This window comes from Papaver somniferum, chromosome 5, assembly GCF_003573695.1.
Source record: "Papaver somniferum cultivar HN1 chromosome 5, ASM357369v1, whole genome shotgun sequence".
Taxonomy (NCBI): Eukaryota; Viridiplantae; Streptophyta; class Magnoliopsida; order Ranunculales; family Papaveraceae; genus Papaver; species Papaver somniferum.
Window position 1 is genome coordinate 176,924,732 of NC_039362.1, and position 144,179 is coordinate 177,068,910.

General features: G+C 37.7%; 5 protein-coding genes, 1 long non-coding RNA gene and 1 other non-coding gene across 8 annotated transcripts; 2 read left to right on the plus strand and 5 right to left on the minus strand.

Annotated features, from left to right (window-relative positions):
- Positions 1 to 38,212: 38,212 nt before the first annotated feature.
- Positions 38,213 to 40,451, plus strand: LOC113278214. The gene is made up of 6 exons (XM_026527110.1): positions 38,213 to 38,364; positions 38,521 to 38,596; positions 38,708 to 38,815; positions 38,906 to 39,004; positions 39,823 to 39,948; positions 40,052 to 40,451. Exons 1-6 carry the CDS (start codon positions 38,335 to 38,337, stop codon positions 40,207 to 40,209), a joined length of 597 nt encoding a protein of 198 aa, XP_026382895.1. The 5' UTR covers positions 38,213 to 38,334; the 3' UTR covers positions 40,210 to 40,451.
- A 146-nt stretch (positions 40,452 to 40,597) lies between these two features.
- Positions 40,598 to 45,060, plus strand: LOC113283772 (B3 domain-containing transcription factor VRN1-like). Of its 2 annotated transcripts, none has more exons than XM_026533138.1 (8): positions 40,598 to 40,717; positions 40,839 to 41,654; positions 42,050 to 42,135; positions 42,247 to 42,670; positions 42,790 to 42,932; positions 43,067 to 43,837; positions 44,194 to 44,462; positions 44,573 to 45,060. In XM_026533138.1, the coding sequence occupies exons 2-7, from the start codon at positions 41,585 to 41,587 to the stop codon at positions 44,455 to 44,457; spliced, it is 1,758 nt and encodes a 585-aa protein (XP_026388923.1). In that variant the 5' UTR covers positions 40,598 to 40,717; positions 40,839 to 41,584; the 3' UTR covers positions 44,458 to 44,462; positions 44,573 to 45,060. The 2 variants fall into 2 exon arrangements, with proteins under 2 accessions (XP_026388923.1, XP_026388922.1); XM_026533137.1 differs by having other exon boundaries at positions 40,839 to 40,994; positions 41,372 to 41,654; positions 42,050 to 42,670.
- Positions 45,061 to 47,664: 2,604 nt separating this feature from the next.
- LOC113283773 lies at positions 47,665 to 48,611 on the minus strand. Its single transcript, XR_003327621.1, has 2 exons — positions 48,316 to 48,611; positions 47,665 to 47,935 (listed from the first exon to the last, which is right to left on the minus strand). It is a non-coding gene; the product is annotated as an uncharacterized LOC113283773 (long non-coding RNA).
- An 11,716-nt stretch (positions 48,612 to 60,327) lies between these two features.
- On the minus strand, positions 60,328 to 62,366 carry LOC113280152 (multiple organellar RNA editing factor 8, chloroplastic/mitochondrial-like). Its single transcript, XM_026528810.1, has 4 exons — positions 62,287 to 62,366; positions 61,345 to 61,442; positions 61,169 to 61,234; positions 60,328 to 60,713 (listed from the first exon to the last, which is right to left on the minus strand). Exons 1-4 carry the CDS (start codon positions 62,364 to 62,366, stop codon positions 60,328 to 60,330), a joined length of 630 nt encoding a protein of 209 aa, XP_026384595.1.
- Positions 62,367 to 76,103: 13,737 nt separating this feature from the next.
- LOC113280153 (multiple organellar RNA editing factor 8, chloroplastic/mitochondrial-like) lies at positions 76,104 to 77,510 on the minus strand. The gene is made up of 3 exons (XM_026528811.1): positions 77,132 to 77,510; positions 76,575 to 76,640; positions 76,104 to 76,321 (listed from the first exon to the last, which is right to left on the minus strand). Exons 1-3 carry the CDS (start codon positions 77,508 to 77,510, stop codon positions 76,104 to 76,106), a joined length of 663 nt encoding a protein of 220 aa, XP_026384596.1.
- Positions 77,511 to 92,509: 14,999 nt separating this feature from the next.
- LOC113280154 (uncharacterized protein KIAA1211 homolog) lies at positions 92,510 to 93,010 on the minus strand. Its single transcript, XM_026528812.1, has one exon. The coding sequence runs from the start codon at positions 93,008 to 93,010 to the stop codon at positions 92,510 to 92,512; it is 501 nt and encodes a 166-aa protein (XP_026384597.1).
- Positions 93,011 to 131,989: 38,979 nt separating this feature from the next.
- TRNAP-AGG lies at positions 131,990 to 132,061 on the minus strand. The gene has a single exon. It is a non-coding gene; the product is annotated as a tRNA-Pro (tRNA).
- Between the last annotated feature and the right edge of the window lie 12,118 nt (positions 132,062 to 144,179).

Consider the following 144,179-nt stretch of genomic DNA (forward strand, 5'->3'; position numbering starts at 1 on the left):
TATTGATGTCTCTGTTGAACTGATAATGCTAAGTAGTAAAAGGTACTCAAGATCACAATAACAACTAAGAATACAAAGATAATGTAAAAGATGCTAAGTTAACATGAGACGCAAGAGATTACGTGGTTCTACTTTCGTCTACGTCCACGGGGTAATGAGTGATTGTTTTGTATTAAGTTATGGTGGTTATAAAGATCTTAAATGCTTCCCAAAGTAATAGAGAGAACCCAAGTTTAAGTAAATACTTAAGTTCTAAACATTAAAGAGGTATAAGCTTAAGACTAGATCTTCTCTCTTAGATATTGAATGCCTTTAGTTTGTTGGTGAGGCTTGGTATTTATAGCCCCTTCTGCTCCAAGTATATATTTGCTGCCTCTGGGTCCATCGTTTCCTGATATACCTTTAGTACAGATGGTAACTTCGTTCCCCGCATGCTTTATCTAGTCGAACTCTGCCACCTCATCTGACCCACGTTCCTTCGGGAACTCCCCAGCCTCAGTACAGATTGTACCTTCGTTCACCGCTAGCCTCTGCCAATCTGGTTCTGCCACATCACCTCTCTCCACGTGCCTTAATTATGCGTGTAGATAAGAGATTTGTGCATTTAATGCTGATTCGATATGTCATCTACCTCTGTCCCTTCGCCAGCTGGTTTTCCGTAGACTAGGCTTTTACGTCTTTCATCTTAGCCGTCGAGGCATCCTTTCTTGGGACGAGATAAAGTAGATCTACGAAGGTATCCTCTGTCACTTGGATTCCTCTGTATATCGAGAGATACACAATTATCTTGTATACGACCACTGAGATCGTGGCACGTGCTCTGCGGAATATTGGTATTCACAGTTGGTGAATTTACTTGAAAAACAAGCTTCAAATTGTTCATAGTTTTCCGTCACTAGAAGTTTAGATCTAAAAATTTCAATAAAAAGTTACAGTCTCAGAAAAACTATTTGTATCGTTTGAATTTTCAGTTCTTCAAAGAACAATTCTTCCTTTGTTGTTACCAGAAAGTAAAGATGGTAAGACTAGAATCTACAGCAGAACATGCAATACCAATCAGAAGGAGAAAAAGGATCGCAGGAAGAAGAAGAAGCGAAATCTCTGAATCCTCAAGGATGGGAGAAAGAAACAATAGAGGAAATCAAGTCCAAACTCATATCCAAAGTGAACCTGTGCAAAATAACATTATCGATTATGATAGAGTAAGCGTTCATACCGAAAATACAGATTCAAAAGAAGAATAAGACCAAAGAACTGGAGCTCCAGGGTTAATAGAGGGGAATGAAGAGAACATGACAATCGAGGAACTTCGACAAAGTTTGGTTGCAGAAAGAAGGAGGGAAGATGAAGAACGTGCGAAGTTGACGCGTCAGAATAACGAGTTAGGATAAGAGAATATAAGATTACAAGAGCATAGATCAAGAAGAACCACACGTGCAAGCTCAAGGTCAAGGACAAGCAGGAGTTCGTCAAGACGTAGCCAATCTAGTGGAAGGGATACCAGGTGGGAACGACCTTTAGACAACATTGCTGAAAACTTTCAGATACAATAGATGACAACTTACAGGATCAACGCATAAAACAACAACCATCTGATGACCGGTACGTACAACAGCGCGAACATTATCGTATGCAAGAAGGCCAAAGAGGCAATAGACGAGAACAAGCAGGCGAACATTATCGCACACATCATGATCAAGATGGTGAAGAGGATGAAGAACAAGGAAGAATTATATTACAAGGCAGAGAAATGTTGAGAAATTAATATGAGCGCGAAGAAGAAGCTGAAATACATAATGCCGCACAGGTATATGAAAGGGACGAAAGAGAAATACGCAAGAGAAGGAGAGAGGAGGCTGAAGAGAGAGATATACGAGAGGATGTGCGTCAAAATAGACATGACAACAGATTAATACATGCAACGTTGAAAAGACCAATGCAGCAAGATGTGGACCAAATCATGAGCGAAGAAATACTCAGATAATTAGCAGAGATGAGAGAAATGATGACAATGCGGAGAGATGGAGGTAGGCGACAATTGGATGAAGCAATAGAAGAAGCGGGGAAAACACCATTCACAAGACAAATACAACTCGCAGCAGTACCACCTAAATGCACCTTGCCTGTATTTACTAACATCTTTGATGGAAGCACATGTGCGATACAGCATATAAGAGCATATAGTCAGTCTCTATTACAGTGGGAAGAAAACGATGCGGTGTTGTGTAAATACTTTCCGGCAAGCCTAACAGGAGAATCTTAGCAATGGTTTGAAGGATTGCCAGCGGGAACCATTATATCATTTCATCATTTACAAAACATCTTCCTAGGACAATACATCAGCAATAACATGTTACACCCAGGGATTGAAAAGGTGTTCAGCTTACGCAGAAGGGTCAATGAGAGCTTGCGCAGTTTAACCACGCGTTGGAGAAGCATGTGTAGAAAAATGGTAGGACGAGTAGATGAGAGAAACCTTATACTAGCCTTCATCAATGCACTTTTTCCTATAGATTTATTGTATATGCAAATATTCAGGACATAAGATACAATAACCATGGCAGAGTTACGCAAGTTCCAGAAGGAATACATAGCTCTTGAAGAAAAACAAAGACAAATGGAGTCTTACCCAGTTGCGATAACAAACGCAAATGAGGGGAATGCAATCCTACTTCCAAGGAAAACAAATGTTGTTGCAAGTACATCCCAAGGGAGTCAAGGAAAGAAAGTAATGGAAGAAGGGAAAAAGCTAGTAGCCATGGGCAGCAGAGATCAAAAAGAGTTTGCAAGAGAATACAGAGAAAAGCAGATCAACAATCATGGAGGAAATAACAAGATTCAAAGGCTTGATAACCAACCAGAAGGTTATGGAGGGCAAAAGAAATATCACAACCAATTCCCAGGAGGTAGCAAAGTGGTTTGGAAGTAGATAAATATGTCGCATTTAAACACCGCGATAGACAAAATCTAGGAAGCGGCAATTTTAATGGAAGACATTCCTGAGCCACCAAATGTGGGAAATGAACCACCACCAGGGAGGAGAAGTAGAGAATTTTTTGCCTATCATCGTTTCCACGGTCACACATCAAACAACTGTAGAAATGTGAAGAAAATCATACTAAGAATGATTGATCAGGGAAAACTCATCCATTTTCTAGTGCAACAACCATAGAATCTACCACCACCACCACCAGAAGAGCATGCACGAGATACAGAGACATGGAGGAATACATATTTGATCGAAGAAGGAGCGAAGGCAAAGAATTTATATTGTAATTCGATAATACACTCATTCAAAGCATAGAAGATTTTCACGATAATGTCTTAAGTCAAGTTTATGCAAGAGATAGTGATGGAAGAGAGATACTCAACCTTGCAAAGATATCGCCATTAAAAGTTTGGAAGAATTCATTTAACGCAGAGGAAGTACCAGGAGGAGGAGAACCGCACGAGAGCCCATTAGTGGTAAAATTAGAAATCAATCCAAAAGCAAAATCTGATGAAGACGAAGAAGATGACGCGAACACATGGGCTATAAATAGAATACTGATAGGTCCTAGCAGTTCAGTTGATATTATGTTTAATCACACATACAAGACTATGGGTGGTATAGATGAGGAACTCATTCCATCAACTTACAAAATTTATGGTTTTAATGGAACAACCAACAAGCCAAAGGGGGAGATAACGATACGAATTCCTCTGAAGAGTATATCAACAGAAATAGTATTTTACGTCGTTGACGTAGAATCACCCTATAATGATATGATAGGAAGATCATGGTTAAATGGTATTCTTGGAGTAGCCTCAACCTTCCACCAGTGCTTCAAGTTCCCCCTACCTAAAGGTGTTGGAGTAATAAGAGGAGATGCGAATGAAGGAAAAACCTGTCAAGAGATCGATGTTGACAAGTGTGAAGAACGCGCCAGCAACCGAAGAAATTGGAGAAAGAAGATACAAGAAAATCAACGAGGTGAAAGATTAACGGTAGATGTTGTACACAAGGAAAATCAAGTACAAAGAACTTCTGTAAAAGCGACAACAACCGCACAAGAAAAAAAATACAACAATTGTTTTAGCGAGAACAGATTCCAGGAAGGAGAATTGGTGTTGAGGCAGAAACCGCACTATCAGAAAAATGGTAAAGGAAGCATGGAGAACATATGGGATGGGCCGTATCGGGTCAAGAAGGTCATTCGGAATAGAATGTCTGAGTTGGAAGATGAAAAGGAAGAAAAGCCATCTAATGAACTCTGGAACCAAATGTGTCTGAGTAAATATGCTCCCTGCGGCAGTCACAACACACCTGAAGCATTAAAAAGTATACGAATCAATATTATGGAAAGCATACGCGAACTTAACAAAGCATAGAAGGCGAGAAATTAACAAGTTATCCCAAATAAAAAGTTCTTAAGCAGTATTTATTATGTAGAATAATAAATAAAGACAGAAAGACATCAGAATTGTATTAATCAAGATCATGAATGCAAATGAGAAAGTTCTTCTTCTTTATGAGACCCAATTATATCATATCAGAAAAAGGCGACAATAAGACCTTAATAGAAGGCAACAGAAGTAAAGACTCCAATTAGGGAGGATAGGCATCCAATTGTGGCGTGCACCCTAGTTCGCATACAGCAAGAGGCAATGATAAGACCTAACACACGTCATAATTGGGGAAAACCTGGTTAGCATGACTCGGGGGGAAGCTACACCGACCCTGAAACCTGAGTCATGGACATTTGGGGTGAAATGAAATCCCATCCAGGAGAGGTGACTAAATCGAAATATTAAGGTGACAAGGTCTCTCCTAAGTAGTGCAGAAACTCGATCAGGGTGCCGGGGTACACGGTTGAGTCAAGAGTGCCTGGGGCGTCTGGAGCGTACCTGGCCGCTCTTGACAAGTCTCGACTATGATGCACTCGGTCCAAAGAAACCCCACTTAGGGTGCGGTCTTGTAACCACGAGCCATATCGGCGGAGGGATAAGAGGCTGCCAAAATAACTGATTATTGCATCACTGGATGGGAAGAGCCCACCCCAACCCGGTAGGGGTAAACTTCCTTGAAGGGGAAGTCGGGGGAATATAAGGACACCACCTTCCATTAGGGAGTTGAATTGTGTCAAAAGACGCAAATATCATGAGGTTTTTTACTCATGGGGGTATTAAGGCTTGTCGTATTTGCGCGTAAATAAAACCTGCAGAGGCAATAATACAAGAAGATGATAAGGCGAGATCAACGGGTCATTACATGAAAATGTAAGGACTGCCTACAATTTTTCCGCACATAAACAAAGATCATATATTAGGAAAAATAATATCTTTAATTAGGAAGGCTAAATAAGACCTCACGAGAAAAATAAGATTGACACTAATATTGTTTTGCAGGAAGTAATGGGGGAACGGATAACGCACGGGAATAATAGCACAATGAAAAGACAAGGGGTATTTCTCACAACCAGAAATAAGAAGATGTATAGACGCAACATAGCAAAACAGAATATAACTGAGGCAGAAAATAAAAACACATTCATAAGGCGAGGTAAAGAAAAGGGTAATCCGGACGTAACCATTAAATTATTGAGTTGTATAAACAAAATATGTGAATAGATAAGTAATAGATTACCGCATAATGAAGTACCCTATAATACAGATACACGCACATATCATAATTTTACATATGTAATTTCCAATAGATACGTGAAAATTCATACATAGTACTACATAATATCTGCGTCACTCAATCATCTTGTGACGACTAACAGAGGCAAGAATATAAATGAAAGCATACAAAGGAGTGTTACTCGCCCCCATATGATAGACTCACGCACATATTATTATCACCACATGATTAATTCTAACTATTGAAAATAACATCGCTTTTCTTTTAATAAGCGCAGGAGTAACAAGAGGAGAATTTACATTAAAGGAGCATCAAATGCTTAAGAATTCACATTGAAAAAAAAGTCTCAAGATAAGGAAACATTCGATATACAAAGAACTGGCAAAGAATTTACAAGAGCAAAAAGGGAGAAAAGGTCTTCAGAAGGAATATCCATTTCCCACCCATATCATCTTTATTATCCTCCTTAGCCTCAGAATCGCCGTCCTCTTCATCCGTCTCCTCATCAATATCTTCATATTTCTCATATTCTCGCTCACTATCAGAGATGTCAGAGCCTTCTTCGTTGGGAGAAAATTCAATGAAGTTGTAATTTGTCAAAGGGATGTTATTATCAGTACATACTTTCTTAACAGCCACATCACGAACGCGAACAACATCTTTGCTCAAGTTAGAAACAGTGACAGTCAACTTTTTCTTGATCCTGCCGTATTTAGAGTTACGAGCGGATAAGCTCGCCTCTAGATTCTCAATTTTTTCAAGATACTTCTTCTCATCCTCTGCGAAGAAAAGGTCAAAAGGTTAAAGCCGCATAAGAATATTTTTTAAAGAATAACAGATGGACAAGAATAATAAACAACCTTCTTTGTTAGAAATAATATCCTTAATCAATGAAGTATGATCAGATTCAAGGCTAAAATTCAAAGCTAAGTCACTTCTAGCATTATCTAAGACCCTAGCATCACACTCAAATTCAGCATCACTTTCTATAAGAAGTCGAGAACGGATTAAATTCCCTCGGTCAACAAGTGCGTTCTTTTCGCTTATAGCAAGATCCCGCTCCACTTGAACTTGGAGGATAGTTTCTTTAAACTCCTTTAAATCCTTCGCACCCCTAAGAATAACCCGATCCTTCTCAGTAATAATAGTGTTCACCTTTTCTTCTAAAGACTTAATCCTTTCCTTAGATTCACAAAAAAGGCGTTTAAGGCTATTTGAAAAAGCGGGGGTCTAACAACACCACCCAATATTTCGATTAGCAATCTGTATGGACTAACTCCGAAATACTTTGCTAGAGAATCAACTAGACAGTTAGACTCAATCTAGATAAAAGTATCTCAAGGAGTTAATATCTCTCTCTTGATTTGATTTTTACTCAAGCTAAAAACAATAACGAGTCTTTATCAAATACAAGGAATACTTGGACGGTACCAAAGACCAATGTCCAAGGATCAATCAACTACAATCAACAACCAAAGGTTGGATTAGAAAAGTTGATGATCACGAACGCACAACCTGTATTATTTCAATTATCAAATATAATACGGAAAAAAATAACACAGACACCAGAAATTTTGTTAACGAGGAAACCGCAATGCAGAAAAACCCTGGGACCTAGTCCAGATTGAATACACACTGTATTAACCCGCTATAGACACTAGCCTACTCCAAGCTAACTTCGGACTGGACTATAGTTGAACCCCAATCAGTCTCCCACTAATTCAAGGTACAGTTGTACTCATACGCCTCTGATCCCATCAGGATGCTACGCACTTGATTCCCTTAGATGATCTCACCCACAACCAAGAGTTGTTGTAACCCACAAACAGATCTGTCTCACACGGAAAAGTTTATAAGAGGATACATCTGTCTCCCAAAGATAAACCCTAGGTTTTGTTCCGTCTTTAGATATAAAATCAAGGTAACAGGGACCAATTGATAATCCGGTCTTATATTCCCGAAGAACAGCCTAGATTAATCAATCACCTCTCTACAATCCTTCCTGACTACACAATCGGATTGTCGAGGAATCACAAACAGTGAGACGAAGATGTTTGTGACTTCTTTATCTTGCCTATTGGAGAACTCTCACGATCTCAAGCCAATCAATCGATTGTACTCGTATGATAGAAGATGCAAGATCATATCACACAACTACGATAAAGTAGTATCGGTCTGGCTTCAAAATCCCGATGAAGTCTTTACGTCGTTAACCTGATTTTACAGAAGAAAATCAAAGGTTAATGGAGATTGACTCTAGCGGGCGCACTAGTAGCACACATACGTGTGGGGATTAGTTTTTCACAATGCTAGATGTCTCCTTTATATAGCCTTCAAATCAGGGTTTTTCCTTAGTTATAAAGCAATCCTTATTCACCGTTAGATGAAACCCTGATTTAGATTCAAGCTAATATGTCTCAACTGTTAGATCAAAAACTTATCTTGTCATACACACTTGGGTAGACGTTTATTGGGTTCGTGAAAACCATGCCCAAACGTGTACGTGTATGTTGGTTCAACATAGTAACCCAAAAGGTTAACCGTATGAGCATTTCATATTAACCTTGTTCTTCTTCACCATAACTAGTTCAATTGACTCAAATGAACTAGTTAAAGATTTGTTCAATTGCTATGAGATCTTATGTAACTACGCAAGACTCAATTGAAACAAAGATGATTCGATTCGATTGAATCGACTCATGAGCATTATAGCCAAGGTTTTCATAAAGCATTCCTTAGTAATTTAATGTTTCATGTTCAAAGCACATATTTAGATCATAACCTATTAAGTTCACAAACAAGTTCGCGGGCTTAAGTTAATCGGTTGAGTTTTCCAAACTCAACAGAAATTCTCGGGATGAGAACTTTCGCCAGTTCGCGGACTGGGTTCGCGGACTTAGCACACAAACGAGTTTTGGAAAATCCCAGCAGAAATTCTCGGTCGATAACTTCCGACATTTCGCGGACTGAGTCTGCGGACTGGGTTCGCGGACTTGGCCTGCCAATTCCACAATCCTCCTGATTTCTCTTGATCAACAAAGTTCGAAAACTTCGGTTCAAGGAATACATGGTTATATAATCTAAACTCTCATTTCAATCATTGAGACATTCTCAGAGGACGCTATGTAGCCGATATTCACAGACCGATTCACGTCAGAGCAATTCTCGAAGTGATTGAAACTTTTCATGACTTTCTTCACCAGGTGAAGATAAACTTGATCAAAGCGAAACGCTTTACCAACACACGATTTCGAGATAAAATATAAGCAATGAATGCTCTGCTCGAAATGTCAAATGTGTATGATCTAGTCTATATAGCATACGACTTTTGTCTCATAAGAAGTAGGAGATAGAAGAGATAGACTTTTGAGTGACAGATAAGTTCAAGTCTCCACATACCTTTTTGTTGATGAAGTTCCACGGTTCCTTGTATAGATCTTCGTCGTTGTATGATGAATCGCCATGAAGTCCTTGAGCTCAACTACACTTTTCTATCCTAGTCCGAGACTTAGCTATGTAGGCTAGAAATCAAGACTTATAGTTTTAATCACTAACATTGACAAACATGCTTGAGATAGCAACGCATGCGAGGTTGACTGAGCTATGCTCTAACAATCTCCCCCTTTGTCAATTTTAGTGACAAAATTATCAATACATATGGAATACAAAAAAGAGAAACTTTAGTGGCTCCTATTCCATAGTCTAGTCTTCAATTTTCATTGAAATCTTCGTCCTTCCAAGTACTCCAATAATCCCAAAGGTTGTAAGTTTAACACCATCATTGTTGAAGACCCGTAGCTATAACAATGAGAGAAATCGAGATTCTCGATCATTATTATACAGTGTCATAGTATTATTATATAACATCAAAGTCCAATTGTATCACGACTTTAACAATAATACTACGGTGATATGTATCACTCCTCCTTAGTCAATACTCCATCTCGATCATGGAAACCACTCCCCCTTACACAATGATCCGAAAACCATATGTATTTGTAGTGTGAAATACAATATTTCTCCCCCTTTTTGTCAATAAAATTGGCAAAGGTACAAGAATGGGATCATAATGAAATTTCCAGAAGAGACATTTCATGACCCAAAGAAAAAATACATACCAACTTAATTTAGATGCAATCTAATAGCCGAAGCTAACAACATTCATCAAGGAATTTTAAGATACAAGATAACCCCTATAAAATTCCACATCCGCACTCCCCGCAAGATATTACCATTAAGCACAAGTTCAAAAGAACTCTCCCCCATTTGATGTCATTCTCGAGAGAACAACAAGAGCGACCTTAATTTCGAAAGAAAATAAGGATTTTATATTGGACACCAAAAACCATAGCAATGATTTTCTATATCCAAAGCTCAACCAAATTAACCACAAGTAAACCCATGATTAATTCAATTGGAATACGCAACTAAATCAAACCACAAAAGTGACCAATTTAATTGAAAGTGCTCAACATAAGTAAACTCTCAGAGCTACGACTAAGTCAATCACACGGAGATGGCTAACTTAACCGTTCAAATACTCAACATAAGGAAAACCTTACGGAATATATGACTACATTAACCAAAGAACATGATAGTGTAGCCTTTCATATACTCAACACAAGAACTTGTGGAATATATGAAAACTCATCTAGATTAATTACAAGAGAACCTATAATTAATCTAATTGGAATACAAATAACCAAACTAATCACCGAAGTAATCAATTTAATTATTTTGGGATCAACAGAAAAGAACTTATGGAACCCCGACTAAGTTAATCATAGAATATGACAACCTTAACCGTATATGTACTCGACATAAGAAAGAAAACTTATGGAGTACAAAATAAATAACCAAACAGGTTGATTAATTTAGTTCTTAATGCTCGACATATAACATCTTACGGAACAACCAACAAAGCCAAGGTAAATCGACTTAGTTGTAAGGTGCTCAACATAAGACACACAATGGAGCCTTCACGGTAAAACATAATAAAATGGATCAATGAAGATCAATACCGTGGATTACATATAAGGATCTATTATATCTTTCCATCACTATATGCATAATGACATATTAGACTTTATCCTTGTCACACAAAAGATTTTACCCTATTTTCCATCAAATAAATGACTGCATAGGCATAACTTTTGTAATTGTCAAAAATTCATTCGTCCTTTCATCAATACGAATACCAATTTATGAACGACTTTACTTTTGACAACATACGGGACCTTCAAGTTCACGGACGCAAAAAATACATATCCCATAAAAATATTGCAATTCTTCGAAATCAAACAGACTAATACTGCAATAACATCATCCTCCAAATATTTTTAGAATTTAAACCAATAAATCTAAAAACATGAAGATGAAAACGTTGGACATAGCTATGTGTAATCACAATAATTTTTATTCCAAACTCTAGTAATCCTTCTCAAAAACAAGAATAAATTCTCATAAGAAGTTTCCTAGGCATCAAGACAAACTCGTAATGCACATATAAGATGACTTGTCCTTAGAAGGTTGAATCAATCTTTTTCGCCCGGATTTACACCAAGAATAACTACCAAAGGCGTATAAAAATATTTTCTAAACAAAGAAGAACATACAAAGTCATTAACGACCATGCACCATAATTTTCAAAGGATGAATGTGAACATTCAAGAATTCCATAGCAATGCGTACTACTTCCCATTCTTGAACTTCCTTCTTTGTGATTCACCAACAACATTCTTGTAAAAGCTACGAATTAGCTTAGAAGAGTAGTACTCCAAGAATACAAGTGTCCAAGTCTAAGAAGTGGAACAAGTGCAACAAAACTGAGCAAAACACTCAAAAACAACAGACAGAACAAATACCAATCTTAACTCATCCAAATTAAAAGTTTCTCATCTCCATATTGAAGAGAATTCAAATAGAAAGATAATGCAAAAAGAATGAGGTCATTCCGAGTTCGTACGAAGAAGATACGGCCAAAACAAGTTTACCGAATATCGACATCAAGTATGCATACGGGTTTGCAAACGAATTTTCAAGTCCGCGAACTTAAACCCCTGGATTTTGATTTGAAAATATGCTATGCACACCTGGTAGGTGTACCATGTAGTTCAAACATCCCGAACTATTATTATCAAACCTAAACATTTAAGAACCTTAAACACAGATCAAGTTAGGTAGAAAAGAACGATAAGAAAGGTATGTGAATCATTATAAGTTCTCTGAGCAAATAAAAGTACAAATATTGCTCAAGTTTAGAGAGATACCTTTTCAGATGAATCCAATCGAATTCTACCGTCTTAACGAACATAATCTGTGTGCCCCAATTCTTGTGCTTCCCTCACCGTATACAAAGCAGGGCATTCCTTGGTGAGGATGCACTTCCAACACAATCAAGTTGCGTTGGGGGTGAACAAAGTCTTGATCACCACAAGTGACCTTTGGATTATCATGAAAGAGATCACTTTTAGAACCTTTCACATCCAATTCAATTTTTTCAAAAAACTTGTTAAGTTCCAACATCATGGATACTGCCTTATCCATAGTCATGGAGTTTTCTGGAAGATCATTCCTTTTCACACTCAAAACATCATTGGCTTTCTTCGGTATCCACTTCTGAGTGCGTTTAGGAACAGTCGGAACCTTCTTCCCATCACTCTCATCTAGAATTCTCGGAAAAGAATTGGATTGACTATTCTTTTGCAAGTTAGTCTTTCTCCAATTGGGAGCATCGGATCTTTTCTTCGTCTTTACGAAGTTATCCTTTTGATAACCATTACGATTGTGAAAATGATTCGTACGACGTTTATAGGCAAATCTAGGTTTATCATAGCACTGATTCCTTTTCCTAAAGGTTAGACAATTACAACCTGTAACGTTAAGAGGATCAGTCTTAACGTATGATCTTGGCTTCACAACTTCTTGTGATGCCCAAACAAGAACATCATGAAGTTTCTCATTCCTTATACGGAAACGACATCTCCTTTCCAGGTGACCTTTATTTCCGCTATAGTGGCAAACATAAGGAATGTTCTTACCTCGATCCGTGTGTTCTAACTTTGGAGGTTGATAAACTCTTTTCTTTTGAACCTTAACTGCCGGTGAAGGTATTTCACTTTTTCCATCAGTTGAAACCTTTTGTTAAGAAGAATCACTAGCCTTGACAAATTTTACCTCTTTGCTAGTACTTGGAGCATCTATTTCATTATAGACCAATCCTCGTGTATCACGATGATTTTTACTTGCTCCTAGAATAGTAGTTAATTTGCTTGAACTAGTATTGAAATTTTTCAAGTCATCTTCCAACATCTTGATTTTATCAAGAGCAGCAGCTAAATCAGCCTCAAGGAGTTTTTCTCGAGCGCTTTCTCTGTCGTCAAACTTGTTTGCTGGGAGTTAAAACTTGCTTCAGATTCTACAAATTTCTCTTTCAACAAAAAGTACTTTTGATAAATATTATCACATTCAAGTGAATTCATACGTAGGTTTTCCTCATAATCCTTGAGGATCGATTCGCAAGAACGATTTGGAAAAAAAACACCTGTGTAACATCTTCTCAAAAAAAAAAATTCTTGACAGAGAGGAATCAGAAGAGGTGAGACATGAGAAGTTGTAATCTTCTTCATTTTCCATGAATCCAAAAACTTAACATACTCTAAGACTTCCTCATCAACATCTCTATCAATATCTGAATCACCTTCATCAGAAAGTTCATCCAACTGTTCTCCTAGGAGAGTTTCCCAATCAACAGTTTTTACATCAAGAGAATGTTTAGATATTGATTTATATGTGACAGTTCTCTCAGGTAAATCCAAGATTTTAGAATCATCTAGTAATTTCTGAACTGGTACGTTATTAGAGATAGACTCGTCCATAATCAGATCGCTACAAACACAGACTTATAAGATCTTTAACGTGTTTTCCTGCTCTGATACCAATTGAAAAAGCAGGGATCTAACGACAACACCCAATATTTTGATTAAAAATCTGTATGGACTAACTCCGAAATACTTTACTAGAGAATCAACTAGACTGTCAGACTCAATCTAGATAAAAGTATCTCAAGGAGTTAATATCTCTTGATTTGATTTTTACTCAAGCTAAAAACAATAGCGAGTCTTTATCAAATACAAGGAATACTTGGACGGTACCAAAGACCAGTGTCCAAGGATCAATCAACTACAATCAACAACCAAAGGTTGGATTAGAGAAGTTGATGATCACGAACGCACAACCTGTATTATTTCAATTATATAAAATATAATGCGGAAAATAAATAACACACACACCAGAAATTTTGTTAACGAGGAAACCGCAAATGCAGAAAAACCCCGGAACCTAGTCCAGATTGAATACACACTGTATTAAGCCTCTACAGACACTATCCTACTCCAAGCTAACTTCGGACTGGACTATAGTTGAACCCCAATCAGTCTCCCACTAATTCAAGGTACAGTTGTACTCCTACGCCTATGGTCCCAGAAGGATAATGTGCACTTGATTCCTTTAGCTGATCTCACCCACAACCAAGAGTTGATGTAATCCAAAATCACAGACTTGATAATAAACATATCTGTCCCACACAGAAAATTCTATAAGAGGATAAATCTGTCTCCCACAGATAAACCCAAGGTTTTGTTCCGTCTTTAGATATAAAATCAAGGTAACAGGGACCAATTGACAATCCGGTCTTATATTCCCGAAGAACAGCCTAGATTAATCAATCACCTCTCTACAATCCTTCCTGACTACACAAGCGGATTGTCGTGGAATCACAAACAAACGAAGATGTTTGTGACTTCTTTATCTTGCCTATCAGAGAACTCTCACGATCTCAAGCCAATCAATCGATTGTACTCGTACGATAGAAGATGCAAGATCAGATCACACAACTACGATAAAGTAGTATCGGTCTGACTTCACAATCCCAATGAAGTATTTAATTCGTTAACCTGAGTTTAGAGAAGAAAATCAAAGGTTAATGGAGATCGACTCTAGCAGGCGCACTAGTAGCACACAGACGTGTGGGGATTAGTTTTTCACAATGCTAGATGTCTCCTTTATATAGCCTTCAAATCAGGGTTTTGCCTTAGTTACAAAGCAATCCTTGTTCACCGTTAGATGAAAACCTGATTTAGATTCAAGCTAATATTTCTCAACCCTTAGATCGAAAACTTAGCTTGTCACACACACTTGGGTAGACGTTTACTGGGTTCGTGAAAACCATGCCTAAACGTGTACGTGTATGTTGGTTCAACATAGTAACCCAAAAGGTTAACCATATGAGAATTTCATATTAACCTTGTTCTTCTTCACCATAACTAGTTCAATTGACTCAAATGAACTAGTTAAAGAGTTGTTCAATTGCTATGAGATCTTATGTAACTATATAAGACACAATTGAAACAAAGATGATTCGATTCGATTGAATCGGCTCATGAACATTATATCCACGGTTTGCATAAAGCATTCCTTAGTAATTTAATGTTTCATGTTCAGAGCACATCTTTAGATCATAACCTCTTAAGTTCACAAACAAGTTCGCGGACTTAAGTTAATCGGTTAACTTAAGTTCTTAGTAATTCTCGGGATGAGAACTTTCACCAGTTCGCGGACTGGGTTCGCAGACTGAGTTCGCGGACTTAGCACACAAACGAGTTTTGGGAAATCCCAGGAGAAATTCTCGGTCGAGAACTTCCGAAAGTTCGCGGACTGAGTCTGTGGACTGGGTTCGCGGACTTGGAAATCCAATTCCACAATCCTCCCGATTTCTCTTGATCAACAAATTTCGAAAACTTCGGTTCAAGGAATACATGGTTATATAATCTAAACTCTCATTTCTTGGGACATTCTCAGAGGACGCTACGTAGCCGTTATTCACATACCAATTCACGTCAAAGCAATTCTTAAAGTGATTTAAACTTTTTATGACTTTCGTCACTAGGTGAAGATAAACTTGATCAAAGCGAAACGCTTTACCAACACACGATTTCGAGATAAAAGATAAGCAATGAATGCTCAGCTTGAAATGTCAAATGTGTATGATCTAGTCTATATAGCATACGACTTTTGTCTCATAAGAAGTAGGAGATGGAAGAGATAGACTTTTGAGTGATAGATAAGTCCAAGTCTCCACATACCTTTTTGTTGATGAAGTTCCACGGTTCCTTGTATAGATCTTCGTTGTTGTATGATGAATCGCCATGAAATCCTTGAGCTCGACTACACTTTTCTATCCTAGTCCGAGACTTAGCTATGTAGGCTAGAAATAAAGACTTATAGTTTTGATCACTAACATTGACAAACATGCTTGAGATAGAAACGCATGCGAGGTTGACCGAACTATGCTCTAACACTATTACTATTAGATAGTGTAATTCTATGGTCACGATTAAGAAGTTGGTACTTCGCCTTGAGCTCCTCCAAATAAAAATTTCCTAAGTTGTCTTCAGGAATATTATTTAAGGAAGCATTAAGATTCTCAAGAAGAGACTCATCATCAACTTAAGTTGAAAATATGAAAATTTCAACTTAAGTTTCCTCGTCACTTAAGTTGAAAATTTCTGTAAGAATATGCAATCAAAAGGGAGCGAAGAAGACGAATAAACCGAAAGGAAAAAGAAATAAAGAATTACGCACCAACTAATTGATCATTCCTCTTGCGAAGATGGACGACATCATTCTTATAAGTTGAGACTTCAGAGTTGAGTTTAGCATTCTCCAACTCAAGAATGCAGAGTCTTCTTTGATAGTCAGAAGAAACATCATATGACATGCGGGTCATCTGCGAAGCCATAAGATGAATATTAGAATTTAAAGTGCAAAGACATCATTAAAGAAAATACGAAAACATGGAAATTACCAAAGAGCCAAACGAGAATTGAAAACTTGGAGTCAATCTTGAGGCAACTCCACGAAGGGATTCATGATCTAAAGAAGGAGCGTCACATATCTTTGCAACCGTCTCACATGTACGATTAATGTTTCATTTATAATTGCTGACAGGGAGTCAGAAAAGATACTAGCTAGTTTCCCCATAGAAGAATCACCATAAAAAGGAACTTCATCATCACAAGAACGGGAACTTGAAGAGGAAGAAGAAGGTGCCTTTAGCTTTTTAGAAATTTTACCTTTACTCTTTGCACCTACAGCTTCCATCTACGCGAATAATAAAAGATAAGAAACATAGGCAACAATATTATTAGAATTAAGAAAAGAGTATTTCTTACTTTAATATCCTGCGAAGGTGACGCTTGAGACGCTTTCTTAGCCTTCTTCTTCAATTTCGCAGCCTGAAAATGAAATAAAAATAAATAGTAGGTTCAAAATAAAATAATAAAAGTATAGTAAATAGAAAGGTGAAGCTAAAAATGGCGTACCACGTCAAGTTCCTCAGGCCACCTGAATACCCATGGATCGTAAGCGGGAAAATCCGCAGGAAGCGGAAGAGTTAAACCATTTTCGTCTCTACCAGATATGTAGGGACCATCCAAGACAATAGGATACTCCACCCAACGAGTATCATTTTACTTACGAGCGGTGTTATTAGTAGTGTCATGAAAATCGACATCTCACATGATTCTTTCATTCTCTGCGATACCATCCTTTCTTGTCAAGCGAATACCCCATTTATATGATTTGTAATTGCAGGAAATCTTACACTACACCCCTCATATGATTTCATTATTATTCAACTCATTTTTAGATTTACACTCTTAATTTTATTAATCAATCTTTGAATATTCTTACAAGAAAAGATAAAGGAATCAAGAATGACCAGTGCTCTAGACTTTCTCTCTCCTATTTACTTGTTTCTTACTCAAAAAAGATCTCCCCCTCTCCTTTACAACTGAACGACTATTTATAGGAAAATACATAGTGGATGACAACTAATCTGTCCTTTATTTTCGAATATGACTTGCGAAATTCTCGCAACCTTACAAATCTTAGTCTCGCAAACTCTCTAATTTTCGCAGGACCATCACATATTTCTCATGATTTTAGCTGACGTCGTTTATTATATCATTTCTGAAATTGTTCTGCGACGCTGTTGTATTGTGTTGTTGATAATTTTGTTAAGATATTATTGTTGCGAGATTCTGATCCTACATCTTTCCTCTTCTCACATCTTTTCTGCGAAGTAGAAAATGATGTGAGAAATGCCGCAGTTATCCATCGTTTCATATTCTGCATTTATCACACGTATTCTTTCTTCCATCCGTTTCTTGACACGTCTTCTGTAACCGCTGCTTTTCAACCGCTCATGTCTTTTCGTCTTAATGGTGTTTATTTCTTAGAGTAAAAAATCTTCCTTATATATTCTTCTTACTCTTCATCTCACTTTCTTTTTACTTTCTCTTCCCTTTTAATTCTCTCATCTCTGCAACTCTATTGTTCTTCCGTAAATTCCGCTACTGTAGTTCTGCCTTCTTTAATCTTCTTACTTTTTATTTATTCTCATACTCTATATTCAAATATGCCTCCAAGTGGCCATAAACATGAAAATAACTTAAAAGACGTTCAAAAAGATCTTGCATAAAATGGTTTCACACTTTCTACCATTCCTGGTGAAAGTGCCAAGTCAATTCTTTCTATCAAACTTTTTTCTGATCAATATTGTGATGATCAATCAATCATAATTTCGCTAGGTCAAATTCTCGTAGGTATTCCCATTCCTCTTTACGACCCAGATATCCCTCTATTCTATGAAATTCTTGGTCATTCGGGATTTTCACGAGCTATCTTCCAGATGAGTGGGGATTGCATCCGTCTGATGCTAGAGTTCGCTAATCGTGGTGCTGGTAAAGGATCTTTGTACTCCAAAGAATTTAGGGATCCTAAATTCGCATACTTAGAAATAATTGCTGAGAAATATACAGTAGCGAGATTCTTTGAAAATTATGAATTGATCTCCACGAAGAAAGAGAATACTCGCTGGGGTATTCGTTTGAAAAGGAAAGATAACATTGATGAGGCGAAAATACTTATGCAAGATATTGATTGGCATTCTGATAAGAACACAACTCCTCGCCAATCCAAAGATGATAAGTGGTGTGTTTTTCCCTTGATGCTAAAAGGGCCTTATATTGCTGGATCAAATATTCTTCCTGAGAATCTCGCTACCTATCAACCTTGGGTATTCGTTTGGCCCGAGAAAGATAAATAGGTATGTTTCTTTCAGTTTTGCTCACTTTATATTTCTTTATTTGTCTTTACTCTTTTGTTCGCTGACCCTTGCGATATTCTACAGATCCAAAAACTGAAAGATAGTTACAACATGACTGGGAGAGCTAGTACCTTGTTAGCTCTTCGCTCATATACAGATGAGGTAAGAAATTTCTCTCTTATGATTTTAAACAGTATACTGTTGCTTCCCTTTCTTATTTCTATCTGTGTGTGAAGATTATTGCTGAAATAGAAGAACCTGCTAATGTTGCGAAGACTGGTGATAAAAGCAAAGGTGCTCTTCACAGAGAAAAACCAACTGTTCCTCCTTCAAAGAAAAGGAAAGTTTGTTCTTCTTCTCCTTCAAATATTCCTTCTCATGAAAATTCTGAAAGTGACAAGGATGATGAGGACAATGATGATCTTGCCGCAAGTGAAGATTTTCCGCCTGAATCTTCTATGGCTAAGCTCTCTGGCCTCTTTTCTGATTCTCTGCAAGTAATGGGAGATAGCCAATTCGCTAATACCTGCAAAGCTCTCGCTACAATTTGCGATGTCCCTTTGCTGGATGGTGATAGTTCTCTTCGTGGAGTTTCTAGATCAGTGACTCCCGACTTCTTGCATTCTCTAATAGTCTGGTATACTTTCATCCTTTTACTTCTTCATTGTCATAACTCAAAATTTCTTTCTATATTAATATTTTTTATATTTTCTCGCAGGCTGGAAAAGCTTTTTGCTGTTGCCTCAGATCTAGAGAGGAGACGCGAAAATCTTGAAAAGAAGAATCTTCAATTTCGCACAAAGAATGAAGAATTGGAAGCTGAAGTTAAAGGTCTTCGCGAGAAAAATAGACAACTAGAAATTGATTCTTCTTCGTATAAGAACAAAATCTCTAGTCTTCAGCAAGCTAATAATCAGCTTTACGGTATGTTACTTTTCTCTTTTCCCTTCATTCATCTGTTGTTTTATCTTATTTAAATGATCCTTTTTGCAGACATTTATGGTCTTTCTGATGAAGAACCCTTCTTCGTTCATTTCCTAATGCCTTGGATAATGATACCCTTCTTGAGCGTCTTAATAATTCCTTAAATAGTTTCTCAAATGATAGAATTTCATCTCTTTCTCTAATGAGCTTAGATCTAAATTTCGCCTCTTAGAAATTGACCATAGATCTAGTTTAGGCTTAGCCAACCGATTTAAGCGTCTCTTTCTTGATTCTAAAGAGAAAACCAATGAGTTAAGAACCAAAATTAGCGGTCTCATAGATGATAAGGATCGCATCTCTGATCAAGGTGCTAAGGCTTTGGCGAAATTCCAAGAGACTCTTCTTGAAGTTCAACTTGAACGAGATGAAGCTAACCGCAAGAACATCGAACTCTGCGAAAGGGAAAATCAAATTCGTTCTCGTCTTCTTATAAGTAATGAGGATGAATTTGTTTGGGCTGCGAAAATCTTAGATGATGCCAGAAAAGATTTAGGTGTAAATGTTAGTCTCCAAGTTGAGCATACACCTTGATTAGAGATATGATTTCTGACAGAGAAGGTTACTAACTGCTCTTCTTTACTAATCTTTTGCTTCTTATGAATTTTCATCAAGTTAATAATTGATTGTCTTTTGCTCGCAGATTCTGAAAGTAGATATCGTGAAAAGATTGAGGAACTCGAAGCTGAAAAGGAGGAACTCGCAAAGAATCTTTCTTCTCGCAACGACAAGTATTCTAGATTAAAGAATCAAATCAAGATCACTGTTGCGAATTTTAAGAATGATGCTATGCATTTTCGCAATCAAACTATCCAAATGGTTTGTGACGATCATAATATCCCTCATTCTGATTATCCTTGTCTCTTGGAAGAGATCCCACAGAATACTCCCAGTCTGATTATTTCTGATAGCGAAGCTGATGATGAAGAATCTGATGGTGATGAAGGTTCTGATGGTGATGAAGATTCTGACGCAGACGAAGAAGGGAACAAGTCTGATGAAGATAATGAAGGATCAACTAAGAAGTAGTCTTTGTTTCTTTCTTTGATTCTCTGTAATACTTGTACATTTATTCCTTCTTTCTGTATATTTGTGTTTCTTTCATTTTGACCTGCATTCATTAAAACAATTCTTCCTTGCAATACAGTTAATCAATATAATCATTAATTTTTGAATCTTTGAGTAAATCTATCATATGGAGACAAATAATTTTCTAATTTCATTCATTCCCATACTTGCCTCTGTTATTTGTATCCAAATGAGAGATTTTATAAATTTTTCTTATTTTATGCCTCAATTTCGCAGTTAATTATGTATAATTTCGCAATCTTATGCGAAGTGAATTTTGATTCTTTTCAAAATCTCATTCCTGTGTGGTCTTATTTTGCCTTCCTAATTAAAGGTCTTATTATGCCACCTCTTGTCATTGCGACAAAATCGCAGGACGTCCTTGCACTTTCATGCAAAAACCCATTGATCTTGCCTTAATTTTCTTTTGTATTGTGGCCTCTTCAGGAATGTTGCGACAATATGACAGGCCTAAATATTCTTGCGAAAATAAAGCCCCATGACATTGCCGTCTTGCGACGAAATCGCAGGACGTCTTCGCACTTTCATGCGAAAACCCATTGATCTCGTCTTATTTTTTTTGTATTATTGCCTCTTCAGGATTGTTGCACAAATATGACAAGCCTTAATACCCTTGCGAATAAAAAGCCTCATGACATTTGCGTCTTAAGACACTTATCAGCTCCCTAATGGAGGGTGCCGCCCTTATCTCCCCCTGGTTGCCCCTTCAAGGAGGCGTACTTCTACCATACAAGGTTAGCTCCTCCCATCCAGTCTTAACAACAACCAGTTGTTTTCGCAGCCTCTTATCCCTTTTACCTATAGGGCTTATGGTTACGAGACTGCACCCTAAGTGGGGTTTTCTTCAGGCCGAGTGCAGTATAAGCCAAGACTTGTCAAGAATGGAAAGTACGCTTCAAACGTCCCTGGCACTCTTGACTCAACCGTGTACCTCGGCGCCTTGATCAGATCTGCACTCCTTGGGAGAGTCCTTATTACCTTAGTCCCAACCTAAGTCATATGCTTAAGCTGAGAATCCAAGGTGCCTCTCCCGGATGGGCTTTATTGACCCCAAATCTCCATGACTCAGGTTCCGGTGGCGGTGTAGCCTTTCCCTGAGCCATGCAACAGGTACCCCCTTATATGACGTACTTTAGGTCTTACATTTGCCTCTTGCGAAATTGTATTCGCGAACTAGGGTGTACGCCATAAAGGTTCGCCTCTTTTCTTTTGTCATTTTTCTCTGATTATCTTCTGTAAAATTCATTATCTCTGCGAGAGTCTCGTATATCATCATATTGTATTTGCATTTCGCAATCTCAATTTTGTCATTCAATAAAATGTATTTTGAGAATTTTACTTATTGCGAGAGTGTCGCAACAACTTAATCATTCATACATTTCTGTTTTTATTACCTTTGCCATCCTCTGCTTCTTATTATTTTTACTACTGCTTCCTTGGTAGTGGTATGTTCATCATTTTATTCTGAGCTAGCATTAGTTTCGCAATCTTTCTTCTTTTCTTTCGATTGCATCCACCATCAACCTCTCACTTCTCGTGTATCTTTGATTTTGTGTCGCCAGTTTTCCTTCTTGTTTGCTCTTCCTTCGCAAGATTCTATCTCAGTTTCGTAACACCTCTTTCCTTCAACCCAATCCCTTTATGATTCCTACACCACTGGGGTGAGGGAATTTGATGCACTGGTGGAAAGTTGAAGCTACACCTAGAATCCCATGTAGCCAAGGTCGACCAATTAACGCATTGTAGGGTGATTCTACATCAACGACACAGAATAAGATTTCGGAAGATATTCCCTTCAATGGAATTCGCATAGTAACCTCCCCTTTAGGCTTGTTAGCAGTACCATTAAAACCATATATCTTATATGTTGATGGTATAAGATCATCATCTCTTCCTCCCATAGTTTTATAAGTATGATAAAATAAGATGTTCACAGAGCTTCCAGTATCGATTAGAATTCTATTAATTGCCCATGAATCTTCAGCTTCATCATCCTCATCTTCTTTCGGTTGGATTAATTTCTAATTTTACTACCAATGGATTATCATGCACCTCTTCACCTTCGGGAATTTCTTCTGCGGTAAAAGAAATGATCTGTTTCTGCCATTCCTCTAGTGGCGAGATTTTCGCAATATTCATAATTTCTCTTCCATCGTTATCTCTTGCGAACACTCTACTCAAAACATTGTCATGAAAATCTTCAATTGTCTTATATGAATGTATATAGAGTGACAGAATAGATTCTTTGCTTTTGCACCAACTTCTATGAAGAATGTTTCCTTCTTTTTCATCGTGTTTACTTTGTGATGCTCTGGTGGTGGTGGCAATGGTTGAGATTGTGGGTGCCCTACCAAAAAGTGGTTTAGTTTTCCTTGATCTATCATTCTCAAAATAATTCTTTTTACATTTCTGCAATCATTTGTTGTATGTCCATGAAAATGATGATAAGAAACAAAACTCATGGCTTCTGTGGTTTGGAGGTGGTTCCGTTCCCATGTTCCATGGTGTTGGTATATTCTCCATCAAAATTATAGCTTCCCATATTTTCTCCACACTTGCATTTAGAGGTGGCATCTTGATTTCTTCCCATACTACCTTGTGACCTCCTTGTCCTCTATTATAGTTTTGTCTTTGACCTCCATAAGTTTCTTGTGGTTGATCGAGTCTTTGAATCTTGTTATTTCCACCACGATTGTAGAAATTTCTTTCTCTTTCATACTCTCTTGATCTCGGCTTCCCATAGCCAAGTTTCTGTTGATTGTTACCCGTCACCTTCTCTTGTTGTACTTGCGAAGTATTCGCTACTGTGTTTATTAGCTTGGGTAATAAGCTTGCATTCGCTGTTTGTGAGCTGGTGTTCGCAACTGGATATGATTCCATTTCATTTTGCCTTTCCTCTAGAGCAATGTATTCTTCTTGAAGTTCTCGCAATTCAGTCATTGTGATCGTATTCTTGACTCTGAAAATTTGGACATACAATAGGTTTGTTGCAAACATAGCATTGATAAATGATAATATAAGATATCTTCATCTACACGGCCAGCCATTTCGCTACACATAGTTCTCCATCTTTTAGTCAGGTGCTTCAAACTTTCGCCAATCCTGTTTTAATCCAAACACATCTTCTATACCAGGTCGCGAAGAATTATTACTTATATATGCCCCTAGGAATGTAGTCTGCAAATGATTGAAGGATGTTATTGTATTCTTTGGTAGACCTTCAAACCATTTTAACGCCTCCTGTTAAGCTGGATGCGAAATATTTGCACAATACACATCATGATTTTCCCATTGCAACATGCACCTCACATAGGCTTTAATGTGTTGAATTGCACAAGTTGTTCCATCAAAAATGCTGGTTAATGCGGGAAATTGCATTTCGGTGGTATTCCTCCTAATTGTACTTCCCTTGTAAATGGAGTTTTCGCAGCTTCTTCTATGCTTCATCCAATTGTCTTCTGCCTACTTCTCCTCTATTATTTAGCATTCCTCTCATTTCTTCTAATTCTTTCAAGATTTGTTTATTTACACCTGAATTTTGATCCATTGGTCTTTTTAATTTCGCCTCTCTTCTTCTGCGTTCATGTCTTTCTTCTCTCGCGAAATTTTGCATTTCTTCTTCATTATCCTCATCTCGTCTTCTTCTGCGAGTTTCTTCTTCATCTCTATCTTGAATTCGCAATGATTATGTCTTTCATTTTCCCCTTCATGATTTTGTTCATTTCTTATATTCCATTCGCTGCCTTTCAGCCATCCTCTTATTCTATCTCTTCATTGATATTACCGTTATTCCGGTTTTGTGTACGCCTTCTTTCTCGATTGTCGTGATTGTTCTGGCGAATTGTCTCCTGAAGCTCTTGTTCTTCCATTTCCGCTCTCAATCTTTCACGTTCGCAGATTAAACGTGCTTGTTCAGCATAATGTCTTTCAATTTCTTCTTCAATCGTCTGTTGATTTCTTTGAGTTTCTCTTTCATGTAAAATTCTTCTTCCTTCCTCTCGATTTCCTTCGCCATCTTGGTCATTTCGTCCCTGACGTTGTCCGTTCTCTTGATTTCTACCATTTTTCCCATCATCAAAAGTTTCATTTTGTGGAACGTAACGATCATCAGCTCTTTCTCTATTTTCGCGATATTCTTCATTAGGATTTGATATTTCTTCTTGAATATTGTTTCCAGCATTGATTGTGGGTGAGTTTCGCCTCATTTGTCTTCTATTCGATCTTGAATATGATTTTGTAATACTTCTCGATCTTCTATTCTGTAGTCTTATATTTTCCATCCTCGTGCCTCAGCTCTTCTTTCTTCATGTACTCTTTGTCTCAACATTTCTAACGCTCCAATTTACTCATCTCCATGAATTATTCCTTCATATGCTTCTTGATTTCTCTCTTCCTGTCTATGGTCTCTATTTTGTTGCTCTTCTTCTACTTCTTCTGCCGAATTTGATTGCCAAGTGTGTGTACTCACCCTATCATAATCTGTATTCCTCCCTTGTACTAGTGTTTGTTGAATTGGTGGTTGAATTTGATTTTCTCTATTACTTCTCATTCCAGTAGATTCTCCCATTTCACTTCTTTCTCTTCCAGCAATTCTCTTGCTTCTTCTAACAGTAGTCGGTTGTTCGGATGTATTTCTTCTCCTAGCCATTTCTTCAATGTTAACAAATTGCAAGAAATTATGTAAAATTGTTAATCAATCACTCTAAATCTTCAAAAATCTCAATATTAATCTTCAATTTTTTCTAGAATAATCTTCAATATGGTCCCTGTTTCTAGCGCCATTATGTAGTTGCAGGAAATCCTACACTACACCCCTCATATGATTTCATTATTATTCAACTCATTCTTAGATTTACACTCTTAATTTTATTGATAAATCTTTGAATATTCTTACAAGAAAATATAAAGGAATCAAGAATGATCTCTGCTCTAGACTTTCTCTCTCCTATTTACTTGTTTCTTACTCAAAAAAGATCTCCCCCTCTCCTTTAAAACTGAACGACTATTTATAGGGAAATACATAGTGGATGACAGCTAATATGTCCTTTATTTTCGAATATAACTTGCGATATTCTCGCAACCTTACAAATGTTAGTCTTGCAAACTCTCTAATTTTCGCAGGACCATCACATCTTTCTCATGATTTTAGATGACGTCGTTTATTATATCATTTCTGAAATTGTTCTGCGACGCTGTTGTGTTGTTGATAATTTCGCTAAAATATTATTTTTGCGAGATTCTGATCCTACATGATTCATTCTTCATAATGGAAACTTCATAGTTTTTGAAAACACTCTCAATTGTATAATCAGCGGGATTAATTTCTCTATGGGCGTGTTCGGGTTTTCTTACTTCTATTGGGTAAATAGATTCCAACCCTGCCGCACGACGAGTGAACTCCATGACTATCCTGATACAGTCACCACTCAATTGATATCTTTCGGGCGAAAATCTCGCATCAGAAAGAATCTTATAGAATAGAGGGGTTTGAGGATTATAAAGGGAAACAGGAAGACCAACGAGAAGTTTTCCAACTGAAATAATAATTTTTTGGTCATTCCACTCATCGAGTGAAAACCACTCAGGGCCAAGTGAAGAAGAAGGTTTTTGAAAAAGTGGGGGTACAACAACCACACCCAATATTTCGCTTAGCAATTTGTATGGACAAACTCCAATATTCTTTCTAGAGAATCTACTAGACAGTCAGACTTAATCTAGATAAAAAAGTATATCAAAGAGTTTATATCCCAATCTCTCGATTTGATATATACTCAAGCAAATAGAAATCTGCGAGTCTTTATCAAATACTAGAGAGATAACTTGGATGGTACCAAATGTTAGAGCACTGCTCGGTCAAACTTGCATGCGTTGCTATCTCAAGCATGTTTGTCAATGTTAGCGATCAAAACTATAAGTCTTGATTTCTAGTCTGTTATAGCTAAGTCTCGGACGAGGATAGTAAGTGTAGTTTAGCTCAAGGAATTCATGGCGATTCATCATACAAGTAGAAGATCTACTCAAGAAACCGGTGGAACTTCTCGACAAAAAGGTATGTGGAGACTTGAACTTATCTGTCACTCAAAAGTCTATCTATTTTATCTCCTACTCTTTGAGACAAAAGTCGTATGCTATATATATATATAGACTAGATCATACACATTTGGTATTTCGAGCCGAGTATACCTCACCTATCTATATCTCGAAATATGTGTTGGTAAGCTTTTCGCTTCTACCAAGTTTATCTTTACCTAGTGACGAAAGTCATGAATGTTTCAATCACTTTGAAAATTACTTTGACGAGAAATAGTGTAACAACTATATAACGTCCTCTAAGAATGTTTCAATGACTGGAATGAGAGTTTAGATTACATAACCAATGGATTCCTTGAACCGAAGTTTTTGAACATTGTTGATCAAGAGAACCGGAAGTATGGCAAGTGCCAAGTCGGCGAACTCAGTCCGCGAACTGCCGAAGTTCTCAAACCCGAGAATTTCTGCTGGAGTTGACAAACTACTTGCGTGAGCCAAGTCCGCGAACCGGCGTAGTTCTCGAACACGAGAATTTCTGCTGGAGTTTGTAAACTCTATCCAGTGTCTTAATTCCGCGAACTTGAGAAGCTTATATATCTAAAGATGATTTCTGAACTTAATCTTAAAAGACTAAGGAATGCATTTGCAAACCATGGCTATTAAAGTTCATGAACCTATTCGAGTGAATCAAATCATCTTTGTTTCAATTGTGTCTTGTGTAGTTATATAAGACTTCCTTGCAATTGAACAACTCTCTTAACTAGTTCATTTGAGTCAATTGAACTAGTTATGGTGAAGAAGAACATGGTTGGTATGAAATACTCATATGGTTAACCTCTTTGGGTAGACTATTGTTGAACCAACAATGTACACGTTTGGGTGCGGTTAACAAACCCAGAATCGTACAATCATTTGTGTATGACAAGCTAAATTATCGATCTAACAGTTGAGAAATATTATCTTGAATCTAAATCAGGTTTCCATCTAACGGTGAATATTGATTGCTTTGTAACTAAGGAAAAACCCTGATTTGAAAGGCTATATAAATGAGACATCTATTATTGTGCAAAACTAATCCCCACACCTTACGTGTGATACTAGTTTGCGTGCTAGATTTGATTCTCCTTTAACCTTTGGTTTTCTTCTTTTAAAACCAGGTTAACGACTTAGAGAATTCATTGGGATTGTGAAGCCAGACCGATACTACTTTTATCGTAGTTATGTGATCTGATCTTGCATCTTCTATCGTAACAGTACAATAATATTGATTGGCTTGAGATCGTGAGAGTTCTCCGATAGGCAAGATATAAAAAGTAATCACAAACACCTTCGTCTCATCGTTTGTGATTCCACGACATCTTGTTTTGCTACCATACGATTAAGATTGTTGTGAGGTGATTGACCAATCTAGGCTGTTCTTCGGGAATATAAGACCGGATTATAAATTGGTTCCTGTTCACCTTGATTATTATCAAAAGAAGAAACAAAAACTTTTAGGGTTTTTCTGTGGGAGACAGATTGATCCTTTGATAGACTTGTCTGTGTGAGACAGATTTGTTTATTGTTAAAGCCTGCGATTTTGGGTCGTAGCAACTCTTAGTTGTGGGTGAGATCAGCTAAGGGAATCAAGTGCGCAGTATCCTGCTGGGATCAGAGGCGTAGGGAGTACAACTGTACCTTAGATCAGTGGGACACTGATTGGGGTTCAACTATAGTCCAGTCCGAAGTTAGCTTGGAACAGGCTAGTGTCTGTAGCGTCTTAATACAGTGTGTATTCAATATGGACTAGGTCTCGGGGTTTTTCTGCATTTGCGGTTTCCTCGTTAACAAAATTCTGGTGTATGTGTTATTTATATTTCCGCATTATATTTGTTATATAATTGAAATAATACAAGTTGTGCGTTTGAATCAATCGATTGGAAATCCGACCTTTGGTTGTTGATTGATATTGATTGATCCTTGGACACTGGTCTTTGGTACCGTCCAAGTTATTCATTGTGTTTGATTATAGACTCGCTGATTTCTATTAGCTTGAGTGAATCAAAAAAAGAGAGAGATATTAACTCCTCGAGATACTTTTACCTAGATTGAGTCTGACTGTCTAGTTGATTCTCTAGAAAGTGTTTTGGAGTTAGTCCATACAGTTTGCTAAGCGAAATATTGGATGGTGTTGTTAGACCCCCGCTTTTTCACCAAAGACCAATATCCAACTGTCAATCAATTTAAATCAACAATCAAAAGGTTGGATATTCTAATTGATTGAACAACGCACAACCTATGATATTTCAATTATATAAAAAAAATATAATGCGGAAAAGAAATAACACAGACACCAGAATTTTGTTAACGAGGAAACCGCAAATGCAGAAAAACCCCGGGACCTAGTCCAGATTGAACATACACTGTATTAAGCCGCTACAGACACTAGCCTACTCCAAACTAATTTCGGTCTGGACTATAGTTGAACCCTAATCAATCTCACACTGATCCAAGGTACAGTTATGCTCCTACGCCTCTGATCCCAGCAGGATGCTACGTACTTGATTCCCTTAGCTGATCTCACCCACAACTAAGAGTTTCTACGACCCAAAGTCGGAGACTTTAATAAACAAATCTGTATCACACAGAAAAGTATAGATGATAGATAAATCCGTCTCCCACGAATATACTTATGAGTTTTGTTCCGTCTTTTGATAAATCAAGGTGAACAAAAACCAATTGATAAACCGGACTTATATTCCCGAAGAAGAGCCTAGTATTATCAATCACCTTAAAATAATCCTAATCGACGTAACGAAAAAAGATATTGTGGAATCACAAACGATGAGACGATGTGTTTATGATTACTTTTCTATCTTGCCTATCGGAGATATAAATCTCGAGCCAATTACTACAATTGTACTCGTAACGATGGAAGATTCAAGATCAAATCACACAACTACAAGAAAAGTATTATCGATCGGTCTGGCTTCACAATCCCAATAAAGTTTTTAAGTCGTTAACCTGGTTTTAGAAGAAGAAGAAACCAAAGGTTAAAGGAGAATCGACTCTAGCTATGCAACTAGTATCATACGTAAGGTGTGGGGATTAGGTTTCCCAGTTGCTAGAGTTTTATTCTATATAGTCTTTCAAATCAGGGTTTGCAATCAATGTTAGCTTGGTAACAAAGCATTCAATATTCACCGTTAGATGAAAACCTGATTAGATTCAAGCTAATATTTCTCAACCGTTGGATCGAAAACTTAGCTTGTTACACACAAATGAAATGTCCAATTTTGGGTTTACGAACCGTTCCCAAACATTAACATTTGTTGGTTCAACAATAGTTAACCAAATGGTTAGCCATATGATCACTTTCATATCAACCATATTGTTCTTCACCATAACTAGTTCAAATGACTCAAATGAACTAGTTAGAGAGTTGTTCAATTGCTTAGATCTTATTTAACTACACAAGACACAATTGAAGCAAAAACGGTTTGATTCACTCGAATTGGTTCATGAACTTTATAGCCACGGTTTGCAAAAGCATTCCTTATTTTATATAAACATGAGTTCAAGAACAACCGATTTTAGATATAACCTTCTCAAGTTCGCGGACTGGGTTCGTGGAATTAAGCTCACGGAAGGAGTTCACAAACTCCAGCAGAAATTCTCGGGTCGAGAACTTCCGCCAGTTCGCGGACTTGGCTCACGCCACATTCCGTTTCTCTTGATCAACAAAGTTCTCAAACTTTGGTTTAAGGAATAAGGACTTATACATATATGTGTTTCCACAATAATGTTTGTATCCTACCAATGGTTATATAATCTAAAATCTCATTTCAATCATTGAAACATTCTCAGAGGACGTTATATAGCCGTTATTCACAGACCATTTTTCGTCAGAGCAATTTCCAATGTAATTGAAACATAACATGACATTCGTCACTAGGTAAAGATGAATTTGGCTAAAGCGAAAGCTTACCAACACATATTTCTAGAAATAGATAGGCGAGTTAAACTCGGCTCGAAATAGCAAATATGTATAATGAAAGTCTATACATCAGCACGACTTTTGTCTCAAGAGTAGCAGATAGAGTAGATAGACTTTTGAGTGACAGATAAGTTCAAGTCTCCACATACCTTTTAGTCGATGAAGATCCACCATTTCCTTGAGTAGTCCTTCGTCTTGTATGATGATTGACATTGAGTCTTGAGCTCAAATACACTTTCTATCCTAGTCCGAGACCTTTAGCTATATAGGCTAGATATCAATACTTATAGTTTTGAACACTAACATTGAAAAACATGCTTGAGATAGCAACGCATGCGAGTTCGACCGAGTAATGCTCTAACAGTTTTGATCCAGGAGGGGTGGATAATGAGAAGCCTCTCCGACCGAACTCGGTCTTTAATCTTTTAAATTCTTTTTCGTTATTCTAACCAGCTGGAGGCATTTTTTGGAATAATAATGGGAATGAGGATAATCAGAGATGATCAAATTGATCAGGATTAGGATGATCCAGATACGAGAAGTAAGAAATAAAGTGTGAAAATGAAGAAAGAAAAGGGAAAAATGATGAAACAGGAAAAGATGATAATCAACTCAAGAGTTTAATCAAACCAGAAGAGCAGCAGCAGAAGAAAATAAGAGTCGAAGAGAAAAGGAAGAAGAGTAAAAAGAAGAAAGAAAAAAACGATTGAGAGTCAACAAGAGATGTATTCCCGATTCCCAAGAGGTTTACCCCATTAATGCGATGATTAAAAGTGAACGGATAGGAAGAGGAGGTTATAAGAGACATGTCAGATAACGAATGGTTGAAAATACACGCGTAAGTTGTCATGCCTAAATCCGGGGAATATGTCGGCAGAAAAGAATACGAAAAGGTGAATGGGTGCGACAAAATAAATCAGAATTTCTCATATCGCTCTCTTTACCAAAAAAAATGGTATGAGAATAGGAAAAATGTGGATACAAAATACCGCACACCAAGTAATCGTGCGAAGTATCATCAAGACAAAGCGAAGATAACCGCATGAATCTTATCCAGAATGACGTATCAGATGACATCAGCTTAATCACGAGTAAAGTGTGAAGAGCCGTGCGATAGTAAAGAAGTCGTGCGTCAATGATAAAGTCCATGCGACATTGACGCACGTCAGATCCTAAATTAAGGGCTTTATTAGTTGTCCTCCACTATGTTAACTCATATATAAGGAGCCGAGCGACCTTGTATTGAGGGAGATCTTTTTGAGAGTTTAGACAAGATATTTAGGAGAGAGAAAGATTATTTGGAGAGCAAGTTAGGGTTTCTTTATCACTTTGTATCCAATTTGAAGATCTTAATGAATGTTCTTATGATTCTCATGGAGATTACTTAGATTGTTCTATACTTTTTACTAAGGGTGTGGTTGTGAGATTTCTCACAACTACAATCCCCAAACCCAAAATGGGAGTCATTTACTTGAGCACCAAACAAGAGTGAAATATAGCTATGTTAAATAACTATATTCTAGAGAATGAGTTTATCGACCAACCTTTGATAGGTGGTGCTTTTACTTGGTCTAATAATCAAGAAAATTCATTTTTGTGTAGGCTTGATCAATTCCTGTTCAACCATGAGTTCGAGGAAGCCTTTCCAAATGCATTAAAGATTGTTTTGACTCGAACAATTTCAGACCATAATCCTATGTTGGTTATTTCAGAGCCAGTAACTCAAACTAAACCATATTTCAAGTTAGATAGACTTTGGTTAGAGCATAAGGATTTTTTTCAGAACGTAAAGCTGTGGTGGGAGGCAATGGAGTATTCAGGTAGTGCAAGTACACGTTTTTTTCCTCAAGCTTCAGAATTTGAAACATCTTATCAAGCCTTGGAAAATTAAGGAGTTTGGTCATATTTCAAGGGATAAAAATGAGCTCACTGGTAGGATTCATGAGCTTAACATTTTGGAGGAAACGAGTACTCTTCATCATTCTCAGATGGAGGAGAAAAATCAATGTAAGTTGAGGCTGAGAAATTTAGAAGCTTTGGAAGCAATAAAATGGCAGTTGAGATTTAAACAATATAATTTTATATGGGGAGATTCTAATACAAGGTACTTTCATAGTATTGCAAGTGCAAAGAAAAAGCGAAATACTATCGTTAAACTGCAAGTAGGAGGCGTAGGATGTTTTGATCAACACATCATTAAGGAAGAACTCGAAAGTTTTTATGTTAATCTGTTTACACAAGGGGCTGAAGTGAATTCGAATATGGACAGTTTGCACTTTACAAAAATTACAGAGGTGGACAGATTGTGTCTTGAGCGTGATTTCACGGAAGAAGAAGTTTGGGAGGTAATAAAGAAAATGGGGAGTAATAAGTCTCCGGGTCCATACGGTTTTACTGCTGAATTCTTTAAGAGTTGTTGGAACACGTTAAAAGAAGATTTCATGGGTGTGGTCAAAAACTTTCACAGGTTTGGATCAATACATTGGCGTTTTAATTGTTCTTTCATCACTCTTATTCCCAAGAAAGATGATTCATGTACTCCGAGAGACTTTAGGTCCTTAAGTCTTATCGGTATGGTGTACAAGATCTTATCTAAGCTTCTTTCAATTCAACTGAAGAAGGTGATGTCGCTTCTAATTTCTGACTTTCAGGGGGCTTTCATTTATGGTAAACAAATTCTTGATGGTGTTCTTATTGCTAATGAGTGTATAGATAGCAGATTAAAGGATAGGAAGCCTGGCATTCTTTGCAAGATTTACATGGAGAAAGCTTTTGATAATGTTAATTGGGAAGCTTTATTTACCATTCTTCAGAAGCATGATTTTGGTGACAAATGGATCTCATGGATCAAATGGTGCGTAACTTCTACTCATCTTTCTCTTCTTGTAAATTTAGGTTGTAAGGAAAAATTTAAACCAAGCAAGGGTCTAAGGCAGGGTGATTCATTGTCCCCGTATTTGTTTCTTTTGGTGGTTGAAATACTATCTAATAAATGATGCGGTGTATAGAGGGAAGCTCTTTGGTTTCCAATTAGTGGATCACGTTTCTATCATTTCTCATCTTAAATTTGCGGATGACACCTTGATTTTTCTTGATGCTTCGGTGGAGGAAGTTATGCGCCTCTTGATCATTTTGGATGTGTTCGAAACTCTAATTACTGGTTTGAAGTTGAACTTAGACAAGAATACCATGATTAGTGTGGGTGTCGATGTGGTAATTGATGTTCTTGCTAGAGAGCTTGGTTGTAAGACAGAAAAGCTTTCGTTCACTTATCTTAGGATGCTAATTGGAGCTCACTGGCGTTCTAATTCAGTTCGAGAGCATGTCTTAATTAGAATGGAACAAAAGCTGGTGTCGTGGAAGAAAAAGAAAATTAATAAAGCAGGTGGATTAATCCTCATTAATAGTTGTCTTGCAAGCTTACCAATTTATTACCTATCTCTTTTCATCTTCCGGTGATTGCGGAAAAAAGAATGATAAGGATTATGCGTAATTTTTTGTGGGGTGCGGTGGAAGGTAGAATAAAATTAGTTTGGGTTTCATGGAAGAAACTTTCTGTTCCAAAGATGAATGGGGGTCTAGGAGTGAAAAACTTGAGGAAAATAAATCAATCACTGCTAGTTAAGTGGATTTGGATATTTTCGAAGTAAAAAAAAAGACTCTGGAGAAAGTTAGTAAATGAGAAATTCACTTACAATAGCGAATTACTTGTTCCTGATGTGGATAATAAACCACAATGTAGAAGTTTGTTGAAGAATGTCACTAATATGGTTCCTACAGTTCAGAGTTTGGCAAGATTCATGGTTGGAAATGTTAAAGGAATTCGCATTTGTAAGGATCATTGGCTAGACAGGGGGAGATTGCAAAACTTATTTCCGGTGGTTTTCAAGGTGGTCAAGATGAAGGATGCAACAATTTTCGATATGATAGCGAATAGACAGTGGGTTTGCGATTTCATGAGGCATTTAAATTTGAATGATCAATTAAAATGAGATTTATTGCGATGTGATCTTAATCAAGTTCATAACCTTGTAGAGGTGGATGACGATATGGTGATAATCGATAGTTTCAGTGTTGCAAGATGTTATGAAAGGCTTACATGCGACTTGGAAGAATGTGGATTCGATAAGTTCCTTTGGAAAAGTAATATTCCCAACAAGGTGAGTTTTATTCTTTGGGATACTTTCCATGATTCACTCCCAACCAGAGATATGTTGCGCCATTTGGGAGTAGACATTGATAGTGAGCAGTGTGTCTTGTGTGACGAGGAAAGAGAGTCTGAAAACCACATGTTCATTTAATGTAAGTACTCTACCGAGATTTGGAGTTATTTCATAAAATCTTTTAAGATAGTTTGGTCAATTCCAACAACTTTGCTTCACTTGTCCGAAGCATGGTCTACCAATATGTTGCAAGGTAGAGGTAAGGATGTTTGGCAAATCTTGCATTATGTGATATGTTTGATTCTTTGGAAGGAAAGGAACGGAAGGGTTTTTGGAGGCCGTCACAAAGATGCGCAAGAAAGTATTGATTTGGTTAAGCAATTGGTAGTCTTGTGGTCTTGTAACAACGATACTTTTAAGTACGTTAGCCCTAGCTTAATTTGGAGCAATTGGAACACTCTAATGAGTATCTAATCTTCTCTGTACTGACCTTGGTTTAATCCTTAGTTTTTTTCTTTTTAATATAACCTTCACCTCGAAAAAAGAGTGAATGGGGTAAAAATATTTTGGAAATTAATCTAGTAAACGCCCATTTGATAACAGTGGTTCTGGACAGACCGTCGAATAAAACCACTTAAAAACCGCATAACCACATAATATGAGTCCCACCCCTCTAGAGAAAATAGGGATCCGCTTAAGGGTTTGGTTGAGTCTATGCGGTACTTAGGGAGTCTGGAATTCACGGTATGTCCAGAATTTTTGATGTGATAATGTGTTTATAAAAATACACCCGTTTTTTACAATATTTCTAAAATACACCCACCGTCAGCTAAATTTTAAGGCTCACCACATTATTTTAATCGGTGTCCAACCCTAAATCCGTTGTTTAAAGTAATGATATAGATTGATTCTAAATAAGAAATTGACTAGAGAGTCCTTAGGTGGAAACTGAAGGGTTACGAGGAAATTAGTGTAAATTTTTTTCTCTTTGCTTCTTTTTGTTTCTCCTAACCGGCAAGAACAGGAAACCAAAGTAAGGTTTTGTCTTGATTTGATAACGGAGTTGCAAGTCTGCGAGCAAGAAAATGAAGAATAATACAACAAAGATAAGAAGACGAAAAAGAAAAGCATAATACAGAATGGGTTTCCACTGAAGAACATAATAGACAAGAAGAGAAGAAGGAAAACATGATTTTTTCTTTCTTCTCTGATTTACTCATCTTTTCTTTTCTATAATTTACCCATATAACAAATATAAGGTAAAATTATACTTATTTTCTTCTTTTTATTTCTATGATTTCTTCTGTTTTTGTAATCATGTGACGCATTAGGGTTCTCATGATATCTTAATTCAATATGGGATATAAAGAAAAAGAGAAAAAAAGGAAAAATTGTACAGAAAAGCTAGAAAGCTACAAAATCAGGAAGGCCTAAAATTCAAATTTTTCCAATTAACCATCAATGTCACAAAGTTGGAATTTTTTTTTGTATAATATATTGCTAAAGCATTTATTAACTAGCAGCATCGCAAACCGTTTTACATAGAGTTAGTTATCAATCCTATAATACATATTTGAAAAAGTATTTGTCAAATGGAAAACTACTTGTCCAAATGTGCTACCAGCTAATGTTCTTGTTCTGTCCCTATTTCCCAACATATGTCATTCCAGCGTAGCGTTTCTACTGTCACACCCGCAAATGCACCTTATAAATTTTATGCGCAAGTGTAACCTGACAGCACGGTGGTTCACTGAATCAAACTTCACCCGCTCGTACTTTAGCCTTATAAGCTTGAGCCAAAACAAACTTCCAACATTACAGTTCTGCAACGAAAATATTTAGCATTCTTTCTTCTTTTATTTTCGTCTCAAATGCTTATCATAAAGGATTCAAACATTGCGATACATTCACTAATACAATCAGTCAACAAAAAACACTTAGAATTTGACACAATTACGAATGGAAGATATACAAACAGTGCTCACTTAGGGACTTACACAGACTTGTTCCTCTTGAACCAAGCATTTACCTTACCAGAACTCTTTCAATTTGAGTCTCACAATCTCCTATATAATCCTACTGAATTTCCTATGCCTTTGCACTATTTATACAATAATTACAATGGCCAAAAACCGCGCACAACAGTTGCACACGCATGGACAACCATATGTCCCATAGGGAAGTTCCATAACCGCCAAGAACTGTGGCAACTACGCCCGTTTTTCTCTTGCTCGAGCCATCCTTCAATGCCATTTTTCAAGCAGTTATAAACACTCCCTCGCGGTTATAAACTACTCTTATAACCGTTCTTCCTTGTCTCACACCTTTGACACACTTGTGAGCCAGCAACGTTAACCAACTCATAACCTTCACCTGAACTATCTTTGGGCGTTACTGAATTTGTCATTCCTCTAATACTCAGCCAACACGGCTCTGTATTTTTATTGGCCTATGCCAATGCACGGCCAACATTGCGCTACAGTTATCTCGGCCACCTTCTTAGATTCTTCTGGTTTACTTATGCGTCATATGCGTCACTTTGCCAATTTGCTCGACGATAACAATGCCTATTCTTGCATTACTAGCTTGTTTGCATTGTCCTAGCCTGACCTAATGCATTCCTCCAACTCTCGACCTATTTTACACTCTTGCATCATCCTTGAGTTTGGGCCAATTCAATTCCAGTGATATGCCATAGTGTTAACATCGCATGTTGCATTTTATCAACCTGACTTTGTCTTCCCCTTCCTCAATGAAGCTTCCTTGTGTCAACCAATAAGCCTCATTACTCGGCCAATTCCCTTATAATGTAGCGCCACCTTTGCGCTTCACTCGTCCCATAAGGTCCCGCTATCTTAGTGCTTAACGATTTATGTAGTACTTCACCATCTTGGCTGGACATTGACTTGGTCGGCTATGCTAGCTGTCTTGGCGCTTCACTAGCCTGATCGGTAATACCTACCCATAAGGTGGGAAGTAGTGTTCACCCCTACATTTTTTTTTGAGCAACGGTCCAACACTAAAGCCAAGTGTCGCCGATCGACACGTCTAGGGATGATGTTGAAGGGCAAATTCGGGAGGTTAACAACAAGCATTTCGGGTTCCATGTTAGAACCAGACTGAAGCAGGCACTGGAACTGACTCTATATCACTACCTATTCGACTCACCCGCCCGAATTACTTTGGGAATCGAGACTTAAACCCAAAACCGGAACTCCATTGATACTCCTGAGCTGAGTCCGGACAGAGCTTGTTATTCATTTTGAAAGAGAGAAAGGAGAAGAAGTACAAAATTACGATCAGAATGCGTATCTTAGCAAGACAATTAACTACTGTAAGTTGTTTTCACTCATTAAAACACAAACTTCTTCTCTAAATTTCATCCTAATTTGAGATTTTCATTTCCAGAAATGCTAGTCAAAAACCCTAGATTTTGTATTTGATGTAATTAGTTCTTATTCGTTTCTTCTAATTTGATTTTTTATTGCAGTATTTGTCTAGAGGTAGAGGGTATCCCCAAAATAAGCTAATCACTACACGCAGATTCTCGTCATTTGCTCCAAAAGGTATGATTCAAATTCAACAATTTCCATTCCAAATGGTTTTCATCGAAATTGAATTTTTGAGATTTGAAGGGTATTCAAAATTGATCACTATCTGTTTGTGTTTTTTCTCAGATGAGATTGCACTTGAAGCGGAAGTGGAACGAAAAGTTGGATGGATGTTGAAAGCATTTTATGTCGCCAGTGCTACATTTGTTGGTTACCAATTCTTTCCATACATGGGTAAGTATGCCTATACAATTCTATGCTCTGAGTTAGCGAGTTTGACAAAATTGATCGATGAAATGAGGTTAAATGTGTTTCATTGCGCAGGAGATAATCTGCTTCATCAGTCTATATCGCTGATGCATGTCAAGGATCCATTATTTAAAAGAATGGGAGCGTCTAGAATAAGCCGTTTTGCTGTTGATGGTATGTATGACTTGATTTCCACATTTTGTCATTTTTTTTTAACGAATCACGACAATTGCACTTTCAATAGGGTACAGGGTGGTTACGCAATTACATTCTTGTGGCTGTTATTCTTGTCTGTTCTCAATAAAAGTTGTAGTCTAGTTACACCCCTGCTGGTGTAGGGTTTGTTACTTGCCCTCGTTAATTGAGAGCTTTTGAAATTCTCGGCGTAGCATTATGCTGCTGAGATTTTTATCTAGGAAAGTGGTGTTAGGCCTTACTCGCCTTGTGGCATACTATTGTTACTTTCCTCCATTAAGAGGGTAAATTGAGAGCTTTGGGAATTCCTGGTGTAGCGTTATGCTGTTGAGATTTTTATCCAAGAAGTTGCGTTAGACCTTGCTCGTCTTGTGGCTTAATGTTATTAATATCCCCCATTAAGAGGGTAATTTGAGGAGCTTTGGGAATTCCTGATGTTGCATTGTGTTGTTGAGATTTTTATCTAGGAAGTGGTGTTAGACCTTGCTCGCCCGGTGACTTAACGGTGTTACTTTCCCCCATTAAGAGGGTAAATTGAGAGCTTTGGAATTTTGCCGTTGTGGGATTTTGCTGTTGAGATTCTTATCTAGGGAATCTATGGAGTTAGACCTTGCTCCTCCATTGAGATTTTGGATCATTTTAGCATGTTCTTTGGTCTGCATTACTGGTCACTGGGAAAGTAATATGGAAAAATTTCTTACAGTTTCAAAGACAATGTACTCTTTTGTATTATTATATAATATCTTCATTGAAACAGATAACCCAATTTTGAACATTTTCTTGTCAATTGCTTGTAGATGAAAGAAGGATGAGAGTAGTAGAGATGGGTGGAGACAAAGATCTCGTAGAAATGTTGAAGTTTGCCAAAGACGACAAAACACGCAAGTCAGCATTAAAGGCTCTCTCTGCCCTTTCAAACTCAGGTTAAAACTTTGATATGTTCTCAAGTGCATCTATCTACTAGTCTTCGTTTGTATTGGCATGATTTCTAACATATGTTGTCCACACACAATTTTCTCTTCGCAGATGAAGCTGCTGGAGCCTTGCACCAAGCTGGAGCAATCTCTGTTATCAAGTCCACACCAGTATCATTGGAGGATGCTGCACTTAATACGTACAAGATCAAATTGCTACAGAGGTTTCAAGATTTGAAATACGACGAGGTCCAGCCAGATCTCAGCTAAAAATTGTTAGAGATGATGTCCCTTGTCTTACATGGTCAATTTTTTTGGATGACAGACAATTTCGTGACTTGTGTCACCAATCATCTAACACATGAAAGAGTGTGTCGTTATGTCCCGAAACCGGTTAATGAAATAAAATGTAGAAAAAAGGCTTCCTTCTTTTTCTTTGTGAACATTGTGCAAGTTAGATGTAATACAAAAGATGTGACTTTTTGAATTCTTAAGTTTAAGATTTGTTTCTGTTGGTTCTTGCTGTTAAGATGCTTAAGTATTTTGTTTGAATAATTTTGTAGTCAATAATCACTGTTCTTATGCTGATATATTGTTAGCGGTAAAAACTGAAGGAGCTGAAGGTATAAACATCTGAATCACTGTTGACAGAAAACTTTGTGACTCTGTTCGTAACTAATACTGAAATTTTGATTGCAGATTTTGGTGGAAAATGAAAATGCAGTAGGAAGAGTTGCTGCTAGCTCCTGTTAATTTTGACAACCCTGCTAATCCAAAGGTACAAGCTTCATCTTTCATATATGACGGTCGCTATTGTGAAATTCTGCATGCCATAAAGATGCAACAATGATTGGCATGCAGCGTAAGTTCTCCCCTAACTGTTATTCTCTCGTTGCAAGATGGAGAAGCAACTGATCCTGCAAGCACAGCAATAGATGCAGCAGCAGCAACAACAAATTCAGTTCTTACTACTTATATCAGAACACAAGGTCAACAAAGCTACTACGAACCTCCACATTCCGAATCATGCACCATGTCATTCACTATTATATCAGGTACATGTAGTAGTTACCTTTCCAGTTTTTACTATGACATTAGGAGTCCAGTGCTGACTCTACACATCTTTAGACTTGGTTTGTTTAGGGTATGACTTTTAACTTTAAGCTCATGTCATGTTTGTACAAATATGTTTGAAGTGCACAACTGTGGTTTTTTTTTTATATACATTCACTATTCACTTGGTGCCTGTCCCCATGGTTGATTGATGACCTATGTTTCCTCATATGAGCATGTTTTTTATGCATTCAGTTATTTTCCTAGTTTTAAATCCAACAAACGGCAGCAAAACTGTTTTTGAGAAGATACAACAAATTCTTTTTAGTTTTCATTTTTTGATGATGCCTTGCTTTCTTCTACATTGTCTGTTTTTCAGAGTAGCGGTGATATGCACTTAGGTCAGTCAATCTGGTTGTTCAATATAAGCGGATGGCCGACGGACTGACCTCTTGGATGCCACCAGTGTGGATTGCAGCTTCCAGGCCACCCACATGAATGGTAGTCAGTCAGACACCAGACAATGGAGAAGACATTCCAACAGGTTATGGGACTTCTTACCAGATGGTAAAATTTTATCTTCTTCCACCATATGGGAGACATCAAGATCAAGTACCAAATGGCCCATCTAACGTACAAGATTCATTTGTCCTACATGAATGGTAAATTATTCAAACAATAGTAGATTCTCAAGATTTTTTAGATTCTCAAGATTTTTTTAACAATGGTAGATTCTCAAGATTTTTTAACAATGGTAGATTCTCTCTATAAACACGTGCTGTGACATGCATACACGTGCTCTAACATTATTTACACGTGTCTGGTGAATCGTGACACATAAGCCTGAACTAGTTCTAATAGGGATGTCAATTTTTATTTGGGGCATACCAAAATCCGGACAGCATAAAACATTTCTCACCTTTGGATTGGTACACCCCCAAATAAATTGCCACCCCCTGTTAGCATCCATGCTGCTACTACTCTTAGTATACATAAATGCTCTTATTCTCTTCTGATTTTCGTTTCCCATTTTATTTCTTGTGAAATTTGATTGTAGACATAAACAAGAACATGGGTAGTCTACAAAGTTATAGCAGTCCCTCTTTTTTCAAAGTGATGGCTGGAGATTTCGCGAAAAAGCTTGTAAGTTTCTCATTGATCTTCTGTTCTAGCATGTTGTTCATTTTTCCTTTGATTATTGACTTTTTTGGATACGGGTTAGTTCTATTTTTGTTCATTTTCTCAATTGTGCAGAAGATACCAGTAAATTTCATTGAGAAATTTAACGGGGTGATACCCTATGATTCGATGCTTCGAAGTCCATTAGGATGTTGGAATGTCAAGGTTAGAGAAGAAGAAGATGGCAGTTTATCTTTCCGAAAAGGATGGTCTGATTTTGTTGAATCACATTATTTACGCCATGAGGATTTTGTCACTGTGAAATATATTGGTAATTCACAGTTTTCTGTTAAGTTGTATGGTAAAAATGGATGCGAAAAGGTATTGCCTTCTTCTATAGGCAGCAATGGTGCAAAATCAATTCCTTCCAGGAAGCGGAAAGAATTTGGAGAAACATGCAAGGGAACATTCAGTAATTATGGTTCCGAGTTTGATCACTATCAGTATCATGCAGGTGATATTGGAAGAGATTCATCACTTTGTTCAGACAAAAGGGACTGTGAGTTATTCCTGCAATATATGCATATTCGTCTCTTTATAAATATTTGTAGGCGCGCTCAGGCGATTAGTGTAATCCTAATTAACAGTATACCCATTTTCCCCATGTATAATGTGTAGGTGGATTGTTTAGATGCGAAGCACTGAAGAAAAAGGCAATTTTCAGTAAGCGGAGGACAGGTGTCGATCAAGCAGAGTGTTCGGGTAGAAGGAAGAAGCCGTATTTTCTCGCTATTTGGACAGAAAATAAGAGATATCAGTTGGTGAGATTCTCATAAAACTTTTCTCATGTTAGAACTGATCGAATGTATCTCGTTGTTCATCGTAGTGTTAATGATCTCTGAATTCTACTAGAAATTGCATTTGGTTATATATTAATGGTCTACATCTCTGGCAGGAGATTCCCCAAAAGGTGGTAAGAAAAATCGGAAGGACATTGTCTGATATTATCGCGCTGAAAAGGGCCGATGGTATACTTTGGAATGTGGAACTGAAGAGATCTGAAGGCAAGGTTTGGTTTGACAAAGGTTGGAAGGAATTCGCAGAACATAACTCTTTAAGGGATGGTCATGTTTTGGGTATCAGTTACAATGGGAATTCAAGATTCAGTGTGTGTATTACCAATGTTATGGATCATTTGGACGATTCAAGAAACCAAGGAGAGTCTAATCCTAAGAAAAGATGTCCTTTGAGCAAAAGGGTAGCAGATGATGAAGACGTGTTGTTGTTGGACTCACCAGCTCCATCTCGAACTCATGTTGAAAGTAAGACAAATGAGGAAAGAAGGCAGTCACCAGCTCCATCTCGAACTCATGTTGAAAGTAAGACAAATGAGGAAAGAAGGCAGTTGTCGTGTCCTCCTGGTATCGATATCCCCATGCACCTCAACAAAAATGAGGGTACAAAGTATTTGGTTTCGGATGAAACCAAGTCAGCGTATTTAGAAGGTGAAAGAACTCCATCAGGTGAACGCCTACCTGTTGTTAAAGGAGAAGAAAGTGAAGACACGTCTGATTCAGCTGACGCCTCAAAACTTTTCCTTATATCGTCACGGAGAGACAAAGGCATTGAAAGAGTGGCTGAAGTAACCAGGTTATTCGAGCGTCAGACTCAATTTCCTTTCTTTGCAGTTTGTATGCGAGATACCTATCTAACTTATGGATATCTGGTAATCACCTAAAAACTTCACTCTTTAATATATTTATTTCCTTTTCTTGTGTCTCTGGGAAAGGAACTTTATATGCTTAGCTAACAGTTATTCCTCATCATGCAAGTTTTTCGCTAGGACGTGTCAAAGCAGTAAACTAAATAGTGTTCCCATATGCATGCTTATTAATACGAAGTTTACCATGTGATGTGCTTGTACTTGAAGTGTGTAAACACGGGTTGCAGTTCTGTTTTCTTTGCATCTTGACTTGGCTTGAGATTTGTTAGGGTACTAATGATATTCTTGACTGTAGAAACTGGATTTCACGACGTATGTCAACTTTCTTTTCATTTCTTTTTCTCCCTCAACTGTTGCAGCATGTTCCTAATTACTTCGCCAAGAAATATCTACCGAAGAACATAAAGAATATCATAGTTCGGAGTTCAGACAATAAAGTGTGGACGATTGGATACATTGCCAGTGGTAAAGCAACAAAACTATCTACAGGTTGGACTTCTCTTAGACGGCATTTAGGTCTGACAGAAGATGATGTTTGTGTCTTTGAGCTGCTCAAGGAAAAAGATCCAGAAATGAGAGTTTTTGTTTTCAGGGAGATTGACAATGTGCTCACCAGAATATGATTTCGGTACCAAAACTAAGCCAACATGCTTATTTTTTAATATTATTAGCAGTGTTTCCTGTCCTGTTGCTTATCTAGTTGTATCTGAAGAAACAAACAACTATTTTCTGCTACAGAAACTGGGTCCCTTCCGATGATCACAAAGGCACTGGTGGAATGTTTACAAAGCCACTGGTGGAATGTTTCTTAAAGAGTGGTTGCGGATGTCATAACAGAGAAGATGCCAGCTGGAACTAGTTATGCTGCAGCCCGTCGACTATTTCCCTCAGAGGTTAATGCACACAGGGCATGTTAATATGTCCGCAAATCACCGGCTTGAAACTACCATTGAAGGCCACTTTCCATGCTTGATCATGGTAATTTTCTTTCAGTTTGTTTTTAGTGGGGTTGGAGGTTGTAAATTCTGGGCTCTTCGATTGGACTTACAATTGTAGCATATCGTCTGTTTGTTTGAGTGAACGTTTGTCTGAGAGACAGCCTTGAATCCAAATACTGAAAACAAAACTCAGAAAGACTAAGAAAATCTCTTCTTAGCATGTGGATCTTGGCCCTCTCCCCAAAGCTACCATTCCAAGTGATCCTGCAAAGTTCTCTTTGATTCCTTCTCCTCACAGGTCATAAATTTGAGATTTCTCTCAAATTCATATTGAATTTGACATTGCGTGCGTCGGTTATATGTAAATCTTTGCCTCCCAATTTGAGATTTCTCTCAAAGATACTGGAAGTGCCAAATAAAGAAGCTAACTGGTGGCAAAGTTGCATGTAAATCTTTGCCTCCCAATTGTGGACCAAATCATCAAAAACTTGATAGGGAAGTCCCCATTGAAAGATAAGAGACTTAGCAGCAACAATTACATCGTTTGGTGCAGAATCCTTGTTGTGAAAAACGCTTTTATTTCTCTCGATCCATAACGCCCACCAGATTGCGTGCATCGGTTATTTCAGACTCTGAACAGTTGATGTGAATAATAGGCTGTTATCTGATTCCATTCCTGCAAATTTCACAAATTTGAACGGAAACCCCATTCCAGAGGTGCGATGGGGGTTCGGGACTGTGAAATTTCGCAAACTGGGACTGTGTCCAGCAAGAGAAGAAGTTAGCCCAAGAATGCCGAAATACTAGCGATCAATACGCAAAGCTTCTTTGTAATATGCTGCGCAGTCGGCTAAGATGCAATCGAATTCCAAAGCACATGCATACACAAAAGTTTATGTGCCAGGAAAATAGCTAGAGATAACTGTGCATATGTACTAGATCCATCAGACACTTCCTGAAATGTCAAATCGATACACAGTACTAGCAAATTCAAACTAGCTGTATCTTCCTGAGTGTCTTTTAGAGGAGGCACCCAGCAAGGATGTTAATTGCAAAAGTTTATCCACACTTTGAGTCTCACTCATAGGTATTCTATCCATACGGTATCTCCTCTATAGATTTGGTCCTCTCTTTTATAGTTACACCAACCTCAGGAAGATTCACCACTATCCAGGGCCGGGCGGGAAGGGAAAGCAGGGCAAGTGGGGCTTTGGGGCAACAAGGGGTGGGGAGCAACCAAATATCTTTTGTATTTGGAGTTCTTTGTATGATAAATAATTATTGGGGACCTGCATATAATTTACATAAAATATAAGAGAAAAAATAGGTTAATTAAGACTTAAATAGCTCCCTCTGTCCTAATTTGATTGCATCTTTTGTTTGAATTTTTTCAATTTTTCTTTACAAATTATTATTTTCTAATTATAATTGAATAATTCTAAAAAATAAAATCATTTTTTTATATGAAACATTAATTTTATAAGGTTGATTGATTTTAGAGAATCAATAATAAATGAAATGGATCGGCCTACCAAATTACATACATAGTCTTACTTCCTGTTTAGAAAAACATGTATAATTTTGTTTAGAAAAACATGTATAATTTACTGTATTTTTGTTAGCATACATGATGTTTTGGTGAGTTTTTTTTAATTTAGGTTATAATTTTTTTTTATATCCTCACGATTAGTTTTGTGCATTGTAAGATTATTAAATAATATGTAACTAATACTTGTCGTTAAGGAAAAAAAATAAAAATAAAAATAGAGCGGCCTTTGGCCGCCTAGATAGATTTTTGTACCAACCTTGTATACAAAAAATTATTAGTTGCATATTAAAGCACTTTGAAAAAACTCATTTTGAGGCGCTCTTGAAAACAAATGTGATAATGACGGTGGTAAGATGAAATAACTGTGATCAAGTTTGTTTCTGCTTAATATTCTCTTTAGCGGGGCAAAATATAATATATTGACTTTGGGGCTAAAAATTCCCAGGAACGGCCCTGCACTTTCCTACCTTCAATGTCTGTTTCGTATTCGGATTTTTCACCATCATCATCAAAATCATCCTCTGCTGTAGCATCTTCAAAATCACCTTGGGAAAATCTCTTTCCCTCCACATTCTATAAATGTCCTAGCAAATCCTTCAACTATCCGATAGTTTCTGCTCACTCAACAGGTACGGAACTAATATACATGTTGAAACATAGTTCTACATATGAGCAGCTAGATATGGATAGTGGGTATAGTCATAAATATAAAACACCATCCATATCAGAACACAAGGCAATCACACCGTTAACGCCACGAGTTCAAAAATCAAACCAGTGCCCCCTAACATTGAGAATAGAATCGCAATGGCAGTGCATTCATCTGACATGAATATTGAGCATACATCCGACTTCATTTCACCCCAGCAAAAGGCATGCAACTTGTATCTGTCTGATGCAACTAGCTAACTGCACTGAGGATATATAACACGATCTTCAAGATAGAATTTCATTTCGAGCAAGTAATACTATCCTTCTCCTGCCCTTTACTAAACTAGACCTATCATATTTATCTCTTAGTATCGCAAGTTTAATAGCATATATAGTATACTGTGTCATATGACCCAACCATTTGATTGGAACCCTAGCTAGCTGTCTCAAAAGTGCAGTGTTTTGCAAAGATGAAATTAAAGCAAATAGAGAACAAATGAAGGAATGCTCAAAGATTTTGAATAATCTGAAACCTAACCTTAAATTAGTGTCACAATATTGAGAATAGAATCGTAAACGCGGTGCATTCATATGGGTATGCTTATTCCTCCCATCTTGATAAGACGCATACAACTTGTATCCATCTGTAACTGTCAAAGTGCTAAGCATATAACATGATCTTGAAGACTACATTTGAAACCAATCTGCTAATTAATAGTTATAATTCCTCCAGATTACAAAGCTAATCAGTCTCTCATGAGAGTTCACCAATTGCTTCAAATGAGGCTAGGAGGAACAAATTTAAAAGAAGCTGTGCCACAAGACCATAAGACAACAAGTTGCTTAACATTTATGAAAAAAGTATCTAGTTATTTAAAAAGTGCAAACTTACTACATGTTTCAACAGTAGATTACAAAGATAAAAACTAGTACTGCCGGTCAAGACATACCAAGCCGATGTCCCTGTAATACAATAGTAAAGTCATAGGGTCATCACCAATTTCTTTACCGATCAAAAATAAATCAAGACACACCGATCTTACGGTTTCGTAACACAAAATCCCGATGAACCCCAAAACTACTAAAATGCTCTTACATAATCAAACACTGCAAAGCTCCTAAACAGTAGATGCAGAACACAAACCATTCTAAGCTTTATTAATAAGTATCCATAATCAAATCAATGCAATTAGAAAGTAGTATCTCAATTTTGTTCATATCAATCAGTATTAGTACAAGATTCTCTCCCACCAAAGTTTTTTATTGTCCAGTAGGACCAGTACTAGTACTCGCAACAAATTGTCAAACAATATCACCAAAACATATAATCAATTAAAGACTACCTATCAGGGCGAGCATCCATGGACGAAATCAGCGAATATCTGCCTGGAAAGTCATTAGATTGTCGTTGACCACCGCGACCCCGCTGAGCTATGACATGATCAGAGTACTGAATAGTTGTGACAAGAATAGACATAAACTCAGAAAACAAGTCGTTCATTTCTCTCAATCTACAAAAACTCTTCCTCAGAATTACCCCAAATACTAGTGATATTCCATCCTCAATTGTTGTTCTAGTGGTGCTATTCATTTTCTCCTCTTTTTCTCAGAAACTAGATTTTTCGATGTGGTCCTATGATTCCTCCTGTCCATGTACTTGGAGTTAACTACACTCTACCCACTAAATGTGTCATGATTTATGTAAATTGACATGAATACCCTTAGTTTTTCTCATGAAATGGGTTTTTAAAGGGGTAATATGGTAAGTTTTGCAATAATGCAGCCATCACTGTACTGAAAATGAGGACATCATGGACTCATTTCTTGAAGTGTGCGATCTGAAATGTATGATATGAAGTACAATTTTGGGGTCTGGAAAAAAGTAAGAAAATGTCGACATTATCACTCCTTGTAGTACCTAACGGTTAAGGGTCATACCATGGCTACTTAATCAGGTTTGATCGGATCTAAGATTAAACTAAGCAGTCTAAACTCTAAAGTTCTAAACCCACACCGTCGAAACACCTTTTTCTTTATTACTGAGAGGTACTGTTTCGGGTTATAGTTTAAAAATCTAGTCAGTAAAACTAATAAATCTCTTCTTTATATTCAGCTTAAAAGTATACAGTCGAATCTCGATAAATGAATGTTTTCGGGATAAAAAAAATTATTTATTTAGCGGGGTTATTCATTTATCGATAAACGAATATTTATTCATTTAGACAATATTTTCTTAATTAAGAAATTAAATTGTACAAGAGAAAATGTACAAGTATACCTAGGAATTATAGGTCAAAATCCTTATGAATAATTCAATTAACATTCATTTTCTTTTAAATTAACTAGTGTCATTTCTAATTTACGTTATAGAAATGTGATGGACGTTGAATATCTTTTGAACTATCCTAACGAGAATGATGCAGTTATTAGGGCTGTTCATGGTCGGTTTTGGTTCGGTTTTTAGCCAAACCAAAACCGAAACCAATACTATCGGTTTCTTAAAATATGAACCAAACCAATCCATTAACCATTGGTTCGGTTTCTTAATGGTTCTAGCCGGTTTCGGTTTATTCCAGCGGTTTATCGGTTAACCGGCTGCTATGTCAGTTTCAGGAAACTGACAGTTCAAATCTAAGAAAAAAAAAACATGGTTTAAAGATTTTCAAACCTACCTACAGGCTACATACATTCCCATTCCATACACAATCCAAATTCATAACATTCTTAAACACAATTCAAAAGATAAAGATTAGTAATTCAAAAGATCCACAGTCTCCATAACATCTGAACAACATCGACACTTTCCAGCTATGCATCCACAAAATCAACTGATAGCTTCAGACTTTCCAGGGTTGCTGACTGCATGTATATGAAAATGGCAAGCAACTGGTAGTTAGAATCTAATTCACGTATATTTCCACTAATCATGATGGCAAACAATACATGAAAATGCTAACAGTGAAAAGACGTGACATGTAAACACACCATCAGGAGGACAATGTATCTTTCTTTGCTAACTGAACAGGTAATAACTTAACAGGTTTAAGAGGCACTAAATTAGCACATTAAGACTTTAAATTAAATCCAAAGAAAACATGCTTCCAATTGGTGAGATGAATTACCTTGGTACTCCTTAGTCCTCAACATCATCATCTGTTATGTTTACGAACATGGATTTAGAGAGAGAGTCCAAAAATTCTGCAATGAAAAAATGCACGATCAGTAGTATACAGTGAGTTGAAAGAGAAAAAATTGAAGATTGTTTAGGATTTTCTGAAATTCAATTAGGGAAGAAATTAATGATGATGCTGAGATGATTGTTAAATTTAATCAAAGTAAAAGAGAAACTGAATTCAATTGTTTGGCTAGAACTAATTCAGAAGTAGAAGATTTATCTCTCAATAGCATACAACAGAGTTACAGTTCTTGCAACTTAAATCCCCCAACCCAATTTTGACTGTTTAGATCCAGCCTCTAAATCTCAGGAGCATGATAGACATTTCAAAATGGTGAAATCCAGTCCACTTGCAAAATCCAGAGAGTTACAGCAAGCACTGGAATTGTTGCTTTACCTCCAAAAGATAAGTATCACAAACTCTAAACTAATGATTTGAAATGATAAAGCTTGATCTTTGACCTTACAACTCACAAAATAAAGCGAATGATCTATAATTCCTATATGTGACTTATGAGCTAATTATATGAAGTTTTATGAGTCACCCATAAGCTGACATACATGAACTAGATAATCTGAACATTTTGTGGTATGTCATCAATAAGCTAAACTGCTATACTACAAACAAATTAACAAATAATACCTGAACTAACTTCCTCTTCTGGTCCCAAGGAAGAAGTATCAAGATCAATCGGCGTCTTCAACCAATTTTGAGCACAAATCAATGCCTCAACTGTTGTGGGAAGTAAAGAACTTCGATATGGATCGAGAATACGCCTCCCAGTGCTAAAGGCAGATTCAGATGCCACTGAAGAGATGGGTATAGCCAATATATCTCTTGCGATTAGTGCCAAAGTAGGATACCTAGTCGAGTTCGTCTTCCACCAACCTAAGATATCAAAAGAAACTTTCTCTTTCCGCGGTTCTCGTTTCTCTCTCAAATAAGTCTCCAGCTCATTTTTTCCTTCATCATCAAAACTTTCCTCTTCTTCTCTTGCTCTCTCTGCCATAAGGGCGGCTGCAGCACAATCTCCTTCATCATCTGGTTCAGCGCCAACAGTATTACCACCACTACTATCTGTTACAACTGTTGAGTTTCCAGCACTCATTTGGACATCCCAGTATTCTTCAAAAAGTGCCTTAAAGTCCCTCATTACAAGATCCATTAGTTCTGTTCTCAAATAACCACCACCAATTCCTAACTGGCCAAGAAGAAACTTCAATCCTAATTCTTTATCTTGTGGATTCAATAATACAACAATAAACATAAGATTGTTCATCTTTTCATAACGTCCCCAATACTCGTTATATTTACTTTGCATTTTAAGACCCATGCTAGAAAGAAATGTATCTTTGTGATTTGCCCATGTGTTTAAAGTTCGATGAATAACACTCACATGAAACAAGAATTCGTGTGCAGTAACATGAGTAGAAGCAGAGAACTTGACAGTAAAATCAAAAAATACCTTCAAAAACTTCGCGAAGGCTCTAGCATACGACCAATCTGATGGGTATGGCGCATGCAAAGGAGGTGCTGATGGGGCCTTATCAGAACTTGTTCTCTTGCGTTTCTTTCCTCTCTTTGCAGTAGCAATAACTTCTTCATCAGAACTTAAGTCTGCATCTTGGTTTTCATCCACATCCCAGTCAGGTTGGTTATCAACGGTGGAAGTACTAGAAGTAGAAGAAACTAAAGGAATTTGACTTTCAACAAAACAGAACTTCTTCTTGAATGCCTTGTCCTCATACTCTAACCTCTCAAAAGCTGGCTGATACTTCTCAGCTGAGTCTAACATAGTAAATGTCGAATTCCAACGGGTGTCTACATCTAGGACCAAACCCTTCTTGCATTCAATCTTCTCGTAAGTGACACAGTCCATAAATTTTTTCAATCTTGCAGGAGAACTCATACAATACTTCACTACTGCCCTTATTCTCTTAATTGAGATGTCATACTCCTTCATTCCATGCTTTACAACAAGGGCAAGGACGTGAGCAGCGCATCTCACTTGTAAGAAACCCTTCACTAAATCTGAATTCTTTCTGAGTACTTGGTTTTGCAGATATGTTATAGCTACATCGTTGGCAAAAACGTTATCTAAAGTTATAGTAAACACATTTTCGATCTCCCAATCTAACAAGCATGTTCCTATCATCCTACCAATAGTCTCACCGCTATGACCTACAATTTGGATGAAACTAATGATCTTCTTGTGCAACTTCCAGCTAGCATCTATCCAATGTGCTGTAATAACCATATATCCCAACTTCTGAAGTGAGCTCCATGTGTCAGTGGTGATGCAAACTCTGACTTTATTAACCTTGAAATAATTCTTCAATCTCACTTTCTCGTACTCAAACAGTTCCATAACATCTCTCCGTACAGTGATACGAGATGGTATCTTGAATCTACTCTCAAGTACCTTGCAAAATTCTCGGAAACCTTCCCCCTCAACTATTCTAAAAGGCTGCTCATCCACTATGATGAATATAATCAATGCTTTTCTACACGAATCCTGACAAAAAGTTACAGCAACTAACTTTTCATCTTCTCCCAGCCTAGCAGGTTCAAAAGAAAGAGTCGACTGACCATAATCCTTAGGAATAAGATTCAGACACTTTCTTAAATGGTTATTCAAGGAGCCGGTCCCATGTGTAGAAGAGTCAGCTTTCATTCTCTGTTTACATTTCTTGCAAGTTACCATTATCGAAGGAGGAGGGTCCATATCAACGTGATCCCAAACCCATGAAGTTTTCTTCCGCTTCTTAGAAGCTGGTGCAGTGACAGTGATGGTACCAGCATCGGAAACATTGGCAGCTGGTGCAGATGGAGCTTCACCAGCAGTTGGTACTTTTGCAACTGAACTAACTTCAGTAGAGGCGTTAGAAGATCTTGGAGGAGGATGTAGTGGTGGCAACAATGCATTTGAGTTAACGGAAGCCTGAATATAAACAAGGCAGAAATTCAAATCAGATAACATGTAAAAAAAGCATATCAAAGTGCATTCAAATACTACTTATTAAAAAGATAAGTTTCTTGTTTATTAATCCTTCGTGTGTTTCAAAAAGAACAAGAAAAAAAAATCCTTCGTGGGCACAGACGCACAGTAAGCTGGTCATAGATTTTTGAAGGAAGAAAATGAAGAGATCTTCTTCCACTGCATACATTAGATATAGACCTACTAGGAAAAGAAAAAAAAATCATTTCTTTCTACTCCTTCTCTGAGAGATTGTTGACGATTCTATTTGACTAATTGACTTAACATTAACATTAACATTGATACAGAACTGAAGTTGAACGTGAACATGATTTTACACAAAAAAAAAAATCCCTAATTGACTTATACAATAACATGATTAGATTTTGCCAACTTTCCCTAATTCATCCTTTTTTTTTCTTTTTTTGTTGTTGCATAAGCACAAAATTAATGTTATAATCCTAGCATAAAGTTTACCACATTGAACTGCCTAACCATTACCTACCAACAATTACACCCCCATTGAGCAATGAAATAAGCACTAGGACCAACTGCCAAGTGCAGAACTGCCACACCCATTCCAGGGTCTGAAACTACCAAGGGAAATGAAGCTCATAAATTAGCTTCACTTGGCTAGTCAAAACCTGATTACTTTCAGATTGACGAATTGATCAAGACAAAAAAAGACAGATAAAAGTGATTTTTAGTCCAATACTTTCAATAAACCTTGTCAAGACCACAAACCACAAAAGCACTAATTAAGACACAAGGACACCTTAGAGTAAGGTTGGATAACCAAAAACTAAACGATAGATACAAGTAAAAAAGAGAGACGAATCTTATCATGTGCCTGCAGTTATAAGTTATAACACTCTTAATCCTAGCATAAAGCAAATTTTAGAATCCTATGTTTCTAATTCTTGAGGAAAAATATCTTACTGGTGTTGATCCTGATTCCTCCATAGTTGAATCAAAGAAATCAACTTAATCCTGCAAAAAAACAAAACATGCAAAATCAAATCATTTTAGCAAACCCTAGATTAAATATAAATCATGTAAATCAAGTAACCCAAGTTACATAAATGATAAATATGATACCTCTTAAAAGAAATTAGATGTTCACTTGTTTATTTCGTCTGAAGAATGAAGATGATACCTTATACTAGTGAACCCTAGATAACACTGACAGGTTACAATTACAAACTCATATGAACAGATTTCGCCTGAAAAGAAGGAGGAGGAGAAGGAGAAGAAGAAGAAGAATGAGGGGAGGGGATGATTAGATTCTACTAGAGTTTAGAGAATCGCAACCATGACATCTCAACTTTCTGTTCTATGAACTGAAGAGTGAAGAAGGAGGCGAAGATGTGAAGTGAAAATTAGGTCGAAGAATGTATACTTGGGTTATAACTTAAGAAATATGAAGGGTGTGGATTGAATCTATCTGATATTAATCAACGGTCTATATTTATCGGTTTTCCAATGGTTTTTGGTTCGGTTTTCAGGCCAAACCAAAACCAAACCAATACTGTCGGTTTTTCAAAATTTTTTACCAAACCAATCCAAATCTAAATGGTTTGGTTCGGTTTCTTGCTTATTGGTCTGGTTCGGTCGGTTTCCAACGGTTAACCGACACCATGTTCAGCCCTAGCAGTTATGGAGTCTCCAACAAACGAAGAAATTATTGAGTCAGTAATGAATAATGAGAATGATCCTGAACCAGATGATAATAGCGTCGTACCAAATGTGTCATTTAAAGATGCTTTTCAAGCGATGGATACATTAAAAAATTACTTGCTACAACGCAAGAAAAATATTCCAGAAATTGTGCAAGCTTTGCATAAAATTAAGGATACGGTGCATTTTGGTTTGGGTGGAAGAAAAAGACAATCAACCGTAGATGATTTTTTTTTTGAGTTCATTCCCACGTATATTTTTATGTAAAACTTTCTGATTATGTATTTTGGTTTATTTTATACATAATTCAGTGATTATTCGTTTATATTTCTATAGGGCCTTTAAGGATCCAATTTTTTTTATTCATTAATACATTAAGCAAGGTTATTCATTTATCACCTTGGTGCAAATCGGGACCGGAGAAATTATTCTTTTGGCGAGGTTATTCATTTACCGAACGTTCATTTATCGAGGTTCGACTGTACTCGTATTGGAGAAGCCTGTTGACACTCGAGGCAAACACCATCACATGGGAGAAGCTTGGTTAGGTGGTTGAGTGGGCCAGAAAATTTACGAGCCTTTTATCTTTTTGGTTGGTAACAAAGAAAGTACGATTTTTTGGGGACCATGGTTTTATTTTGGGTAAAAACATTAGAAGTAAATCTAGGTCACCCCTTATCTAGATATTTATATTAATACCTAAATTACCCTCCTGATTAATTTTGGGTGATGATTAGCTAGTGTTAATAATAGTTAGTGTAATGATTAGTGAGATGATTAAGTTAAAGATAATTAGTGAGATTAAAAAATCAGATGATTTTTTTTTAAATAAGTAGAATTATTGAGAGAGTAAAGTTAGAGAAGATGAAGAAGGAAAACATGAAAAACGATGGATTTTACCAACCACAACCGGAGGAAGGGTATTTGGGTACCTAGGTATGCTTCAAACTTAGATAATGTTGGTTGAATTGCTCCAAACTTTCAAAAAAATGAAATTTTTTATGTAAATTTGGGCCAGTTCGGTTAACCATATGTCAACAACATGTAACCGAACACATCTGAAAGTGTAGTTCGGTTACCATATGTCAAAAACATGTAACCGAACACACCTGAAAGTGTAGTTCGGTTACGTTTTCCAAACACGCAGGTTACCAAACTCCCTCGTTAATGGAGGTTTTGGTCGTACGGTGCAATGTTCGGTTACCTAGGATAAAATGGTAGGTAACCGAACTTTGAACTTGACAATTTATTTGAGTACATCTTGTGTGTTCGTTTAGTTCGCAAACTTCAACGCAACCAAGTTCCCAACCGAACTTCAGGTTAAAAGTAACCTAGTGTTAGAAGTTCGGTTGGTTCGCAAACTTCAACATATTTTGCGATTCAACCTAACTGGGCTTATAGGTAGAGTTCGGTTATAAAGAAAACTTAATAATTTTGCGAACGAACCGAACTTATGGAATTGTATTGTTCTAATACAAGGAGTTCGGTTAAAAGTATTTTTTTGCGAATCAACCGAACTTTGAGTTCGGTTAAGAAAAAAATAATTTGTGATAACCGAACTTTTTACTGAAAAAAAACTCCATTAAACCTCTCTGCAACTTCCATTTTCAACTCATTTTGATGATTAGTTCTCATTTATTCAACCAAAAACGAATGACAAGTAATGGGTTTTTGAGAATATCTTTGTTAATGTTTTAAATTAAGCTATATATATAGTGGTGGTGATGGTAATCGGAGGTGGTGGTGGTAATCGGTGGTTGTTGGTGGTGATAATTGGAGGAGGTGGTGGTGGTAATCGGCGGTGGTGGGCGGTGGTGGTAATCGGTGGTTGGTGGTGGTGGTGGTAATCGGTGGTTGGTGGTGGTGGTGGTAATCGGCGGTGGTGGGAGGTGGTGGTGAGAGGAGGTGGTTATTATGTTGGTTTTAAATTAAATTAGGTTAAGGGTAGGTTAGTCATTTCAATATTCTAGGACACCCCTTATAACTATAGGGAAGGTGGCCTAATAAGACCATGGTCCCCCCAAAAAAACCATGGTCCCTAAAAAATCATTCCAAAAAAAAATACACGATGACAACAAACAGTTTTTAGTGCAATGACATAATTTCGATCAAAAAATACATATTTAGGTTAAGTCCTATGATCTTCTAATCTAGCATCTAGATTGGAAGCTAGGACAACCTGAAGTCCTATGATAATGCTAATTTAGTATGATAGTCGCAGAACTAAACAACGAGTCTGTACTGAATGGTTCAGCACTAATTTTTTTTCCACTTTTCGTTGAATGGAACAACGCTTGACCATTCAAATAAGTTGACTGTGTTGTACCACTTAGCGCAGCCAAAATCCTCTTTTCAGCAACAGATGCCGACCTCTTCTTCGTTTGTTCGTCATTTCTTTCTCCACCAATAACTCCATGTTTGATTTAATTACGATTTTTTCATTGTTCTTCAATTCGCTCTGTGGGTTTGAGCAGACATTGTAGCCTTGATTTGCAATGTAATGAAAAAATTCCTTAGCTTGGTAACTTTTCAAATTTCGAAACAAACAACTGTTGGAACAAATTTTCAAACGTTTTAAAATTCAAAATTTGAAAACATAGCCATTGGTGGTGTAACAGGACTGTGAGAAAACATGATTAATAAACATTCAGTTGTTGATGGTGTAAACTAGGTGTAGGAAAAAAAATGTTTAACTCTGTGGCGTTGTATGGTTCAGCGCAAAGGGGCAGCGCGTTTCCATTCAGCACAGAGTGCCGACGAGTATTCATTCAGCGCAGATATCGTGGAACATTCTTTCCTGCGTTGAACCATTCCGCAGAAAGGTGATTTTGGCTGTGGTGAACATTTCAACAAAACTATCTCACTGCTAGTTCACATGTGAGATATATCTAGATAGAGAAACGTATAGTAATAACATATAGACACCACTTTTTTTTCTATTCTGCAACGCTTTTTGGCTAATCTAGCAGTAAATCATATCCCACATGACTTACCCTTACCGATGAATAACCTTGATATGCAGCACCTTGAAGAAACGAGACAAATCAACACAATGCCATAAAAAAACCATGTTTATGATAGATTACTCAGTGTAGTACGTTTTCCAATTATCTACAGTTTATTGCCCCTATTGATGTGAATTACCTCTAATATTAGGCTGCACGTACATTTCCACTGTGTAGCGTTCATTCTAGATTTTGCGTGTCTTCTTTCTCCCCTTCCATATCTCTCTCAGCAGCAATGCATTCCTCATGGTATTAGGGATCACAAGGAACAATTTCCCCATACAGAATAAACCAATAGGCCAAAAAACATAGCATGACATCTCAGGTTTACCATAACACAATCTATAATACAAAATAGAAGGGGTTTTAATTCTTAGAAGGTCGGATAACATTTCCAGAGACAAACATCACATGCGGTCGTCCCAATTTCATCCTGGCCAAAGACAACTGACGTATATAAAAGTTGTAACCTTTTTTCATGGTGAATATACTTTGAGTGGGTTCTCTCATAATCAGGATCATAAATAAATACTAAATTAAATGTAAAAAAGATATTAAGATTATTAGTTTTGATTACGTTATTATTTAAAAAATTTAAACTTTATATTCACCATCTACAAATAAAATAAATTTTTTAATTTTTTTTCATAGGTTAGGTGTAGCTATCCAAAAAGGTGTTGGAGCTCAGCTTGTTGCTAGGCTTCCAACTAATTTCTTGTCGGATGATAATCCTTCTGAGTTGCAATAAATTATTATTATCTCCATAAGTGTTTCCAAAAAAAAAAAAAATAATAAAAAAGAAAAATTAGGATTTAGCCATTGGTTCATGTACGATAATATTTAAATAAACAAAAAACCAAAAAAAAAATCAAAATCAAAATTCACAAAATTTCAACAGAATTCACAAAATTAAGTGAAAACTAAGTTATTATAAATCTGATATACAAAACTGCCTCTCAAAAATTTCCAGTAGACATTAGATGGAAAATCAAGAACAAATTCAAAATCCATTCAATTGATCTGCACCACTTGAGAATTTGGACGGTTTCATTGACTTATGTGGAGTTAAAAATCAAAGACATAAAAGAGACCGATGAAAATTTGAAGAAAGTTGTTGTTTTGAGAAACTCAATAATCTTAGGGGAAGGGAAATAAAGCCTTACATATCCCCTAATTCGGGCAAATGTTTGTAGCCAAAATTACCTTTAGGAACAAAACATGATTCATTGGGGTTGATGATGCAAAATTAGGGTTCAAAAACGTATAAAATAAACAAATAAATTGAGAAGACAAAAATTTAACGTGGTTCGGCAAGTGGTTCCAACATCCACATACGAAATCCCTTTGGGAGAGATCTTATTGATATTTTGATTACAATAATTCTTGAACAGTTAGCTAACCTAGAATTCCATGTTCTCTTAGGGTTTATGATACATGTATTTATATATAGTTTATGTTTATCCTAATTTTGATATAAACTCCATATGCAAATAACTTGTGCAGCAAGACGTGTTGAAACTTATGGAGTTTTTTTAACGGGCTAAGCATTCTGGAGTTTTTTTTAACGGGCTATGCAGTCAAGATTACCTGATTTTTTTCGTGATTTTACAGACGGTACAGACATTTATATTCAGTCCTGGACGACTAAAAAGTTTCCCTTGATATATTCTTAAAGTTACACTTGTTGGCACACATAAATAATTTACTCCCTCCATATCACGTATATAGGCGGAGGGACCAATTTTTTTAGATTAAGAAAATTACCTTAAATTCACCATTTTTCATGTTTTTTTTTTGTTTTATCTTTTGTTTTATTACTAACACAATTTTTTACATACAATAAATAAGGGCATTTATGAGAAAATTCATCTTAAAAATAGGACTTCGCCTATCTATTAGTACAAAGAAAATTCAAAATTCCACCAATATAACAGAGACGAAGGGAGTAACAGTTTGCGGACATTCAGAGCAATCACTCACAAATTCACTATGCACAAGCGTGTCTATTCATGTACTGCAGGCAGGTCTTACTTGGGGTTTGGCCCGGAAAACTCTACAACTTGGACAACTAACATAATCTAGATCTAGGACAATCAATCCAGACCTTTGATCATTCCCATCTTCACACTACTACCAATCCCGGTGCTAGAATCATTCCCCTTTTCACCATTAGGATTGTGCCATGTCGGTGTCCCAAGATTGGACAAGCTCTGCTGTCCTGGCTTAGCAAAGTCCGGTTGGGCCTAGGGAATTATGTGGTTGAGTGGGCAGGAATTCGCCCCGTAAGTTCTTAGATTTCGGGTTTTTCCTTCTTTTTTTTGGTTAGAGCGTTTCAGCCGGTGATTAGATTTTCTATCTAATCTAAAGATGAATATAAAACAATTAATACGACTGATTGTTCATTCAAGTTATTGTCCTTTATAATATCCACTACCTAGTAGAGGGCCGAGAAAGCAAATGTAGAACTACAAAATCGCACGAACTAACAATTTCCATGTCAATACTTCCTTTTGGACCTTTTCAATTATCTACAATTGTTGCCCGGCCCAATTGATAATTTCCATTGCTGTTAAAATCTTCAGATGGCCCTCCTTGGAAGGACATACCTCCATTTTGCTTAGGAGCATGTCCGCATTCTCCACCATCGTTGTTGGGCATATTGTTGTTCTGATATCTAGCATTAGGTGCACTTCCCAAGTTTGCATTTGGTGGCGGTGTACCTCCCATGTTGTTTTGTGCATGTGCGTCATGTTGCAGGCCTCCCGTATTAGGCTGCACATCTCCACCAGGTGACGAGTTAAGTTGCACGTCTCTTTCTCTGGCGCGTTGCTTAATTTGGTCATGTATCCATACCTCATGGTATTTGGGATCATAAGGAACAGCTTTTCCGTTGATGAAAGGCTCCCCTGCAGAATAAAACCAATAGTCAAATAAACATGGAACAATAAGTCCCAACTAACCTAGAACTAAGATAAAATCGTGAAATTAAAACAATCAAATAAAATGCAAATTATTAAAATGCTTTGCACGTTGACACATACAGTGTTCTCTAGACAATCGTTACAAACAATATAGCACATCTTACTGCTATTCTAAGAAACCAACACGTAGCATTGATGTAGTCCATCATCAAGACGTACATATCAAGTTTAACACAGCAGAATAAACTAAACACGACTGTGCTTAAGAATGCAATTGAAAGATACAAACTGGACCTGCATGAACACCAGCGAGCCTTGATGCATATTTTGTATTCTAGAATGGCAGAATGTATTATGGAATCGTGCATTTCTGAAATCCATGTGCAAAAAGAATTTAAGATACAACCAACAAAATGAAGCAGAGTATGAGAAACATGCACCTCCATAATCTTCATTTCCTTCATCCATGTAACAATCAGGGAGGACCCAGCGCACTCCAGGCAGTTCTGCACAAGTTGTCAACAAAAATGAAACAGATTGCATACAAAAGAGAGGATATGGAAAAGATATAAGCGCACATACAAATGGTTATGAAAATAAACACCAGTGGACATACTTTCGATCTTGTATGATAGTTCTTCTGAAACGAGTGCACCAAAAGCAAAGTAGCATCTTGTTGAGACTGAGTAGATTCTCATCCTTGCATTCTCTTCACTATAAATAGAAAAGATACATAGTCATCAAACAAATACTTGCACACCTACTACAGCAATTAATAGTGAAATCAGACATAGACGTCAAACAAAATCGGTAAAAAAAAATACAATATATTGTAGTAATAGCGAATTCAAGAGATAAGATCTTAAACAAATGAGTGTATATGCCTAATGAACCACACACTAAACAACCAAAATGCCTCTTTCAACAACACAACCAAAAAAAGATCTGTACCAAATAGTGTAAAAACTAAAGAGGCATCCTATTTTGCTGAGAATTGAATTCATATTTCGCCACAAATCCCGTGCTTATTATCACATCCCATATATTTACAATACACAAACAATACCGAACTCTATCAAGTCATATAAAGACATATTAACTCCGTATCGGACTCATCTTGGTTCACATACAATTAAAAAACGTATATCAATGTTGTAACAGTGAAAAATTGACTTGAATTCGAAACTGGTTAGTACCAAATTCTTTACCGAAAAGAATAAATTAAGAAGAAATTTTTTTTGTACGAAACTGCAAATAGAAAACCATACAAATCAGTAAAAAAGAGAAAGTATACCTTCCAAGGACTTCAGAAAGTGTTTTGATATAAAAATCGATGATCTCATCTCTAGTAGGTTCTCCTTCTGGTTCTTCCATAATGACAAGCCAATGTTCCACATCACAACCAGGCAGCCAATCAGTCTCTTCTTCTTCTTCTTCTTCTTCTTCTTCTTCTTCTTCTTCTTCTTCTTCTTCTTCTTCTTCTTCTTCTTCTTCTTCTTCTTCTTCTTACCTTCCAAGGACTTCAGAAAGTGTTTTGATATAAGTTTCTTCTTCTTACCTTCCAAGGACTTCAGAAAGTGTTTTGATATAAGTATCGATGATCTCATCTCTAGTAGGTTCTCCTTCTGGTTCTTCCATAACGACAAGCCAATGTTCCACATTACAACCAGGCAGCCAATCAGTCTTCTTCTTCTTCTTCTTCTTCTTCTTCTTCTTCTTCTTCTTCTTCTTCTTCTTCTTCTTCTTCTTCTTCTTCTTCTTCTTCTTCTTCTTCTTCTTCTTCTTCTTCTTCTTCTTCTTCTTCTTCTTCTTCTTCTTCTTCTTCTTCTTCTTCTTCTTCTTCTTCTTCTTCTTCTTCTTCTTCTTCTTCTTCTTCTTCTTCTTCTTCTTCTTCTTCTTCTTCTTCTTCTTCTTCTTCTTCTTCTTCTTCTTCTTCTTCTTCTTCTTCTTCTTCTTCTTCTTCTTCAAAGTGGCTATATTTCCCATCTGACTGTATATCATTCACTAATGATGATGGTGTTGTAGCAGCAGCATGTGTTGACAAAGTAGCAGCAGAAAGAACTGTCCTTGATGGAAACCGATACGTGAACTCAGTTGCGGCAATAACAGGACGAACACAATGAGAAGAAGATAAAGGAAAAGAAGAAGATCGAAAAATAGAAGAAGAAAATGGGATTGGGATGATGATTAGAGCTCCTGGTCTCCTACAGAGAGCCATCACCATTGCTTTGGGAACCTAATTAAAGGAATTTGGAGAAATTATTTGATTTCTACTACTGAGCCTAGGTTATAAGAAATTGGGTAGGATTTTAATCGATTTAAAATTTAGTCCCTTGTAGAGATTAATATGACCGGATTAGTCCGCGTTGGACGGGACATAATTACCATAAAAATATGAATCGGATCAGCAGGATCTGTAGTGTGCTAACCGATTCATCGCTTTGGATTGTTTGATATCACTTTGGATCAAACCAAGGATCCACATGTGAAGTGAAAAATATATATTTCACTGATCGTAATTGCAAGACAAGAGAAGATGCAGCGTGTACTACTAGCCCATGCGCCATCAAGAAATTACTACTAGCCCGTGTACTACCCTAACGCTCAGAAATGCAAATGCAGTGCAAGCATTCATCTGAAAGGAATATCGTGCCTACTTCTTAGTTCGTGCATCCCAATAAAAGACATGCAGCTTGTATCTGTCTCCAGCTAGCTTAGTTCTAAGTTCACATAACATAATTGTCAAGATCGAGTTTGATACCAAGCAACTAATACTAAAACTAGACTTTTAACGTATTAATATCTTGGTATCATATATATATATATAATGTCTAGTATGTGATGTCCCAAACATTTGATCACAAAAGTATGTGTGATGTCTAGCAATATATCAGAAATGCAATACGGTGTACATGTAATGAAGCAATATAAAGATTGCACTTTAGAGACAGCAATATGGTATCCCACTGTGATCACAAAAGTTAATGCATCGAGAGAACAAATGAAGCAATGCAAAAATAAAATAGATAAGAAATAAAATAGATAAGAAATAGAGGCAACAATATTGTTTCAAAACAGAGGCAACAATATGGTATTTGCTTCTTACCATCAACCATCTCAGAATCGGAAGCCTGCAAAAATAAAATAGATAAAAAATAGAGGCAACAATATTGTTTCAAAACAAATTGGGTATTTTTTACTTCTTTATTATGCGAAGCCTTCCTTTTATGAGATTCCTTATTTTGAGATTCATTATCAATGTTTGGTCTCTTCTTCTGCGATTCCTTATTTTCACTCGAAGAAGACTTGGGTTTTTGCATGATTCGAAGAGCGCTAATGGAAGAACTTTTCCTGCGAAAGTATGGGAATTACATCAGTAAAAAAATTTATTAGAATGGTTAAAATCAATAGTCATCATAAGGAAAGGAAACAAACTTCGATTCAGAGTTCATGGTGGAAGAACAATAGCAGAAGAAATCAGTGACAGCAGCAGAAATGGGTAATAACAGATGAAGATGAATAGCAACAAGAGAGAGAAGATAAGTGAAGAAGAAGGAAAAGATTATTGTTGAAAAACCCTTAAATAGGTGAAAAGAAGTAACCGGTTGAAGACGGTTCAAGCCGGTAAAAAGGAAGAAAATCAACACGTGTAGAGAGGAACTTGAAACCCGGGAAACTGTCGACAAAGTAAAATGAAAAAAGACAAGCATATGCGATTTGCAAGAGGAGAATTTCTTATATCGCTCACTCTGAAGAATAAGCAATATGAGAAGAGGCAAATATAGGAGTTAAATATCGCACATGTTAGTAATCAAGCGAAGTAAAGAATACAACTTAAGCGAAGAGCATCGCACACAGCAAAGTTGAGATGACGCACCAGATGATGTCAGCAAAGTCACGAGTAAAGTGTGAAGAATTATGCGAAGAAGTATGCTATGCGAAGGTGAGCGATTATATATGAGCGAATGTGTCGCACAGTGATCCCGAAAATAATAGGATTCTTAGTTGTCATCCACTATGTAAAATCCTATATAAAGGAGAGAGGTCATTGTTTCTTGGAGGATTCTAAAGTAAGTCTTGATAAAGAAATAGGGAGAGAGAGAAAGTGAATTTAGGTTTCAAGTAGAATTGTTGTAATACTTGAATCTATTTTGTAAATATTCTCAATCTTCAATTAATAAAACAAGAATTCATAATGATCACTTAGTAATTGGATTAGATTAAGGGGAACGTAGTTGTAAGAAAACTTACAACTACAAGCAATATGGTATCACACTACATATGATCAAAAATATGAACACATAGAGAGAACAAACTCACAAAAGATTTCACAAAACAGGGATGGCTAATCTTTTTTTTTTTCCATCACCTTCTACTTTACCGCACCAATACCCATCAAGGAAGATTTAATAGGAATTAATTCCTTAGAATGGTAACCGAAATATTTAGCAATATTGTTAATTAACCAAAATTATCACATGGGCTCACAGGATATTTCTATATGTATAGAAATATTCTTACTCCTTCTACTTTACCACACCAATACCCAACATCAAATATCCCAATCTTAGTAGTTCCATTATTTAACACTCTATTTTTTTCTTCTATCCGCAATTGCTTCTAGGTGTATTTGTCAGTGGTTTCGTAATTTTAATTTCAGTCTTTTATCAACAATGAGGTGTATTTTGTATAGAGCCGATCCTGAGTCTAGAGGGACCCTGCGGGAATTTGATCATAATACCTAAAAAAATCACCCAATGGATCCCCAAAATCCTACAGTCGGCAGGGTATTTTTTATCTACCTTGCCGACTATAAGGTTGTCGGCAAGGTAACAAATCAATAGGATGCCGACTAATGAAGCATTTACAACAGTCTCTTGTGTGTCAAAAATAATAAAGTCGGCATTTTCTTCATTCACCGACCTTGTCGGCCATAAGTTATTGGCATGTTCTTCATCTGCAGACCTTGCCGGCCAGATATAGTGGGTATGTTCTTCTATCGTAGACCTTGACGGCCGACTTTTCACAAAATTCAAAACTGGTGTTGATTGAACTCATGGGATAAAAGTTTTAATATACTCAATTAATTAATCTATACTCAATTAATTAAGTTAATCAGTTTTTTAGTGTTAATTAAACAAGGGTATACTACCCATTCAGAAAATACATGGTTAAGGGGTGGCTTCTTTTACTTTTAAATGACCTAGCTTTTGTCTGATTGGATATACCCCAATTTATTTGGGTATACCCCCAATGAAGCCCGTTAATGAATTTGGATATATTTCCAATTTTATCTACTCCCTTCGTTACTTTTTAATAGACCAGTTTTTATAAATAAATATTTCAAAAAAATAGGCCAGTTTCCGAATCGGGAAAGTCAAATGTTACTTTAATTTTCTGGGACCACTTTTCTTTTAACTTCTTTTGATGACAAGTGTTATGTGGACAATTTCACTTATTTCTTTGGCTGACAAGTGTCATGGGGACCATTTCACTTCACTTCTTTAATTGACAAGTGTCTAGAGGACCACTTTCAATAATTAATTCTCTTAATTTCCTTATTTTTCTCAAAAAAAGAAACTGGCCTATTAAAAAGTAACAGAGGGAGTAAAATGATAGGTTAGTCGTATTGACCGGAAAGAGGGAAAGAACGAGTCATGTTATTAGGAGGGAAAGAACGAGTCATGTTATTAGGAGGGAAAGAACGAGTCATGTTATTAGGAGGGAAAGATTTTGAGGAGGGAATTAAAATTAGAGGGGAGGGGTTGATTTTTTGGAAAAATATTAAAATGTCCATATTGTCCTCGTCGTTAAGTTTAAGAACTAAAAATCGCCAAATCAACATCTTCTCTTGCCTGTGAATATCAGATCAAAACCAAACCTTAAACCTTAAAAATTCTTTAAGTTTCTTAATTTTATAAGCACCAAACAAGCAGCCAAGTCTAAACCATCGTTGTGGTTGTGAATCCCGTAATACTGTATGTTAAAATTGTGGTTGTGATCAAATAATCCAGAAATACAATACGTTAAAAACTACGATCCACAATGATAATAATGATGAAGACCAATGGACGGTATCTACAATAAGCCTAGATCTGTTTTGATGACAACAGATTGTGTGTGTTTTTATGCTTTCAAAATTAAACAAATCTGGTACATGAACGTCAAATTAATCACATTTCAAAGCTTGCTTACACTACAAAAATTGTAATTAGCAGTTTAAAACTGAAAATGGATTGGTAGATGATGGTTGTATTAGGTTGTTTGCTTTATTATTTCTCTATTAGGTTGTTTGCTGAAATCACAAAATTATCATACCCTCTCCCCAAACCATTAAGCACATACATAACCAAATCAGATTCAGAAACCCTTTCTCCAATGGCAGCCAATGAATCGGTTATAGTCTTCAAATTTTGCAAATACACAAGAACAGTAAGATTACCCTTCTTCACACTAAACAACTGATTTCTCAATAAACTTTTGCGAGCCATGAATTGATTTCGAAAACTAACTTGACCAAATTTCTCTAGCAGTTGATAAACCCAGTACATCACCAGATACAGAAGGTGTAAAGGTAGCTTTTAAACAACTCATAAAAGAATCCACCTTCTTCCAATACAACCATTGAGGATTCAAAATTGAATTGTCATTAACAACATTATACTTAGAAGGTTCCCTTATATCATCATTAACATACCCGTACAGATCGGTTGAAATCAGAATAGACTCAAATTGGTCACACCAGAGTAAAAAAATTGATGAATCAAGTTTTGACGAAACAAAGTTTGCAATATTAAAGAATGGTAAAGAAAAATTGAGGGTGTTACCATCTTACAGCGGAAGTCGTAGCCATTCTTCTTCTTCTTTGATAAGTAATAACAAACATATAGAGAAAGAACCAAAGAATTTGATGATGATAAATCAAGAAACTGAACTGCAGATCTTGAATATTGTTTTGATTTGAAGATCTTGACCTAAAACTAGGTAAAGATTATGTTTGATAAAAGCTGTAGAATCACAAAAAATTGTATGACAAAAGATGTCGATGATTCAAAGGATCTGCTAAAAAGATTGTAAGTAAAAGATTATTTGCAGAGAATTTTTTTTTTTTAAGTTTTTAGGATTGTAGGATCGTTCCCACTGATACCATGAGAAACAGGTAAAGATGTATTGATTAAGATAATTCTTACAAGAGGAATGATTGGCTATTTATTGACCAATCATGTTGTAGTGTTATTACACACACACAGACTACTCACACACACACAATTACAAGGACAGGTCAAGTCAATCAAGGTTGACTTGACAACCATACATTGTTTATCTAATAAAACCAATGTTCAAAATCACAGCCTTCCAGTAAAATAGCCTCCTGTTTAGGTCGACTATGTAACCCGTTTGGTTGTAGATTATTCACTGATGATGATGATCTTGTAGTAGTAGTAGCTGCATGTGTTGACAATGTAGCAGCGGAAAGAATTGATACTGATAGAAACCGATTCGTGAACTCAATTAGGGCAATAACAAGACGCCGACGAAGACCACTAGATAGATGAGAAAAAGAAGAATAAAGAAATAGAGAAACATAAGAAGAAGATGGGATTGATTTGATGATCAGAGCTCCTCTTCTTCTGCACAGGGCAATCGGCGCCATTCTGGAATTTGGAGATACGATTTTTATGAGAGAGAGAACAAGGGTTCACGAAATGGGAAAGATAAATGGTTAGTCCCTTGAATAGGACAACATATCGCGTAAATAAGAATCGGATCAGGATTCGTAGCTTCCTTGCCGAGTCATCGCCTTGGATCGTCTGACTCAGTCGCGAATCACTTTGACCAAAATGCGCCCACTGGGCATATAAGTCATTCTAAGGGTAAACGTGCAACCCTTGGTTCAGTCCATGCCCATCAAACTACTGTGAACGGCTACTATGGACAAGCTTGTCTATTTTAGGATAAATTAGGCACAAAATTGGTTAAAAAGACAAGAATCAACAATTTCTGGGTAAAAAGGATATTTAGATTTTGATACTGTTTAAATGGAGAAAAATATAAAAATAGTAAGGATGTAAACAGTTTCATCCTACCCATTTTTAAATATTTTTTTTATTTTTAATTTACATCAGGATGCATCCAGTTTCATCCTTGCTATTTTTTGAGTTTAAGTCAGGATAAATCCAGTTTCATCCTTGCTATTTTTTTGTGTCCATTTCACCCATACTAATTTTTACTCGTCGATTGTAGATTAGGTGCAAGCAGGTTTGGCTTGTTGTTAGAATCTTAAAGGCAACGCATTCATACTTACTAATTCATTAGTTAATTTGAAAACCTGGCTAGTTGTTTTAACGGGTAATGTACAGTAGATCACAACTTAAGATGATCAAAGCATAAATTAACAAATGAAGCCATAACACAGTTACACAAAAGAGTTCACATAATATGGTAGCTAATCTAGTTTTGTTCGTCATCTTCTACATTTCGATCTTAGCTAATCTAGTTTTATATCAATTATTGTAAGTACAGAATTTCCCCCCACCATACTCTTCATTCGTATTTCCTACTAGTGTAGATAACAAATTCTCAAACCATACAAATAAATTAAAAATAAACGGACACAATCCATTAAGAACTACCTATCAGGACGAGCATCAAACTACCGACATCACCGAATATCTTGCCGGAAACTCATTAGATTGGCGTTGATGACCACCGCGACTGCCCCGAGAAATGACACGATCAGAATACTGAATAGTTGACACAAGAACAGACATTAATCCAGAAAACAATTCTTTGAATTCTCTCAATCTACAAAAGCTCTTCCTTAGAATTACTCCAAATACTAATGATATTCCATTCTCAATTCTTGTTCTAATAGTACCACCATTATTCATTTTCTTCTCCTTTTCTTCTTATTTTTCTCAGAAATGAATGAGATATTTTGATTTGATCCTATGATTCCTCCCGTCCTTGTAGGCTTGTACCACTCTACCCACAAAATATGTCATAATGTTTATGTAAAAATGACATAAATACCCCTGTTTTTTCTCATGTGATGGGTATTTTAAAGGATGGATTATGGCAATATTGTAGCCACTAGCCATCACTGTACTGAAAATGAGGACATGGTGGATTCATTCTTCAAAGTGTAATTGGCCGTTGAAATGTATATGACCGAAAGTACCATTTGGATTCTGTGAAAAAGTAGATAAAATGTCGACATTGAGCATTATTTGTACCCTCCTGATTAAGGGTACTAGATTACTGCTGCAGCAGTGAAGACCGACGATGAAAGGGAACTGCTTTTTAATAAAATGATACTGAAATTGATCGATTTTCAATCAATCTGATGGCTATTTTAAAGAATTTTAAGTTGTGAATCTGTTTGTTGAATGGTGTTTGACTGAAATCTGTAATCAATTTGATTGATGATCCCAAGTTTGAGCTTAATTTCATGAAATTGTGATTTCCAGAAAACCAATTTCACTTTCTCTGCACAAACATTGTGACGGACAAACTCACCAGTTTTTCATCACTAAGGGACTCCTCCCTTTGGTCGTCGTCCAATTATCAGGGCTACTTATAATTATGTTTGGGGGATCTAAAATTAAACTAACGGAAACTAAACCCAGCGTCTAAACACTTTTTTTCCCTTTCTGAGAGGTATTTTAGGCTGGTAAGTAGAACTGTACATAGGATAATGTCTAGGTCCACATAGGATAATCTCTCAGAGCTTCTCCAATGAAATGTATGTGAAGATAATGTCTAAGTCCACATATGATAGACATTCATTTTTCCAAAAATTCTTCTCCAACCCGAACTTCTTAAATCGATGTGAAGATGACATAGCTTAATTTTTGTTAGACATTGTCAAGGTGAATGTCTAAAACTAGACATTCACCTTGACAATGTCAAGCTATCTTAGTAAGCTTTTGCTTACCTAAATTAATTCTAATATATTAAATAACCATTTTTAGCACTAACAAAATCTAAAAATTACTAAAAATAAAATTTGCATTTAGTTCATGAAAAATCACAAACAACACCATTGGAGATGAACTATATCTCCTCCCTAAACTTAAGGAAAAATTGGAATGGGGATGTCTTGTTTGTGTTCCACCTAGGAAACACACACAACCACCATTGGAGAAGCTCTTGGAACTTCTCCAATGGAATGTGTGTGAAGAAAAAAGTCTTAATCCACATAAGATGCACAACAATATTTGTAAATTTCATCTCCAACCCATTGATTTCAGGATGACGTGGAAAAAAAATTAGACATCCTCGAAGTGAACCTCTAGTTTTAGACATTCACTTAGAGGATGTCTTCACACTTTTATAACTAAAAATCAATGAAAAATAAAAATGAAAATATTTTTCACCAATTATATACCTACAAATAAGTAAAAGAAATATATTAAACTTTATGGGTTGGAGATAAAATTATTTTTTCGTAATACTTAGGATTTTATACCTGAAGAATGTCTTAAAAATGTCGCCACGTATGAAATACATAGATTTGCCATTGGAGAAGCTCTTATTTGTATCGTCTGGAAGGCTAAAAAGTTCCATTGATATTCTTAAAGAACTAAGAGTATTTCGATATAAGAAACTTCACCATCCACAAAGTCTAATTACAACCGTTAATCTTTAACGATTGATATTCAAAATGATAGCTCCCATTTTTGGTAGGAATATAGAGCTATATAAGGCCAATCTTGCTACTTGACCAGCTGGTTAACAGCTCTTTGACAGCTGATCCTACGTGGATGGTACAGTTGGGATATGAAGTGTCTGTTCTCTAATTCCACGTCATTAAAAAAAAAGAGTCATTGTACTGCTCAGTTTAGAATTCCTTAATGCCGTCGCCGCTTAATCTCCTGCAACAACATGTTATTTTTTCTGCGTCTCAAGAAAATCTTCATCCCTTAACAACTGGAATATCCTATATCTATTTCTGATTCACAATGAGAAGATCTTCAAATCTAACGAAGCCGTAACGTGCAAAAATCTATTTAGATAGAGAAGAATGAATCACAGAATTAGTTTAGATTTATTGTGATGATTATAAAATAGGATCTCTAAAATTCCTTGGATTTCAACCCAATTCCTCTCTTTACCAATTTTTTGCGATCTTTAAACTGCAAATTGCAACTAGGAATTGATTGACTAGGTTTAATATTCAATCCCATTTTAATTGATATAAAAATAATAAAGATCTATATTAACGCCGTTGGCGCTTGTCCTTTAAAATCACATCTTGAGAGCTTACAATCTTATTTTCTCTACTTAGTCTAAGAAACTGTGAACGAATAGTTTTTTCTAGCGTTTCCACCAAAAGAGCTTGCTGATTGCCGAGGTTTAATATTCAATCCCATTTTAATTGATATAAAAATAATAAAGATCTATATTAACGCCGTAAAAACCCCAACGATTTTGAAGAAGAAAGTGAAGTGACTGAAATTATTTGAAGAAGAAAGGGTTTTGCGACATACAAAGGATTGATGGAGTTTTTTTTTATGGTGCTGTCTGCTGTGATTTAAACTGGAGAGATAAACCGGTAGAGTAGACCCTAGTTAGCAATTCGGGATTCGACAAACGTACGGAACGACAAACGTACGAGTATTATACGGTTTTGTAAAATCCAGATTCGGTCCAACATTCGGTCAATGGGACGTGATTCGTCAGTAATTCGGAACGGCATACATACGTGTATAATTCGATTTATAAATGTGAGTTCGGCTCTGAAAATTCGGTATCTATATATAACAAATAATTTGTATTTATAAGGTCATAGACCAATTTTATGCATATGCATGAGTTATTTAAAAAAAATAAACTTAATATGATGATATTAATTATATATACAACATTAGTCATCTAAGAGGACGTCATATGGTGATTTAGATGCTTGGTTAGTGAGTTTGAAATCTCTCTCACCTTCACCTTCAAATCTCTTCAGTCATTTTTGTTTCATAAAAATTACAACACGTCTAATATTGGGTCGTGTATGCTCGGGAGGTAGTAAAGTCCAAAAAGTAGGGTCTTTGAAAACGTAAAAGCTAAAGAATTTATGGCAAATTAAACGGACGTATCATTCGGGATACGTAAAATTCGTGAACGATTCGCAAATAATCCGGAAATGCCACATAATACGCGACTTGGGTTCGGAGTTGCAAGCGTTCGCAAATAAGACAGTAAAATTCGTGATATGTAAAAAATTCGCGAATGATTCGCGAATCATTCGCGAACTTACTAACTAGGGAGTAGACCTAGTTTCCTATAACGTAGTCAAAGAGAAAAGACAGCTCGTCCGGCCACTATGGATGCCCCGTAGGATTAGCTGTCAAAAAGCTATTATTATACTGTTCATATAGCATTTTCCATATAAGAGGAACATGTCACCAAAAAATTAGCTTCAGATACATTGTCGTTTGAGTGTCGTAGGAAAAATGGTCAAATCATGTCATGATTATGCCAATATAACCATGTCATTGGATCCTACCCCATTTTTTTTTAATCGGTCAAATAGAAAATTCATTAAAAACAGGCACTTAAGAAGGGTACCTCAACCCAATGATTACAACTGAACAAAAAGGAGAACCGAAAGGGTATTCGGCTGTCCAAGATAAAACACACAAAAAATTACGGAGGACGATATAATAAATCCCATAAAGAGATCACCATTTTTGCCGTGAGCCATAACATCCTTGTATTCGATTCGGACCAAAAGAAAGCTTGCAATTTGATATCTCTAATGAGGCTTGCCAAACTTTTCTTTTTGTTATCAAAGACTCTTGCATTTCGCTCTTTCCATATGCACCACCATATATTAACCGGGATGTTATTCCATATTCGATTAAGCCTTTCATCTCCCCAATTAAGCTTCCAAGTTTTTATAGATGTAGTGACACTAGGTTCATATGTCCATCCAAAGTGGCATCCTTCAACAAAATAATCCCATATTCTCCGAATTCTCCAACATTCATACAACAAATGCGAACTCGATTCATTATTTTCTTCACAAAAACGACATTCACCGACACCCATACATCTTCTTAAAATGATACTTGGCAAACAATACTAATTTAGCAGCGGCGCAAACATCATGACTATACACAAGCGTGTCTATCTATGTACCGCAGGCAGGTCTGACTTGGGGTTACGGCCTAGGGGAATTAGGTGGTTTACTGGGCCAGAAAATTTCAAAGCCCCATAAATTCATAGATTGTTGTGTTTTTCTTTTTTTTTTGAAACCTGTTTTGAGGCATACTGATTTTTTTTGAGGCATATTAAATGATGATACCATCTAAGGTATGCTTATAAGGGGTGTCCTAGCCGTGATGAAATTACTAGGTTACCCTGCAACTAAATTAAAAAGCTAAACTAAAACTAATCAAAATCAGTTCAATATTTCTTCTTCTCATCTCCCGCTACCGAACTATTCCCTGCATAAACATTGAAATTTATTTTCGTCGCCGATTAACCATACAAATCAAGCAAGTTCTCATCAAAAGTAAAGAACTAATCCAATTAAGCGACGTTGGAAGGCGAAATTCAAATCTCGATTACTCTCCAATTATATTAGAAGATATTTCCTACAAACCCATCTTGTTTTTCATTGTTTTTACATCGTTTGATCGATAAAATAGGATTTCTTAGATGAAATTAATGTTTTCAGAAGGGGGTTCGGCTGAGAAATTAGAGCTGAACCTAGGTTTGTTCTTCGTTTTTTGTTTTTTAGAAGATCAGTTCGGCTGATCTGGCAATATCAATTTTAAGCCGAACATAAGCTATAGTTTAGGGAAACATTATGTTCGGCTAATTCGACTTTGCTAGGTTTTCAGCCGAGTCTTTGACTTGGCTAAGTTATTGAAGCTCGGCTGATTCGACTTCGCTACGTGTTTAGCCGAACCTTCTGATAACTGAAGGTCTTTTTGGAAGTCGCACTACAAGGTTCGGCTGAACATTTCTCTGAAACTCGTCATTTTCATTAAACCATGAGGTTCGGCTGAAATCTATAGTCATACGAATCAGCCGAACCACACAATATTTACAAAACCCTAAGGTTCGGCTGTAGACTAGGAGCCGAATCGTTCTTCGCGCCAAGTTCTGCTTCCAAAATAGCAGTCGAACCTAATGTTGAATTCCGAAAAAATTTGTAAACATTCAAAATTTTTGAAGAATAAAAGCTAAAAAAAGAAATACTTCTTCATCATTTGGAATCACCCATTTTGAATCACAATAATCTCAAAAACCTAGTTTTCCTTTTTTCTTCTTCCTCCTCTCAAAAAAATTTGATTTCTATGCGAATATAACATTAGCAACTTAACTTAATCAGTGAATTAATATTGCTAATTAATCATAATCATCAACATTTAATTATTATCATTAAAACTAATTAAATAAGGGTTAATTGACATTATTAAAAATGGGTGGATAAGGGGTGATGGTCTTTTTTATCTAGTGACCTTATTTTGTCACCATTTCATATGCCTCAAAAAAAATCAGTATGCCTCAAAAAAGGTACATTTTTTTTATTAGCAAAACTACTGCTAGAATGATCTACAAAACTAGATATGAAGTAATACACGTTCGTAATTTCGATTGTTGCGCCACATATGCTCGATCACCAACTGGTGAATATGCAGCCTGTGAAAATCCATACATTAGAAAATACTGGGCTTCCAAAAATGACCGACTGTTTAAATTAGGGGTGTGCATTTGGCCCGTAATCCGCGAATTTAACCAGGATTAACCGTTCATTTGCGGATGGATGTCCTAACCGTTCGTTAATGAATTGGATGTGGATGGAATTTTTGAAAACCAACGGACAACGGATCGGGTCTGGATGCAACCTTGAAAATCCGTTGGACATCCATATCCGTTAAATTAAGGGCATTTATATAGTTTTAGAAAATACTATGGATCATTTAGGAATTTTTATGATGTTTGTTTTGGCTGTTGTACATGGCATATTTATATTTGTATACATATATAGGATATGTCGGCTTATTTTCTTTACTATAAATTTTAACTAAAATAAATCCATTGGATTATCCGCATCCAATCCGTCCATCCGTGCATCCATTGGATGCAAATCCGTTGGATATGGATTGGATGCGGATGTCAAATTTGAAATCCGTAGTGCAATGAATTGGATGCGGATGAAGCGAAAACCGGTCCATACCGGCCCATGCTCACACCTAGTTTAGATTCACTTTGCTGTTCAAAATGTACAGTCTTCTTTGTAATGTTCACTACCTAGTTAGAGGGCCGAGAAAGTAAACGTAGAACTATAAAATAGTATAAACTAAAATTTTCAATTGTAACTGCAAACCTTCTTCAAGCTCCGTATACAACTCAATACTTCCTTTGTCAATTATCTACAATTGTTGCACGGCCCAACTGATACTTCCCATTGCTGTTAAAATCTTCAGGTGGCCCTCCCGTATTAGGCTGCACATCTCCTCCAGGTGACGAGTTACGTTGCCTGTCCCTTTCTCTGGCGCGTTGTTTGTTGTTGTTGTTACGAATCCATTCCTCATGGTATTTGGGATCATAAGGAACAGCTTTTCCATTGATGAAAGGCTCCCCTGCGGAATGAACCAATAGTCCAGAAACATATAATGATAAGTCACAACCAACCTAGAACGAAAATTTGATGTTCGTCATCAAGACGTACATCGCAAGTTTACCATTGCCCAGTAATTATCCATATTTTATATTCCAGAATGGCAGAATCGTATTGTAGAAACGTGCATTTCCGAAATGCATGATCAAAAGAAATTTAAAACACAACCAAAAATAATGAAGCAGAGAAAACATATACAATGAAGAAACATGCACCTCCATAATCTTTATTTTCTTCATCCATGTAAGAATCAGGGAGGACCCAGCGCACTCCAGGCAAAGCTACAACGGTTGTCAACATAATTGGAACAGATTGTATAAGAAAGATAGGATTTTACAAACCAATATTAAACACTTTAACTGACTAGACGTGTACCAAGAATTACGCATTATTATAAATTGAACTAATAACGTATTCAAGATATTAGATCCTAAACAAAAAAAGTTTATATGCCCAGTTAAGCTCACACTCGACAACTAAAGTGCCTCTTTTCTAACAATTCATTACAAATTGTGTAAATACTTAAACGACATCCTATTTGCTGAGTATTTGAATCCAAGTTTCGCCATACACATCCACATGCTTAAAATCACATTCCATAAATTCATATTAGTAAACCTAGTACGATGGATGGGTACTTCTTGGTAGATAAAAATGTAGACATCCTATTTGGTATGCATTTGACTTATAGCGGTAAAATTGAGACATACACATCCACATACAATCGAAAAACATATACTAAAACTGAAATGCAACTACAAATATAAAAAACCATACTTGGAGAGTGTTTTGATATAAGTATCGATGAGTTCATCTCTAGAAGGTTCTCCTTCTGGTTTTTCCATAACGACGAGCCAATGTTTCAAATCACAACCAGGCAGCCAATCAGTGTCTTTATGGCGACTATATTTTCGGTCTGATTGTCGATGATTCACAGATGATAATGATCTTGTAGTAGTAGCAGCAGCATGTGTTGACAAACTGGCAGCAGAAAGAATTGGAAACCGATTCGTGAACTCAGTTAAGGCAGCAACAGGACGAGATAGATGAGAAGAATAATACGAAGAAGACGATGTTATGAGAGATCTAGGAGAAGAAGAAGATGGGAATGATTTGATGATCAGAGCTCCTCCTCGTCTGCAGAGGGCCATTGCCATACCCTAGAGGGAATTTGGAGAGATGATTTTTACCAAGAGAAAAAAGGGTTTAACTTAAATGGGAAGATGTACACTTGGTCCTTTTATGGGACATGGTCCTTCGGATCGGCAGAGTTAGCATAAATATGAGTTGGATCAGGAAACGTAGATTTAATTTTTGTGTTTCTTGGTTCCGACTCCTCGACTAAATTTGATTCACCTGCCTCGTTTGGTTCTGGGCATACCAGATTTGAAATCTTTGCAAACACCCAATGCGAATGTGTTTGTTTTTTTCAGTTAGAACAGAGTGAATTGACTTGGAATTATGCAAGTTAATGGCTTGTTCCCACGAGTCAAAGAAATTTTGTTCCTGGACTCAAACAATTCCGAGTCAGGCAAGGAGTCATCTGATAAAAACTAAAAGTTTGACATCTGACTCGTACAGAGTCGGTTCCAATTCCAAACACCTAGCAAGGAAAACCAAACATAGTCTTAACCGAGTCATCGATTTAAATTGTATGACTCACGCCTCACGGATCACTTTGCATTGGATAGGAACAGTCAACCAAAAATTCCGATTCTATTTTATCCCATCTCCAAGTCTATTCCGACTCATGCGGGATATTAGACTTGGATTCATGCATCCCTTGGCTCCATCCAGAGCACTGCCATCATATACCTGGAATTGCTACGGGAATGTTGTCCAAATTTTAGCAAACTTTTGGACAAACGGACAAGCTTGTCTACAAATAGTTAGGAGAGTTAGGCAGGAGTGATACACTCACCGCACTATTCTCCCGCAACGCATCCGCGAGGGGATCGTGCGGTCACGGGAGCACCTCTCTACATTGGGATTAGAAAGGATTTTAAGTGGGTCCCGTCTTGTATCTCAGGCGGGATTTATTTGGGTGACAAGATTGCGGTAAGTTAATCATTTCCGAGAGTTAGGTGGCTGAGTGTGCCAGAAATTTTCAAGGCCCAAAAAGTTTTCAAATTTTATGTTTGTTTGTTTTTCACTTTTTTTTTTTCAGGTGGGCGTGGGGCGAAAATGATTTACATCCCACGGATTGTCGCGACATCTTATAAGGGGGTGAGACCCACAACAATACGCCTATAAATCCGCGGGATCACTATGTCTTTAGTGTTTTATGTCTTGCGGGACAACCTGCGGGATGTCTATCACTTTCGGGAGGTGGGGGTTGGATTAGAACAAATTACGCTTTTCCAATAATACATTGCTGACAAACATTTGTTATTAGAGATGGGTCCTTTTAAAAAATTGCCTTTTTCTTAATTCCATCTGCAATGGAGCAAATGGAGAAGATGAAGAGCATCGTGTATATCAATGAAGACAAAGAAACAAACCAAAGTCTTTGTATAACTCACTAACTTAATTAAAGAATGAGATTTTCCCCTATTTGGGTTAGAATTTGTCCAATTTTTTATCCTAATTTCTCTTGTTCTTCTCTACATAATCACAAAATATTGCCCTAATCATCATTTTGTGATTTTTGATAACACAGACAGCTGATCAATTTTTTTTATCACATATAAAATTGAACCCGATACTCTTTTCATCATCATCTTAAATTTGATTCTTCAATTGCATGGAGATGTAAGTGCGATTGATGACCTTAAATCATCATCATCTTCAATCACTTCAAAGAGAAATCATTAGGTTTAAGTAAACATTTCCTAACCCCGTTCTTAAAATGTGTAAATCAATACAAAATTATTAACAACAACAATAACAATATTCCACAATAGTCATAAGAAATAATAAACGAATTCATCACAGCAGCATAATCAAAAGGCAAGAGCTAGAAATAAAAAGAGATTAAAAAGGACTGATTTTGGTTATGACAAAGATTTTGATGAAAAGTATTCAATTGGTAAAATTATTGGTGATAGTGAGTTTGCTTATGCTTTTGTTGCAGGTAAAGGTGCAGTGCAAGAAGCAGAAGAAGACCACATCCACTGAAAATAAACCATCAGACTTGAAATAAGTTAAAAGGTCCTATCTATAATACTTCAACATCCGCCAGCTATAGTTTCTGTGAAAAACCAACTAAATGTAATCCAACCGTCTATAATATAATCCTACGGTTACAAATTGCTTGCTTATTAAAAAATCAGATATGTGGACACCTTAATAAGCAAGCAGCTGCGCGGGACAGCACTGCTCGACTGCAAATAGTTCGTAGTGTGATAAAAATATCTGTTAGTCAGAGACATCCACATATCCTGAGATTTGATCCCAATGACAAACTAGATTTACCAATTAATACCATAAAAATGTTGTATACAGCACTAGAAGAAATATGCCAATTCAACACAATCCCATAAAATGATCAAGATTGTTTGATGTAAAGCAAAGTTACTAGAAAGAGAATCTAAAAGCAAAAGAAGAAAATAAATGAAGTCAGGGGTGGAATCCGTTGATATGGTTATATCGAAATAATCTTCATATTTTAGTGCCATTTTTTTTACTGAGCCCAACTGGCAACGAATTTGAAACTAATTTTTTGATGACATGTTCTTATTATAAGTCTCTACATTCCAACCAAAAATGAGAGCATCCCGAGGAAAAAAATTTTGAACTCGCGACGCAAGTTCAAAAATGAATTTGCGGCATCACAACCATTGGATGATTGAGATATGACATCATCAAACTGAAGACTTAACCTCAGTTAAATTGCTGGGATATTAAAAAATCGCTGTATTTTTAGAATTTTTCCTTGCGTAAAAACTGAATTTTTTTCGGAAAACCTAAGATTTTATTCGGTGGAAGTTCTTATCGCGGACTGATGGAACTCTATTTTTATGACCAGTTTGAAAGCAAAGCCTGTATATATATATTAACGGAGACGAAATCAACTCATATTCCCATGCACATAAGAGATTGACAAATATGCTTCAGAGAAAACAAGAGATTGACAAATGATGACTAAACTCACGATCAATTTGCAAAAAGAAAGTATGCTTAAAACTTAAATTTTTGTATACTAATCACAACAAGAAGTGGTAAATCTCAAGAAAAGATAAACTAACCAAACAAATAAGACATATGAGAAACATTTAGTTGTTGGTCACATGAATCAATAGCACCAGGTGATAGGATCTTATTTTGCCGCAAATATCTGTTATAAGTAGACTTGCAATATACCAACAACTTAAAAATGTTAATATGATGGTTTCCTTCTCCAACCCAAAGAGTGACTCATAAAATTGACGTAGAGTACTAGTATTTGTAATATAACCATGCTCATATTCTCAATGTTAATTTGATAGTTATGGGTACTTATTAGATTCATACTTGCTCGTACATATCACTGCATCACAAACAAAAATGAAAGGAGAATTATAGAGGCACAGTTAGTTATGGTTCTTAGTTATCCAGTAGACAATGTATTTTACCTCGTTAGACACTTAGACTCCACAACTGACATGATGGGTTGCTTCACCTTTCATCAATTACCGGTAGTAGGTCCGTGAGATGTATTGAGAAGCTTGTATTGTAATCGAGAAAAAAGTAAAGGAAAAAGAATATTTTTACTGCAAGTAGAAAGTTCTTGTTTGGGATTTTATAGAATAAAATTGTAGGTTAATAAGAGATATCGAAGATCCTTTCTTGGCACCAAAAATAAAGATTGCGTTGGAAAGTCCAGTATTAGATACACCATAAATTCCAAAGATATATACGACGAATTTTTAAAAACCCATCAGTTTAACTGGGGTTAAGGTTTCCGTTTAATGATGTCACATCTCCATAGTCCAACGGTTGCGATGCTGCGAATTCCTTTTTGAACTCGTGTCGCGATTTCAAAATCTTTTCCAATTCCTAGATGTATAAAGCCACCATGCTACACCAAATCCTGGTTTTTGCAACGCCCGAATATTAATGTGCAACTGTGTTGCATACAGAGCAACGCTAATATACGTTGCACAATAAAATATCCGTTGCACCATTTCTAATTTAACTCATAATAACTCAGAATAATTTGTGCACCGTTGATATAGGTTGTGATCCAAGGGTTACTATAAATTGGGCTATTTTAAAGGGTTTTTATTTATTTATATCTGTTTTTTAACTTCAAAATAATTTATTTAGATTTGAGGAGTAAAAATTCAAGGGAAATAATTCATTTCCCCTCACTTGTTTTCTGTATGAGAAGGAGATTGATAGCCTTCATAGCCTTACAACTCTCATCACCGAATCAAGCCTGATTTGAAACCTAATCCTAGACGCTTCTTTGATTCAAAACCCATCTTAGAATCAAAATTTTATATCCCCTAATTTTGTAACCCTAGATTTAGTTAATTTTTCTCCTGAAACCAAAGCAAACCCTACACAGGTGAGAGTACAAGAAGAACATTTCACCAGGTATAAACCCTATTCCTTTACCTATTTTTGTCATCATTGCTTGATTTTGTGAATAACGTCTTTTCCTAGGTAGTATTTTGTAAAGATTTTGCAATTTTATTTCCGTTTACTATTTGATGTTGTAACTGCTTGTTGGTGGTAGCAGTTGGTGGTGTAATGGCTTGAATTTGAATATAGGAAGAAAGAGCATCCATTTGAGCATATTGGCATAGACGCTTAAAGCTCGGGTCAGCACGGATTTGAAAACCAAGACAAGCTTCCAGTGGATTTAAAAGAGAATTCATTCTCTTGATATTTGTTGTCAGGAAACCAGGAGTCACACATGTGCCTTTGAGAAGAAAAGGAAGTCAGGTCTCTTTAGATGTAATGGTGCTACCGATGGTTAAATGAGGACCAAATGTGAATACATATGAATGTTAAATTTCTGATCTATGGGTTTACTGTGAATTGGATTTGCAGATGTTTGGGTGAGTATAAAAGCTATAGAACTTCAATGCTACAACAAGATGAGAATAGCACATAAAGCCTGAATCGTCATCTTCTTGACAACCAACAGTCTGTCCGCAAGGGTTGTTGCTGCAATGGTTTGTGTGGCTGCTTGCAATATTCTGGTGTCTGCACTGGATTGAGCTGAGTCATAGAAGTCGCTAAAAAGGAATAGAGTTATTGGCAGTTGATACAGAGAAGGACAACTGAGCTGAAATGGGTTTTTGAATCTAAAAAGTGCGGTTTGGTTTGAGCTTGTTCTGTGAAATCAAATCAATAAAGGAAGTGGTATGTGTGTTAGAGTTGATGTCTGATGCTGTCCGGAATGGAGCTGTGATTCAAACTTGTGGCAGTCTGATGGAGTTTACTAAAACTCAGTTAAGAAGAGAGCAAGATAGGAAAGGACAAGGAGGTTTATGTCATTGACATCATGGGTTTGTAAATGGAAGCAAAGTTACTGCAATTTGGGGGAGTTGTGGTTGAGTTTTGAGCTTGTGTTGCGGCCATGAGACGGTGGATTGTTTGCCATGGTGCAGGTGGTCTGTTTTACGAAGTTTGGAGCTGGTTTTGAAGGCAAGGAGGAAACATAAGTTAACCTTCGCCACCACCATCTTGATCTCATACATCCCCACCTTCAACCATTCATCCCAGACAGTTCAGGTCCACCTCTACTCCATCCAGTTCATACCCGTTTTAGTTTATCTATCACTTGTTCTGTAAGAATACTCACCAACTACTTTTCTCAACCACATACCACGAATCCACCTTAGCCTCTGACCATACAACACTACGGCAAGTCCACCACCAGCACCAAAACTCTCAAAAAGAACGAACAAATTCATGCTTTACATGCTTACTGCCGGTAAAAAAGCCTTGGCAGATGCTTGGATGATATAAGATGTCATGAATGCGTTAGATCGAGCTAAATGCGGTGTTTTGATTGGCTCTGCAATGGGTGGCATAAAGGTGACCTTAAAACTTTTTGTTCATTTGATCGCTGCAAATTATTTTTTTATATATAAGAAAAACTGTGTAGCCTTTACCCTGGTAGTACTATGAGCCGAGGAATTTAAGTTATGACTTTCACGCCGTTAAAAACTTTAAAATGTCCTTATATCTAATTGAACTACACTAATCCCGTGTTAAGGTATTATATGTCAGTGAGATTGATAATATTTAAGGAAAAAAAGCCCTGTTATGTGAGCTTTTCTTGGTCCAGTAAATGGGTCACAACTCACAACTGTAGACTGGACCTTTATTTGGTTGAACATCTATTTACCTTTAGGATTCTTTAAATGAATAATCCTCTTTTCTGTTCGCATCAAAGTACCATGATGCTTCCTTTTATCATTTGCCACTTACTCATATATGTATCTACTCTTTTTCTTTCACATGAATGTTTCAAACTTGGGTATCATATCTGCTAGGTTGCAAGTCTTCTTCATGATGATGTCTTGGATGATGCTGATACAAGGCGTGGTGTTCGTTCCCTTAATTTCTTAATGGAGAATAAGGTATCTTTGCTGCACTTTCTTTTCAGTCCCCTCCCTGCGGATACTTTTCATGTTTATGAAATGATTGGCAATTTCGATCCTGAATTATGCTTTACATTGTTATCCTGAAAATAGTAATTTAGACTTGGAATTATGAATGATTACATCTATTAACGTTTGGAAAAAGGGTTTTTTATATATATATATATATATATATATATATAATGCACATCCCTTATGTTGATGTTGTTGAGTACTTAGCTGTATATAGATCTGTTGTTGTGTAGTTTCTTCTGAGACTATGCCTGGTATTAAATAATTTAGTATTGGGTTACATTTTCGACTGTGCGGGACAACATTCAGCCTCAAATTGATTGTTTAAATGATGCAGCTGTCTGTGCTAGCAGGAGATTTTCTGCTATCCCCGAACTTGTGTGGCACTTCCTCTCTTAAAAATACAGAGGTTAGTCTTTACCTTGTAACAGTAACAACTTCTTCTTTGCATCAATGTACCGACGTTGGTGTAGTGTTATATGAGCGTGAACGTTATTGTTTTCAGTTAGATTTTTTGTCTTCAAAGTTCAGTAATAATTCATAGCTGCTGGTGGTGGGTTTGGGAGTGCCCATCTATTCTGGTGGTTATAACAAGCTTGCTTCTCTTTTATAGTATACAGATGCGCTCAGTCGATGATGGCGATGCCCAGCCATTATGAGAAGCAATTGCAGGTCATGTTTCCATATAAGGTGCAAATAGTAACCCCAGGTTCTGTGTTATCTCCCATTAACACACAGAATTTTCCATTAACCTTAACTTCTACCTTTTTTTAGGCCTCAACTTAAATTTTAGACAAATTGACGTTAACATTCATATTTTCAAATTGAGAAACTTGGTTTAGTGACCATAGTTGGTATTTATCTTTGAATCAACCAAATAATTGTATGGTTTGTTATAGTTCTTCTGTCACATGCTTCAACTTAAGAAATTCATATGATTCATATATTTATTACAAATAATTCATATATCTTGATGCATGGATTTGATGATGAACTATATGTTCATATGTAAAACTGGGTCTTCTAGTTGATGTACAATGGTACATGAAGGCGCATCAGGTGCAGAAATCTGCTGGAATTGTTGCAGGAATTTATTATTATTTCACTTGTAAAAATATTTGTAACGTATATAAATGTTGCGCAAATCAGTGTATTACGTTGCCTAAATTACGGTACGTTGCACAAATTAAGGAAAACGTTGCTCAAATTGCTAAATAAAACGTTGCTAAGCCTGTTGACCAACATTTCTATATACGTTGCACACAAAATTGCTACGCCATATTACCAACGTATATAGGCGTTGGTTAAATTGTCCCAAATCGGTTGTTTTTGGTGTAGTGATGTATGATTTTGAATATAAGTCGTTGAAGTAATACAAGTTAAATATACTTGCTAGCCAAAATATAATAACCCAAAACCCCCTAATGTACAAACTCCGTACTTCCTATGTCAATTTTCTACCGTCCCTTTGTTACTAGTTCCTTTGTCAATTACCTCGAAATTTAAGATACAAATTCTACCGGGTATGTGTAACTACTGGAAATCCAGTAGTACACCCAAAAGGAAAGTAATTAAGATCTAAGACATGATAAATAATTTAAACTTAGGAAATCTTTACTGATAAATTCTAAGGAGATAAAATACAAATTCTTGAACACAAGGAAACACTAATCACATTCACTATACTAAGCTTTTTTCTCTCTCCAAAATCCGATCCCTTATGCCTTGCTCAAGGACCTCTATTTATAGGTCAATCAACCCTAATGGGGTACATCTCATTTTACTTCGCCATGTCTTCTCGGGAGCGCTTTATACTTCGCCCAGGCCATTTTCCATAAAGTTTTTCCCCTTCTTTCACTATCTTCACATGGGTTTGTCGGGACAGCTGTCTCTTTTCTTGTTCCCCAATATATTTACCTCGCGATCTATCTTTCCAACCAAGTTATCGTACTTCGCCCCTTCGGTTTCTTCATTTCTATCTTGTTGGGTACTCTAGCTTGGTCTTTTATAATTTAGATTCTTCGTGTAAGTCTCCTCGCTTCTGTACGATACTTTGCGGGATTGATCGGTGACGAGGTAATTCTGATATTTGAATTGACAAGTCCTTGACTGAGATCTTTAAGTGAGATTTCCTAGTCATGCTTCTTCCTTTTGTGTTCGACACGTGGCGAGTCTATTTCGTGTACCCAAATTTTGCCTTTCTAATTATTCCATTCGAGCCACACGAGAATGGAATAAGAACCGCTTTAGATTTCTTAACCGCCACGTTCTCCACTTTCCTGCTTCCACGTGACCACGTTCTCTGTGTAACCGTCTGTTACCGGTTAGTATACCTCGAACGTGTCGTCAACCCACTAAGACGGTCATCTTTTCTGTGTTATTTATATCCCACTTGACTTAGGTATGGGGTTTCTTTTCCTCTTCTCTTACTCTGCGTTTTTCTGGTTTTTGCGTTGTTCTCTTTCTTCTGCCATTGTTACTATCCTTTTCAACCTTTTACTCTTCTTTCGTTATCATGGCACCCAAGAAGGTTTCCGCGTCTATCTCACTAAAATCTCTTGAGGAATTCCAAGCATATTTTCAAAAGATGGGTTTAACCCTAACTCCCGCCGTCGATTCTTCTGTGAGTCCACCCGTTACTTCTACTCATGACATGGAACTGAACTACAGGTGGATTCAGTCGGATATTTGGACGTCTGAAAAGATGATCGTCACTCTGGGCCAATTGAGGGATGTATTATCTTTCCCTATTTACGATCCTGCTAACCCCATCTTTCTCGAGATTCTGGGTAAGTTGCAGTGTGGAACTTTCCAACTCTCTGGTAACGCAATTCGCATCTCCAGCGAGTTTAGGATTCGCTCAGGTAATGGTACTTCGCAAGTCCTATCAGCATCTGAAGAATTTGATTCTCGTGACTTCATTGTGGACTCTTTCGTGGCCAACTACTCAGCTAAATTCACCAGCATGGGAGAGTATCAGGAGTGGGGCATTGATCTTGTTCGAAATGCCGTTGTGGCTCGCACCAAAGATCTTCTGTTAGACGTGGATTCCCAACTTCGCCTCTCTTGTGATGATGATTGGGCGATGTTTCCTCTGGTGGTTGGTGGCCCTTTTGTTTGGGGTTTTGACGAAAAGGGGTCTCCTTATCAAGGCCCTCTTCCTAAACACTATTATTTCGCTGGTTGCGACCCCTGGAGATTTCGGTGGTCTGTGCCATCCGAGGTATGGTTTTCTTCCTTATGATTTATCTCGTTTCGGGGCCCGACCCGTTCCTATGTTCCCCTTTTCTTTCAGTTCGTGATGCCTGTCGCTGGTCTTCTCAAGATGTCCAAGGGAAAGGTTGTTACTTCCGAGTCTTTAACTCCCAAACAGTTATCTACCTCGCCTATTATTTTCTTCTCGTGATATCTTTAAACTCTAACCTTCTATCCTTCACAGGATGATACTCTCCTTGACAAAGCAGCATGTTCATGAGTCAACTAAAGGGCGAAAAAGGCGTGATCATCCTGTTCCACCTCCTCCTTCTTCTCAGTTATATTTACTTCGTCATTATTGTCACTTTGCATATTTCATCTTTTTAACCATCTCTCGTGCTGAATTTGTTATGTAGGAGACTGCTGTCCCCTCTTCTGGTAGGTCCAAAAGACAACAAAAGGTCTTGGATCTGGCTGCTTTGACTGCAGTTCCAAGTTCTGTCATTCTTACAAGTCTCTCTACTCCTCCCAAGCCTCAAATTTATTAGCCTCGCACAAATCCATCTCCTCAAGTAGCTGATCCTCCTGTGCATCCCAAGTTTGAGCGTCCGAAGAAATATACCGAGGATTCCTCTACTGGCGAGAAGAAGAAGCATGCGGCTCCTTCGGTACTGTCTAACCCTCTCTATGATCCGGATATGAAGTTTCTCCAAGAGGTCTACGAAAAATCTCGCGAGGACCCAACCATGAGGTCTCGTGCCTTAGAATCCCTGATGACCTTTAGTTCTGATGACTTCCTTTCTCAAGAATCATCCGTACTGTTAAATGCCTCCATGAACTTGTCTCTCCAAAAACATTCAGCTTTAATGAACCAGGTGAGTCTTTTATGCTTTTTCCGCTATGCCTTCTTTCTGTCCCGAGGTTAATCTCTTGAGTTTCGATTCTTCAATTCGCAGGAGGTCCACCGTCACATGGCTAGCCTCGTGGAAATTATACTTGTTCGCGAGAAAGCAAAAAGGGACGAGGCTCAAATCAAAACCTTGACAAAGGAGCTTCAAGAAGAAAAAGAGCATTCCACCAAGCAGAGTCAGAAGATAGAGAAGCTTCTAAGTAAGTTCCCTCCCCTCGCAGAATCGTTCTCTGCCTTTGCTTTTACTTCCGTTATTTTCTTATTTTGTATTTCGTCAAGCTCGCTGTATGCAACGCCAAATGGATTCCTCCGAAGCATCTACCTCGCTAGAAGATATTCGTGCTGAGAATATGAACCTCGTGACCCAAAATGATTGCTATGTGTCCGAGAACCTGATTTTGAATGAGAAGGTCGAGACTCTTTTTTCACAAGTGGACCGCCTGTCTATTGATTGTTCTCGTAACGTGGAATTAAATTATCATCTTCACGACGAGAATGAGCGCCTTAGATTTTAACTTTAACGGTTTAGCAACTCCCTCACTACTTCGAGGAACCTTCATTCCTCGTCACTAGCTTCCTATAGAAGACTGGAAGAAGAAAACGAGCGCGTGATCAATAGTAAAGCTAAAGTCATGGTTGATCTACATAAATCTCGTAACAAGGTAGCTGGTTTAAACGAAGATATCGACTGTCTGAAAAAGAAAGTGTAACTTCTTCAAGGTCTTACTATGCCTCCTAATTAAGGTCTTATTGTGCCTCATCCTTCTTAAGTATTTTAATTCGGCGAAGTCTCAGGCGCTTATTACCTTTTCGAATAATAATCCATCAACCTCACTTTAACATTTATTTTTCCCCATTTCTCGACAGTGCGACAGGTCTAGTCATTCCCATGAATGTTAGTCTCATGACATTGCCGCCTTTTTTGATCACACAGCTCCCTAATCTGGAGGGTGGCATCCCTTTATATTCCCCCTGATTGCCCCTTCAAGGAGGTTAACCCTAACATGCTTGTTGGTCTCCTCCCATCCATTTATTATGACATTCAGTTGTTTTCGTGACTTCTTATCACCTTTTCCGATATGGCTTGGGGTTACGAAGTCACACCCTAAGTGAGGTTTCTTTGGGATCGAGTGCATCGTAGCCAAGACTTTCCATGCGGACATGGTCTGTAATGCTCCAGACGTCCCAGGCACCCGCAGCTCAACCGAATACGTCGGCACATTGATCATATTTATGCACCCTTTACCGAAGGCCATCATAAAAGGTACCCTCGGCGGATAGGTCTTATTATTGCCCCTAACTTTCTCTTTGAGAGTTGTTCACGACATGCGTTAGGTCTTGCCTCTTGCACTTTCATGCGAACTAGGATGCATACCGTGGATTCTTAGCCTTCCTAGGCGAAGGTTTTAAGTTTTCCTGGAAACTGTTTACTTCGTGAATCTTATCTGCCTCCTAATGCGAGGTCTTATTTTCTTTGGTTATCTTGTAAGTATAAAAATTCATATTTATGATACGATTCATCAAAATTTCATTACTATCCTTTTGAAAATTCGATACATTATCACTTAATGGATTAAAGTAAGTACATTCATATTATTCATGCAATCCTTCCTTGATTATCAGTGTTCTTCTTCCATGCGAATATACTCAGATTGATATGTTTTTAACTCCTTCATCTTTACTTCGTTCCTGATCTTGAACAAAGTCGCGAATAATGGTTGTTTAATTGACATCGCATAGATGAACGAGCGCACTAAATCTTCCTCTGAGATCCTTCCTTTTAGTTCTCTACAAATTGTGTCCCATCTCACCACTACACTTCGCAAACTTTCATTTTCCCTTCGCTTTAACGAGAACAGTGCCCTATTTCTGGATTGCATGGTTCGTTTTTTGCACATTTGTTCATCATTTCTGGTTATAATCCGGTTGCCTTTTTTGTCACTGGGATATTGCTCATTTTCCCACCGTCCATCGTCGATTGTTTCATTACATACTCTCTTTCTCTAAATCCCCTCATGCTATTCTCTATGGCTCTTTTTAGGTCTTCCCATTCATTTTGTTCTCCTCGTCCCTTGTTTTCTCGCTGGTATTCGCGACGTCCTTCAATTGCTAATACCCTTTATGGAGCATATTTTCCTCTTTGTGCATTACCTTCCGCTTGTTTCCTTTTTAGATGATTGTTCTTAATTTCAAGTTTCTCGTTTTTCCTTTCCAACTTTATACGCTCCCACACCAAATCTTTTTTCTTTCGTCTTTCTTCATAGAGTTCTTTCTTTAATCGTTTCATATCTTCTTCTTCGCAAGCCTTTCCTTACTCATCTAGAGAATCATGTAGTTTTACGCTCTCCTCAGCTTCTTCTATCGACACTTTCTTGCGCTTATTAGTGTTTGTTTTTGCTCCTCCTCGCGGGGTTCGTTTTTCCTTGATGGCAGGGGTTTCTTTCTCAATTTTTGTTACCTCGCTTTCTTCAGCCGTTTTTTCCCTTTTTCGCCTTTCCGCTTTGCTTTATTTCAGCTTGGCTTCCTTTTTCTGGAGTCATCTCGCGGTTCTTCTCGCCTTCCGTCGTTGTTTTCTCCGTCTCTTATACGTCTTTTTGCGTTGCGACTAGCTCTTCACTTATCCCTATTGTGAATACCATCAACCGCTCTGCTCTTCTTTCTTCACATGCCTTCTTTTTGTGTTCTATTTTCTTCCTTAATTTCTCCTCACAGTTATGGACATCCTTTTTAATACAATCTTGTGCGCCCTTAATATCTCCCCTTATTTCACCAATTGCACTTGGCATAGGAAACCGTATGGCCTGATGATATATAGTTGTGATTCTTTTTATCCCGTGTATCCATGGTATTTCTATAAGAGCATTGTAAGGTGAGTCTATGTATATCACGCAGACTGTGACTTTCTTTTCCAGCTCGCCATAAAAAATATTTACAACTAGATATCCCTTTGGTTTAGACGCAACCCCGTTAAATCCATATATGTTGTACGTAGATGGCACGAGATCCGAGTCCTTATATCCCATAATTAGAAATGTATGATAAAAGAGTATGTCAACCGAGCTCCCCGTACACACCAAGATTCTGTCAATCGCCCAGATTTTTGCCTTCTCGGCTTGATCTTCTTCCCATCTTGAGTATTTCCCAAAATTCAGGGTTATAACCAAAGGGTTTGTGTGCGAATTTCCTCTTTCAGGTGCATCCTTTGCTGACAATGTTATTTCTCTTTTCTACGATTCCTCCAACGGTTCCTTCGTATTGATGTTGAAGTTTTTCGTTTCCTTCGAAGTCCCTCTTATGTACTCTCTTGAGTATGTTGTCATGGAAATTTTGGATGCTCTTCGCTGCATGTATTATCGTATTACAATTCGGCCTTTGTGCTCCTCGATATATTTCAATTCGGTATACCTGCTGACTGTCACGAGGTGGTGGAGGTATATAATTTTCTAGGAAATGCGCGAGTTTTCCTTGCTCTATTAGACGAAGTATAATTCGTCAAATGTTTCGACAATCATTTGTATGATGCCCGTGAAAGCGATGATATCTGCAGAACTCATGAATCCTTGTCCCCGTAGGTGTCTCTCTTCCCAAATTAGGTGGTGGTGGGATCTCCTCTGTTAATAATATTGCCTCCCATACCTTTTCCACAGTTGTGTTAAGCCTAGGGAGATTTATTTCTTCAAAGGTTGTTGCATTTGGTCCTCGCTCTCCAAATCTGGGCCCTTGGTTGTTTCTTTGTTGATACCCCGTGTTGTAACTTTGTGGCTCATAATTCCTTCGCCTTGACTCCTCATATATTTGTTGATCGATCCACTCTTGATCTCCACTTGATACGGCTACTAACTTTGCCGGGATTGGAGTTGACGGCTCTCCATTTTCATATTTTGGATCATTTTCCACGACATGCACTGCCCTTGGTAATAGCCTCGAAATCCCTTCCTTCGCTGGAATTAGTGCTGCTTCGCTGACTTGTCTCTGTTTTTCTTCTAATGCTATGTACTCCTCTTGATACTCTCTTAACTCATCCATTGTCAAAGAGTTGCGAATAATGAATATTTGAGTGTACAACAGATCAGTTGGGATCAACGCGTTCATGAAAGCTAGGATGAAATTCTTCTCGTCAACTCTCCATGTAAGCTCGCTCATACGGTCCTCCACCTTGTTATCAATCCTCGCAGGATTTCCGTAGGTCTCCTCTTTGGGTTGAATAGAGTCTCGATCCCGGTCCTCAGCATGTCGTTAGTGATGTAAGTGGTCAGGAATATTCTCTGTAAATCTTTGAACGACGAAATTGATCTTCCTGGTACCCCGTCAAACCAGGCCAATGCTTCCCCGACCAAGGTCGCGGGGAAATATCGACAAAGTACCGCATCATTTCATCCCCGTTGCATCAACGAAAGAGTGTATTGTTTCAAGTGCTGCACAGCACTTTCAGATCTGCTAAATATGCTCGGAAGCGTTGGAAGTACACATTTCTTTGGGATGTCAGAGTACATTATCTCATAGGTAAACGGAGATTTATCGGCCTCTTCTGTTGCCTTTTCCAGTTGCACCTGCCGCCTCTTCGCGAATTATTTATCAACGTCCTCATATCTCGCAGCTCATCCAGGACTTCCTGGTTCATGTTCCCTCCGTTTTCTTCCCGACGGCCACCTCTCATCACGCTGAGCCTTTCTTCACCACGTCTCCTTTCTTCCTCATTCCTTCGGTCGAATTCGCGATGTCTTTCATCTCCTTGCCTCCTCTCATTCTCCTCATATCTCCGCTCTTCTTCATACCTTCGCCTTTGATCTTCCCAACTTGATATTTCGAATGCCCCTCTCAGTTCTCTTTCTTCGCTGTTTTCTCTTTGTCGTCTCCTTCTTCGTTCTCCTCCGTCGTCCTCGCGGGTATGTGTCATTCGTCGTAACTCTTCTTCTCCTGATGATATCATTTCCACCTCTGAATCCGTGAAGTCAGATGCAGCTTCCTCGTTCAGTTGGCGATTTTGCAGCATCAGTCTGGCGTTTTGTCTCGTCAATCGGGCATGCTGCTCCGCTAGATCCCTATATCATTCCCTTTCAAGGCGAAGTGTCTCCCTTAGTTGTTCCAACGTCATGTATTCTTCACCGATATTATCCTCCATTTCCTCATGAGTCATCACTTCTCCTGCAATGGTGTCCGTGTCAGAAGTGTGTACAGAACCCTCTCTGAAGTTATCTTCGTTGGCCTCCTCAGTCCGCTGCTGGTTCACGCCTTGCCTTTCTCCTGTAGCCGATGTTCCTCCTCTTTCTATTCTTTCTCCTCTTTTGGCCTCCAATCGCTTGCTTCTCCTCGTCGCTATCATGTGTGCCGCTCGATCTGGTGTTCTAGTCATCTACTTATCCTAGTTTTAATATCGATTATCCTCTAAACCCTAACCTTAAAAGGGGTGTATTGCTGAAATCTCTTACTCCTACAACTTCAGCTTCTCTCCACTCCTTGGATGAGGATAAATACCCAATCTAATTTCCCTGTTTCTGGACGCCAAAATGTAACTACTGGAAATCCAGTAGTACACCCAAAAGGAAAGTAATCAAGATCTAAGACATTATCAGTAATTTAAACTTAGGAAATATTTATTGATACATTCTAAGGAGATAAAATAAAAATTCTTGAACACAAGGAAACCCTAATCACATTCACTATACTAAGCTCTTTTCTCTCTCCAAAATCCGATCCCTCATGCCTTGCCCAAGGACCTCTATTTATAGGCTAATCAACCCTAATGGGGTACAACTCATTTTACTTCGCCAAGTATTCTCGGGAGCGCTTTATACTTCTCCCAGGCAATTTTCCATAAAGTTTTTCCCCTTTTTTCGCTATCTTCACATGGGTTTGTCGGGACACTTGTCTCTTTTCTTGTTCCCCAATATATTTACTTCGCAATCTATCTTTTTAACCAAGTTACCGTACTTCTCCCATTCGGTTTCTTCGTTGGTATCTTGTTTGGTACTCTAGCTTGGTCTTTTGTAACTTAGATTCTTCGTGTAAGTATCCTCGCTTCTGTACGATACTTCGTGGGATTTATCGGTGACGAGGTAATTCTGACATTTGAATTGACAAGTCCCTGACTGAGATCTTTAAGTGAGATTTCCTAGTCATAGTTCTTCCTTTTGTGTTTGACACGTGGAGAGTCTATATTTTGTACCCACAGTATGTTTTAACCAAGATTGTGAACATTGCAATTAGTGGAAGACCTGAATTCTTCTTTGTCTCTCTGCCTTTGCGTACGCGCTCTCTCTTGATAACAAATGTATTCCTCATGGTATTTTGGATCGTAAGGAACAACTTTTCCATTGATGAAAGGCTCCCCTGCAGAATAGTCATAAAAGAAAACATAAAAAACTAAGTCACATCTAACCTAGAACTAGAATTTGATGTTTGGTGGGATCGGTTTACTATTCAGAGTATGAGAAAGTAAATAATGCTTAAGAATTCAAGACAAAATACAAACAGGATTTGTATGCTTCTTTTATAGTCCGAAATCATGTATTGTAGAAACATGCATTTGGGAAATCCTTGATCAAAAAGAATTGGAAACACAACCAACGAAATGAAGCAGATAAAACATATAAGGATGAAGAAACATGCACCTCTATAACTTTTTTTATTAAAATACTCGTAAGAATCAGGGAGGACCCAGCGCACTCCAGGCAGTTCTGCACAAATTGTCAACAGAAAAATAAACAGATCGAATAGAAAGGATAGGATTCGGAAAAAATCTGAAGATACATACAAATAGTTATGAATTTTGAAGAAAACAAAAGAACAAACACCAGTAGCAATAATACATGTGCTCTTCTTTGACAGTTCCTCTGGCATAAGGGCTCCAAAAGCAAGTAGTGTCTATGTAGGAGTGAAATATCGCATATTCCATATCTGTGCGAAGTAAAGGTCACCGCACATTGTAAAAATAGGATGACGTATTCTAGGATGACGTATTCTATGATGTCAGCATAGTCACAAGTAAAGTGTGATGATCTGTGCAAAAGTGTAATGTATGCGAAGTTGAGCGAATGTATATGAGCGATTGTAACGCACAGTGATTCCGAAAATAGGGGATCTATTAGCTGTCATCCACTATGTATCACCCTATATAAAGGGAAAGTAACCGTGTAATGAGGGATCACTGGAGTGAGTGTTATATAAGAAATTAGGAGAGAGAAAGTTTATTTGGAAAGCAAGAAAAGTCTGTATTATCTTGTATTCAACCTTAAGATCTTGATGAATAACAAATGATTTTCACCATGATTTCTTAGAGTGTTACCTAATCTTGAATGGATGTGGTTGTAGGATTTCCTGCAACTACATTTTGGCGCTAGAAACATCTTGGAGTGATATATCCTGTTGGTGAATCCTTTTAGAAATCAAGTTTCCAGAATTAAAGACCTAGCACTTTTCTTTAAACATTTAAGGTTTTCATCATCGCATCTTTTCAATTCATTTCAAAATAGCTTTTCCTTTGTTAATACAAGAAAGTGGAAATGGTAAGAATCAGATTTACTGTTGAGCAAGCGACAGCAGTCAGAAGAAGTAAAAGAGTTGCCGAACGAAGAAAAGGTGAAATTCCTGAACAACTAGAGGAAGGAGAAAGAGAAAATCAAAGAAATAATGTCCCGACTGGACTTCAGCATACACAAGAGAAGAATAATGATACTGATTACGATAGAGTGAGTATTCATACTACACATACGAATTCTACCGAACAAGAGACACAGAGAATTGAAGATGCATGAAGGATTGAAGGAAACTAAGAAAATAAGACACTTGAAGAACTTAGACAAAGATTGATTGCAGAACGACGAAGAGAGGATGAAGATTGTGCGAATTTGATACGTCAGAATGATGACTTAAGAGAAGAGAATCTCAAATTGTAAGAACAAAGATCAAGAATCTCTACGCGATCAAGGTCAAGAACAAGCAGAAGTTCATCAAGACAGAGTCGATCTAATCGAAGAGATGCTAGGCGAGAGCAACCATTGGGTAGTATTGATGAGAAATTACAAGTAGATGATAATCTACAAGATCAACGCGACGAAAGACACACAGTATATGATCGATACGAACAACCGCGTGAGCCGACCAGAAGGTCAAAGGAACAACAAATTTCAAGATGCAGCCGAACGTCATCGTACTCACCATGAATCAGATAATGACGAAGAAGATGATCCGGAACAAGGGAGAATTTTATTAAATGTTAGAGAAATATTGAGGGATCAATATGCACGCGAACAAGAGGAAGAGAGAAACAATGTTGTTCGTGAACGTGCGAGATCTGAAAGAGAAAGGCATAGAAGAAGAAGCTGAAGAAAGAGAGATTGAAGAGGCCATACGTCAGAATAATCATGAGAACAGATTAAGTCAAGCAAGATTAAAAATACTTATGCGACAGGATTTAGACCAAACTAGGAGCGAAGAAATTCTCAGAGAAATGGCAGAATTGAGAGAAATGATGACTACGCGAAGAAATGGTGGAAGGATACAGTTAGTGGAACCAGTAGAAGAAGCTGGAAAAACACCTTTTTCAATACAAATTCAAATTTAAATAATACCACCAAAATACAATTTACCTGCATTCACTAGTATATTTGATGGTAGTACGTGTGTAGTACAACACATAAAAGCTTATAGCCGATCTCTATTGCAATGGGAAGAAAATGATGCGGTGATGTGTAAATATTTTCCTGCGAGCTTGACAGGAGAAGACTTGCAGTGGTTTGAAGGATTGCCAGTAGGAACTATTAGATCATTCCGTCATCTACAGAACGTCTTCTTAGGACAATATATCAACAATAATATGACGCGGCCAGGAATTGAGACAACATTTGGACTTCGTATAAGGGTCGATGACACGTTGGAGAACCATGTGTAGTGAAATGGCAAGACGAGTAGATGAACAATATCTCATACTAGCCTTCATCAATGCTCTTTTTCCTACGGATTTATTATATACACATATTTTCAGGATAAAAGACACCATAACAATGTCGGAGTTGCGTGAATTTCAAGAGGAGTATATAGCGCTTGAGGAACGAAAGTTTCTTCCAAGGATGACAAATGCTGTGATGCCTGGTAAGAGAGAAATGGAATCTTACCAGTTGTGATGCCTAATGCGAACAATGGGAACGAAAGTTTCTTCCAAGGATGACAAATGTTGTTGCGAGTACATCGCAGGGAAATGAAGGAAAGAAAATTACAGAGGTGGAACAAAAGATGGTAGCCATGGGTAGTGCAGATCAAGTGGAACTCGAAAGAGAACACAAAGAAAGACAATCCCAAATTCGAGGAGGAAATAATAAGATTCAAAGAATGGACAACCCTCCAGAAGGTTAGGGAGGTCAACAACCGTATTATAATAGAAGACAAGGGACTGGAAAGGTGGTTTGGGAACAAATAAGCTTTCCAAAGTTAAATACTACAGCAGACAAAATCTGGGAAGCTGTTATACTAATGGAAGAAATTCCTGAACCACATAATGTAGGAGATGAGCCGCCACTGGGAAGAAGGAGCAAATAATTTTGTGTTTATCATCGCTTTCATGGTCACACAACAAGTAATTGGAGAAATGTGAGGAAAATCATACTGAGAATGATTGAGCAAGGAAAGCTGGACCACTTCTTAGTACAACAGCCACTGAATTTACCACCACCACCACCACCAGGAGGAAATACATATGGTACGGAGAAAGGAAAAAATAAATTTTTAATTGAAGTAGGTGTGAAGGAAAAGAACCTATATTGCAATTCGATTATACATTCTTTCAAAAATATAGAAGATTTTCATGACAACATCTTAAGTCGTGTGCACGCGAGATATAATGATGGAAGAGAAATATTCAACCTTGCGAAGATATCACCATTAAAGGATTGGAAAAAACAGACCATTTCGTTCAGTGCGGAAGAAACACCAGGAGTAGGAGAACCACACGAGTTTCCATTAGTGGTGAAGTTAGGAATTAATCTGAAACCAAAAAAAGATGATGATGACGAGGAAGAAGATGAAGCGAATACTTGGGCTATAAATAGAATACTCTTAGATCCTGGTAGTTCTGTTGATATTCTTTTTTATCATACATACGAGACTATGGGAGGAAGAGATGATGAATTAATTCCTTCAACTTATAAAATTTATGGCTTCAATGGCGCTGCGAACAAGCCAAAAGGAGAAGTGACAATGCGAATTCCTATACGAAGTCTGCCAACAGAAATTGTATTTTGTGTTGTTGATGTTGAGTCACCTTATAATGCTCTGATTGGGAGACCATGGCTGCATAGTATCTTGGGTGTAGCTTCGACATTTCACCAATACATAAAGTTTCCTTTACCTCAAGGTCTTGGCATAATAAGAGGAGATACGAGTGAAGGTAGAAATTCTCAAGAAATTGATATCAACAAGTGTGAAGAGCGGGAATACAAACGATGAAATTGGAAACAACATGCTAAGGATAGTCAAAGAGGTGAAAGATTAATGGTGGATTTAGTGTCTAAATCTGGGAAGACAGACAAGAAGGGTACTGAAGCAGAATCTTCTGCGAATAATAATATCAAGCGAGCTAGGAGGATTACATGTACAAAGAAGAAGGAATGGAGAGGCAGAAATTGTGTTCTCAGGAAAAAAGTAACGTGTGCGATGATTCTCGCATAGAGGAGATTAAAGATATCATGCGAAATAATGTTCTGAGAAGCATCAGCGAACTTAAAGAAATACAAAAGATGTCAGAAGTAAACGAGTAATATGAATGTTTTGCTTCAGGCATGAAAAATTGTTAAGGATTCTATGTACTAGAGTTATATAACTCATGAATAAAAATGCGAATGAAAAATTCTATTTTTATGAAATGAAGTTTCACAAAAAAAATAAAAAAAATAAAAAAATAAAAAGGGAGACAAATGTAAGTCCTTATAGTAAGACCTTAATAGAAAGGCAATAGAAATAAAAACTCTAATTAGGGAGGCTAGGTATCCGAATGTGGCGTGCAATCTAGTTCGCATATATGCAAGAGGCAAAAGATAAGACCTATCGCACGTCATAATCGTGGAAAACCTAGTAAGCATGCCTTAAGGGAAAGCTACATCGAACCTGGAACTTGAGCCATAGAGATTTGGGGTGAGAAAAACGAAAATGCTCATCCAGGAAAGACACCTAAATCGAAAGATTGGGGTAATAAGATATTTCCTAAGGAGTGCAGAAACTCGATCAGGGCGCCGAGGTACACGGTTGAGTCAAGAGTGCCTGGGGCGTACCTTGCCACTCTTGACAAGTCATGACTACGATGCACTCGGTCCGAAGATACCCCACTTAGGGTGCGGTCTCGTAACCATAAACCTTATCGGTGGAGGGATAAGACGCTGCGAAATAAAAAAGTTGTTGTATTACCGGATGGGAGGAGCCAAGCTTAACCTGGTAGAGGTAAGCTTCCTTGAAGGGGCAACCAGGGGGAATATAAGGACGACACCCTCCATTAGGGAGCATAATTGGGTCAAAATACATAAATGTCATGAGGCTTTTTACTCACGGGAGTATTAAGGCTTGTCATATTTATGCACAAGAAAAACCTGAAGAGTTAATAATGTGTGGGTAAAATACCCGACGACCACGTGTCAACATCCCAAGGTGTGAATATATATGATGAGGTTGGAACACCGAATCATCCGTTGAGACAAGGATTTGTCTTAGTCGAGGAACCTGCACAAACGCCACATGAATGACGTGTGTGTGTAAAGGTCTAGTCTGCTCAGACGGTCAAGTCTAAAAAGAAAGACCGCATTTAATGAAGGATAAGAACAGGACTTGGGTAGTTGGGCATCGTGACAGAAGACTCGGACGATCTATACTACGACCCAGAGGCGATGGAGCACGAGGTTCTCCACAGAAGGGCAGCACGATCCAAGGGAGAGCAAGACAACTCGGAGGGAGAACCAAGTATGCCATCACGAGGGACGGTATAGAGCGAGTCCGAGGGAGCCAGGACGAAGGATGAAAACTCACCCAACTCGGACGATCAAGCGACCACGAGTTTATTCTGTCTATAAATGCCAATCCATGTACCAGGAGATGAACAACTTATGTAATCTTAGATGGTTTTTTTTGCAGAGAATTCCTGAGAGAGATTTAGATAGAGAGAAAGTGAGAAATCTAGAAGAGATCTGTAACACTTTCAAGGGTAAGACCTTATAATCAATAAGAAAACATTTTCTTCTCCGTGGACGTAGGTCTTCATGGCCGAACCACGTTATATGCTTGTGTCAATCTTTACATTTCATGCTATTTACATCTTGTTCATGATGAATCTTGTATGTTTAAGTAATTTTTAGTCTTTAATCTTACTAAGGTGTAGTAGTCAGAAAATATGCAGCTACATTTTGGCGCTAGAAACAGGGAGGTATGAAGATGTAATCTACCTCCCTATCAACAACTCTATATTGTTTTCATAATCTCTGTAAGAGAAGTGTTTTCACACTACAAAGTAGATTTTTGTTGATATGAATGAGTAGAGATCGGACTCAAAAATGATCTTCATGATCTAAGAAGTCTAGAAGAACCTCAAGATCAATAGATCTACGTTTTTTCACTATTTTTATTTAAGATTTCTTGTTATTTTCAAGATTTTTAGAGTCTTCCTCAAGTAGCTCAGGGGAGTTGTAGATCAGAGTAAATATGAAGTTTTAAACACTTCGGTACTCAAACGATCTCCTCCATGAAAGAGCTGGGAAGATATGCTAGTCAGTAAGCTACATAAGGAAGAAATCACCTTATGAGAGTTGAAAAAGACAAACTTTTCATGATGTTCTTCATCAAACTCACTATAGTCTCAAGGGGAGGAATTAATGAGTATATAATCAGTCATCAAACTCAAAATTTTGTTTGAAATCATAAGTTAAAAGATGATGAGATATATTTCCCAGAATGGGAAAACGTACTCAGTCCTCATAATTAGATTCTTTCCCGATAGGGGTATGGCGTGTTGAAGGAGATATTTCCTTGAAAACAGGAGACTGGAAAAATACCTTTTCTCCATCATCAACACCTCATGCAAACAGGGATGTTTTGACATTTTAACATGTCTCCAAAATCTACTGCAAATTCTTCCTGTACTAAACTGTCCAGTCTGAACTATGACTTAGTAATTGCATGTGACCTGCAAATATATGGTCCCACTTTTCTAAAAGAAAAGACAAATTAAGTATTATTGCATATATTTCAGGGAAGGTAATGGTAACACGGCGATCTACTCGTGCGAGCCAAGGAGAAAATGTTGTAGCCCAAACAAAAGAACTCGACGATATGGATCCAGGCGAGCCTCTAATCCCAGGCGAGGGACAACCCGATGACCAATATCGGGAAGGACTAACTGATAATTCTAGCTCCGAAGGCGAGGGAAACCCCTTCGAGAAGCGTGACGATATTCGTCTTACTCAGCCAGGAGGGTTGAGCTGCTTGCTGAGACAAGCAACTAATGATGAAGTCAAAAAGGACAACCCTTCAGACCTCGCCGACGCTAATGCTGCTATTGCAGCCATCCTGAAAACCCAAGAGGCACAGGATAAGAGAATGATGAACTTAGAAAGGCGTAATAGAAAACTGGAACGGAGAAACCGCAGGCGAAAACGCAATGTAACAAAGAAGGTACCACTCACCACCATTGAACAAGTCCCGGAGGAGGAAAACCCTTTCGAGCATCTGCAAGACGACGAACGAATTAACATCCCTGACACCTCGAACGAGGAAACAACGGATCGATTTCCTAAGGGAAGTAGAGGTGTGCCTGACCACGAGGGTAGCCTATCCTAAGGGTCATCAGATGTTGATCCCAAACACAAACGAAACAAGAACCAAATCGACGAAGTAAATATTTACTACGAGACCGAGAATCTCACATCCACAAACCCAAAGTGAGGGGAGAACTCGAGGTCAACTTGCTCTAAGATTGTGTCATACGTTGAACAATCGGACGATGACTCAGGGCGATCAAGGAATCGCCCCCATGAACCATCTTTCTCGCCCGAGAGAGCTCTGGGAAGAAGAAAGAAGGCCAAAACCAGGCGAGATGAGGACGAAATCCAATCCCGAGTCAACCGACTCGAGGCAATGTATAGAGAAGCTACATGGAAGCAGGAGAACAAGAAGTTGGTAATGGTCATGCAAGAAGCAGTACAATCTCCCTTATCCTAAAATCTATTAAGATTGCCATTCCCAAGGAAGTGCTCCATACCGGTGTTCACACCCCCGTTCACAGGAACAAGAGATGAAATTGAGCACCTTAGGACTTATCGTATAACACTGACCCAATGGGACCACTACGATGTGGTGTTGTGTAAATTTTTCCCGACTAGTCTAAGAGATGAAGCCCTATTATGGTATAATAATCTACCCAAAGGCTCAGTCAAGTCGTTTGCTCATCTATCCGAGCTGTTTTTAGAAACATATATTCATAACAGTCGAATCCGACCAGAAGTTGATGCGCTGTTTCAAATATCTAGAGGACCGAACGAGTCGCTTCGTTCCCTGGTGACACGATGGAGAAAACTCTGTGCTGAGATCGGAAAGGTCCCTGAAGACTATGCGCTCTTAGGTTTCAACAATAGTCTTAGAAAGACAGTCCCTCTTTTTGTCCGCATGTATGAAGCCATGCCAAAAAGCTTTGTGCAAATTAAAAGAAATCCAAGAGGACTACATAGACTTGTAGGAACTCCAGGATGAAACTTATGATAAGGTGGCAAGAGGGACTAGTAGAGGAGCAAACGTGGTAGAACCACATAACCCTCCAGTGTTATCCCAAGGAGCAGGGGGTTCCAACAATTGGTCAACCCATTTCGACAAACATCGGACTGGAGGATGGAAAGGAAGAGACCAGGCCGAACAGAAGAAGGGAAAGTTCATTGACCCAGTTTATACAAAATTAAATACCCCCATATCCGAGATCCTCAAGAAGATCGACGAACATCATAAAATCACTTATCCATGGAATAGAGGTCAGCAACCAGAACGAACTAAAAATAGGACTGACTTCTGTGAATTCCACCAATTTTACAGCCACACGACAGACTCGTGTAGGGACCTAAAGAAGGTATTGCAAGACATGATTAATGAGGGAAAACTCCAAGAATACATTGCACAACCAACATCCCCACCCACCACTGGGGCACCCGTACATCGTGTGGAGATCCCTCGCGAGACAGAGTGCTTAGGATGAAAAACCATTTCACACTCGACGATAACCACCCCTGTACGAGAGGGAAATATTACCGGAAGAATTCAAAAACGAAACTTCAAAGGCGATGAAGTTTTCAGTGTAACTAGAGAACCCCCAATCGAAGATTGGATGAAGCTACCCATCATCTTTTCAGCCTCGGAGGCACCAGAAGGAGAAAAACCATAACGACCCACTAGTGGTCACGATGTCCATCGCACTCACCGATCACGAGGGCGAGGAAGCGAAGACTAAAACACTACCCTGGGCAATGCCCAAAATTTTGATCGATGGTGGTAGTTCTGTTGAAATCTTATTCTATGAAACATTCAAACAAATGGGCCTCAAATACGAGTGCCTCATACCCTCGACTTAGAACATATTTGGCTTCAATGGGTCATCAAACCGTCCAAGAGGAGAAATAACATTAGAAATCCGGGTTGGAAGAATCCTTACCTTAACCACTTTCTATGTGGTAGATGTATTGTCACCCTACACAGCCATTGTCGGACGATCCTGGGTCCACGGAATCAAAGGAGTGGCCTCGACTTACCATCAAAGGCTAAGATTTCCTACTCCTGATGGAGTATTAGAGACTCTGGCGAAGCAAAGTATTGTTACAAGATGGTCGTCCAAAACGGCGAGAACAAAGTAAATTCTTCAAAAACACAGGCAAGGAGGGATAGAAGTATTGATAACTCGATTGAAGCCCATGACTACATTACAATAAGCGATGCACCAACACGCTTGTATGACGCCTCAACCACATGCAACACCATAACCTCGGGACCGACCATACGTCCCTTATAACAATCACAGAACTTCCCCGATGAGGGAGAATCGAACCTCGTCTTCATGAAAAGGTCGGAGGCATACCTAAGAAAATTCATGGAGAGTATCACACAGGAATCAACCTGGAACGGAGAATGTTGTTACGCAACCAACAAGCAACTTTTAAGGAGCTAACTCAGCCAAGATCATGACACATCATGCTACAACCACCATCATCTGGCAACAACAATCCATCAACAAGACCCATGGGAAACTCTTCCCAAAAATTGGCTATTGATTGGATTATAGACGTTGTGTCCACGGGCTCCTTACTATCCTTATTGGACAGTTACTCGGGTTACAGCCCTTGCCTCGAACAAAGATGTCCACCTCAGTCAGGCATAACATACACAAGGCGAGAGCACACCCTCTCCAAAGTCCTCGGCGATACATTAAGTCCTTGTCCATCCGTCAAGACATCACAAATGTTGCCAAGACCAATTAGGCTATTAAGAAAGCTTACCTCACAAAATAGGCTGGAAGCAAAGCCCAAAATGTTGCTTCAAACTAATGAGAAGCATTAATGCAATTATAGATTATCTCTCATTAAGTACAGTATACAACCCATGAAGGTTGATATCTAGAAGTCAGGGCTTCGAGCCCCTCCTTGTAAGCAGGTCACGCGACCTCCCTTGAAATGTACTAAGGGCTCACACCCTCTTTTGAAATTAATAAAACTACTCTTTTTGTGTATTGCTTGTTTACATTATGTAAATTTAAATTCTTATCATCGCATGTGTTTACTTTTCCTTTCTGATTTATATATGCATATAGGATAGTTGCATCATACTTGCATTTCCAACAAACACACAAGTACACCAAACAACCATGGCACGGTTCTGGCCACACCTCCCATTCTACAACAAAACAGTGCGGGTAAAATCACCACAAGTTACCTTACACGGACAACAGACCTAAGGTAACGTCGTCCCGATCATGATATCGGACGATGTCCTGATATGACAGGAGATACCCAGATTTTACAAATCTATCTTACGCCATAGTAAGGATTGATCAACCAAGGTATCAACCTTGAAAATATGCTCCAACAGTAAGCTCAAGGAACAAGTGCTCCTACCATTGGCACTAAACAAAACATACAAGGCTAAACGAAAGTTGCTACAATCCTAGTCTAACACCATAAGAGATAGCATGTCTAATAAAGTAATTGATCACTCCTTGGATATGTTACCCGAGGTTGGACCAACAACGTACAATCGAAACTCTTTCACAGCCAAATCATGATAAAAATATCATACGATTAAAACGAAGGTAGTCGCCAAACGGCACTGTCAAAAACCAATTAGTAACAATATTAAAGATGCCTCCCACAATTGAGGACTTTCCAATAAAGACGAAAATGTTTCCACAAAGGTGCATATGAACCTACAGACTTATGTTCAACATGAGAAACTAGGAGAAAGAGGCTAAATTGAGCAATCTTAAGTCTGTTCACTATCAGGAGCTCCTTGATCGTCGTCCCCTTCCTCCTCGACGTCAGTGACAATCTGCACAGACTCGGACTCGACAACCGGGGGAGGGACCAAGATGTTCGCATCAGCAGCGGCGGCGGCTCGTTGACGCTCTCGAAGGACAGCAACCTTACAAGCTTTTGTCATCAGCACCTTATACTCAGCATGAAGGTTATTCAACTTCTCATTCTTCTCCGATTGAGCAACAACTAATTCTTCCTCATGAATGCTCACCAACTCATTAATCTCGTGATCAAGGCCCCGCCTAGCCACCCTCTCTTCCTCCAATTGACGCTCCAACTCAGCGTTTTGCTTACAAACCTCTGCAAGAACAAAGCAAAAAGATTAACTCGCCAAATATCATGGCGAAACAATACACAAACTGATGTATAAGTGACCTTCGTTTTCAAGCAAAACGGCGGCTAAATTCTGTTTTAATCGAATCTTTTCGGCATCTAGAGCACTAAGCCGGGCTTCTACAAGAGTTACGGGCATGTCACCATTAGGACACAATCGCATATACCTATCACGCTCCTTCTCCAGGGAGACATAATCCCTCTTAAGCCTTCTCAGTGCTTCCCTATCACCTTCAGCTTGTGCTAAGATGGGCATATGATCGCATTGCCAATTAATAAGCTCATCTTTCTGCGCTCTAAGCACCTTGATTTCATATGAACGCTCCACAACTGTTCTCTTAGCTTTCTCAAGCAAGTCCCGTAGCTCCACAGTGCGTCTCGGATGTACCTCAACATCCTCACGCAAATTCACATTCTCTTGCTCTAAGGAGTCAATCTTACACTGACGCGCGTTGACGTCGAGTCTAAGACCACTGCGCTCTCTAGCATGTCTATGAACAACATTATCTAACTGCTCCTCCAATCGTTTGACCATAACTACCAATACAGGGACTATTTCAGAAGTCTCATCCCTATCAAGAAGGTGCAATATTAAGGATATGGAACGGGTAAATACCTTCTAACTCTTTCTTATTCCGATGAAAGGATGATGCTTCATCCCTCGCCAATGCCAATGCAGTACGAAGTAGTTGAACCTCTTGCTCAGCAGCATTGGCCTTCCTCATAGCAACACGAGCCTCAGCTAGCACACAAATCCTCAAATTGTTGAAAATACAACAATACCAGTCAAGACTAGGGAAAAAAAAAAACGACAAATCATACAATGATGAAAAACTGAAACAAGTTAAACACCGCATACCGATAGCACCATCTGTTGTTGTGCAGACCTGTCCAAAGACGCCAGGATACGAGCTTGCTCGTCATCGCTCAGCTGAGCATACCTATCCGACTATATGACCTTCATCGACTCGGATCCGCCACTAAACCATGGCATAGAAGAAGAAGCACCAGACGGACCCGCTGGAGCAGAAGTAAAACCACTAGAAAAGTTGCTTGGTACACTCGGGGTACCACCACCAACACTCGGAGTCACAAAAAGACCATCGCCTACCTCGTCACCAACACCTGCACCCCTGCCAGGGATATCCCTCGCCTGGGGAAAAGTTATCTCCGATCCAAAGGAAGCACTAGGATCGAAAGGATCAGCCAACAGAGTTTGATCAAGGTCCTCGAAGAATGAATCGGAGACATCCAACATTTCATTCTCACCAAACAAAGCATCTACATCCACTTCCATGGCATGTTCAATAGCAGCAGCATGAGCATTCGATGGCCCAGAACCATCAGCTAATCTTCTCCTCTGCCAAACCACACAAGGAAAAAAACAGGGGTAAGGTATATATATATACGTCAAAAAATCAGGACAAGTATTTTTTACCTTAGCATCCTCACTAGCTCGGGCTGACTGAGATAAACTCCTACGAGGGATAACCCACTTAAGCTCCCATGGCCAATAGGCAGGCAGATGGGCGTGCATCTCAGGAATACAAGGAAGAACATTACCAAGCTCATCCCAACCATAAATGTAAGGGCCCACAATTCGGATAGGAGCAACATGCCACTTGGGATCGTGAGTCTTGCGAATAGTACGCTGAGTAGCAACAGGAGGATCCAAATCGGAAAGATACTGAATATCTTGGGCGCTCTTCCGAGACCTAGAAATCCCAATTCCAAAGGCATCATAAGTATCGGATTGGTGACACCAGTAGTTCTCCACAAAAGTATCAGAGTTATATAGATCCTTCTGATCGGGAGTAAATCGATTCAACTCGTGCTGAGTAGCCTTTCCTTGACTTCGACGATTACACTCTCGGGCGATCCGATAGAAATTTCCATTGGGCTGATAAATGGCTCGTTTGGGTTCAAGCTTACATAGTACCTCGTACTGGAAGGGATTCAACGGACAGTACAGAGGAAGACGAAGGTCGGCGTCAAGTTGACCCACCGAAACTATGATCTCGTTAGGACCACAGGGGTTCTTCTCGAAGAGATCCTTGGAAAGAACACCAAACTGCCCCTCAGGAGTGGCAAAAGAAATATTGAACCGCTGGAGACGGTGCCTAACCCTCACCGATTCCAAAAACGCCTCATCAGACAGGCCGGAGAAACGCTCAGAACTGGGGGCTCTCATCGGAGCTTTTCCAGGACTGATAAGAAAGAAAACGGAGGAAAAGAAGTGGGAACAATGGGTAACATGGCAAATAAAAATCAGACTAAACCAAACATACACCGACAAGAACTGCCGGAAACAATGGCGGCAAAAGCTTCACAGCCGGAGAAAAAGAGGGAGGTTACCACATAACCCAAAAAAGGGAAGAAATCAATGACAAGAATCATTAATACTAACAAAGACGGATGATTACAGACAAAAAGTGATCGACGATAATCATCGGAGAAAACAAAAGTAAAGAAAAAGAGAACGGACCATACCGTCTTGAGGAGCGAGATGGGGAGTTCCTCCCAGACATTATAAATCTCTTTATATGAGACAAGCATTTAATAAGAAACAACAAGAGAGAAAGAAGAGAAAAAAATGAAAAAGCTCTGAACTCTGAAAAAATATATTAAAGACGACATTCTCTCCTCCCAATAGATTTTATAAGAAACCAAAGGACTACCAACCGGTGCCTCAAGTCCAACGGGTACAAGCGCATTAAAAATTCAGACATGGCGTAAACCAGGGACGTGGCGGAAAAGTTGCGACGGTTACATAGTTTTCTTCCCATCATTCCCTCGACAAGTTGCAAAGAAAAGGAGCAAAATGTGTGGGTAAAATACCTGACGGCCACGTGTCAACATCCCAAGGGGTGAATATATGATGAGATGATGAGGTTGGAACACCGAATCATCCGTTGAGAGAAGGATTTGAATCAGTCGAGGGAACTGCACAAACGCCACATGAATGACGCGTGTGTGTAAAGGTCTAATCTGCTCAAACGGTCAAGTCTAAAAATCAAGACCGCATTTAATGAAGGATAAGAACATGACTTGGGTAGTTGGATATCGTGACAGAAGACTCAGACGATCTATGCTACGACCCAGAGGCGATGGAGCACGGGGTTCTCCACATAAGGGCAGCATGATCCAAGGGAGAGCAAGACAACTCGGAGGGAGAACCAAGTATGCCATCACGAGGGATGGTATAGAGCGAGTACGAGGGAGCCAGGACGAAGGAATACAGCTCACCCAACTCGGACGATTAAGCGACCACGAGTTTATTCTGTCTATAAATACCAATCCATGTACCAGGAGATGAACAACTTATGTAATCTTAGATGGTTTTTCTACAGAGAATTCCTGAGAGAGATTTAGATAGAGAGAAAGTGAGAAATCTAGAAGAGACCTGTAACACTTTCAAGGGTAAGACCTTATAATCAATAAGAAAACATCTTCTTCTCCGTGGACGTAGGTATTCATGGACAAACCACGTTATATGCTTGTGTCAATATTTACATTTCATGCTATTTACATCTTGTTCATGGTGAGTCTTGTATGTTTAAGTAGTTTTTAGTATTTAATCTTACTTGGGTGTAGTAGTCAGAAAATATGAAGCTACAAATAATACAAGAAAAAGATAAGGCGAGATTAATGGGTCGATACACTACAGTGTAAAGACTTCCTGCGATTTTGTCGCACAAGATCAAAGAAAATTTTGGGCAAAATAAGACCTTTAATCAGGAAGGCAAAATAAAACCTCATGAGAAAAATAAGATGTAAGCTAATTTTGTTTTGCAGGAGTTGACAGAAAAATAAGTTTGCTGCGAAATTGTTCGCATGATACAAAATGTGATTGAGGCAGAGAGTGACGCTATGTTCATTAGCCCATCAATCTATGACAACTAGCAGAATCAAGAATGGGAATGCAAACATAAAAATAATGTTATTTGCCCCATTTGATAGTCTTATGCACATGCGAAAAAGGATGGAACTCTGCTATTTGCGAATGCAAATGGAAGTTAAAGGGAACTTATGTTAAAGGAGAGAAAATTAACATTTGAAAGGTATATATTGAAGAACAAATTCCAGAAGACATAAGATATACAAAAGGAAGAAAAATAATTTACAGCAAGTGAACGAATTTACAACAAGCGAAAAATAATTAATTTTTTCCTAAATTATCTTCATCATTACGTTCAGCCTCAGAATCACTTACTTCTTCTTCATATTCTTCATATTCCTCTTCACTATCAATAATATTAGGAACAACTTCGTTGGAACGAACGTGTGCGAATTTATACTTTGAGAGAGGAATGTCATTATCAACACAGACTTTCTTAATTGCTGCATCACGAGCACGGATGGCATCCTTGTTATTATTTGAAACAGTGAGGATGTAATTCTTTTTTAATTGCTGATACTTGGAGTTGCGAGAAGATAACTCCATTGACAACTTTTCGGCTTCCTCAAGACGTTTCTTCTCTTCAGCAGCAAGTTGTGTTTTTAACTCTTCAATCCTCTCCAGATAGTTCTTTTCTTTCTCTACGACGTGTCAAAAAACTGGTTAGAGTTAAAAAAGATATCATCCTCAAGAAATGACAAATATGAAAGAGAAACAAATGACCTTCGTGAGTGGAAGTAATGTCTTTAACCAGTGCAGAATGTTCAGACTGAAGGCTCACATTTACAACTAAATTCTCCCTAGCATCATTCATAACTCTAGCAGCCCAACTAAATTCAGTCTCATTTTCTATGAGAAGTCGAGAACGGATTAAATTTCTTTCCTCAATAAGTGGGTTCTTTTCGCTCAAAGCTAAATCACGTTCATCTTGAACTTTAAGGACAATTTCTTGGAATTTTTCTAGTTCTTTCGCACCCTTGAGAGCGATCTCATCTTTTTCACTAATGAGTTTGTTCTTCCTTACTTCCAAAACCTGAATTAACTTCTTATTCTCATGAAGACGACGTCTGAAGTTATTAAGTGTAGTCAATAAGGGTCTGTGATCAATTCTAAGAGCAGTATACTTCAATCTTAATTCCTCCAGGTTAAGGTTCTCAAATCCTTTGGTTGGATAATTGTTTAAAGAAGAGTTAAGATGTTCTAAAAGAGTTTCCTCGTCAGGAAAGTTAGATTCCTCATCAGAAAGGTTATAAATACTGCGAGTATAGACAAATGAGAAATGCGAATTATCACATAAAGCAGGGAGAATCAAAAGGATAAAGATTACATACCAATAAGTTCATCATTCCTCTCTATCGAGCCATGCGAAGTAATTTGGTGTTGGTAGAATTTTCAGTCTTAAGTTTGGTATTTTCTTTCCCCAAACTGAGAAGTTTCCTTTGATAGTCCGAAGAAACTGCATAGGATAATCGAGATACCTGCGAAAATATAAGAAAAGTATTATGTGTTGGAAAGGAAGACTGGAAAGAACATAAAATATAACATGAAGATATAAATATTACCAAAGAGCCAATTGCATATTGGAAACTTGGATTTACTACAGAAACAGCTCCGCGAAGAGATGGATCATCCAAAATAGGAGCATTGCATACTTTCGAGACCATTCCAAAAGTGCGATTGTAGATCACCATCATTAAGAGACGACATTGGATCATAGAAAAGGTTGGATAATTCTTTCATTGAAGAGGAGATTGATGGATCTTCGGAAACAAAAATATCGTCATCACTGGATTCATAACTTGAGGAAGGGTAGAATTCTTTACGCTTCTTGGAAAGATCCGAAGAAGAGATTTTGGACCCAGATTTAGACGCGGGTTTCTTGGGTTGTTTCTTGATTTTCCTAGTATTCTTAATACCCGAAGCTTCAACCTACGCGAATAATCAAGATAAGAAACAGAGGCAGCAATATTGTTTAAGTTAAGAGAAATAATGTTTCTTACTTCATTATTCTGCGAAGATGACGCATTATGTGATGTCTTGACCTTCTTAGCAACCTGAAATTAGAGGAATAGGCAAATAAGAAATAGAGAAAATAAGGTTATGTGAAATTAATAATATTTATGCGAAGATATCATACCATCTTCTTATTCTCATTCTCGGACAAGACAAATTTCCAAGGTTGATAAGCAGAAAGTTTCTTAGGAAGGGGAAGATCAGAACCATCAACAGCTTTGCCAGACACATAAGGACCTTCTAAAATTACAGGAAAATTAAGCCAGAATGAATCATTAGACCTGCGAGCAGTACTATTAGATTTGTCGTTCCAGTCAACATCTCGCATAATTTTCTGGTCTTTAAAAATACCATCTTTTCTTCTTAAGCGAATGGCCCATTTAGTCGATTCGATTTTCATGATCGCAACATAGTAGTGTTTGATGAAATTATCAAGAGTGTACTCCGCAGGATTGATGGCTTTATCACGGTATGATACATTTCGCACTTCATAGGAATAATAGGTTCCTAATTCTGCTGCACGACGAGAGTATTCAAAAGTTATTCTAATAGCATCTCCGCTCAACTGAAATATACCTCTTGCAAATCGATCATCAGATAGAATTTCATAGAATAAAGGAATTTATGGATTATACAATGGGATAGGAAGATTATTCAAAAGTTGTCCTAATGAAATAATGATCTTTTGATTATACCACTGTTTGGAATTTATTAACTCAAGATTGAGTTTGGATGAATAATCATAATGGGAAGGAAGAGAAACTGAATAGCCTCTTGCATCAAATTCTTTCTTCAATTTGGTGAATTCTGTTTCCATCTTTTTACCAGCTGGAGCCATTATAAGAATGGGAATGGCGGATATATAGGTAATATATATATATATATATATATATATCTTAATCAGATCAATGAAATCACAGTTAAAGTGCATAAGCGGAGGAAAAGAAAAAAAGAAGGTAAAAAGAAGAAAGAAGAAGATGAAAAAAAAATATATAAGAAAAATTTACCCTCGTTTTCCGAGATTTTATCTCATTAATGCGAAGAATGCATTGATAGACATAGACGGTTATAAGGACGTGTCAGATAACGAGTGGATAAAAAGACACGCGTAAGTTAGGGAAGCTCAAATTCTGGAAATGTGTTGGCAAAGCAGAATATGAAAAGTTGTGCATGTGAGATATTATTGGATGGAGATTTCTCAAATCGCTCACTTTATAGAGAGAACGACATGAGAAGAGGAAAAATGTAGGAGTCAAATATCGCATATTCCATATGTGTGCGAAGTACAGGTCATCGCACATAGTAAAAATAGGATGACGTATTCTATGATGTCAGCATAGTTACGAGTAAAGTGTGATGATCCGTGCGAAAGTGTAATGTATGCGAAGTTGAGCGAATGTATATGAGCGATTGTGACGCACAGTGATTCCGAAAATAGGGGATCTATTAGCTGTCATCCACTATGTATCGCCCTATATAAAGGGAAAGAAACTGTGTAACGAGGGATCTCTGGAGTGAGTGTTAGATAAGAAATTAGGAGAGAGAAAGTTTATTTGGAGAGCAAGAAAAGTCTTTGTATTATCTTGTATTCAACCTTAAGATCTTGATGAATAAACAAATGATTTTCATCATGATTTCTTAGAGTGTTACCTAATCTTGAATGAATGTGGTTGTAGGATTTCCTGCGACTACAGTCTAGTTGAGACTGAGTTGATTTTCATTCTTGCTTCCTCTTCACTGTAAAACGAAAGGATACATATCCATCAAACAAATACTTAACAAAGCTACTACAGCACCTAAATAATGAACTTTCAGATCCTGAAAGTGATATTTTAGTTACATGTCAGGACTCAAGTATAGTGTGGAGAACCCATTCAAAGGATATCAAATGCAAGCATTACTAATAATATGAAAAAAGACATATTTCACGAGAAGAAAAAACACTTGGAGAAATATTCGACCAATGTTTTTCATAAACCCCATAGATGGACAAGGACCATGTGGTCAGTAACCGAGTAAAAAAAAGACCATGTGGTCAGTTTCCAATGTATACCAAGCTTAGATGCTCAGGTTTATTTGGTGACTCTGGTAGGTGGTCTATTACAGTTGGGGAGAGTGTAAATTGCTACCATCCTTTTGCCAAGTTATTGCAATTCGACAAATTCGTATTCACAATACTGGTACTCGATATTACTATGCATAAGAATTAAAAGTGAGTGAAAAACTTACAAAACTTGCATACCCATTTCAGATCTTGTGTTTGATCAAATAAGACAACTTACTAGATGAGGCTCATTTCAGGTATAAAAAGAAGGGAACAGTTCATCGTGGACAGACCTCATACGATCTCTTCTCAGATTTTAAAAATCCACCTAAACACTTAGACTTGCCACTGGCTAATAACAAACATATTGTTACTTAGGCCAAGAAATATGCGCTCAATTGTACTAATAATGCATTCAAGAGATGAAATTCTAAACATAAGAATATATAGGCCGAATTAATCCCACACTTAACGAAACAGATGCCCCCTAAAATAATATCAAATCAGCAGAACGAGGTATCTTATTGGTACATATTGAAGTTATCTCTTGCGATACACATTCACATGTTTAAAATCACGTCACGTAAATACATCAGTAAAGTAAGTGCAAATATTTTGATAAACAGATTCCACAATTGAATTGTTCATATGAGCAAACAGAGAAAACCTTTGTGCGACTATACGACTTCAGAAAGAGTTTGTATAACTAGAAATCACTCATTTGTAGTAGTATTAATATACCTTGATTAAATAACCACATGTGCAATTGTATAACTAGAAATCACTCATTTGTCGTAGTATTAATATACCTTGGTTAAATAACCACATGTGCAATCTCACATTCGTGTCTTCTTAACTTGTATCCCAGTATACAAGTTAAGGAGCAATTAATAACTCACTTTTTGTCTTGGAATGGGTAAGTTTTATTAGAGTTACAAGTTTTCTCGAGGAAATGGTTCGTATAAATGTCATAAATGTTGTTTCCACGCCTAACCTTATTACCCAAACTGTAAAATAAATGCTCTACTTGAAACCAGTCAAACCACGGTGGCTTGACGATGGATTACACAGTCCCTTCTTCTTCCGTTACTTTTTATTTTTCTTTCTTTATTTAGTACTTAATTTTTTTGAACAGTAATGGAAGCTTTTGAACACTAATGGAGGAGAAAGAATTTTTTTAGTGTTTCTCCTGAAACAACTAAACTAAACCCATGTCCAGTTTTTCTTTTAAATCCTACCTTTACAGGTAGAAATTAAAAACCAAAAAACGAAACCATTTTTTCATTTTTTTGAAACTCTAATGGTTCGAAGATATGAATAATATCTTTTATCGATCTTTTATCGCATCTCAAAACATTATAACAACAACACATATTGCAGATCATCTTTGATCCCTTATTTTTGCGCAAGGTTAATGGATTTAATTTTTACAATTCATAAAGGGTATCTATCGTAAAGTTAACTGAGATAAAACACCACGTCAACAGAGGAATGAATGAAACATTGCGAAGAATTGCAATTAAAAACATAATTTTTTAATGAATGAATAGAGACGGATTTACAACATGAGCACACGGAAGAGAGAAAGAAGATGGAGTTAAAAAAGATAAAAATCCTAATTGTACGTTTATTGGTTGGATGTCGTGTAGGCTCCGCAAAAAATAAGGTATAATAAAAAAGTCATAAAGTTGAAAGGGTATTTGTGGAAAAAACAGAATATTTATTAAAGTAAATTTTAAATTGAAGGTTTCATGTTTCCCATGTAAAAAAATTATAGAATCAATGCAAGACATCAATGCTTAACTTGTATGCCACCCTATTCCAATCAATACATTCAGCAAAAATGCCTCTAAAATATTTGGTCTTACTTATGGTTTTTTTGTAATTTGAAACTCAGTATCTGAAAAAGTGTTCATGAGAAACACTTTGAATCAAGTACTGCAGACTTCAGAGTTAAAAGTGAGTGAAATACTGCAAATACGAATACGCATTTTAAAAACCAATATTTAGTAACATTGAGAATCCTCATGTCTACATTGCAACCATTTAATCAATTGAATGATAAAAGAAAGATTAATTGGTTTACAGGACTCTTCCAAGCACATATACTCGATTCTCTTTTCACTCAACATTAGTGTCACACGTGCTCTCGACACACATTCATAACAGACTCACTTACACTCTTTGGACACCTAACTCTCACATATATTCATTCACACGCACACACACTATCAATATTTACCTCTTTTGCATGGACATGTTTGATCTCAGAAGTTACCTGACTAGACTTATACATAGAAGGCTCGAACCACACAGTATATCTCTTCTTTTACGTCAATGATCAAATTATGCTACTAAAAACGCATCCAATAAATAAAATCATAAACACATAAGTTTATAGACCAAATTCAACAACTAAAACGCCTACAGTTCAATACACAAAGAAACACAATCCGTACCAAATCGTGTGAAGAGACATCCTATTTGCTGAACATTGGATTCATCTTTCGCCATACACATCCACGTGCTTATGATAAAAAACGCCGAAAACACATAAGAACTACGGATCCTCCTCTATGACCAATATATCTCAGGCCTCGGTCCCAGCCAATGACAACACGACATGTTTCCATAGACCAGATACAAAACAACAATTTACAGTAACTGCAAATTCAAGACCATACGAACAAAATCAGGAAAGTAATTTCGAAATTTTTTTAGAAAGAGTATTGATAAAACTAGGGATAATCTCATCCCTAGTAGGTTCTCATTGCATGGAGATGTCTGATCTCAGAAGTTAACTGACTACACGTGAACCAACAACCACACATCTCATTCAATGACAATACACCACATATTCTTCACAAAGAGAATAATCAAATTACCCCATGAAGGAAAAAAACATCCAATATATAAATTTTCAACATGTCCTTATAATGCATCCAAGGATAAAATCCTAAACACAAAAGTGTACACACCTGGATAACCCCAACAAACTCAACAACGAATTCAATAATTACATAACCAAAAACAATCTGTACCAAATTGTGTGAAAACACATCCTATTTGCTAAATAATGGATTCATTTTTCGCCGCGCACATCCGTATGCTTAAAATCACATCCCATAAATACAATCAAATTGACACTTCTTGGGAGCAATTTGTACACAAACTATACCAAATTGCAAAATGACACATCCTATTTGCAGAACATTAGACTTATCTCTTGACTAAACATCCACATGCGTAAAAATCACTCCCCATAAATACAGATCAGTATATCAGTAAAATTGACAACTACACATCAACATACAAGAAAAACATTCGTTAAAACTGAAATTAGTAAAAGAATGATACCTTCCGAGGACTTTGGAGAGTGTTTTGATATACGTATCGATGATTTCATCTCTAGTAGGTTCTCCTTCTGGTTTTTCTATAAGAATAAGCCAATGTTGAAAATCACAACCATCATGAAGTAAACCAATACCGCTAGATGAGTGATTATTCGAGTTTGGTTGTGGATCATTCACTGATAATGTTGTTGACATGCATTTCAAAGTACCAGCAGTTACGCTTAATGGAAACCAATTCGTGAACTCAGTTAGGGCAATAACAGGACGAACACCTCGAGCTAGATGAGAAGAAAAACGAGAAAAAGATCGAGAAATATGAGAAGAAGGAGAAAAATAAGATGGGATTGATTTGATGATCAGAACTTCTTTTCGTCTGGAGAGAGCCATCGCCATTGATTTGGAACCCTAGAGAGAGGAATTTGAGGATCGAACCAATTAACGATCCAAGGCTTAAGTGAGAGATCCATTCTTCTAGCAAGTGTAGAGATGGTACTGAGATTTGAGGCATATCCACTGATAATAAGAGTAGTACACCGGAAAGAGAAGATCAAGATTCACAATGCAGTGTCTACTACTTGCGCATGTACAAAATACGAATGGCTTAAAGATGTAGTGCAAATATTTTAGACACAGACTGATGAAGTGGAATGACAACCAGTAAACAGTCCAATGATTCGAGAGATGCCGAGAAACACTAGTGGAAACACTAGTGTTGACATGACGAATATAGAATTCGTCGAGGCAAGACGTATAACCAAGTTTTTTACTTGGCAAGACGTACTACTTTATCTTTTGGTAAATGTTTTATTTTGGCATGGGTCTCGACTCTCTTCATTTTGTTTGCTTATTAGTCTGTGAATGGATTTGCAGTTATAGTTTTAAATAAAGGGTTTGTTGCATCCAACAGCTAAAAATACCTGGCTAAATTGGGCCTATGCCACTTAATTAGGACCTATGAATTACTTCAACCAACCTAAGAGAAGGATATGGGGTGTCTAAAAGATGGTAGAATACAAGTTAATCCTTAAAGAAAATTTAATAATTCTAACACAAATTCAAATACAAAGTCATAATCATTTTATTAACAAATACAAAAATCATTAATCAAAATTCATTTTCAATTTCCATCAAAACTAAATCCTAATCAATCCAAAACAACAATTGAAATCTAATTTCATTGTGGGTTTTGGAAAAAAAATCAAAAACAAACAATTCAAGTGATTGAGTTAAATCCCTTTAATCCATTCCTTCTAAGAGGTACTCTACAATGATTTACCTCTAAATCTTTGAAATTCACTCATCAAATTTTTTGAAAATCCACCCAAAATCGGTTTATGTGTGCACTATAATAGTCCGATTGTGGTAGCAATCGGTTTTTTTTAAGTAACTACATATCCCGATTCTGGGTGAACATCAACAATAATCGATTTAAGTTAATGCATGCATAAACCGATTCCTGGTTCATGTTCGGATTTGTAGACAAATCAAGAATCGAAATATTAGTGCATACGTATAATACGATTTTGACCGTTAACGGCTATTGTTTGAAATTGAGATTATAGTCGTTGGTACTTTGTGTATATAAAGAGGATAGCATATTCTCTTTCATACATTACCTAATCCAAAGAAATCTTTCTCCATTGTTATTTTTTTTTCATTTGGAGATGTCAAGTCCATCATCATCAACTACCAATTCAATCGAACACATACTTAAAAGATGCAAGCGAACAACCAAAAGAGATACACAAAAGAAACGAACAAACAACTACAAACAAATATGTTAATGTAATGGATGAAGTGTTAAGCAAACAAATAACTACAAAAGAAACCATATCATTATCATCGGCTGCGAAAAATATGAAGAAAAACTCAAGGCAAAGAAACGAGGTCAAGAGCAATTCCAACTAAGGGAAAGAATGAAGGATGTTGATGAAGAGACCGAATGGATTAGAAACTTTTACATTCTCAAGGATCTTCCTGAAGATCCTAAAGATCATACTATATTTTGGATTAACGTTGGTTGAGGTCCTTTCGTTAAACAGACGGGAAAGAAACCACGCTATAATTATGAACCATCCCACATTTGTTCAAGGACGAATCATGTTAGGAAATTATGCATCAAGTACAATGAGTTTCTTGATAGGTACAGAGGGGACATGTTCGCTGCACAAGATGCATATAAAGCTTGGCGAGGAGAGAAGTTTTATCATTTCGAAGTGGCATTGATAGTTGAAGCTCACACTAAGAAATAGAACCGTTCTAGTTTCAACGTTAAGAGTTAACGAAAAGTGGAAATGGTCCACAATCGGATTATGGTAGACCATATGTAATACAATTATTGAGTTAAAAATTGTCTGTGTTTCTGTAACTTTTTCTTCCCAAAATCGATAACATTGTCGTCCACAAAGACCGACTTTAGAAGCCAATCAGATCATGTTGGACCATATTATAATAGTTCCTTAGTAAATCAATTCCTTTTTGAAGTCAGAATCGGTTTATAACGGTTGCAGCATAAACCGAATCTGGAAAAGCTGCAGCAAACTAACTCCACAATCGGACTTTATAAACATATTAGAAGACCGATTATGTAACAAATTTCATGATTCCAACGTACCCAAAAAAGACAAATCACTTTCATTCATTAAGCTTGGTTCAAGTTTGCAAAATACAATATAAGAAAACGACAAAATATAAGCATCCGATAGGTAAAGTTTTTAACATAAGGAAAATACTCATTCCAACAAATGTAGACCTTCGAATTGATCCGGCACGATCAATTCCTCCCATCGCCTCATGTTTGGATCGTATTTTTTCACCCACTCCTTGGTGACCTCCGAGACCTCATGAAACCCATCTACCCGTGGTAATGGACAATCATCACGTACTCTAATGCCGATATAATGCATGTTGTTATTGTTGAATAAAACAATTCTACGATCCTTAAGCGATTCATCCCAAATGGTGTATTTTTGTGCGTATGTGTAGCATGATCCCTTACCAAATAGATGAACAACGCAACTCCACAAGAGATGACCACATAGAGGCATACGCATCCATACTGTCGGGTAATTGGTCCATTCCCCTTTGGCCCTTGTAATGGAGCAACCATTTTTTAAGAAATCACTTCTTTGTATTGTAAAGCATGTTGTACTTGTTGGTCTGGTACATACAATCTATTAACAAAATTTGATAGAAGCATTGTGCGAACTTGATCATCTCCGGATGCGCCAAGAAAATACGATTCACTTTTCCTTGCAATGCCTGCTTCCTCATTGTGTACCCGTGTTGATCGGCTAACAACTGAGATTGGTCTATAACCGCTCTACCATCCCATTCCCTCTTCCTAAATGCTGCTCTTTCCGTGTAAATTTTCCTCAAAGTGGACAAGTTATCCTTATCGTCCTCCTTAATCTTCCTAAGGATGTCACTTGGTTTACACGCTTTCATCGGCCTCACTGTTTCCAATTGATGTGGTTTTAACCCACAAACGGCCGCGTGTCCAATAAGAGATTCCGGATCATCATGATTATGACAACCATTCATCACTTTAGAGAGCTTGTATACCTTACCCTTGGGTCCCTCGGGTCTATTAACTATAATCTTAAATGGGCAACCAAACTTCTTTGATTTAGTAATTAATGTAATCCCTTGTCGTCTTCTTCACGTACATTCTGTCCTTTTCCCAATGACTTTCTTGCTTTCCACCTCTCTCACAAACAAGTTCCAAATGATATTCACTTGAATGATGGCCGAAAACTAACGCGCATTTGATCTATATTCCCTTGTATATAAACCATTGCTTTGCATCCTTTCTTTATTTCCATTCCAAATCGGCGAAATAGTGGGCAAAGGTATCAACACCCAACAGAGATACGGGTTTGGGATGATCTTCGTCGAACGCCGCAACAATCTACAACAAATATCAACAAGTTGAGGATTTAAAATCGGTTTATATGTTACAGTCGAGACAACCGATTATCGACAATCGGTTTATATGTGCAACTATAAATCCGACTAAGGACTTGACGAAAAAATTTCAAAGTTTACAATCGGTTCATGTATCGTATCATGTAATCCGATTTTCGTTCACATTTCTCTTGTAACTTTTTTTCCCAAAATCGGATTACATATACACGTAAATAAACCGATTGTCAACTTCGGGTATTCTACGTGATTATTCAAGTGAAGGAATCGGCATATGAACATCACTAACATAAACCGATTTTGGTCACGTACCCATCGCGCCAAAAATTTACTACAATCGGATTATACGGTGATGAACAACAACCGATTATAATACCCAATTTGGGGATTTTACACAGAATCGGTTTATGTGGTGATATCGAATGAACCGATTATGGAAAAAGATTTTGAATTTTTTTTTCCTTTTTTGGCGATCGAGACGTGCAAATACATGTTTGCAGATCATAACAACTCATACCTGTTTATTAGAAGCATTATCACCTTCTTCTTCCCGACGATATTGTTCTTGTGCTTGAATAATATCCTCAACCATTCTTTGGTTGACATTCTCTCTTCATTCAACAAATTATCCAATTCGGTAGGATCGAAATCATGATAATCTGATGCACCCACTTCTTCATCACTACTAGAGTCTTCATCATCACTATAAAGTTTCATTTTTGCTAAGAAAATCAAAAACCCTAGTTTTTTCTTTTTTCCCTTTATTTCTTCTTTCCCTCCAAACCTTAAAACATGAAAACTCTAATCCTAACACTATAATCAAACTCAAACACTAATTAATTTAACTAATACTAACTTAATTAATCATCACTAATTTAATAAGAGTATATTAGGTATTAACATAAATAGTGGATAAGGGGTTTCTATGAATTATTACTTAATGACCATATTTTGTCATATACCTATAGGCCCCAATTAAGTGGCATAGGCCCCAATATAGCCAGGTAAAAATAGGTTAAAATAGCTATAATTCTTGGGAACCAGCTAAGCTAGGTGGGCAACTGCACACGCACACTTCCACCTTGCTCCTCCCTTAGTTACTCTACTAGAGTTTGGGTCAGTAGTATTGAAAATATTTTGTGTCACCCATGCACCGGGAAGAGAGGGCAGTCGATCGTGTTTTCCTCATTGTTCAATAAATGCGTTACAAATTAAAATGTGTATACGTAATCAACAAAATGTTGCACCACGCAGTTGTTAGCTTGGAGTTGGAGTAAATTTGGCATAGGTAGCATACCTAACGTGTAATAATACTACCTTCATCCCTAAAAAAGAGGTACTTTTACATTTTCGATTTGGCTTATTTTCAGCCCAAAATGAAAAAGTGAAAGTACCTCTTCTTCTGTTATTGTTTTTCATTGCTGCTTTGAGTTCTTCAAGTTGTTGGAATTTAGCTTGATTCACATTAATCTTCTCTGTCACCCTCTGTCTTGGTTCTATTACCGCTTCCAATCCTCTTTGTTATATTATGTTTCTTTCTATTGCCATTCTGGTTTCTCGCTCCAAACTTGGTTCTCTCCTACATCTTTGGATTTCGCGCTCCGAACTACTTCCTCTTCTGCCATTGTATCTCTGCATTTCGTGTTTTGGGCTTTCTCTCCTTTCTCTATGTCGCGTTCTTATTCCATTTCTCGTTCTCTTTTGCGCACTTCTCGTTCGTATTCTGCGCGGTTATTTTTGCACTTTTTTATTTCCAGCATGATGTTCACTTCTCAGTTTCTGTTTCCCCAGTATGAGTTCGCGCATGTATATTTTCGTTCAGCCGGTTATTTTTCTCTGTTAACAAGGCGTTCTGTTGTGCTAAGTTTGATCGTTCTTATGCTAGTTCCACACCTCTTTCTCTGCTTCGTTCGAGTCTTTGCCTGAACTTTCTTTCAATTCTTCTATCTTGTGCGAGACGTTTTCTTAACTGTTGGATGGTCAAATTGTCCTCGTTACCTGGATTTTCGCCTCTACCTTGTGTCGCTAGATTCTCATCCTCCATTGTTTCAGTATCAGTTGTACGTAGAGCACCTTCTTCATAGATGACTCTCTCTTTATTGTTGTGTTATGTTGGATCTTGGGCGACAACACTGTGAGAGCATGTGGTGACAGCAATAAAAAATGTCTCCTAATGCTTTTTAATAAATTGGTATATTGTTGGTGAATGAACAAGGGGATTTTCCTAGAAGAGTATTCCTCTTCTAATTAGGAATGTAATAGACATATTTTTGCATCTAATAATTGGATCTCATCAATTCTCATTAATACTAGTCATCAGGGTCGATAGTTGAATAAGGAAATGACTAAGCAAAAAATATTTGTAGTCGTCAGGGACGACAATAATATACTTTGTCGACTAAAAAATAGTCGGCAAGGTTATATTCAAATAACATGCTAGCTAATAAGAAAATGGAACACATGAAACACAAAGATTTTCCACAGTATTAATAGGCGAGGTCCATAATCTATAAAATGTCGGCTAATACTCAGTTGGCAGGGTTGTATTCAAATAACTTGCCCGCATTATAAACACAAGAAATTTCATGACCTTAGCCGGCAGGTTAGGAATTTCAAAAGCCAAAGACTAACGAAACCACATTTAGCCGGCAAGGTTTTAAGGTTGAATACCTTGCCGACCCTGTAAATGGCATTTCCAGGTATGAAAATCCTGCATGATATTCAACCTAGGAAGATAACAACTAATCCTAGACATGAAAAGCCGGCAGGGTCGTGCATAAAAAACCCTGCCAGCTTAGTAACTGCAGATTCACAAGTTCGATTTTTCTAACCTTATTCAATATAAGAACATAAAATTGGAGTACTGGAGAGAGTTTAAGTAGTCCTTGCTTTCTCAATCGCGTCATTTCTTTGGTTTCAGCGGTGTCAGTAATTTCTTCCTCAACGGTTTTTTTATTCTGTTTATATTGAACTAAGTTTCCAATTCCAGGGTCATCTCGATCAGTTCTTCTATTTGCATATTTCTATTTGAAGATTAATCGACGATGAAATTTTCGAATCGAAGATCATGACGAATTAATCGACGAGTTTTCGATGAAAGTGTGGTGGGGAATAAGCCGGTATGGTAGAGGAGAAGATGAAATAAATATGAGTTGAAAAAACTAATTAGGGTAATTTAATTATAAAGTGTGACTTCACCCGTTAGGACACCCTTAACGGGTTGAAGAGCCAGGACAGCTACCAAACTTATGATTAAGAATGAGCCGCTGGTTGGTCCGTGGATGAGATGTTATCATCTAAGCCTAGCTAATCGATGACATAACAATCTGTATATATATAAACTATATATATATATATATATAGTACTATTATACTTGACTTTGTGTAAGTAAATCTATGTTATAAAAAGAAGTGGTATTTGTGTAGCCTTACAGATCCGACCATTGATTTCGTCATCCCACGATGCAGATCGATTCGTTATATGTCCTATATAGACGTCTGTCGATCCCTTGAGTTTTCCGATATTGTTTGAGCCCCATTAATTTATTAATAATAGCTTGATTTCTAAACGTGAGTTTCCCACTATTTCCGGAAATGGATTTTGTCCTAATTATGGAACCAAAAAATACTGTCCTAATTCTGATACGAAAGAGTCCTATATAAAAAACCAAGCTATCATTAATAAATAGAAAACTTCTTGTTCCATTGATAATGGACCCCACATCGTATTACATTCACAAACTTAGCTGCTTTCATTTGGAATGGATTTTAAAGTTTTTCGCCGAAACCCAATCAACCACGACACCGTCAGCCTTAGATCATATGAATGAAGTAGAGCCAATGAACAGACCGGCATCCACTGGTCCGCTCATCTGTCAGTTCTAGAGATCTGCATCAACATGGTAATGAATTCATGAAATTTATCACATTATATCACGACCCCAGTTATTAAGATAGTTTTCTAATATTGTCACGGTACCTTTAATAACGTGGTTTCTTGGACTGTAGCGCCCACCCGCTCATTGCCAAAGAGAGGCAAGAGGGAGACCCACAACAAAAGCTATAAAATCAGGAGAATGGACTATCTTTAATGTGACCATTTGTAATCCAAATATTGCCGACCTCCTGATCGAAACAAAAAAAAATTGCCAACCAAAAAGAAAACAACAAATATTAATCTGAAGACCCTGTAGAGTTTACTTAATCATGACTAATTTTAATGTGGATATTATATTTGCCTTTAAATTTTCTAATCTACGGCCCCGGCCGCATCCGGCTACTATGATTCAACTAATTAAACATGCTATTGTGATTCGACTAACTAACATGCTATAATATGACACGACCAACTAAATATCGGGACCGTTCTGGTATGACCGGACTAACTAAATATGCTCCCGACTATTATAGACGGACTAAAATTGTATGGGAAGATAAATGGACTAAAATATGGGAAGATACTGACTAACCGACCAAACAATAAAAAAAACTCTAAAAGGTTGAGCCCCGGCCTACGTCTAGAAAAAGAAGTGGTGTTTGTGTAGCCTTATAAATCCGACCATCGATTTCGTCATCCCACGGCACAGATCGATTCGTTATATATTTTATATAGACGTCCGTCCGATCGGTGGGTTTCCTGATTTTGCTAAACTACCATAAAATACGTGTATATTTTTGGATACCAATTTTTGGTATTTATTTGAGTTTTATAAACTACAACAAGATCCTTGTAGCTGCCTTATTTTTGGGTTTCCAAAATCAGTACCAATTTTTTGGTATTTATAATAAAGTTAAAGTCTTCTCACTATACGTTTATAGGCTTATTATCTCCGATTCACTAGACCAACTGATACGCTCATCCCTTCGATCTTTTTTGTTTTCGAGTGTCTATTCATTATTTATAATTTCATCGCGCAAGGCTATTATAAATCGGTGATTTGAACAGAGATGAAGAGAACATGAGGCCATGGTTAAAAAAATCAAACTTCCTTCCACAATTAATCTACTAGACTCTCCCTGCATGATTTAATTCGAAACACTTTCACTATCCGAGGAGCGTACTATACCATGCATTGATTGACTACACCACACGCGAAAAATCATCACTAAAAAACACATGTTATAGCAAGTTTGCAACAAGAGGTAAATTGAAGGGCTTACACATCACGACAAAAAAGGAAAGTGTTTCTTTTTTTCCCTTCTTAGGCTAGCTTATATTCTTGAAAGGTGAACAGTGTTAATGCGACAAGTTTCTAAAGCAAATATTTGACATAAGCTTGATGACCTTTCAGCTTCCCGAACCTCTAATTCCAGAAAACAAAAGCGCAAACTCCATAGCAATTATCGATAATAGAAAACCCATTTTAACAAATTTCGTTCTTTTGAAAATTTATTTAGGTTTACCGTAACTATATTAACTCTATTAATGACGGATAACCTTAGCACCAAATATAAATTTGAAAAAAATCAAAGGGGTCACGATCGGGCTTATGATCATGGTTAATTTGACCCAATCAGAAAAATACTGGAATTTACGTGTAAAAGACCACGGTCGGAGCTGTAGGTCCTAGCTAATTTGGTCTGACCAATAAAATAACTCGAATTTGTGTAAGGGACCACGACTGGGCTGTAGGCCCCGACTAATTTGATCCGACCAACGACATACTGGATTGTGATTAGGTTCTTTTTCTGAAGTTTATTTTTATTATCTTATACAAATTAATGTTTCAATGATGCGGATCATATCTTTTTCTTCTTACTTTGATTTTGATTATCATGTTTGTTGTTTTTTTGGCCACAATTTCACCCTAAGAATCTAAAGTTCGATGGTTATGATCTTGATATTCCTGTAAATTACGCTTATACCCTCCGTTTATAGATGTAATGGCTTAGAAAGAAAATAATAAGAAGGGAAAAATTGGAAGTTCAAAATTATGCATACATGTATTTATGCAAACAATTTTATCATATCCTCGTTCATTTCTTTCACAACCTACCTAGGATCTTTCTTCCCTTCTTAATTTCTTTCTCATTATCACTCTTACTTTTCAGCCAGTAACTATGTCGTGGTATACAGATACTCAGTTGTTTATAGTATAGGGTACTGATTCGCAGTTTTACGTGTGTAGAGTTACAAAAGAATACGGTAGCAGCCCTATTGCTGGAAACGATTTGAAAGAGTACGAATTGTTAAGTTTCTCTAAACATCTCTCTTTGGGAAATAATAAAGAGAGCGATTTCGACGCTTTCAAGGCTTCCTTCAAATCTGGGAATAGTGGGAATCATAAGTACAAAAACTCTCACGGTTTTGTGATTAACTTTGCTAGTGGGACAGGTACGTGGACACGTGAGGAACAAAATACGCCTTTCTGGAGTCTACCTGGTATTACGAAACAAAAATCATTTATAGAACTGTTGGCTGACAAACAAGATCTTGAAGGAAAAGTTTCTGACTTAGAAGGGAAAATTTCCTCTCTTCATGATGAAGTCAACAACAACAAAGTCGAGAAAGAATCTCTAGATAAAAGAGTTTTTGATTTAGAATCAGAAAACTCCATCCTTAGAGATGAAGTCAACAACTACAAGAAAGAGAAAGAAGCTAACGATGGGGTTAATGGGGGCAGCAACAGGCATCTTTAAGGGATCGAAAGGCCTTCGGCAAGGGATCCCCTCTGGCAGTTCTTATTTCTAATGGTTGCAGAGGTATTTTCAGCTCTTACGAAGAAGGCAGAAAGAAATGGGTTAATAAGCGGTTTCAAAGTAAAGAGCAATGGAACGCCAATAACGCATTTACAGTTTGCAGACGATACGATTGGGTTTCTTGATGCAAATCCTGCACAGTTTATGGCATTAAAGCAAATCCTAATTGAGCTGCAACAAATTACTGGATTGAATATTAATTTGGAAAAGTCTTCAATTATTGGAGTAAGAGATGCTGCCAGTAATTGCGAAGAATGTGCTCACGTACTGGGGTGTGAAGTTGGAAGCCTTCCAATTACTTATTTAGGACTTCCTATTGGTAGTTCTTCAAGAAGGATAAGTATTTGGGATCCGGTTATTGATAGGCTAAAGAAAAGGCTAGCGCCATGGAAACGGCAATACTTATCGAAAGGAGGGAGGTTGATCCTTCTTAAGAGTGTTTTAAGCTCGATGCCAATATACTATCTCTCGTTATTTGCAATTCCAGCATCAGTAGCAAATACATTGGAAAAAATCATGTGTAATTTTCTTTGGGGAGACTCTGAAAATGGAAAGAAGATGCATTGGGTCTTATGGCGAAAGGTGTGCAGGTAAAAAAAAGAAGGTGGCTTAGGGGTTAAATTTTTAAGATTAATGAACCAAGCCCTGTTAACTAAGTGGCTTTGGATATATGGAAAAGAGAAATCTAGTCTATGGCGCAAAATCATCCAAGAGAAATGCGGAGGTGATGAAGAGGCATGGACTGCTCCACAAACAAACCAGACTCAAGGGTGTGCGTTATGGAAAAATATTCTTAAGCAATCAAAAATTTTGAAAAGTGGGACTAAGCAAGTTGTATCGAGTGGTAAGAATGTTCGTTTTTGGGAAGATAGTTGGAAAACAGCACAACCCTTGAAGGAGCTCTTTCGTAAAATTTGGAGAAAGTCGAGCAAGAAATGAAGAGTGATACACAGAATGGTGAATAGAAATGGGTGCAAACTCCATCATGGGATTTAGGCTTTAAATCGGGTTTCAGAGAACAAAATATAAGTGATGTTGTTGCGCTTATTGAAACTATTGGGGATCCTAGCAATTTAGGAACAAAACAAGATACAAGGTCATGGACTCCGGGTAAAAATGGAAAATTCTCAGTTTCTTCTTGTTACAAAATGATTGATGGACAACAACAGTTACAAGGACAAACTCAAGCTCAAGCAAGACAATGCAGAATGCCGTCGAATTACATTTGGAATTCAGCCATCCCAACGAAAGTGTCATTTCTAGTTTGGGTTGTAGCAATGAATGGATTACCAACTATTGATCGTTTACGTCGAAGAGGGATGGCAATCACAAACACTAACTGTTGTTTGTGTCATCAAGAAGACGAATCAATTTCACACATCTTTATTCAATGTGAGTTTGCAAACAACGTGTGGGATCATTTCTTAAACTTGTTGGAAATTAGATGGAGGCCGCTAGATTCATGTATGGATTTCGTTGTGTCTTGGCAGTTGAAATTCAGTACCGAACCAAGGGAATTTCTTAAATTCTGTTTGCCTTTCGCCATATGGCAGCAAATCTGGGAGGAAAGGAACGATAGAGTTTTCCGCAACAAGGAAAAAACAGTAGAAAGGGTTATTATTCAAGTGAAGGCTTCCTTATTCAGTTGGGCGCGAGTTCATGAATCCTTTAAGCATTTTAAGTTTGTGGATTTCATGCACGGTTGGGAGGTTTTTAAGTAGTAACTAGCTTCAAACATGTAGTAGGGGAAATGTTTTTTTGTTCCATGTTTTGCACTCCCCTTTACTCGTTTTGTGTTGTCCAGTTTAAATAGCTGTGTTGTTTCTTTTAGTGGTAGCTCAGCACTCTCTAGTGAATGAATTTTATATTCTCCAATAAAAAAAAAAGAAGCTAACGATGAAAGAATTTTATTTTTAGAAGCCCAAATCTCCAATCTTAGAGCTGAAGTTATCAGACCGAGGGATGAGAAAATACTTTCCGGTTTAGAAGCTCTAGAAAAACAAGTTTCAGATTTAACATCAAAACTTGTTCCGTGTTGTGGTGCTACAGAAGATGGGTCGTCGGTTGAGGAACCATGGATCACTATTCAAACAGTTCCTAGCAACTGGGTCCCCTTCAAGGAACTCGATGTTCAAGCGTTCGCGAAAAACATTCCTTTGACGATCACCAAAGCGAAAGGTGGTCCACGATTTGGAGACGATAATACGACAAACGTTCAAGCAAACTTTCTTTATCGAGGAATATATCCTATAGTGGTTGTCAACATTGAAGAGTTGACTCCGAACAGGGAAGAGGCGAGGTTCGATCCGGACGTTTGGAGTTTGTGTAACAACGCTGGAATTAGTTATGCAGCTCGTAAGCCATTTCCCTCTGAGATGTCCATCGATGAATACAAGTCATGTTAATGTCTTCAAATCAGCATATCGAAACTATTCGTTTGAGGTAAACGCCATTTTCATGCTTAATTATGTTGTGATTTTTCTTTTAATTTGTGTGTTGCTTTTGTTTGTGCTTGCAATTGGTGAGGTTGGAGATTGTAAAGTCTATTTGGACTTATCATATGATTCCCTTTGGTTCATTCGAATTTATGTGTCCTGCTCTGTACTTATGATTAATTAAGTTGTTCCATTAGTTCAAATACAGCTTTCAATCCAATTCGCCTACCAATATGAATAATTTTGGATCAGCTGATCCAGTTGTGGAACGTTGCAGGCATCATTTTCGACGGGAGTCATAAAACAAATCAAGATCGAGTCAAGCTACCCTCACATATGCTTCAAAAAAAAAAACATATTGTAACATGTATGCATGTGATAATTATTTTGGTTATAGTAGCAGCATTTGATCAAAAGCCATGTTCTCTCCATATTCTATATTATAGTTTATACAGAGTGAGTGTTGCATCATGGATCAGCACCTTCAATTTCTTACAAGCGTTCTGGTTAAGTTGACTTCAGCTAGAAGGGAGACCACCAACCTTTTAATTAGTCTGCTGATGAACGCCATTAATTAATCTACCAGATTTAGGATGAGAGTGGCTGAATAGTTTCGTTGAACTGGTTAGCCTGGCCGGATTGGATGAGATCTCATTATCAAAAGGCTTCTCAGTGATGTAACACTAGGTGGATAAACAGCCTGAAATAATTAATTTGTCGGAGGATGAAATCTCATAACCAAATGAAGGACAGCTAATCCATGATGTAACGCTCTGTATAATATGTTGGATATTTTCAACATACTCTTGAATTGAAGACAGTTAGACTGCTCCCGGGGTCCAATCTTAGAAAACTGAACAGAAAACTCGTTTCACCATTGGACACATTGAAGGAAGAGACGCGTCTGTTCAATCTGAAAAGATGCCTGTAGAGATGAAGAGTCATCTCCAAAGGGTGTAATTTCCTCTTTAAATAGGAGACTTGTTTTCATTCAAAACACATCTCTCAACTTTCTCTGTTTTCTTTCTCACAAGCATCATCAGTATCAAAGCCAGTGTGTTCTTGGTTGGATCAAGGTCGTACAAGCTTTGAATCCAACAACTGTTGTGGGGCTTCAAGTATCCTGACGGCGATATTCATTGACCTATTTGTACTCGCCAATTCAATCGAGAAATGGTCGAATAATTGTCGAAAAGAATCTTTCATTAGAGCTTGAACCCTAATACAACATTCTTTTCTTCACCCTGTTTTAGTGCCTATTTTCCAACATAATAGAACTATAATAATTATGTCTAATATGTGGAAACGTTCCCACTACACAGTATCAACTATTGAGACGATAGTAATGTACTGTTAGGAAGTTTCACTGTCTCAATTTTCACGTGGGGTAGCTTTTGTTTACCAAAACAAAACTACAGGATGTGAAGACAATTGCTTTTGTTTACCAAAACAAAAGTACACATGATATGGACACATTAAATTTAAAATACAAAACAAGATTTGGACAAATTAGGCATGATAAAGAGTGGCCAAGATTTATCTAGGGAGAAGATAAATCCATGATCATGGTTTATACACTTTATTCCTCATAATGAATAATTTATTAATTTTTCATTTCATCATAAATGTCCCTTTTTTTTTTCTTCTTATAACATATTTCCATTAATAAATTAAAGTAAAAAGTATTAATTATTTCTAAAACAAAGAAAATTATGGTTTGTAAAAGGACAAACACTTATGGGGCAATCCGAGAATTGAACTCGGGACTTTTCGCACCCTAAGCGAGAATCGTACCACTAGACCAATTGCCCGTTGGTAATTATTATTTCAATATATAATAGTGGTGGTAGTAGTATGGTGAAAGCTATGGAGGGTGTTGGTGAGTGGTGGGGGTGGTAACAATGGTGGTGGTGGAAGAAATTGTGGAGGTGGATGGTTTTAGTGGTGGTGGGTAAATGAAGCAAAAAAAAGAAAAAAATAACGGGTAACATTGTATTGTGAAAGATGTAGTTGGTTGTTTTTGACACAATTAATAACGGTAGGTGCTAAATGATACCAAACCATACACAACAAAATGATTATGAACATTGGATCAAATGGTGCCCCTGTTATCCTTGGTAACCGATCATGTGAATCATTGTTTTTAGTATTAAAATAAAATTAATTGCAATACAGAAGAGAATATAGCAAAAAAAACATTAGAGAATAAATTAATTAACGACCTAAGTTTGTTCAACTTTATACATGACATTTGCGATTAATCGTCCAACATCCTTCGAGGGATGCGGTGGTTTTGTGTTTCAGACGGGCATTCGTGAGTAGTAATATACTTTGTTAATTTTGTGCCGCTACAAAACGGGTAACACTATAAAGTATAAGATGCGGTTGATCGTCTTAATGTTAAAATAAACTCGATTAAAATACATGACAATTTAAATAAAAAACACTGGCATGTCACGTTATATAATAACTACTCTAAATTACATATTTAGCATTAAGACTTCGCCTTTCAATAGATAAATCTATGGTTGTATTGAGATCCCGTAAGTAGTCCTCAAGTTGGCGCTTGGCTTTCTGAATGATTTTGAATACAATGAAACACTCCCTCTCGGTTTCTCCAAGGTAAACAAAAACCTTCTCAAAAAAATAAAATAATAAATCGAACAACAGTTAGATGGAGCTCCATCACTACCACTGTAAACTTCTCTGAACTGCTACATATCCAATGAACTCTCCACATATTAATTTGGTGATTTCGTCCTATCGTAATTCTTGATAAGGCATGCTATTAAAACTCTAATGGCGATTTTTGAAGGTATTTTCATATTATGAAATTCTCTTAGGTGTTGTTTTATGCAAGTATTGTTTCAACTTGGGTTCTTCTATATTTTTGTATTAAGTTGATAATTTTTTAAATTTGAATACATGTTTAGATAACATAATTTGATACATATAAGGTATTCTCTTTGTAACACCGGTGTTATTCTCTTCTTTTTACCCATTGGCACTCTATAATGATCCCGGATTTGTAGACATTATTTGACCAATGTTGGGGTATTTGTTTAATCTCAAGGCTGGTTAAACCTTATGTGTTTTCTACAAATTGAAGGTGATATAAGTTTGTGTCGGATTTTTTTCCGAAACGAATGACACTTCTTCAAATGGTTAGTTCAATTTATATCGACACAGACATCAATATGACTATATATGTTCTTTAGTGTTCCAAATTACTTGAGTAACACTAGATGTGAGAACGCTACTCATGCAAAAAAAAAAAATTATCCATGAATTTGTTCAATTTTGTGCTATCATTTTATGTTATCAATATGATTGAGGGATGATCTTGCACATGTTCTGATTTACTTTTAGAAGTTTATTTTTCATCTCACACATGTATATCTTAGTCTTCCAATATCCAAGAGTTCTCTAATTTTATAAAACTCTCACATTTGCACAAAAAGAATAGTCTATAGTAGGGAAAATATTATGGGTCTCTGCTTCACGCCGTAGAGCCTTAGTTATCAGTAATGAGTTCATAAATGTCATGGAATTGGGTTGGCAGGTTAGGCATATTTATTGTTAGAGAAAATATTTTCTTTGAAGTTTAAAATTACGGTTGGATGAAATAGTAAACGAGATAATTTCTATTTTATTTTATTTTTAATTTTCAAGCTGGGACAACATTGTTACTGAATACTAAATAGAAATAACATGCTTAAGAAAAACAAAAAGTTAACTAATCATTTTTCTGGCCGAAACCTCTTTGAATATCAAAACTATTTCCCGTGGAAAAAATAAAATAAGCCGAATGCAAACAATGTTGCATTAGAGAAAAAGGCATCCCGTGCCGTTATGGCACGGGTTAAGCCCTTGTGTGCCTACACATTAAACTTTCACAATGTGAAAGTATGGAGCTGCTTTGGTACAACACGGAATTGGCCCTTAATTTAGGGACCTATGTCGCAAGCAAGAGCCTATAAAAGGGATCATTTTGCATCTTGTTCAAGGCATTGCAGAGTTTCACAACTCAAGTAGCTGCGACAAGAGATAAAGAGAGTTAGCTTTCTTTTGTGTTCAGAGAGTTGTAAGTGAGACTTTATTTATAAGGTCTTGGTGAGAAATCAGTGTGTAATGTTCTTGAATCATTATAGTGAAACAATCTTCATTGTCCGTGGATGTAGGCAACTTGCCGAACCACGCAAATCGTTGTGTGCTTCTTCATCTCATTGAGTGTTTCTGTTTCATCTAGGTGTGTTTTCTCACTGATCTACTTTCCGCAATAATCAAAGGTGATAGTAGTGCACGACTATTCCCTACAACTGGTATCAGAGCCGAGTACTTAGATCGAAGGAGAAGAAAATGACATCAAAACTTGGAAAAACTTCAAATGCAAAGTTTGAGGTGGAGAAATTCAATGGAAAAATTAATTTTAGCTTGTGGCAAGTACAGGTTAAGGATATGTTGATTCAACAAAGTTTACACAAAACTTTGTTGGGGTCTTCAGGGAAACCCGGGGATGTAAAAGATGAAGATTGGAAGGATCTTGATCTTCAAGCATGTTGTAGCATCAGACTATGCTTGGAGAAAGAGATCACATATAATGTGATGCAGGAAACATAGCTGCAAAAATATGGAAGAAACTCGAGTCGCTTTATATGGCGAGATCTCTCACGAGTAAGCTTCATTTGAAGAAGCAATTATATTCTTTTCGGATGAAGGAAGGTGTTAATATTAATGAACACTTGTGCGAGTTTAACAGAATACTCACTGATTTGTTAAACGTCGGAATCATTATTGATGATGAGGATAAGGCTTTACTTTTCTTATGTTCTCTTCCTTATTCTTATGAGCATTTAATTATCACCTTCTTGCACGGAAAAGACACTGTCAAACTTGATGATGTCACGGGATCCTTGCTCTCTGATGAATTTAGAAAGAAGGATCTGTAGCGGCCAGCTGATGGGTTGTTTGTCAGCGGAAGAACTAATGAAAGAAAGCCAAGAAAATTCAATGGCAAATCTAGATTCAAATCCAAACCGAAAGGGGATCTAGAATGCTATTGGTGTCACGATAAAGGTCACATGAAGCGGGTTTGTCTTAAATTTAAGGAAAGTAACGGGAAGAAAGAGGTTAAAGAAGCGGCGGTGGTTACTGAAGTTTCTTTAGACGATTCAGGCGATGTGCTAGATATTACTTCACACGACAATACTACGGATAGTTGGATTCTTGATTCAGCATGCTCATATCACATGAGTCGCAATAAGAGCTGGTTTCTACATATAAAGAATTGAAGAGCGGTTCAGTTTTGATGGGTAATAATCATTCCTGCAAAACTGTAGGTATTGGTACGATAAGAATCAAGATGCATGATGGTGTTGTAAAAACTTTAACAGATGTTAGACATATTCCTGAACTTCGTAAAAATCTCATATCGGTGGGATCGTTGGACTCAAGCGGCTATAAAATTACTGTCAATTATGGAGTTCTTCAAGTTCTTCATGGAGCGGTCGTTTTAATTCGTTGCAACAAACAAGGAAATATGTACTTCCTTTATGGAAGCACAATAACAGGAGGAGCTGCTATAACACAAGCAGTAGAGTCGGAGTTATCCAACACAAGACTGGCATATGCGGTTAGGCCACATGAGTGAAAAGGGTATGACTATATTAATCAAGCGAGGACTACTTACTGGTGTTAAGTCCATCAAACTGGGGTTTTGCGAGCACTGCATTTTTGGCAAGCAACATCGAACCAAATTTGGAAGTGAAATTCATAACACTAAGGAACGACTTGATTATGTTCACACTGATGTGTGGGGACCTTCAAGGTTTACTTCATTTGGAGGCTCAAGATACTTTGTCTCTTTCATTGATGATTATACACGGAGAGTATGGGTTTATCCCATGGCGTCTAAAGATCAAGTATTTGACATTTTCTTGAAGTGGAAAGCGATGACGGAAAAACAGACTGGCAGGAAACTCAAGTGTCTTCGTTCGGATAATGGCGGGGAATATAAATCTGATCAGTTTATAGAGTATTGTCAGAAGGAAGGTATCGCAAGGCATTACACAGTGAAAGGGACACCGCAACAGAATGGGGTGGCGGAAAGAATGAATCGCACCCTATTGGAGAGAACACGGTGCATGTTATCCAATGCTAAATTGGGTGGAGAGTTTTGGGCAGAAGCGTTAAACACGGCGTGTTTTCTCATCAACAGATCACCATCAAGGGCTTTAAACTGCAAAATTCCATATGAGTTGTGGTCCGGAAAACCAGTAATGTTAAATTCTCTTAAAATCTTTTGGGTGTGCTGCATATTTCCATGTGCAGAATAATAAGCTTGATCCAAGCGCCAAGAATGGTATTTTCTTGGGATACCAAAGAGGTGTTAAGGGATACAGGTTGTGGTGCCCAGAATTGGGTAAATTTGTGGTGAGCAGAGATGCTACATTTGATGAGTCACCGATGTTATCCTCCGGTGTGGTTGACTCTCAGGTGGAGCCAAGTAGAGAGGGTGGATCTCAAGTTTTGAGAATGATACTCAAGATGATTCTATAAATGAAGATCCGCAGAAAAATACTTTTATAGATGAGGAGGTTACTAATGAACATAACCTAGAACAACAAGAAGAACAACCATCAATTGCATGCGACAGACCAAGAAGAGCAATTATGAAGCCAGCAAGGTTCCAAGACACTATGGATTTTGCATTAACAATGTTTGATGAAGCGCCTTCTAGTTTCAAAGAAGTGTTGAAGGATCCTCATGTGGAGGATTGGAAATTTGCTATGGAAGAGGAAATGCAATCTCTTCGCAAAAATCAAACTTGGGAATTGGTACCATTACCAAATGGAAAGAAGTCTATTGGAAGCAAGTGGGTTTTTACCAAGAAAGATGGTGTTCCGGGATCCAAAACCGGTGTACAATATAAGGCGCGATTAGTAGCAAAAGGTTATGCACAATTGGAAGGCGTTGACTACCATGAGATCTTCTCTCTGGTGGTAAAACATACTTCTATTCGGGTGCTTTTGGCTATGCTGGGTTATTTTGATCTCGAGTTAGAACAACTTGACGTCAAAGCTGCGTTCTTACACGGAGACTTGGAGGAAGATATATGCATTTCACAGCCCGAAGGATTTAGAGTTGTTGGTAAAGAAAATTTGGTATGCAAGTTGAAGAAATCTTTGTACGGACTAAAACAGTCGCCTCGACAATGGTACTTAAGATTTGATAACTTCATGCTTGATAGGGGATTTACAGGAAGTGAATTTGATCACTATGTATGCTTCAGGAGACTGCAAGATGGTTCTTCTATTTTCTTACTTCTCTATGTTGACGACATGCTTATTGCTGCCAAAAGCATGGGGGAAATTAACAAGCTCAAGTTTGAATTGAGTAGAGAGTTTGAAATGAAAGATATGGGTCCAGCACAGAAAATTATTGGGATGGAGATTGTTAGAGACATAAGTAGAGGATGTGTTCGTCTTAGTCAAAGGAAATATCTACAAAAGGTTGTGGAACGTTTTGGAATGCAAACCTCAAAGCCTGTTGCGACTCCTTTGGCACTTCATATGAAACTGTCAGCAAGTATGTCTCCATCAACAAATGAGGAACGCGATTACATGAACAAGGTTCCTTATGCGAGTGCGGTTGGTAGTCTCATGTATGCAATGGTTTGCACTCGGCCAGATATTTCACAAGCAGTTAGTGTGGTTAGTAGGTATATGGCTAATCCAGGAAAAGAACACTGGAATGCTGTGAAATGGATTTTGAGATTTTTGTGCGGCACATTGGATGTTGGTTTGGTGTACCAGAGAGATTCAAATTTGGGGTCTTATGTCAAAGTTTATGTGGATTCAGATTACATAGGTGACTTGGATAAACGCCGGTCTACAACAGGGTACATGTTTACTTTAGTTGGCGGCCCAGTTAGTTGACGTTCTATGTTGCAGTCAACAATTGCATTGTCTACTACAGAAGCGGAATATATGGCGGTTACAGAGGCTGTCAAGGAAGCTTTTTTGTTACGAGGCCTAGTTGGTGACTTGGGAATTTCTCAAGAAAATGTGGAAATCTACTGTGACCGTCAAAGTGCTATACATTTAGAAAAAAATCAAGTTCATCATGCGCGAACCAAGCACATCGACATTCGCTTTCATTTTATACGAGAAATTGTCGACAACGGTGATATTTGTCTTCGAAAAATAAGCACTCACGACAATCCAGCCGACATGATGACCAAGACGGTACCCGAAATCAAGTTTGAGCATTGCTCAAGTTTGATAAACATCCTCAGAAATTAAACACCTTTGGGTGCAAGGCGCTGTAATGGCGCAGAGACATTGAAGTTTGTAGCACTAAATTGGTACAATTTATCATGCCAAGGTGGAGATAGTTCTTTAAGATCATTGGCGTCAAAAATGGAGACAAGGTGGAGATTTGTGGAAACGTTCCCACTACACAATATCAACTGTTGAGACGATAGTAATGTACTGTTGGGAAGTTTCATTGTCTCAATTTTTACGTGGGATAGCTTTTTTTTACCAAAACAAAACTACAGGATGTGAAGACAATCGCTTTTGTTTACCAAAAGAAAAGTACACAGGATATGGACACATTAAATGTACCTACACATTAGACTTTCACAATGTGAAAGTATGGAGCTGCTTTGGTACAACACGGAATTGGCCCTTAATTTAGGGACCTATGTCGCAAGCAAGAGCCAGTAAAAGGGATCATTTTGCATCTTGTTTAAGGCATCGCAGAGTTTCACAACTCAAGTAGCTGCGACAAGAGATAAAGAGAGTTAGCTTTCTTTTGTGTTCAGAGAGTTGTGAGTGAGACTTTATTTATAAGGTCTTGGTGAGAAATCAGTGTGTAATCTTCTTGAATCATTATAGTGAAACAATCTTCATTGTCCGTGGATGTAGGCAACTTGCCGAACCACGTAAATCACTGTGTGCTTCTTCTTCTCATTGAGTGTTTCTGTTTCATCTAGGTGTGTTTTCTCACTGATCTACTTTCCGCAATAATCAAAGGTGATAGTAGTGCACGACTATTCCCTACATAATAGACTAATTGTATGTACACCTTTCATCATCCACCACGTGTACAGAAAGAGACACGTGGAAGGCATGCAAAACAAGATATCAAAATATGATAGCAAGCATCTCATCAAAAGATGCCACTGGTCAGCAGATCCGACGGTCAGGGACAGAGGATCACAGAGGTATGATGGCTCAGAGGAGCACCAGATAATACCCCTTCGGTGTTATCACACCCAATCCCGAGGAAGATCTCAGATCAACGTCCGAGAGGAAGTTTGGCTTACACAGATGTGACCAGACAAAGAGACACTTGTCTGACACGAGCAGACATCCATCTACCCGCATTAAATACCAAAGAGATATACACGTGTCAATCAGCGCGTGGAAGAGGCGAGGATAATCCTTCGTATTCAAGCTCAGGCCGCGGCATATGCCGAAGACCTCTGCGTAATGGGCACAAAGCACAAGAAGATAAGATTACAACGGCACCTCAGAAATGGGACCCACGCTCCAACCCTATAAATACCCCTCTCCACTAAGAGAGAAGGGGTCGATCAAGTGAGAGCAATTATAGGAGAATATAGAGAGGGAAATAGGAAGAGTAAGTAATCCCCCTACTTCCGCAGACCTATGTATACTCTAAAGTCATTCGACTATCTTTGTGACCATTCAATACATAGTGAAACACCAACCCCGTGGATGTAGGCCTTAGTGTCGAACCACGTAAATCTGTCTTATTTACATTTCAGCACCTTACATTCAGCGTTAAACTTCATATGCTTTACATTTATACTTGATTCTTGGTTTATTCCTTTATATACGAACATTATTTATGATAATATTCGACTAGACAATGACAAGCCCGAGGGCTTCGAGTCGATGAATCGATATAATAATCCCCGTTACGTATACGATGTACAATTCTAGAATTAGGATGTGTGCGAATATTGTTTGTGAACACGTGGATGGCTTCGTGATTTATGTGTTCACAATCTGGCGCTAGAAACAGGGACTTTGTCCCGGTAAAAGATTTATCTTATCCTGTGATTTCACCTCAAACGCGCATTATGGTTGTGCCCTATTCGGGGTTCAGCGTGCTTTCAAAACCTTTTTTATTCTGGGTTCAGCGTGCTTTCAAAACCCTTTTTATTCTGGGTTCATGGTCTTCATTTTCACAAACACCATTTCAAAGCAGACAAACCCACGGCTATCTATCACAGATTTGCACATGAGGCGATTTCCTTTTAAAACTAAGACTTAATAATCCAGATCCATGAGTTCTCGCGACGGATCGGCCTTTTGAAGAGTTTTCTTTTCCAAAAGTAATCTGAAAACAAGGTCCATGATTGTTTATTAGAGGATTTGCATTGCAAAAACTAGACCGATGAAGTCTTTACATTTCTCTTTTACTAAAGCCCTTGGGCATCTCATTTCCTTTTATTCCAATAATCTTTCCGATATGAATGGCACTAACCCGATCCTCGTGGATATCTTTGGTTCTCTTTATTTATTCCCCTATGCAGAAAAAGATTAAAAATGGAAAAGATACTAGAGGCAGGAAAAACCAAAGCCTCATCAAAGGAGACACGGAGGATTACCCCGGTCATGACCCGAAGCAAGCAGAAAGGAGACAAAGCTAAAACAGCTACTCAGAGGCAGGATGTTGCAGAAATCACCTCACCTATGAACACTAACTCCATTGCAGACGAGGATCTCAAAGCAGCAGCCACGAAGACTGTTGCGGCCCTCCAGGATGCAGAAGCTAACAAGACTTTGGTTTCAAACCAAATCCATCAACAAAAAGAAGGGGTGGCAGAATCCATGACACATCAGCCCGCACATCCACCGGTCTTCGGAATGCCGTCAACCAACGGATAGAATCAAACCATACCAGTGGTTTTAGTACTGCGGGTGGAAGCTCAACCGAGGGAACCAAACTTGGAGATACCAACAATTGAAGCTGATCCTCGGCCACCCTTAATACACACAGTAGACGAAGGGGGAACTATGGCCGTAGGGGTACAAGCCGGAACTCCCAATCAGGGATCAAACCAGTCCCACCGACTGTTGGTAGAGCTCGAGGAATTGAAAAAGAGCCAGCAGGTCTAAATGTCGTATCCCTTCTGTCCAAGGAGAACCAAGACTTGAAAGATAGGATTGCCCAAAGCACGAAGACTAGCCAACAACTGGACGAAGCAAATTCTAAAGCACCAGAGCCCAATTGAGACCGAAGAATCATCCTAGCAAACACCGCCAGGGGAAGCAGTGCATCCGATCCGGAATATGCCGCCGAAGACTTAGACTATTATGACAGTGAAGTTCGAAGAAATAAACGCTCAACTGAGCATGAGAACGTGGGATATTACCGCGCAATGGAGGAGCTGCATGATGACATGATGGCTGAGATCAGGCAGTTAAAAGCCAAACAAAGCGGCGGAATGCTTGAAGAGGTGATGAAAGAAGATAACTCCACGCCCTTAACTCATCGCCTGGCAAATACCCCCATCCCATTAAAGTGCCCTGTCCCAACTTTTGAATGCTATGACGGATCCAGTGATCCCGCGGCACATGTCCGGTATTATAATCGTATCTTATCCCGATGGAGTCAAAACGACACCGTCCTCTGTAGATATTTCCCATCAAGTCTGAAGGGATCGGCTTTGTCTTGGTTTGACAACCTGCCACCTGATTCCATCAAATCCTACGATGAACTCGCAGAGAAATTCTTGAGGACCTACATGTACAACAAAGCTGTCAACACCGAAATGGATAAACTTTTTCTCTGGAAATTGGTTACAAGGAGAACACGAGGGAATACACCAACAGATGGCATAAGATCTGCCAAGCCATAGGGAGTGTGGATCCCGTAGTAAGTATCAACTGCTACAAATGGGGATTAGACCGAATGAGTCCACTATTTGTTGAGATCCACGGAAGCGTACTTAAGACAGAAGGAGATCTTCGAATAATTATTGAGAAGTACGCTCGTCTTGAAGAAATCCAGCGTGAGAACCCGAGGGCACAAACGCAGATGTCTCACCGTACCAATTCCGCAGGACAAACGAGCGGGGCCAAAAGAAATAGCTCAGTGGAACGGCCTCACGAAGATAGGAAGGAACGAAGAGATGAACGACGAAAAGACGATCGAAAATTCGAAGATCAGGTTTACACGAAGCTCAATGCTAGCTACGCTCGGATCTTGCGAGAGATCAAAGGAAGGGAAAATTTGGAGTGGCCGTGGTCTAAGGGAAAACAGCCCCCAAGAACCGAGAAGTCTAAAAACTACTGTGAGTATCATTGCTTCAATGGACACCAGACCGAGAAATGCAAAAACCTCAAAATAATGATCCAAAAATTGATTGATGCTGGGGAACTCAAGTAATACATACGAAAGGAGGTCACCGAGGACAGATCCAAACGAACCAAGCAAGTCCAACTTCCAGAGGGAAACCGCACAATCAACACCATCTCGTGTTCCGAAGCCGCAGGGCCCTCACTTACAGCGCAGATAGGAAAGAGGTTACGGAAGCGATTCGAAGACCACTGCGAATTATATAAGATCGATGGCGTAGAGGTGGACGAGCACGAAGAGTGGATGGACGCACCTATCATCTTCGATATTGAAGATATCGAAGAAGATATGGAAGACCATAACGATCCCTTGGTCCTCACACTACCAGTGGCCGGATGTAACCTCAAAAAGATCTTCATCGACGGGGGAAACTCAGTGAACGTTCTATTCTATGACGCCTTCAAACGGATGAAGCTCCATGATGAACATCTAATGACCTCTTATTACACCATCTACGGGTTCAATGGAGCGCCCACAAATCCATTGGGAGACATCGTGTTGCAGGTGAACGTCGGTCCCATGAAAGTAGAAACACGATTCAGCGTGGTTGACTCCCCATTCCCCTATAATACCATTATTGGACGAAAGTGGATACATAAACTCAAGGGAGTGTCAACAACTTACTACCAATATCTCAGGTTCCCTACACTCGAGGGAGTGATGGATATCAAGGGAGATCGGGTCTCTGCAACCACTCAGGATCGTATCAACAACGAACAGGAAGAGTAGCGAAAAACCCAAAGGATCAAAAATAAAGAAGCTGCGAAAGAAAAGGTCGTAGACCTGTTCCTCAAGGAAACCACAAGGAAAGGCTTGACAAAAGATGATAATGTCCTTAACACAGAGGAAGGTACTCCAGCAACCAACGAAGGACAGAAACATACCAAATAGCAATTAAAGAACATCCCAGTCCTCGGGGACCCGAAGCCGGTGTTCACGCCAGTGGAGCCCGTAAAAGAAATCAACATAGGAACGGAAGAAAACCCGAAGATGATCAAAGTAGGGACCATAATGGACGAAAAAAAAGAAGATTCCTTAACTAAATTACTTAAAGAATACGCGGATGTATTCGCCTGGAAGTTAGGAGACATGCCGGGGATTGATCCGAAAATAATCCAACACGAGCTGCGCATCAAACCAGGCACGCCACCTTTCAGGCAGAAAATAAGAAAGTTGCACCAGAGTATCATAAGGCAGTAGAAAAAGAACTTCGGAAACTAATAGAAGCAGGCTTCATCAAGGAAGTCAAATACCCTGCATGGATCTCCAACATGGTCGTCGTTCCTAAGAAAAATGGAGGGGTTAGGATATGCATCGACTTTACTAACCTCAACAAGGCATGTCCAAAGGACAGCTATCCCCTGCCGAGCATAGATCAACTGGTTGAGGCAGTGGAAGGATACGAAGAGCTGTCATTTATGGACGGATATTCTGGTTACAACCAAGTAGCCCTGGCAGAAGAAGATCAACTACACACAACATTTTACACCCCGCATGGCCTTTATTTCTACACTAGAATGCCCTTTGGAC

What these genes read in the sequence shown, in the direction of transcription:
- LOC113278214 (XM_026527110.1), top strand. Translation starts at nt 38,335, where the DNA reads ATGCGTATCTTAGCAAGACAATTAACTACT. An exon ending in CCAATTCTTTCCATACATGG is followed by an intron (nt 38,816 to 38,905) that starts GTAAGTATGCCT and finishes TTCATTGCGCAG; the next exon opens with GAGATAATCTGCTTCATCAG. An exon ending in AAGCCGTTTTGCTGTTGATG is followed by an intron (nt 39,005 to 39,822) that starts GTATGTATGACT and finishes AATTGCTTGTAG; the next exon opens with ATGAAAGAAGGATGAGAGTA.
- LOC113283772 (XM_026533137.1), top strand. Translation starts at nt 41,585, where the DNA reads ATGGGAGACATCAAGATCAAGTACCAAATGGCCCATCTAACGTACAAG. An exon ending in TTGTTCAGACAAAAGGGACT is followed by an intron (nt 42,671 to 42,789) that starts GTGAGTTATTCC and finishes TATAATGTGTAG; the next exon opens with GTGGATTGTTTAGATGCGAA. An exon ending in ATCTAACTTATGGATATCTG is followed by an intron (nt 43,838 to 44,193) that starts GTAATCACCTAA and finishes CAACTGTTGCAG; the next exon opens with CATGTTCCTAATTACTTCGC.
- LOC113280152 (XM_026528810.1), bottom strand. Translation starts at nt 62,366, where the DNA reads ATGGAAGAACCAGAAGGAGAACCTACTAGAGATGAGATCATCGATACT. An exon ending in CTTTCTGAAGTCCTTGGAAG is followed by an intron (nt 61,443 to 62,286) that starts GTAAGAAGAAGA and finishes TTCTATTTATAG; the next exon opens with TGAAGAGAATGCAAGGATGA. An exon ending in ACTATCATACAAGATCGAAA is followed by an intron (nt 61,235 to 61,344) that starts GTATGTCCACTG and finishes CAACTTGTGCAG; the next exon opens with AACTGCCTGGAGTGCGCTGG.
- LOC113280153 (XM_026528811.1), bottom strand. Translation starts at nt 77,510, where the DNA reads ATGGCCCTCTGCAGACGAGGAGGAGCTCTGATCATCAAATCATTCCCA. An exon ending in CAAAACACTCTCCAAGTATG is followed by an intron (nt 76,641 to 77,131) that starts GTTTTTTATATT and finishes CAACCGTTGTAG; the next exon opens with CTTTGCCTGGAGTGCGCTGG. An exon ending in AGAAAATAAAGATTATGGAG is followed by an intron (nt 76,322 to 76,574) that starts GTGCATGTTTCT and finishes TTCATTCCGCAG; the next exon opens with GGGAGCCTTTCATCAATGGA.
- LOC113280154 (XM_026528812.1), bottom strand. Translation starts at nt 93,010, where the DNA reads ATGCTGCAAAATCGCCAACTGAACGAGGAAGCTGCATCTGACTTCACG.